This window comes from Musca domestica, unplaced genomic scaffold (assembly GCF_030504385.1).
Source record: "Musca domestica strain aabys unplaced genomic scaffold, Musca_domestica.polishedcontigs.V.1.1 38, whole genome shotgun sequence".
Taxonomy (NCBI): domain Eukaryota; kingdom Metazoa; phylum Arthropoda; class Insecta; order Diptera; family Muscidae; genus Musca; species Musca domestica.
This window is the reverse complement of record NW_026712324.1, coordinates 3,604,102-3,748,280: the sequence shown is the minus strand read 5'-3', so window position 1 is coordinate 3,748,280 and position 144,179 is coordinate 3,604,102. Positions and strand designations below refer to the sequence as shown.

At 34.1% G+C, this 144,179-nt stretch overlaps 1 protein-coding gene across 2 annotated transcripts; it reads left to right on the top strand.

Moving 5' to 3' along the window:
• Window positions 1-33,969: 33,969 nt before the first annotated feature.
• Window positions 33,970-103,798, top strand: LOC101894754 (uncharacterized). 2 transcript variants are annotated; one of them, XM_059126380.1, is made up of 5 exons: window positions 33,970-34,273; window positions 61,770-62,310; window positions 67,473-67,610; window positions 90,587-90,766; window positions 99,522-103,798. In XM_059126380.1, the coding sequence occupies exons 2-5, from the start codon at window positions 62,046-62,048 to the stop codon at window positions 99,542-99,544; spliced, it is 606 nt and encodes a 201-aa protein (XP_058982363.1). In that variant the 5' UTR covers window positions 33,970-34,273; window positions 61,770-62,045; the 3' UTR covers window positions 99,545-103,798. The 2 variants fall into 2 exon arrangements, with proteins under 2 accessions (XP_058982363.1, XP_019891705.2); XM_020036146.2 differs by having other exon boundaries at window positions 33,970-34,948.
• Window positions 103,799-144,179: the final 40,381 nt, after the last annotated feature.

Below are 144,179 nucleotides of genomic sequence, written 5' to 3'. Positions count from 1 at the left end.
GAATTCAATCATACACGCTATGATTATAATTTAAAGTCCAAAGGACTAAATATGCCGAAGAATTTGTATCTTTAAAATTCGGACTTTTGTTGCCCATTTGGTGCACAAATAATTTGAAATCAGATAAAGATATATATGGGAGCTATATCCAAATCGGGACCGATCTCGATAAAATTTGGCAAAAATATTTCTGAGCTGTATTTCATATATTTCCCCAAATATTGTTGTTACAGGGTGCATATTACGGCTGCGGAGGACAAAAATAACAAATCGGATGAACAATATATATGGGAGCTGTAGCTATATCTGAACCGATTTCGATCAAATTTGGCATACTTATTTTCAGGTCCAATCTGATCGTACGTGCAAAATTCCATACAATTCGGACTGATATTACACGTTTGGTGCGCAATAAAAAGCAAATCGGACGAAGATATATATGGGAGCTATATCTAAATTTTGACCGATTATCTCTAATTTCAATAGGGATCGTCCTTGGGCCAAACAAATGATTTGTGCAAAATTTCATCTGGAGAGGACAATAAATGCGAACTGTACTTTGTTTACAAAAATACATGGACAGACGGACGAACGGACGGACATGCATAAATCGACTCAGAATGTGATCCTATGCATATCATCAAAAGGAACTATGGGTCTATCTCGTTTCCTTTTGCCTGTTACAAACAAATGCACAAAGACATAATACCCTGACCACCTTGTGGTGTAGGGTATAAAAAGCAAAGGCTATGGCCGTGCGGGACCGACCATGTGATGCCCTACAACACCACAATGTGGTAGAAGCCCCCTTATGTCCAAATCCATTTTGGAAGATTTCGCTTTTGAAATTATGTCATAGAGCACTGCCCAGATATCAACCTTAGTCTTTTTTGACCAGGGGCATTTGCCCAATATTTATGCATTCCGTCGTGCTGTTAGTAGTTTTGGTCCATTTTACAGTTAAATATAATCTAATGGTCATTCAAAATACCAGACTTCTTCTCTGTCCTTAACTCTCTTCTCAGGCAAAAATCCGTGTCGATTGGTTTCAATTGTGTGATCAGGATTTTTTTTTTCTGTTTTTGGTTCAAAACCAAGGGGCCCCTCTGTGCCTCCGAATTTAGATTCATCTAATGTTACGAATTTTAGCTATATTCGACACGAAAATCCTCAAAAAAAGCAGTTCGCCTTTTGTGTATTTTGGATTTCGTTGGTAAGTTATTTTCAGCGTCTCGGTAGAATGGAAATCTTGGTATTTTTATACCTGATCATTGCATGGAGGGTATATTAGGTTTGTCATTCCGTTTGTAACACCGCGGAATATACATTTTAGACCCCACAAAGTATATATATATTCGTGATCAGCATAAAATTCCATGTCGATTTAGCGATGTCCGTCCGTCTATCCGTTTGTGGATATCACTCTAGCTTCCGAACGAAATAAAGTAGGTTGATAAAATTTTACTCAAATGTATATTATTTTTGCAGGACTTTTGGTATTGAAAATGGGCGATGTAGGTCCGCGTTTTGGTATAGTCTCCATATAATGGTAACTCCCTATTTTCCGTATTTTGATTATCTTAGCGACATTATTCACCGGAATTGTTTCAAATTTGGTATTTGAAGATCGTAATGAATAATACAACCTATGGCAGAAAATTGTCTGTGCAGTTTGATGATTTTAGCGACTTTTTTCGCAGTAATTGTTTCAAATTTGGTATTTGAATTTCGTAATGGATGCTACAGCCTAGGGCAAAAAATTGTCTGTGCAGGTTCGCATCTTCGTATAGACCCCATATAACGACACCTCCCGATATTCGATAGTTTGATGATTTTAGCGCCATTATTCAAATTTGGTATTTGAAGTTCGCAATGGATACTACAGCCTATGACAGAAAATTGTGTGTGCAGGTCCACGTCTTCGTATAGGCCTCATATAAAGATACCTCCCCATATTTGATACTTTGATGATTTTAGCGACTTTTTTCGTCGTAATTGTTTCAAATTTTGTATTTGAAGTTCGCAATGGATACTACAGCCTCAGACAGAAAATTGTCTGTGCAGGTCCACGTCTTCGTATAGCCCCCATATAACGGCACCCCCGATATTCGGTATTTTTATGATTTAAGCGACATTATTCACCGGAGTTGTTTTAAATTTGCTATTTGAAGTTCGCAATGGATACTACAGCCTATGACAGAAAATTATCTGTGCAGGTCCACGTTATCGTATAGCCCCCATATAATGGTACCTTCCGATATTCGGTAGTTTGATGATTTTAGCAACATTATTCACCGGAATTGTTTCAAATTAGGTATTTGAATTTCGCATTGGATACCACAGCCTATGGCAGAAAATTGTCTGTGCAGGTCAACGTTTTCGTACAGCTCCCATATAACAGTAACCCCGCTATGGGGTATTTTGATGATTTTTGAGACATTATTTACCGGAACTATTTCAAATTTAGTATTTGAAGTTCATAATGAATACTACAGCCTATGCCAGAAAATTGTCTGTGCAGGTCTATGTTTTATAACCCCCATGGTACCTCCCTATTTTCCGTATTTTGATGATCTTAGTGACATTATTCACCGGAATTGTTTGAAATTTGGTGTTTGAATTTCGTAATGGATATTACAGCCTAAGACAAAAAATTGTCTGTGCAGGTCCACGTTTTCGTATAACCCCCATATAACGGTACTTCCCGATATTCGGTAGTTTGATGATTTTAGCGACATTATTCACCGGAGTTGTTTTAAATTTGCTATTTGAAGTTCGCAATGGATACTATAGCCTATGGCAGAAAATTTTCTATGCAGGTCCACGTTTTCGTACAGCTCCCATATAACAGTACCCCCTAATATTTGGTATTTAGATGATTTTAGCGATATTATTCCCCGGAATTGCTTCTAATTTGGATTTGTAGCTCGTAATGGATACTACAGCCACGTTTTGGTATAGCCCCCATATAATAGTACTCCCTATATTCGGAATTTTAATGAGCTTTAGCTACGTTATTCACCGATTTTTGTTTTCTAGTTTCGCAATTGAATATTGTAATGGCTTATGACAAAGGCTGCCTACGCAGGTGCACGTCGTCGTATAATTCCTAATATAACGGCTACATTCTATATTTTTAAGATTTTAACGGATTTTATTTTTTGAAAATTGCCAAATTCGTTCCAAATGGTAGAGGGAATTCTAAGTTCGGTCCGGCTGAAATTACCACATTTTTTACTTGTTTTCACACAGAAGTAGTGGTCCATTCTACTCGCTGTCCTAAACTCTAACTTCATGCGAGATTTCCTATCCTTTGCTTTCTATTTGTAACCTTTATAAAGGCTGCAAAATCAGAAACATTTTTAGTTGTTGGTGATTTTCAACCCCTAAATATATTGCGGATATCTTTAAAAACAATAGGCCTAGCCCTTCTGAATCGAACTCTACCCTTATGAAAATTCTCGTGAGGATCGGACGATAATTGCAATCTGTGTATAATAACCTCAACCTGTGTTGTAAAAAATATTCCATTCCTTCCAGCGATTTTCGTAAAAATTCCTGCAAGGAAGAAATGGTCCGATCTCTATCATATTTATAACAGATCTTGTGTTGACGGAAATATTGAGATGTACCAAGGCTGGAATGGAAACGGTAGCTAATTTCGCGTTTTATGAACTTCATGGAATACAAAATAAAAAGTACTAGAAGGAGTGGATCGTTATATCCATGGTACAATAAAAAGGTAAGGTAGAGCTCCCAATTTTTTTCTAAGTGTGCCCGAGTTCCGTCAATTTTTTGTACGTATTTGTTGTTTTGAAAAATAAAAACAAAACATTTTCAAAATCAATGATTGGAAGAAACTTAAATTGCAGGGCGCGAATTAATAATATTAACCAGAATTGCCATTGAATTGAAAGATTCAAAACCTAGGATCATATGTTTTTGTGAGAACATCCAGGCACTTCATACATCTTTCGCGCTATTTGAGGAATTTCAGAAATGAACAAAAAATACGAAATAAATGAAAATAACTTGTTGTTTATAATTTTGAATATTTCTGACAGGAAGCGGGCAAAGCCTAAGGGCTGTATTTTTGTAGTTTTACGAAGCTGTTCTACCTCCTTATTGTACCATGGTTATATCCCATCTTCACACCAGACCTTGGGTTAATAAACATATAGTTATGTGTATAATTTGAAGACAATCGGATTCTAACATCACAATTCATAGGATTTATAATTATTCAAAATTTTGAAACTTTGTGGGGGAGATACTTGATGGAGTGGGCTGATATTGTCCACTTGCGTACCTGACCTAGCACTGATAATAATATTAGTATTTGCAAAGTTCGAGCAAAATCGGCTCATCGTTTCTCTTTGTGTCCATTTTTTTTTTATTTTTTGAAAATGTCGATCGTTTGTTTGGGAAGTACCAGATAGTTTGTCCAAATATGATAATCCCTCCGAGTGTTATCGTGCACATCAGACAAACAGGCGGATTTTAAAATGATAAATGGTTTTTGATTTTGGAATTACATTTTGTAAATTTTCAAATATATATTATACCCTCAGAGTGTATATATATATGGAGAGGGTATATATCATTTTATACGGCCAAAACGGGTCTCATCAAAATTTCCGAAGGGCACAAAATCCATTTCAGGACTTTTGGAGTCGATCTAGAGATGTCCGTCCATCCGATAACTCTCGAAGGAGGTATTCGATTTGGTCCAAACTTGGAGCATCGTCGTATTATTATCAAATTTAGATTCGAGTTCGGTCTACTTCTTCTGGTTCCTCCCCCACAAAAGGTCAACTTTTCAAAAAAAAAAATGTATATTTTACTGCACAGAAGGATAATCCGATTTAGGCCCAACTTTGCAAATCCAAATAATTTCATTAAATCGACTCCAAATGTCCTGCAACGGATTTGGTCCAAAGAGACCTAGGGTCTAGAACCGTTATTTCGATGAGGCACGTTTTGGCTATATCAAATGATATATATCCTCTCCAGCCATATGACTGAGGGTATAATAATTTCTCTACCATTTATAAATATTCCCATTAGATATACCTCCATTAATAAGCGTCTAATGGAAAACTCCGAGGATTTGTCATTGGTGCGCAAGGAATGAAGTGATTAACCAAAAATCAATTTAAAATTTTGCTGAAATCACCCCCCCCTCCTCTCCTATTGTCAAAATTAGAATACATTTCTCCATGCTGAACGAACACGATGAATAATGTTTTCCAAACATGCCTGACAATCCTTTCGCCTCCATTTTTCGTTTTTGGTTTCCAACGCCCCGCTCGCCCATTGCCTAGCCATGTATTTATCTTGCATTATGGACATAATCTAGTCGAATTTGTATTTGTCATTTGTATCAATCCTATCCGTTGAACATGGTATTCGGTTACTTTAGCACTTGTCACCGTTCCCATGGGATAGATAGACAGGAGGACAGACCGAACGACTGGCTCTAAAGCCAGTTAAATTTATCCACAAATGAACTGTACACAAGGAAAGGCAAGGATGGCTTTGAACAGGAACCGTTTGTCAGGACATGCAATACATTTGGCATTTAACCCGGCGATCCTTTGGGATCTACCAACCAAACACAGATAGCATTTCATGTCCATGAGCTGTGTGCGTTTGTTTGTGTGTCTGTGAGTGACTTGCTTATCGTTGCATGAACGGTGACACAATTTAGACATTTGATAAACGTCGTTTTTTCTGCTTTGCTTTGCCAGTAACGGATGTATCGTTTAAATTGATACCAATGCTCAACGGCAATGGAAGACTGATAGCCGGGCAGAGGAAAATCGGCATTAGCATGAATGTGCATGCAGAATACATGGAATATACATTTTTACCTGCCGCATTAAGCTAACATAATAATATATTTTCTTCCGTTCTTCCATTTACGTTGTTACGTACATTCCAGTTTATAATGGTGAATGGGTTCAAATGTTCTGACCGGGCCAAAGGCATTAGACATTGTACTACCAACAACAACCACAACAACATCCATACAATTGTCATAGTCATCAATGATGGTAGGTGTCACCCAGTTTCGACCAGGTCGTCCATCAGGGTTTTACATTTACTTTTGCATGATTAGCTTTCCATTCCTCGCTTAGCTAGCTGTTGACTAGGTTTATCCAGGTTGCTGCTGTTTGCATGGCATTTTGTGGCAATGCTATTTCATTACCTACACTTTGACAGAACAACGATGATTGCCATGTCGAAACGAATGGACGAACTCAGTTTTGTAATCGGAATATTATTTTGACCTGTTATACTTCTGCCTCTGGCTCTGGCCTGGGCTTGTTCGGTTTCCTCTTTCCGGTATGTGAGTTTGATTTCCGCTACAAGTAGTTGCATTTCATTCGGCTAATGAATGTGACATTTCGATGTTGTCGTCGTTGTTGTTTTTGAGGTATTCATCATAACCTAATAAACATTTACTGCATTGGATAGTAGTTTATGATGAATGAATGAATGAATAATGGGGACAAAAACTGAAATATTGAAATATTTTCATGCGGAATTTTCGTTATTTATTTATAAGAGAATTTAAAGGACTTCTAGGAAGATATATAAATAAATTGTAGATTTTTTTAGAAATATTTACTCAATAAATCGTTTATCTGGCTGCTGCGCACGATTACTCTCGAAGAGAATAACCGATTTGGTCCAAACTTGATGTACCACAATGTAATATTATTATCAAACTTAGATCGCAATATCGTTACCTCCCCCACAAAATGTCAACATTTTCAAAAAAAAAAAAAAATAATTTACTGCACAGAAAGAGAAAGGATAATCCGCATATTCTAATATTTGCATTAGTGCTAGGTCAGGTGCCTCCCCCACAAATGGTCAAAATTTTGAATAGTAATAACTCTTATAAAATATCATGAAGGAGTCCGATTGTCTTCAAATTACACACATTACATTATTTTTGTTAATCCAAGGTGTGGTGTGAAGGTCGAATATATCAGTCCACTCCTTCTGGTACCTCCCCCACAAAGGGTCAAAATTTGAAGCTCATAAAACCCGAAATTAACACACGATTCCATTCAGACTTGGAACATCACAGTATTTCCATCAATACTATATCTGTTATAAAGGTGGTAGAGATCGGTCCATTCCTTCTGTACCTCCCCCACAAAGGGTCACAGTTTTGAATAACCAAAACTATTATAAAATCCAAAGTAAGCATCCGGTACACTTCAAATTTCTCACAAGCCATTATTTTTACAAACAGAAGGTCTTCTGTGCAGAGGGAGTGTATCGGTCCATTCTTTCTGGTACCTCCCCTTGAAAAGGTCAACATTTTGAATATGAAGTTAACATACCATTCCAATCAGACTTGGCACATCTCAGTATTTCCATCAACACAATATATATTATAAAGATGGTAGAGATCGGTCCACTGCTTCTGGTACCTTACCCACAGAGGGTCAGAATTTGGAATAGCCATGAAGCTCGTAAAACGCGAGATTTTAAACATCTCAATATTTTTTTCAACACAAGATCTTTTATAAATATGGTAGAGATCGGATTATTTATGTTGGTACCTCCCCCATATAGGGTTCAACGAAACGCTCAAAGAACACGAAATAAGCATCCGACTCTCTTCAAATTTCACACATACAAACACTTTGGCTAACACATGATCTGTGGTGAAAATGATATATATCTGCGAATCCCTTCTGGTATCTTACCTACATAGGGTCACAATTTTTATTACTTTTATCTGTAATAACTTACGAAGAAAAAGTCAGCGATTCATTAAAACTAAATATTTCTCTCATCCGGAAACCTGGAATAAATATAAAATCTATGAATTCGCATAAAATTGAATATAAATATTCGATTTTCTTTTTGCCCATACCAATATTTTTATTATACCCTCCACCATACTATGGAGGGTATATTAATTTTGTCATTCCGTTTGTAACTCCTCGAAATACTCATGTCAGACCCAACAAAGTATATATATTCTTGATCAGCGTAAAATTCTAAGACGATTTAGCCATGTCCGTCTGTCTGTCTGTGTGTCTGTCTATCTGTCCGTCTGCCTGTTGTAATCACGCTATCTTTCGAACAAATTGAGATAGAATTTTGCACACATGTATATTTTGTCAGTAGGCTGGTTAAGTTCGTAAATGGGCCATGTAGGTCCAAGTTATCATATAGCCCCCATATAAGGGTACCTCCCGATATTCGGTATTTTGATGATTTTAGCGACATTATTCACCGGAATTGTTTCCAATTTGGCATTTGAAGTTCGTAATGGATACTACAGCCTAAGACAGAAAATTATCTGTACAGGTCCACGTCGACGTAACGGTACCCCCCGATATTCGGTATTCTGATGATTTTAACGACATTATTTACCGGAATCGTTTCAAATTTGGTATTTGAAGTTCGTAATGGATACTACATCCTAAGTCAAAAATGAGCCATGTAGTTCCACGTCCTCGTATAGCCCCCATATACCGTACCCCCCGATATTCGGTATTTTGATGATTTTAGCGACATTATTTACCGGTATTGTTTCAAATTTCGCATGTGAAGCTCGTAATGGATACTTCAGCCCATGCCAGAAAATTGTCTGCGCAGGTTCACGCCTTTGTATAGCCCCCATATAACGGTACCCCCTATATTCGGTATTTTGATGATTTTAACTACATTATGAACAGATTTTTCTTCAAGTTTCGCATTTAAATGTTGTAATAACTTATGACAAAAGTTGCCTATGCAGGTCTATGTCGTCGTATAGGCATTCGGAATTTTTAAGAATTTTAAACTAATTTTTTTTTTTTTTTTTTTTTTGGAAATTGCCAAATTTGTACCAATTGGTGGATGGTATTAAATGTTCGGCCCGGCCTAACATACAGCTTTTTTACTTGTTTTTATCTGTAAATGGAGTATGAAAATGGAATACTTCCGTCGACTATATCTGGTAAATTACATTTTAAAATTTTCTCAAAGTTATTACATCTTATATAATGTGAATGAAGTAGTCGGTACAGTCCAAGCCTGGCACGTCGCAGTATTTATATTATATTCATTTAGATCCGATACGAAATTGACAATACCAACCCACTCCTTTGGAACCTACTCCATAGAGGACCAACAATTTGAATAACGTTAAAGAAGTCAAAATATAATATAATAAAATCTAAAATTGGGAATGAGGGTCAATGGTAAAGTGAATGATAGATGACCAAAGGATTTATGGAAATTCGTACTATAAGTGTACGAAAAGTATTAAAATTTACTACCTTTTTTACCATATCGTATCATGTGAAAGTTTAGAGCTAAAAACTTTGGAAATTAAAATCAAGGTTGAAGAATAGAGTCGATGTAAGGGGGTAGTTTTGCAGGTGTGTACTTATGTATACGAAAAGTACTAGAAGGTACTAAATTTAGTATGAATTCAGTATGAATTCAGAGGAACGCATGGAGGTGCAATCCTGAAATTTGAACTTAACATTACTGGCGAAGTGTAGGACTGGGATATGGAGGAAGTTTTCGAAATTTGTTCTTATGTGCACGAAAACTACTAAATGGTACTAAATTTAGTACAATTTCGATTTGGATGAGCCGATAGAGTTGGAATTCTGAATTCTAGAAATAAGATTACTATTGTATTCTAGGACTAAGGAATGTAGGTGGTTTGATAAATTCGTACTTTTGTGTACTAATTGGTACTAAATTTGGAACAATTTAAATGCTGCGTAAAACGGTAGGAATCTTAAAAGTGGAAATAAACATTTCTTTTGACTGTGGCCTGTATGATGTAGGTAGATATTAAAAGTTGTACATAAGTTTACTGAATGGTACTAAATTTGGTACAATTTGGATGTGGGAGAACCACTAGAGCTGGAGTCCCGAAAATTGGAAATACGATTACTGACGGAGTGTAGAATTGTGATATGTAGGTAGTTTTGGAAATTTGTTGTAAAATGTACTAAATTTGGTGCAATTTCGATTAAGGTTAACCGATAGAGTTGAAATTTGGAATTAATACTTTTTTAATAGAGAGTTTTGGAAGTACTTATGTATACTAAATTTTGTACAGTTTTGATTTATGTGAACCGAATCCCGAAATTTGATATTAAGGTCATCGTTGTTGTTTGTGATTAAGATATGGAGGTGCTTTTGGTAATATCTGCTACAATTGTTCGAAAAGAACTAAGCGGTACTAAATTTGGTATTGTGTGAAGGAATAGAGCTGAAATCCCGAGATTCGATATTGAGGTCTCTGTTGGTATCTGGTGGTGGTTTTGCAAATTTGTACTACCATTGTTCGAAGAGTGCTAAATGGTACTAATTTTGATTCACAGTGTCTAGGATGGAGAGATATACAGGGTGAAATGAAAAACTGCAACCAACTTCAGACTGCTGTCGTTTCAAAGCCACTCGTCCGACAGTTGTTAAAATTATTCCAGTGATAGCTCATTCGTGATGGAATTCAAGCGTGATAGTGTGATTTCTTTATATTTGGCTGGAAAACCACAAGTGGCTATCGTTAGAGCACTCCAGCATTTAAATGTGAATAAATCTTTGGTGTCTCGTACCATCGCTTGTTACCGTGATACTGCTAGCGTAGCGTGACGTCAAGGAAGTGGACGAAAAAAAACGACAACATCAGCAGAAATGGTTCGAAAAGTAAAGAAGCGACTTGATCGAAACCCGCGTCGCAGTGTGCGAAAAATGGCTCGTGTGCTGAACATATCGTAATATTCCATTCGCAAATACTAAAAAATTAGCTCGGAGTAAAGCCAGTGAAATTCCAAAAAATGCAAGAACTTACACCGCAACAGCAAGAAAATAGACTCAAAAGAGCTAACGAGTTGCTTCGCTTGGCCGAAAGTGGTGAACTGCCGAATTTGGTTTTCTCCGATGAGAAAACATTCGTTGTCTAGCGGTTTGTAAACAAACAAAATGATCGTGTTTACTTGCCAAAGAGGTCCGGTGAAAATGTGCACCTTCGGTTGGCTACCAAAACTCAAGCGCCAGCCATGGTGATGTTGTGGGCCGCTATAACAGCCGCTGGTCGCTCTCCTCTCGTATAAATAGAGCGTGGCATCAGAATATGGCGGATATTATCGCGAAAATATTTTGGAGGGTGTATTAAAGCCTTGGGCCTCTGGCGGCAGACCTTGGACATTCCAACAGGACTCAGCTCCATCGCACTAGCTTCATTTCCAGCGCACAATGGCCACCAAAATCTTCGGATACAAATCCGTTGAACTATTGTGTCTGGAGTATTTTGGAAAGCAAGTATCGTGGACCTATATAGATAATTCTCTTTCAATGAATAAAGTACTCACAAGGAACTCGTTGTGCGGATTTTCAGACCATTTCATTGGAAAATGTGGCCAAAATCATCAAAATCCCGAATATCGGGGGATACCGTTATATGGGGTTTATACGATATTTTGGACCTATATAGACAATTTCCTCTCAGGGGGTAAAGTGCTCACAAGGAACCCCTTGTGTAAAATTTTAGACAATTCCGTCGAAAAATGCGACTAAAATTATCGAAATACCGAATATCGGGGGGTACCGTTATATGGGGGATATACGATATCGTGGACCTATATAAACAATTCTCTTTCATGGGGTAAAGTACCCACAAAGAACTCCTCCTGTGGATTTTCAGACTATTCTATTAGAAAATGTGGCTAAAATCATCAAAATACCGAATATCGGGGGGTACCGTTATATTGGGGCTATACGAAATCGTGAACCTATATAGATAATTATCTGCCAAGAGATAAAATGCTCTTAGAGAACAGCTTGTGTGGATTTTCATACAATTCCATTGAAAAAGTGTCGATCACCTCAAGCAAGCGTTTCGCCGGTAATGGGCCAAAATACCGCAGAGTAACACTCGGGCAGCGTGTGACGGTTTCATTGGCCGTTTTAAGGCCATAAGTGACCAATTCGAACAAATCTAAACTTTTTCTAGAATTTGATGCTATTTCCGACATTTTTGCTTTCAATCAATAAAATTTAAAAAAGAATGTAAAAATTATGGCTTTTGACTTTGTTGCAGTTTTGTTTATCACCCTGTATTCTGTTGGTCATATTATTGACAAACTAATGCAAATTGTCTTCCCAAGATAGACAACCTTGAGCAGGTATTATTTATGAAGAAGCCCTTTAAGTATTCTTCAACAGATTAAAACGATCTAAGGGAACAGCTTCGGTTAGCCTTAAATATTGGTAAAAGGTCTGCAAAATGTATTTTTAGATAGAATACAATTGAATGTTCTTCAACGGAATAAGAATATTTATATGGTCTCCTAGAAGACTATCAAAAGTTGTTCTTATATAAAAGACTTCAAAATTGGATTCAGGTCCTTCTAACAATTCTATTATAGTCCTTTCAAAGGTCTTCTTTTTTTTAGAGAACTTCTGTTCGTATTTGTCGTCCTAAAATCTGTTAACTATATTTCTCTTAAATATTAAACTAACTTCTGAATTTAATCCTACCAAAAATATTAAATTTATCCTGCTATCACAAGGAAATACCACAAACGTTTAAGTCTCAAACGTTCGGATGTAAATGTAATTACGACGTTGAGTGTTTGGTTTGAGATTGCAGGTGATTAATCTTATAAAGTTGATAGATGGCCATAAAACATGGATGGATGTATGGATGGGTGGTTGGAGGGGGAATGGGTAATAGGAAAAGTAACTTTGTTAAGCACAGACGCACACGCACACGCACACGCACACGCACACACACACTTATTAATATTACCCATCCCTAAAGATATGCACACACACACACACTCTCTCACAGACACAAACACACCGGTAATAATTGCATGCGGTTAAGTTGATTGACTCACCCACAAAAATGATGCAGAACGAATATAAATGAGGTGTTTGCCTCTGCTGCTGCTGCTGAACTTTGTTACTCCACTTTTCCACTCCTTGAGTTAATTTGTCAGACTCGAGAGCTGAGTTTGGCAGAAGATTATTAGACATCCACGAAAGGTGGTTAAAGTTTACGAAAATAATATGAAGATAATATCAGTTTTCGTTGCTGCTGTTCTTTTCGTTTGCTCATTTTCTGATTACTTTTGATTTCCTGGAAGACCCTCGAATTTCAGTTTCAAGGAAAACTTTTTGCTCTTTTCTCCCTTATTTCAATCGGAGATTTAAAGGTGTTCATTTTTCGGTCGGGGGAGCGAGGAAAACATAACAGAAAGCAAACATATGTTTTTTTTTTCGCTTCTACGCATTTTCATTTAATCTGACATTTCCAAGGTGATGGGTAATGAAAAAGAAAAACTTGACACACATACACGCGCACGAACATATGTTTATGCTTATATTTATGCCATTTCAGACAGGCTAAACCATTTCGTGTCGGCATGCTATTAAATTATGTGTTTAACACACACTCTTCTCTGACACCATAAACCATTTTCAATTCCATTTCCCACACCAGCCAGCCACAGGGGTAATAAGATTTCTTGGGGTTTTCCTTTCATTCTCTCGTTGGCCGTCTGGCCGTCAATCAATCACTTCGTGGTATACATTGCAAATGCGATTAGATTGCTTTCGATACAATTGAACAAAGATGCGGAGTGTTAATCTTTTTAAGTAGTTTGCCATTAAATATTTTGCTCAGAGTTCAGAAGAAATTTTGTATAAACCTGAAGGGTTTCTCTCAGAGATGCTGTATGAAAATCATAGGTTTCTAGTCTATGGAGGTCATTAGTAGGAGAAAAAAGAACAAAATCTTAAAAAAATCGCTATTATTTATCTGTTGGTTCTTAAAAAATATGTTCTACAAATAAACGTTAATTGGTTTGTTGGCCCTTAAAAATATTCTTTAAAAATTTATGTTTTATGGGTCCATTGGTCCTTGAAAAAATACCTTTTTAATATCCACATTTATGGGTCTGTTGGCCCTTGAAAAAAGATTCTTTAAAAATACAAGCCCATGGATCTATTGGTCCCTGAAAAAATATTCTTAAAAAATCAAGTTTCTGGGTCTGTTGGTCCTTGAGAAAATATTTTTTTAAAATTCCACATTTGATGATCTGTTGGTCCTTGAATTTATTCTTTAAAAATTCACTTTTATTAGTCCTCCAAAAATGTATTTCTTGAAATCCACAATTATTTGACCTACTTCACCAGCGAAAATTCTAATTGTTATACCCTCCGCTATAGTATGAAGGGTATATTTGTAACACCACGAAATATATATCAGCATAACACCCCAAATCAGCATAAAATTCTATGTCGATTTAGCGATGTCTGTCCGTCTGGGGAAATCGCTGTAGCTTCCGAACGAAATGAAGTAGTTTGATAAAATTTGGCTAAAATGTAAATTATGTCTGCAGTACTTTTGGTAAAGAAAATAGGCCGTGCAGGTACACGTCTTCGTATAGCCCCATAGAACGGCACCTCCCGATATTCGGTACTTTCACGATTTTAGCGACATTATTCTCCGGAATTCTTTCAAATTTTGTATTTGAAGTTCGTAATGAATATTACAGCGTATGAAAGACAATTGTCTGTACAGATCCACGTCTTCGTATAGGCCCCATAGAACGGTACCTCCCGATATTCGGTATTTTCATGATTTTAGCTACATTATTCACCGAAATTGTTTCAAATTTGATATTTGAAGTTCGTAATGGATACTAATGCCTTTGACCGAAAATTGTTTGTGCAGGTCCACAATTTGGTATAGCCATATCAATGTTTCTCTCCAAAACTATTTTAACGTCTGCATATGTAAACCCTAGAAGCCAATAGTGACCTCCATGTAAAATTTCGTAATTTCAGTTCTATCCGTTTATCTTATAGCAAATTTAGCAATTTTTATTACACATTTCCAAATGCAATCTACATCCTAGACAGCAGCATGCAATCTCTCCATCCTAGACAGCAACGGTGATTCATTTAGTACTTTTCGAAAAATTACAACTATTTCCAATACAACCTCCATGCCTTTACCACCGACATCAAGAGTGACCTCAACATCAAATTTCAGAATTTTAGCTCTATTCCTTCACCCAACACCAAGTTTAATACTTTTTGGAGCAACTATTGTACCTCCAAATCTCAATACTATACACCAACAGAGACCTCAATATTAATTTTCAAGATTCCAGTTCTTTCTCTTCACTCAATATGAAATTTAGTTATCGTCGTATTTTAAAAACCATCCTTAATAATTGCAGGATTTCAACTTTATCCTTTCACCCAATACGAAATTTAGTACCAATTAATACTTTTCGAACTATTATAGTACACATTTCCAAAACAAGCACCAGATCTCAACACCATACATCAACCTTAATATCCAGTTTAAGAATTCAAGCTTCATACATTCACTCAATAATAAATTTTGTAACATTTAGTAATTTTCGTATAATTTTAGTACACATTTTCAAAACCATCCCCCATATCTCAGTTCCAGATACCAAGAGAGACCTCAATATCAACTTTTACGATTCTAGCTCTATTTCTTCACCCAATGCCCTAATAAGTACTACTTAGTACTTCTAGCTACTTTTTAGGACGAATTTCCAAACCACCATTAAATCTCAATCCCTGATATCATCAGTAATCGAAATATAAAATTTCAGATTTTTATGCCTATCATTTATACAATACCAAATATAGTATCATTTAGTACTTTTTGTACAATTATAGTACACATTTCCGAAACCCCCCTCATATGTCCAGGAAACACATGCACAGTCACCCCAATACCAAATTTCCGATTTCAAACACTGTCTGTTCACCTAATACCAAATTGTACCATATAAGGTGCTATTTAGTGCTTCTCGTTCGCTTGTACCCCAATGTCAACATTTCAAAGTTCCAGCTTCATCCGTTCACCCCAAAAAAAAAAAATTGTATCATTTAGTACTTTTTGAACAATTTTTGTACACATTTCCGAAACCACCTTCATATGACCAGGCTACACATGAAAAATGACAGTAATACCAAATTTCAAACTTCAATCATGATCTGCTTACCAAATACCAAATCGTACCAAATAGAGTACTATTTAGTACACTTGTAAACGTACACATTTCCAAAATCACCTCTTTATCACAAACTAATCACCAACAGTGTCACCAGCGTCATCTGTTCCCCCTTAATAAAACTGTCCCAAATTTAGTAAAATTTGGTACAGTTCGCACATTTCAAAAACCACCTTCCTTCATCAAATTTACTTTCCAACCTTGATACCCAAATTTCAATTTTTTACCTCTATCCATTCACATAATACCAAATCGTAACATTTTAGAAGTTAAGTACCATTTGAGAACTTTTCGAATTTCTAAAAACCCTTTGGCACATCAATCCTGCACTCCATCAGTGACTCTCAATACAAAGCATTAGATTTTTAGTTTATGTTAATACTTTTGTACCCCTTTAGCACTGATTTCCAAAAACCAGCCGTATCACAAGCCCACACACCAAAACTGACCTTTGTGCTATATTTCCCGATGCTATTTTTAGCCGTTTCGTCTGGGCATTGATTCTCAATCAATCAGTTATCTCTCTACTCTTTTATAAATATAGATCCTTTAAAAATCAGTGTTTATGGGTCTGTTGGTCCTTGAAAAAAATATTTTACAGCATTCCACTAGTATAGGTCTGCTGGTTTTGAAAAAAAAAAAAAAAAAAAAAAAAAAAAAAAAAAAAAAAAATATATATATATATATATATATATATATATATATATAATATATATACATATATATATATAAAAATATATATATATATATATATTTTTTTTTTTTTTCAAAACCAGCAGACCTATACTAGTGGAATGCTCGAATAGGTATAATGTTCGTACCACAAGAATAATCGAAATGTATTTTATTTTTTTTTTAATCACTTGCTACTGAAAATATTAAATTTAAATTTAATTAACAAAATGACATACATTGATGATGAAAATTCCATGACGATAATAATCTTGTGGCATAAATCGTTTCGGGCCAAATGTAAGTTATTAAAAACCCACTGAAGTGTAAACAGAAAAAAACCGTATCTCATATTTCGGCAAAGACGAAAAATTAATTTTTGAATTTCATTTTATCCATAATGTCAATATATCATCAAAAATTGACAATTTTTCATTTTCTTTGCTGAATTTGATACATTGATGTGACAGTATTAATTTTCCGTTTTTTTTTTGTTTTTGATAAAAGTTTATTCACAAGAATAATGTCGTGACCACCAAGAAGTGTGTGGTTTCTGCGAAGTGTGAAAGATACTGAATTTAAGATTTTTTTGTAAAAATGTTTACCAAACCCCCTAAGTATGTCCGACTAAGGTGCAGAAATCTCCAAGTTACTTAAAATTAGAAATAAGCGGATATGGAGTTTATAATTTTTTGTTGTAAAAAAAGTTTAATAACAATTTTCATTCGTTGGGCGCCATTAGATGAGGACTACCTTTAGACGTTTATCGATTTGTGTAGCTTATCACCGGAATTGGTCCGGTAAATAATCTAGTTTCCAATATTTTATTATCTGCTTCTTTCACATACATTTACCACATTAGTTAATTGTTTAAGAACTAAATATACAAATGCGAAAAGTTGTATTCTTAGAAATGAATAAATAAACTAAATTCATTCTAACCCCAATCTAACACACATTTAATAACAATAATTAAAGTAAATACCCTGATGCTTGTAAAATTGTGGCTACTTTGAGCATTTCTCCGAGGTTTGGATATGCATATCGTCGGTGTCATGCCTAGGTGTCCCATTCGCGATTTGGTCCATATCCACATTTTTGACAAACTTTGAAGTATACAAAAATTTATCTGACCAGGAGATTATGAATTTTTGTCTTATAAAAAATTAAATTTTGAATGTAAAAATGGTTTTATACTAAAACCAGTAAGGACAAGTCAAAAGTAGTTCGGGGCCGAGTTTATGATACCCTACACCACTATGCATATTTAGCAGAGCTCCCGTAACAAAAGAATTTATTTGAAGTAGATCATAGCACCTATCAACCTTTGGCTTTAGAGCTGCTATAATTTGGGTTCAGAGGGAACTAATATATGGGAGGGATACCCAATTCTGAATAGATTTTTACTAAATTTGACGGAGAAATTTTAAAAGATTAAAAATAAATACCAAATAACATTGCTATAGAGTTCATAATATCACTTCGAGAAGGATTATATAAAAAATATATATCGGAGCCGAGTTAAACAAAATTCACTCCATTTGGGCTAATATTAGCTATTATTTGCACAATAAACCTGAAATCGGATTAATGATATTTAGGAGCTATATCCAAATCTTAGCCGATCTCGATAAAATTTGGCAAAGGTATTACCGAGCTCTATAAGATATGTGGTACCAAATATCATTGTTGTCGAATGGATATTACTAAATTGAGGTACTTACATTTCAAATAGGATGAATCATATATATGGGTGCTATAGCTATATCCGAACCGATTTTCATCAAATTTGATGCACAGGCTTCTAGAATGTATTTGATCGGATGTACCAAAATTGAGGACTTCTGGGCAGATATAGGGCATTTGGTGCACAATTAACCCGAAATCGGTTGAAGATATAAATGGGAGCTATACCCAAATCTGAACCGATCTTGATAAAATTTGGCAGAAGTTTTACGAGCTCTTTAAGATATCCTGTACTAAATATCACTGCTGTTGAATGGATATTACGAATTTGAGGGACTTAAACATCAAATCGGATGAAGCATATATGTGGATGCTATATTAGCTATATCAGAACCGATTTTCATCAAATTTGATGCGCCTGCTTCTAGACTGAATTCGGTCAAATGTGCCAAAATTCAGGTCATTTGGACTGAGCCATTTAGTGCACAAAATTAAGTCGGTTAAAGATATATGGAAGCTATATCTAAATCTGATCCAATTATCACCAATTTCAATAGGGTTCGTCCTTGAGCCGAACAAAAAGTGTTTGAAAATTTTCATCTCAATCGGATAATAAATGCGACCTGAATTTTGTTCACAAGAATACAAGAATACAGATGGTCTAACATGCATAAATCGACTGAGAATATGATTCTATGAAAATCCACAAAAGTAACTATGGGTCTATATCGCTTCCTTCTCCCTGTTGCAAACAAATGCACAAAGACATAATACCCTTACCACTATGTGAGGGTATAAAAACAAGTAAGCAAAGGCTATTTTCGTGCGGGTCCACGGTGTGATACCCTACAACACTAAAATATTTTGAAAGCCACCATATGATCAAATGCATTTGGGAAGATTTCTTTTTTGAAATGATGTCATAGAGCACTGCCTAGATGTTACCCTTAGCTTTCTGATCTGGGGCATTTGCCCTATATTTAGGCACTCCGTCATGTTGTTAGGTATTCAAAACAAATTCACACGAAAGTTATGGTCCATTTTACAGTAAATATAACCCAACGGTCATCCAAAATGCTAGACTTCTTCCCTGTCCTTAACTGTTTTCTCATGCAATATTCCGTGTCGATTGATTTTCAATTGTAACCTGAAAGCGTATACAAAGTCAATTTTAATTTCTGGGTCCAATTGAACTCTTAAATGTACATCTTTACAATACGCTTTAATCCCAAACCCAAATCCTACACATACTAAATTGCGTGAGGATCGGACGATAATTGGGAACTGTACATACAGTGTTGCAGGGTGTAGAAAAACTTTCGATGGCCGTATAAATTAGTAGGCTTTTGCTCTGTCTTAAATTCTAGCCTCATGCAATCTTCCAAGTCGAGTGCTCAATAACTATGACGTTTAGTGCAACTGCAAAATTAAGAATTTTTCTTTTTTGTCCATTCCCACACCCGTTTATAATTTGGGATCATCTCCAGTATCAACAGTCTTCTATTTGTCCTTAATCCCACTTCTATGTTAAGTTGTAAGAGAATCGGGTCATAATTGCGTCTTGTCGCGTGATTACAATTTAACATGGACCGACGGATGGACATAGGAAGATTCATGTATAACATCCTGTGTCTTGGACCAATATTTCAAGTTTTTACATAACTGTTATACCCTTAATCAGTGTGAAATTTTATGACGATTTAGCCCTGTCTTTCCGTCTGTTCGTCTATTGTAATAACGCTAGCGTCAAAACGAATAAAGATAGGAAGCTAAAATTCGAAGATAGGCTATATTGGTCCACAATATCGTATAGCCCCCATATAACGGTACCCCATCCCCAATATTCGGTATTTTGATGATTGTAGCCTATTGGTTCAATGAAATTGTCTGAAAATCCACAAAAGGAGTTCCTTCTGAGTACTTCACACCCTAGAAGAGTATTGTCCATGATATCGTATATCCCCCATATAGCGGTACCCCCGATATTCGATATTTTGACGATTTTAGCGACATTATTCAACGGAGTTCTTTCAAATATAATATTAAGAATGGGTACTGCAGCCTATGACAATTGCGTATGCAGGCCCACGTTTTCGTATAGCTTCCATATAACGGTACTCCCCGATTTCGATATTTTGAAGATTTTAGGGACATTATTAACCTGGGTTGTTTCAAATTTCGTAGTTAGAGTTCAAAATGGGAACCACAGTCTATTACAGAAAATTGTCTATGCAGGTCCAGGTCTTCGTATAGGCCCCATATATCAATACCTCCCTATATTAGGTATTTTGACTATTTTAGGTGCAATATTCAACGAAATAGTATGAAATTTCGTATTTGGAGTTCCTAATAGGTACTGCAGCCTGTGACAGAAAATTTTCTATGCACGTCTTCGGTCTTCAGGCCCCGATATAACGATACCTTCCTATATGCGGTATTTTGATGATTTAAGCTACTTTATTCACCGGATTTTTCGTATTTGAATATTTTGTAACGAAAGTTGCCTATGCAGGTCCACGTCTTCGTATAGACCCCAATATAATGGCTATATTCGGTATATTAAAGGTTTTAACAGAATTTTTAATGGATTTTATTTTTTGGAAATTTTACAAATCCGTTCTAAGTGGTGGAGGGTATTCAAACTTATTGCTTTTTACTTGTTTTTAATTATTCCCATAATGAGTGAAACCCGTGGAAACTTAAGGCTTTTCATGTGGATTTTTTGACAATTAGGGCAAGTATGAGAAACCCTGACCAAAGATTCAGAAAGCACATATCCAAAAACCTAAGAAATTACCTTTATGTCTCAAAAAGTCAAATATACGTATGGAACACTCAGGCATTACGCCGTCTATATATATGTGTGTGTGTAATGAAGAATAAACATCAAACCTTTATAATCTTCATTATTGGTTTTAATCATATTTGCCAAAATAAATATGCTCCATACGTATGTATGTACACAGGTATGTATGCATGCACATTTGTCTGTTTTGAGGAATCTATGAAATATATATCTCTTATTATATACTACCGACTGCATGATGCAATAATGTACTATAGATATTACCATTGTCACTGCTACATTCGTATGCGTATGTAATTTACAAATGTTGTGCTCCGGATTTTACATTACATGAACACACACACACACACACACGATGTCCTTGCATAAGAATGTCCTTACACCAGGTATTTATGCAATCGATATGTGTTGAAGAATTTATGTAAGTTCTTTTAAATGAAGTGTGTGTGCGTCGTGTATGAGTGTGCATTAATAGGATTTCAAGCATGTGCTAATTCACTTATAGATTATGTAATACAGGTGTGTATATGTATGTAGTATTATTATTCTTGAAACCATTGAACAATGGAATATACATATGGACAAAAATTAAGTTAATATTTTTGAATAATCATTGTAGTCTTTGAAAAAATTTAATAAACATTTCACAATAAACATTTTTGTCATATATTTTATAAAAATGATTATTTGCCAGAAAGTCTTTATTTTTTTTTCTTTTTTGAAATTAAATCTTTAAAATTATTCGAAAAAATTCAGGGAAAATCATAGGATTTTTCGCCAAGATGCCTACGAAAGAATATTATAAAATATGCTAGAGTTTTTTCACAAGACTCCTTGAAAATCCATATTAATTTAAAAATTTTACCTTTTGTTCAAAAATCTTAAATAAATATGTCCAATTTTTGCTAAAAACCTTGAAAGTAATCATAAATTAATAAATTAAAAAATATAAAATTTAAAAAAATAATAAAAAAAATTTTAAATTTAAAAATTTATATTTAAATAATTTACTTACAAAATCCACACAATTCTGAAGATATATACTATTCTAAAAATTCATATGATATAATTCTAATACAATTCATAAAAATAAGTTTAAAATTTAGAAAATTCGTGATTTTTGCTAAAAATCTTGAAATCTTTAAAATTACATCCTAACAAGTCGTAAAGTCAACTTTGATGTTTGACAACGAACTCAGTTTATTTTTTTGCATGAGATAAAAATATTTAAAAATGATTTTTAAAAAGATTCCTTGAGAAATCTATGACTGTTTTGGTCAGAAGATTGTTAAAAAAATATTATTATTATATTAGGCTTTGTAAAGAACTTTATTAAAAAATGTCTGCGATGCTCGCTGGGCAGGTCCTTTAAAAGTTTAATATTTTTTATTCGAAAGGAAAAATCCAAAATTGTTGATCAATATTCCTTAACATTTCTATATTTTTTTATATTTTAAAATAATCCACATAATTAAGTCCTCGAATTTCTTTTCAAATCCACCATTATTCGCCCCTAAAAAATATATTTATAAAAAGTCACTATTTTTGGCTCGTAAAAAATATATACTTGTTAATTTTTCGCATTAATTGGTTCTTGAAAAAATTTATTTTTTTATTTAAAATTTAATTTAAATATTCAAAAAAAAAAAAAAAAGGAATGATTCTTGAAGAAATTTATTTTAGAATCCGCATGATTTGGTCCCTAAAAAAGGTATATTAAAATAATCTGCGTAAATTACTCAATTAAAACCAGTAAAGAAAGTCCTAAAGTTGGCGGGGTCGACTTTATGATACCCTACACCACTTTGCTAATTTAGTAGAGCTTCACATAACAATTAAAAGTTTTTATGGGAGAATTCAGTCATACACGCTATGATTATAATTATAATTTAAAGTTCAAAGGACTAAATATGCCGATGCATTTGTATCTTTTAAATTCGGACTTATATTGCCCATTTGGTGCACAATTAATTTGAAATCGGATAAAGATATATATGGGAGCTATATCCAAATCGGAACCGATCTCGATTCCCTAAATATCGTTGTTACGGAGTGCATATTACGGCTGTGGGTAACAAATACAACAAATCGGATGAACAATATATATGGGAGCTATAGCTATATCTGAACCGATCTTCACCAAATTTGGCATACTACCTTACGACCTTCAATTCGGTCGTAAGTGCCAAATTCCATCCCATTTGGGCAAATATTAGACGTTTGAAGCACAATAAAAGGTAAATCGGACGAAGTTATATATGGTAGCTATATCCAAATCTGAACCGATCTCGATAAAATTTAGCAAAAGTATTTCTGAGCTGCATTTGATATATTTCCCCAAATATTGTTGTTACAGAGTGCATATTACGGCTGTGGAGGACAAAAATAACAAATTGGATGAACAATATATATGGGAGCTATAGCTATATCTGAACCGATTTGGCATACTTATTTTCAGGCCTAATTTGGTTGTATGTGCAAAATTCCATACTATTCGGGTTGATATTACACGTTTGGTGCACACTAGAAGGCAAATCCGACGAAGATATATATATGGGAGCTATATCTAATTTTTTACCGATTATCTCCAATTTCAATACGGTTCGTCCTTGGACCAAACAAATGTTGTTTGGAAAATTTTATCTCAATAGGATAATAAATGCGACCTGCTATTTGTTAACAAGAATACATGGACAGACGGACGGACGGACTGACATGCATAAATCAACTCATAAAGTGATTCTATGCAGATCATCAAAAGGAAGTATGGGTCTATCTCGTTTCCTTTTGCCTGTTACATACAAATGCACAAAGACATAATACCCTGACCTCCTTGTGGTGTAGGGTATAAAAACTGAAAATTACCAATTAATTGAAAACCGTTATATGGGAACAATACGAAGACGTGACCTGTTTACGAAATTTTTTAAGATTAAGATCTTCCAATATGAAATTTGAAACGATTTCGAAAAATAATGTTGCTGAAATCATCAAAATACCGGCTGTTGGGATGTTCCGTTATATGGTGACTATACGAAGACGTGGACCTACAAACAAACATTTTTGTCATAGGCTATGGTACCGATTACGAACTTTAAATATGAAATTTGAAATAATTTTGGTAAATAATGTCGCTTAAATAAAAAAATAAAAAAAATTTTAACCTTCTATCGCAATTCGTTCGAAAGATAGCGGGATTACAACACACAGACAGACGGGCATCGCCAGCTCGTCTTTGAATTTTACGCTGATCCAGAATATAAATACTTTGTATGAATATTTCGAGGTGTTACAAACGGAATGAAAATGCTAATATACCCTCTATAAAATGTGAAACGTAAAATTCAATATTGTAAGCCAAATATAAACAGAATAGCATGAGATAAAAATATGACAAAATATAAAAAAATCATAAAATCAAAATCATCAGTGGCATAATTTCACGCGATTTTCTTAGGGAGGCTACTCCGAATTGTGAATATCCGTCCATCTGTTCTTGAGTTATAAGCGGTCTAACTAACATCCCCTTCGTTGATGTATGAAATTTTATATATTTTGGTGTATATGCGATATCTTGGATGTGAGCATCAACGTAACGGTCAGATGTGAAAATCACGTACATTTGTGATTTCGCCAGGATCCAAAATACTTGCGGTTTAGTGGAAATTTTCGTATTTTTACATAAAAGTTTGGGTCTATTTTACCCGCTAAATATAGTTCGATGACCAAAACAAAATGGAATGCTTCTGACCAGCCCTAAATACTAGCACCATGCTAAGTTCCGCGTCGATTGGTCCATAATTGGGACCTGTAGAGCAGCTGCAAAATAAGGGAATTTTTTCAGTTTTTGGTCCACTTCAAATATTATGCGATGATCTCCATAAGCAATAGGCTTCTATTCAGACCCTAACCCCACCTCCATACTAAATTTCGTGAGGATGGGGTCATAATTGCGACCTGTAGAGTGATTACAAATTAACATGGACAGACGGAAGAACGGACACACATAGCTAGATCGACTCAGCAAGGCGAAATAGGAAGATCCATATATGTCGGGGAACAATATTTCAAGGTGTTACAAAATTTTCCCCCAATCAAACTTACACATAGTGTTGTGGGGTATAAAAGTAAAAAAGTATCGGTCGGTTTTGTCGACAGATGTATACCCTCAGCCCTCTTCATCCTCTACGGAGTGAGTTTTGAAAGAATCTGTCAATATTGTCCATTTCGTATCCCACCTAAATAACCATGATATAAATATTATTATATATAAAAATAAGTATATGTAAAAAAATAAATTATAGCAGATGGATATAGCAATTGTAAAGAATCGCTGAGTTGCTTCGCAATTTATGATAGATAAAAATATTGAAAATTGTGTCCCATTGTAGGTGAGATACTAGAAGGTGTTCGCAGATATATAGCATCTTCACAATAGATCTGGTGTTAGCAAAAATATTGTATGTGTGAAATTTGAAGAGAGTTGGATCCGTATTTCGCTTTCTTTGAGTGTTATGTTTTTCAAAATTAGATTATTGCTTCCCTTTCTTTGCAGAAAATATAGCACTGATGCAAATATTAGGATTTGCAAAGTTGGAGCAAAATCGGATCATCGTTTCTCTTTCTGTGCAAAAAATATATTTTATTTTTGAAAAACTCGAGCATTTGTGGGGGAGGTGCCAGAAGGAGTGGACAGATATATTCCATCTTAACACCAAAGTTTGGGTTAATATAAATATTGGGATGTGCGACATTTGAAGACAATCGGACTCTTACATCATATTTTATGAGAGTTGTAATTATTTAAATTTTGACCATTTGTGGGGGAGGTACTTGAAGGAGTGAACCGATATTGTCCATTTTTACACCTAACATAGAACTGATGCAAATATTAGGACTTGCAAAGTTGGAGCAAAATCGGACTATCCCTTCTCTTACTGTGCAAAAAATATACTTTTTGCAAATTTCGACCTATTGTGGGGGAGGTACCAGAAGGAGTGGACCGATATTGTTCATCTTAACACCAGACCTTGGGTTAATACAAATATTGGGATTTGTAAAATTTGAAGACAATCGGACTCTCAAATCACATTTTATGAAAGTTGTAATTATTCAAAATTTCGACCATTTGTGGGGGAGGTGCTTGATGGAGTGGACCGATATTGTCCATTTTCACACCTGATCTAGCACTGATGCAAATATTAGGATTTGCAAAATTTCTCTTTCTGTGCAAAGAATAATTTTTTTGTTTTTCCTTTTGTGTGGGAGGTACCATAAGGAGTGGACCGATATTGCCCATCTCCGAACTCGATCTAAGTTTGACAAAAATATTACGATGTACCAAGTTTGGACCAAAGCGGATACTCCCTTCGAGAGTTATCGTGCGCATCAGCTAGCCAGACAGACGGACGGACGGACATCGCTAGATCGACTCCAAATGTTCTGAAACGGATTTGGTCCAAAGAGACCTAGGGTCTAAAACCGTTATTGCGACTAGGCACGTTTTGACCGTATCAAATGATATATACCCTTTGTAGCCATATAGCTGAAGGTATAAAAATTAGGGATTAGTTTTAAATATTGTGAGTGTTATGATTGTTGAAAAGTTAAAATTTTCACAGAAAATAATTAACCACATAGAATAAGAATAAAAAAAGATTGCCCACATTTGAGCAAACTTTGCAAATACCAATATTTTTATCAGTGTTTGGAAAGATGCCAAAATGGAATATATAGCCCCAATCCTTCAAGAACCTTCCCCACAAAGCGTTATAATTTTGAACAATTATAACTCTTTTATAATGTGGAATATGAGTGCGATTGTCTTTGACATATCCCATAAGATCTGGTGCGATCCGATATATCCCTGACCACTTCTTCTGGTACCTACTCCACAACGGGTCAATATTTTGAATAACCTAAACGATTTAAGTGTTTGTTTTCTCTTTCGAGACGAGCTTAATGATCTGAAATTTGCAGTGAAAAGGAAAGCCAGATAGACACTATCACACACTCACCACTATGCGACGCGTTTCGCCGTTGGTTAAGCGGCTCATCAGGCATATTTGATGTGGATGATGGCTTACAAGGGCCGTTCTCTGGAAAGTAGTATATATTTCGAACTTATTGCAAATTAGCATATGCGAATTATACACTAGAAACTCTCCAACAACTCTCTCCTTAACAAGGCAAAACTCAAAAATTCAGCCGAGCCTGGCTGTGGGATTTGAACCGCGGACCTCTGTGTGCAGCCAACTAGAAGTTGCCGTCTCTACGTTCAGAGCCATTATCCCGTCTTCCTAAAGCAGTACTAAAACAAGTGTATGCATTGGAAGCAATGTAGTTGTTGTGGACAAAAAATCCATCACTACAAAAAACAAAACGTTGCTGTGAAAAAAGATCTGCCAATAGAACTTGAGTCGAACCTGGAGAGTTTCTAGTGTATAATTCCCATATGCTAATTTGCAATAAGTTCGAAATATATACTACTTTCCAGAGAACGGCCCTTGTAAGCCATCATCCACATCAAATATGCCTGATGAGCCGCTTAACCAACGGCGAAACGCGTCGCATAGTGGTGAGTGTGTGATAGTGTCTATCTGGCTATCCTTTTCACTGCAAATTTCAGATCATTAAGCTCGTCTCGAAAGAGAAAACAAACACTTAAATCATAAAACATATGATCTTCGCCTTAACAAGGCAAAACTCAACCTAAACGATCATAAAATCCGAACTAAGCATCCAATTCTCTTAAAATTTCACATATCTAAATATTTCTACTAAAACAATATCTGGTCTACACTCCTTGTGATAACTCCCTCACAAGGGGTCTGCATTTTGAATAATTATAGCTTTTATACCCTGCGAAACAAGTCAGCGATTTTCATCCAACTTCGTGTATCTTAATATATCTGTCTGCTTTTTCTGGTTAAACTTTTCACAAATAATTATTCTAGATTTTTTGCATAACCCAATATAATTATCAGTATTAGATGGAGTGGAATACTTCGGTTCACTCTACCTGGTATATAGCTCACATTTTAATATTTTCCAAAAATTATCACATATTTCATTGAAGGTACAGGAAGTGGTCGATATAGTCCAAATTAGGTAAGATATGAAATGAACAATATTGGCCAACAATTTAGGCTCCCCCTAAAGAGCCATAAGCTTGAATAACGGACATTGACTGAGGGTATACATCTGTCGGCAAAATTGATCGATACTTTGCAACTTGTTTATGAGATTTTTGGCAGCTTGGGTATCGACCAGCAGCTGTTTTAAAATATAACCATTGTTAACTTTTTCGACAAATTGAAGCAGAAGTTATTGTAGACCAATTAGTCTGTAGTCTAGGAAAATATGGCATCTGCCTTGCACCTCAAAACTATATATGCCTCCAAGTTAATGTTATGTGACTTAATGTCCTGAGTTAACAATCCTGACTTTGATATGCATTCTATTAATAACATTTATCCTACCAGTGAGTTCACTCTGAGATAAATGCCCGGAAATTCGGCAGATTATTTTATTCAAGCCATCCGCCCTATCCATAGACTTATCTATGGTGAAACACAGTACTTCCTTTTTATACCCTCCACCATACTATGGAGGGTATATTAACTTTGTCATTCCGTTTGTAACTCCTCGAAATACTCAAGTCAGACCCAACAAAGTATATATATTCTTGATCAGCGTAAAATTCTAAGTCGATTTAGCGATGTCCGTCTGTTTGTCTGTCTGTCCGTTTGTCTGTTGTAATCACGCCATCTTTCGAATGAATTGAGATAGATGGCTAAAATTTTGCACACATGTTTATTTTTCCAGTAGGCAGGTTAAGTTCGTAAATGGGCCATGTAGGTCCACGTTTTCATATAGCCCCCATATAACGGTACCTCCCGATATTCGGTATTTTGATGATTTTAGCGACATTATTCACCGGAATCGTTTCAAATTTGGTATTTGAAGTTCGTAATGGATAGTTCAGCCCATGCTAGAAAATTGTCTGTGCAGGTCCACGTCTTCGTATAGCCCCCATATAACGGTACCCCCTATATTCGATATTTTGATGATTTTGGCTACATCATAAACAGATTTTTCTTCAAGTTTCGCATTTAAATATTGTAATAACTTATGACAAAAGTTGCCTATGCAGGTCCACGTCGTCGTATAGGGATTCGGTATTTTTAAGATATTACAAGAATTTTTCACGGATTTTTTTTTTTTTTTTTTTTTTTTGGAAATTGCCAAATTTGTACCAAATGGTGGAGGGTATTAAAAGTTCGGTCCGGCATAACTTACAGCGTTTTTACTTGTTTAACTGTGGTATTGTTTTTGTTGTGTTGTGTTGGAAAGCTGGTTTGTTTTTAGATTTCGTCATTTTTCAATTTTTCTAAACACATACATATTTTAAATGTTCTAAAATATTTCAATATGTCAAGGAGAAAAAATAAAGCCATTACAAAAAAAAAAAAAAAAAAAAAAAAAAAACTAGATTTATATTCATTCCAGCATATGGCAGGATATCAATGACAGCGTTCAAATCGAATAGATTTTAACAGTTTCATTTCTTCTTCAACTTTGTGCTCCGTTCTTTTGACAAGTATAATATTTCTAGTCTAGGGAATAGTGCACAAGATGATGGAGAATACATTCGTACTATGAGATATATTGTCTGAAATCATTGTATGGTCAGGACATGATTAGAATAATAACAACATACTCCGTAGGCAAAGAAATTCATACGAAACAACTTCGCAATAACAACATTACCAGCCAGAACAGAAAACAAACAAAATGGATGAGAGAGAAAAAATAAACTCCTGTAGGATATGGATTTGAGTAAAAGCTTTTGGAGACTTTTAAGGGAGCATAAATGTAACTGTGGTCGATGTTCTGAGCGTTAACCTCTGTGCATATATACAGGACAGTGGATGATTTTCTGTGCAAAGAACTCTTAGAATTTATTTGTTGCCTTTGTAGATAGAGAAATATAATGGAGAGCGAGTACAAGGTGAATATAAAAATGCAAAACAGCTGGGAAGTAAAATGAGATTTTGACATTCTTGTAATGACAATTCTTTGTTTTTTGATTTTATTGTAGTGTGGTAATTTCCGATGACTTGTCATTGGTGATAATGCCGTGATTGTCTTTATAATCTTAAAGAAAATCCAATATTTAAAAAAAAAATAACTGAAAACTGCAAGACTTCCAGGAAATTGTATTAAATTATTCTCGACTGTAGTATAGATAGACCCTCAAGGATTTGTATTAAGAACACTATTAAAAATCCACAGTTCTGGCACTGATATTAAAAAAATCCATGACTTTAGTACCGATAGACTGGCTATTGATTAAAATATCAAGGATTTTAGTAATGTGAAAGATTTTTCATTACAAAATCCATGATAAGGATTTGAATGGATCCTTAAGTAATTGCTGCTGAAATACACTAAAACAATTTAATCAAAAATTCATGGTTAGGGTCCTTACAAAATGTCCTTTAAAAACATAAGAGAGGTTCAATAAAATGCACTATTTTAGCCCTAAATATACTATTTCTATATTATGAACATTTTATTAAAAACTGATCAGGGCTTTGAAATAAAAAAAATCTCAAAAGTGTCCATTGTATTTCATCTGAGTCTGATGCAAACATAGCTATGTGCCAAATTTGATCAAAATCCCGTCACACATTCCATATGGCATTGGAATCGAACATACCGTGATAGCTTAATCAAAAAACGGAATCGTTCGAAAATATATATAATATATACATTTCAATGTAATTTATTTGTGTACCAAATTTAGTCACTCATGCCGAATTTTACTGGATTCGGACATACGTATTGTGTTTTGTGCCTCAAATATGTGAAATCGGCCGAAAATATATATATATATTGGAGCTATATCCGAATCTGGGCCGATTTAAATATAATTTGGCAAATTTATTTTTGTTTCAAATTCTGTTACACATTCCAAATTTGGAGACTATATTTGTAATCGATCAATAGATATATGCATACAAGATATATTACTTTCAGGCGATGTTGTAGTATACTTGGAAATTTTCAGGAAAATCTGTTCATTTCATTTTTCTCGTTTATAGATATAGAAGATTTGATATTTTTTTTTTTGAAAATGTTAAAATTTGCGTAAGGTACGTATACTGATCAAAAAAATAGGATGTGCAGATGATAGAAATATTTTGATATACCAAGTTTAAAAATAATGTCTAACTTGTTTCGGAAGTCATAAGAGATATATATATATATATATATATATTTGGGACCCTTTGTGGGGGAGTTACCAGAAGGAGTGTTAGTAGAAATATTGGGATGTGTGAAATTGCAAGAAAATCTGATGCTTATTTTACATTTTATGAGAGTTATAATTATTCAAAATTCTTACCCTTTGTGGGAGAGGAACATGATGGAGTGGGATAATATCAGCCCATTTTCGCACCTGATAGCACTGATACAAATATTGGGATTTGCAAGGTTTGGAGTGACATTACCCATCACCGAACTGGATCTAAGTTTTACAATAATATTACGATGCACTAGTATTAGTTCAAATTGTGTGTACAAGCAGAAAGATGTACGGGATATCGTAGATCGACTCCAAATATCCTGAAACGGTACAACGATACTTAGGATCTAAGACCGTTATTTCGATTAAGTTCGTTTTGGTCGTATTTAACGATGTATACCCTCTGGTATAAGGGTATGAAATGTTTTCATACAAAATCCAGCATTATGGTACTTATAAAAATATTTTAAAACACTCAAAAAACTTTTTAGTAGATCACAATTATGGTGCCTTCATATAATTCATTAAAAAAATGATCTCTGATTGAGCTCTAATACATTTGATCAAAAAGTCCGTGATTATTTTACCTCTGAACCTCATATAACATTCACGATTATTCAGTCACGGATCCAATAGAAATGTTTTTGAAATAAAAAAAAAATCGTCTTGAGCCTAAAGAAGTTTTATTCAAAAATTCACAATTATCTTATTAGGAAATTGTACTAAAAATCCATGATTATTTTAGCACCGAAATTTAGCACGGAAATTTATCATACCGAACCAAAAAAATTGGTTATGTTTACCAAGGCCTTAAAAAATCTACTATTTCTTGGCCTCTGGACCATAGGAATTCCTAGATTATATAATATCTGGATCCGATTAAAATTCCTTAAAAAAATTCACGATTACTTAACTCTGGACATTAAAGAAGTTTCATTCAAAAATCTACAATTATCTTACCTCTGGTGCCTAAGAAAATTGTACTAAAAATCCATGATTATTTTTGGACCTTAAAAAATCGTTTTTCGGAAATTTATCATCTTGAACCAATAAAATCTCAAAAAATTATTTAATTTAGTATATCAACACTCTAAAGAAAACTTATTATACATTATAAGAAGTCCTAGATTATATAGAAAATGGATCCGATAAGAATTTCTTTAAAAAAATTCACCATTATTTACCTCTGGACCTCTGGTCCCTAAGGATATTGCAATAAAAATCAATAATTTTTTTTAGCATTGACCCCTCTGGACCCTAAAAAATTCGTTAATCGAAAATTTATCATCTCGAACCAATTAAATCTCAAGAAATTGAAAATTGTTTGATTTTATATATCAATACCCTAAAGAAATCTCATTAAAAATCCACTATTTCTTGGACATCTGAATCCGATAAGAGTTTCTTTAAAAAAATCCACGATTAAACTCTGGACCTTTGGTACCTAAGGAAATTGTACTAAAAATCCATGATTATTTAATCACCCTAAAAAATTCATTGTTCAAAAATTTATCATTTGAAACCAATAAAATCTCAAAAAATTGTTTGATTTTGTATAAAATCTCATTAAGGCGTCTATGTACCCTTAACAAGTCCTAGATAATATAACATCTGGGTCCGATAAGAATTTCTTTTAAAGAAAGCCACGATTATTTACCTCTGATCATTAAAGAAGTTTCATTCAAAAATCCTCTGGTCCCCAAGGAAATTGTACTAAAAATCCATGGTTATTTTACCACTGTAACTTTAACAAATTTTCTAAATAACCCAGCATTTTTTAACCTTTGGAGCCTAAAAAATTATGTGAAAATTTTTCAAAGATTTATAATCGAGACCCTATAAAATCTCAAAATTCTCAATTATTTCATATCTAAACGCTAAAGGAATCTCGTTAAAAATCCATTATAATTTGGTCAATGGAACCTAAAGAAATTGTATCAAAATTCCACGATTCTATAATATCTGGATCAGATACGAATTTTATTAAAAAAAATCACGGTTATGCTTTGACAATTATTTTATCTGTGGATCCTAAAGAATCATAAAAATTTGATAACTCTCGACCCTAAAAATTCATTGAAAAATGCACGATGATTTAACTTCTGGATCCCAAGAAATCTCATCACGGATTTTTTCATTTAAAATCCTATTCACATAGAAAAATCAAATTTAACCCTATTTATTTTTTCACCAGTATACAAATATTCAAAACTTTCAAAATTTCTCTTATACTCTCATCTCTTCCACACATACTCATTAAATTTCATTATTTCTCTCTCCCTCTCTCAACTCAATCTCTACCACCCCCATTTCTTTGCGTACAGGGGATGAAACGCACATCTGTGCCTAGCTTTTGCTAAACTTTCAGTTGCTCTGTAGCACAACCGGAAGATACAAAAATTTTTCTCATGATTCATGGTCTTCCATTAATGGTCCGAGCAGAATTTCAATTCAGTTCATCTCGAACGTGTGCCGTGTAAAGTTTGTTAATTAAAAGCACCTTGAAAACGCATAAAGTTCAAGATTCAGGAAAAAACAAATCCCATCTGAAAAAAGATAAGAAATAATTTGAAAACAAAAAAAAAAAAAAAAATAGAAAAGCTATAAATGATATCAAGAAGAAATAATTGAATTCAAAACACAAAAATTTTGCATTTATCATCCATTTAAATAATTGAAATTGAATTCTGTGCAAGTGTTGAATTGTAGCGAAATTGATTTGCTGGAATTGCTTAAGTTCTTCATGTCATTGTGAGTGAAATTGTATGCTTTAAATCATATTTTTGTATATTCGCCATACATACATAAACGAATAGAAAAAAAACGAAAACGAAAACGACCGCACACAGCATCCCAGAAAGAAAAGTGTGTAGACCACTTCTAAATCTGTGTCTGTGTTTTTCAACGCCATTGCTGCTGCCCTCTAGTGTATCTTGGTGTGTGTGTGTGTGTGCATTCAAGTTGTTATAACTTTGGCTCGTTTGTTCGACGTGTATAGAAGAAAATTGAGTGTTTGTGAGTGTATGTGTGGGTGCCGTCCGTCGTCAGTTTCGTCGGTGTTCTTACTTCAGTGATTCTAACGTGTGACGTGGTCGCATCACAACTAACAAAGACCGGGGGTGTATTTTCTCTGTGACAAAGTGGTGTCTTTTCTTTATTCACGGGTTAGTTTTGTTTCCATAACCAAACCCCCCACACCCACGAAAGTCAAACCCAGAGTGACATCTGATGTATCGCAAATATCCACGTTATCAAAAAATTAATATTTACCCAGTGTCCCAGCTGTATTAAACAGAGAGAAAGAGTTGAAAAGAAAAGCAAAAGAAGAGAAGAACAACAACATCATTCCATTAGACATTTTTTTCTGAGGATATCCACGGATTGTTGTCTGTGTTAAGAAGAAGGAAATTGAATAGCCATAAAGAGGTAAGTTTCGATGTAAAGGTGTTTTGAAAAATCACTTTTCGTATGAGGTGATTTATTTTTTTTTGGGAAAATATTTTGAAAAAAGTTATAATTGATATAAATAAAAAATATTATAAAATAATAATATAATTTTAAGAACTATATAAAAAATTACAAGAACATAATTTAAAAAAAATATTATGAGAATGATTTCTACGATATCAATTCCCAGCCGGAACATTTTGCGTATTGCGATTGGCGTAATTTTAAAACAATAAAAATAACTAGGGCTCAAGCATAAGAAATTATTCGGCTATAATTTATTTTAATTTAACTTATTAAAATTCTGCCATTTACAGCCTGTTTTTTAAAAAAAAGTTATTTTCACTCGAATCGTTTGTATTCAACCGTATTCGTTTTAATATGGGTTTTTTATAAAAATTTTAAAAACTCATGTCCATTTCCGAAAAGTTTTGATATGTGTTCGTCGCTCACAGAAAAAAAAAAAAAACATGCACCACAAAAATCCAAAATATATTTTCTTTCGGCAAAATTCCAAATGAAAGGAACAAGTAAAAAAGCAGTAAGTTTGGTGGGACCGAACTTTGAATAACATCCTCCATTTGGAACGAATTTGCAATATTTCAAAAAAATAAATTCTGTTAAAATCGTAAAAATACCGAATATAGCCGTTATATTGGGGACTATGCGAGACGTGCACGTGCAATATTCAAATACGAAACTTGAAAAAAAAACACATGTAATTCATTGAAAAATCCTCGACTCTCAAAGTAATGATCTCTAATTGAGCTTTAATGCATTTTATGAAAAAGTCTGCGATTATTTTACATCTGAACCATAAAGAATTGTTATCAAAAATCTATGATTATTTTGTGAAATGTCAAATCCGCTTTTATTTTACCTAAAAACTTTTATTAAGTATACAAAATTTTATAAAACATCTACGGTTTTCAGAAGTTCTATTCAAAAATTCACAATTATCTTATTAGGAAATTGTAGAGAACTTGTACTAAAAATCCATAATTTTTTAGCGCTGGCCCAATAAAATCTCGAACCAATAAAATCTTAAAAAAAAATGTTTGATTATGTATATCAAGACCCTAAAGAAATCTCATTAAAAAATCAATTATTTCTTGGCCTCTGGACCTTAGTAAGTCCCAGATTATATAACATCTAGATTCGATAAGAATATATTTAAAAAAAACCATGGTTATTTACCTCTGGACATTAAAGAAGTTTTATTCACAAATCCACAAAAAAAAAATCCGGTGAATAATGTAGCTAAAAGAATCAAAATACCGAAAATAGGGAGGTTCCGTTATAGCGGGACTATACGAAGAGCTGGACTTGCATAGACAATTTTCTGTCACAGGCTGTAGTAACTATTAGGAACTTCTAATACGAAATTTCAAACAAATTCGGTAAATATTGTGACTAAAATCGTCAAAATACCGAATATAGGGAGGTACTGATATATGGGGGGGGATATATGGGGCCTATACGATGACTTGGACCTGCATTGAAAATTTTCTGTCACAGGCTGTATTACCTATTAGGAATTGTAAATACGAAATTTGAAACAAGTTCCATGAATAATGTCCCTAAAGTCGTCGAATATCGGGGGTACCGTTGTATGTGGATTATACATATATTCCAGGTGGTAAACTTCTAGTACGGATTTTTAGACAATTCCAAAATTTAGCTCAAATCATCAAAATACTGAATATAGTTAGGTACCGTCATATGGAGAATATACAATATCGTGGACGTATAGAGACATATCCCTTCCAGGGCGTAAAGTTCTCAGAAGGAACTCCTTTTGTGAATTTCCAGACAATTGGAGGCTTTACGATATCGTGGACCGATAGAGCCCATCTTCGAACTTGAACTGCCTGCAGACACGCTGTTAGAAGAGAAAGATAGTAATCCCCATAAGGCGAAAGAACAGTGTTGACATTTTTGTTCGGGATACGTTAGTTATTTTGTTGTTGCAAAATAGTTAGGCATTGTTATTTTTATAAAAACGATGTTTCTGCAGAAAGATGGTAATGTTTACTAGTGGTTAAGGCAAGTAATACCATGGTTTTGGAAAGAAACAACAATCCTTGGTTTTTGTCTGGGGATAGATATTGTCCCCAGGAGTTATTTTTAAAATATTTTTACCAAAGTGGCGAGATTGTAAACTGATTAGAAGACGAACCAAATACTTGAATAAAACTTATTTGTCATTTTTTACGAATTGGTATTAAGCATAAGTTAAGTTTGTCTCTTACAACAAAAACCCATTTACCTTGTCTATTAATATGCGGAAAATTTAGACCAAAGCTATCGTTTCCGTATTATATTGGGATTATAATATGTCCAACAGAGTAATGAAAATAAGCAATTTTTGTACCCTCAGCCATATGGTTAGAGAGTTTATACATCATTTAATACGGCCAAAACGTGCTTTATCGAAATAACGGTTTTAGACCCTAGGACCAAATCCGTTTCAGGATCTAGCGATGTCTGTCCGTCTGTATGTTTGGCTAGTAGGTACGATAACTCTCGAAGGGATTACCCGATTTGGTACAAACTTGATACATCGTAATATTATAATCGAATTTAGATCGATTTCGGAGATGGGCAATAACGATAAGCTCTTTTTGGTACCTCCCACACAAAAGTTCGAAATTTAAAAAAAATATTTTATTGCACATAAAGAGAAAGGATATTCCGATTTTGCTCCAATTTTGCAAATGTTAATATTTGCAACCATTCTAGGTTAGATACGAAAATGGACAATATCGGTAAAATGTGATGTTAGAGTCGGATTGTCTTCAAATTACACACATCACAAAATTTTTATTAGGTCTTTTTATTTTTATTAGGATGGAATGTATTAGTCCTGTCCTTCTGGTACCTCCCCCACAAAAGGTCAAAATTTTGAATATCAATGAAGCTCATAAAAGGCGAAATTAACATCCGAGTCCATTTAGACTTGATACATCTCAATATCTCCTTCAACACAAGATCTCTTTTAAAGATGGTAGAGATCAGACCATTCCTTCTGGCACCTCCTCCACAAAGGATCAAAATTATAAATAACCAAAACAATTATAAAATCTGAAATTAGCATTCGGTTCTCTTTATATTTTACACATCCCATTATTTCTACTAACACAGGATCTGCAGTGAAGATGGAATGTATCGGTCTACTACTTCTGGAAACTCCCCCACAAAGGGTCAATATTTTGAAAATCCACGAAGCTCATAAAACATGATTAAACATCATTCGGACTTGGCACATCTCAATATTTCCATCAACACAAGATCTGTTATAAAGATGGTACAGGTCGGACAGCTTCGATTTAGAGATGTCCGTCTCTCTGTGTGTCTGTCCGTCTGCCTGTCTGTTGTAATCACACTATTTTTCGTACGAATTAAGTTAGAAGACTAAAATTTTGCACACATATGTATTTTTCCAGTAGGCAGGTTAAATTCGTAAATGGGTCATTAGGGTCCAATATTATATTTATATATTTTGATGATTTTAGCGACATTATTTACCGGAATCGTTTGAAATTTTGTATTGGAAGATCTTAATGGGTACTTCAACCTGTAACAAAAAATTGCATTTACAGACCCACCTCTTCGTATAGTTGCTATATAAAATTCTGTATTTTTATGGTATAGACTGGAATTGTTTCAAATTTTGTATTTAAAGTTTGTAATGGATTCTTCTACCTATGACAGAAAATTGTTTTTGCAGGTCTACGTCTTCGTATAACCCAGATATTTCTGTCTTTTGATTATATTAGCGACATTATTCAACTGAATTATTTTTAATTTCAATTTTTAGGTCCAAATGGGTACTACAGCATTTCACTGAAAATTGCGTATGCAGGTCCTAGGATGGTTGGTATTGAAAATGAGGTATATCGTTCTTCGTTTTAGTATAGTCCCCATATACGGAAACCTCCTGATATTCGGTGTTTTGTTAATTTTTGCTATATTTTTAGAGGGATATGTCTTAAAATTGGTATTTGTAGGCCATAGTGAATTCTAGTTCCGGTGGCGAAGCATTGTATATTTAGGTCCACGTTTTTGTATATCCGCCATATATCGGTACCTTCCCGATATTCGGTATCCTGATGATTTGTGCGACATTTTTCCACAATTTTTTTTAAAAATTGGTATTTGTAGGTCATAATGGACTTTAGCTCCGGTGGCGATATATTGTATATATATAAATACACGTTTTGGTATAGCCGCCATAACACGGTACCTCCCGATATTCGGTATTTTGGTGATTTTTGCCACATTTTTCCACGGATTTGTCTAAAATTTGGTATTTGTGGGTCGTAATGGATTCTAGCTCCGTTGGTTAGACTTTTTATGTACAGGTCCATAGCGATACCCACCGATATTCGGTATTTTGACTATCCCAATCACATTTACCCACGAAATTGTTTCAAACTTGGTATTTAAGAATACAATTTTGGTAGACGACAATCCTTGAAGTATAAAAATGTCTATAGAAATTCCCGTTTTGGTATAGCCTCCATACAACGACCTCACACACTTTATGGGTTTTTGAAAATTTAACAGCATTATGCAAACGGTCCCAACATACCAAAATGGCTTGAGAATAATATTACAATAAGCTTATGAAAATAAGCCTTAATCTTGAGAAAATCTCGAGAAAACATTGAAAAATGTTTGTGTAACAAGTATAGAATAATCGAAACGGAACCCTTATTTATAAGCTTATACTTGAAATTGTAGAATAAGCTTATGAAAATAATATCATATTAAGCTTATTTTTGTAATAGTATAAAATATTATTTTTTTTAATTGTTAATCATTTTTTACATTTTTTTTCCTGATGGACATCCCAGTAGTCACTGCCTCATGTGGCCTTGGTACCCTGACGCTTTCTTCTCCCTTATTTAAGCTTTTGCATCTCTTCCACTAAGACTACACATCTATTGAATTCCTGAAATTTTTTTGATGCTTCCAATCTGAAATGGGATAATTTATGTGAAAGATTCCCGGATTTATTATTCATCCATACCTTAACAGTTCGGTGCACAAATGGGGGTCCTAAATTCGCGTGATTTTGTTTTTTACCAAAGAAAATAATTTCTTGCTGACAATTTTCACAAAAAATCAAAACTAATTTGTCAACAAAGGACAGCATTGAGAAAAGTTTGTGGAACATAAGTGTTCAAGCATTGTTGAAAAAATTTTTTTTATAATATTGTTCTCAAGCTGTATTGTATTTTTGCTGGTATTTTTAGTTTTTTTTGAATTCAAAAATTTTTTTTTTACCCAATGGTGGAGGTTGTTAAAAAGGCAGAAAATAATGTTTTTTTTACTTGCTTTAATTTTTATAAATCACATAATCCTATGATGTTAAATCGCCTTTTTAAAAATTTGAATAACAGAGATTTATCCATGTACATAGTCTCTGCAGAACATTTCCCCATGCAGATGTGGCACATAACTAAGCATGTTTGAAGTCTCTATTTGAAACCATAACTCCACGTTTTCCACATAGTACTATTCCCAGACATTTTTTTGTTGATTCGACTTCCAAGTTCAAAGTGAAGCGAATTTTTTACCACTCTACTTCTGTAAGTTTGCTAGAATTTTTTTTTTCAGATGAACATGCTGTGTGGTCTTTTGTTTATTTTTTATTTCATTGTTGCCACCCCTTACACCCACACCCACTGGGAATGGGGAAACCAGGCAACCATGGTAGAATTTATGTGCAGCAAATCGTCTGTTTGCCCCCTCTGCAGTGTGCCGTTAACGGTTGGTTAATCCCAAAGGGTGGGAACTATGCAGCATATTAATACGACCGTCAGTGTGCGTATGCTGACAGAAAAAAGGAGCCGCAGTATTTTCTTTTATTTTCCCCATTCTCTAACCACCATTTTATGTTGTTCATAATAAATTTATGCTTGTTTGTTTAGAGCGATTATAGCTAGAGAGAGAAGAAAATGTTGCTGGCTATCCCGCGGTGTTATGACATTGTTTGCTATGCCATCAGTTTGCGGCATGTTTTTGTGTAGCTAAAAATGGGGGCGTTATGCGGCCCCCAGTAGAGAAGATCATAAACTATGCACACCATAAAAAATGTACTATAAAATATATTGGGATACGCCTTGATTAGGAAATGTATCGTATAAAATAATAAAAAAAGAGCTTCATATTTTGTGAAAAATTTAGAACGAAACCGCAAATTTATATTTAAAAAAATCCCAAATTATAAAAAATGAGATACAAATTTGACATAATACTTTCAATTTTCTTCAAAAGGCATTGCATAGGTCGAGTCGTTTTCTAAGACCAAATATCCATGAAGGGACTAAAGTTATAAGTCGATCTGATAATGTCCGTCTCCGTTGAACTTTGTGTAGAGCTCTAAAATTTGAAACATCAGTTTGTATTTTGCCTATGATAATTTATATATCGGCATATACTATGTAGTTACTGCAGCAATATGACGTAACTTTTGAATTCCGATATTTTAGGCGTTTCAGCTACAATAGCCAAAATTAATCAGCTGAAAATTGATATCTCAATGTTGAGGTAAAGGTAGGTAGAGTTTTGAAGGTAGTAGTCAATTTTTCAAAAGAGTGGGCTGCAATAGATTATTATTTTTAAAAATATACAGTGTGAGATGAAAAAACTGCAACCTACTTCAGACTGCTGTCATTTCTAAGCCTCTCGTGCGACAGCTGTTAAAATTATTCCAGTGACAGCTCATTATATTGTTTACAAGCGTACAAAAGCATTTTGGTGAGAATTTTCCATAAAAAAAATTATTCGTGATGGAATTCAAGCGTGATTTCTTTATATTTGGCTGGAAAACCACAACTGGCTATCGCTCTAACGATTTAAATGTGAATAAATCTTTTGTGTCTCGTGACATCGCTCGTTACCGTGATACTGGCAGGGTAGCCCGACATCAAGGAAGTCGACGAACAAAAACAGCAACATAAGCAAAAATGGTTTGAAAAGTAAGGAAGCGACTTGATCGAAACCTGTGTCGCAGTGGCCGAAAAATGGCTCGTAGGCTGAACATATTGCAATATTCCATTCAGTAAATATTGAAAAATGAGCTCGGGGTAAAGCCATTGAAATTTCAAAAAGTGCAAGAACTCACAATTCAACCGAAAGAAAATAGACTCAAAAGACCTAAAGAGTTGCTTTGCTTGGCCAAAAGTGGTGAACTGCCGAATTTGGGTTTCTCCGATGTGGAAACATTCGTTGTCCAGCAGTCTGTAAACAAACAAAATTATCGTGTTTACTTGCCAAAGAGGTCAGCTAAAAATGTGTACCTTCGGTTGGCCAATAGCACTCAAGCGCCGGCCATGGTGATGATGTGGGCCGCCATAACAGCCGATGGTCGCATCTCCGCTCGTATAAATCGAACGTGGCATCCAAATAAATACCACATATTATCGCGATAATATTCTGGAGGCTGTATTAAAGCCTTGGACACGCAAACATTTTGGCCGCAGACCTTGGACATTCCAACAGCACTGAGCACCATTGCACTCAGCACGCGCCACCCAGGAATGGTTACAAAATGAGGTTCCTTGCTTCATTTCCAGCGCACAATGGCCACCAAAATCTCTGGATACCAATTCGATGGACTATTGTGTTTGGAGTATTTTGGAAAGCAAGGTTGGCACTAAAAAATACCAAAGTGTCGATCAATTCTAGCTAGCGCTTCGCCGGAAATGGACCAAATACCGCGAAACAACATTCGGGCAGCGTGTGACGGTTTCATTGGCCGTTCATGCCAAAGGTGACCAATTCGAACAAATTTAAACTTATTCTAAAATTTGATGCTATTTTCGACATTTGTTGCAATCGTTCGATAAAATTTCAAAAAAAAAAAAAAAAAAAAAAAAAAAAATTCAAAATAATGGTCTTTGACTTTGTTGTAGTTTTTTTTATCTCACCCTGTATATCTTGGCTATCAGCATCACTGTAATGGTCAGAAGAGACCCTTTAGTGTATTTGTGATTTGGCCGGAATTAAAAATATTTGCGGTATAGTGGAAATTTTCTCATTTTTTGACACAAAACTTAGGGTTTATTTCACCCGCTAAATATTTTCCGATGACCCGATGATAGTACACTTCTGCCCAGACCTAAACTCCAACTCCATGTAAATTTCCTCGTTGATTGGTTTCTTATTTTGGCATGTAGAGCAACAGTAAAATCGGGAAATTCTCCTGTTTTTGGTTCATTTCAACCCCTAAATAGTTCGCGATCCTCTCCAAAAACAAAAGGCTGACCCTATCCCCATCTCCATTTTAAATTTCGTAAGGATCGGGTCATAATTGCGACCTGTAGCCCGAGCATCAGGATAATCAAATTTTTGACCCTTTGTGGGGGAGGTACCAGAAGGAGTGGGCCGATGTATTCCATCTTTGCACCGGACCTTGGGTTAATAAAATTATTGAGATATGTAAAACTGGAAGACAATCGGTCTCTTACATCATTCAAGGGTGAATAGAGTCGGATGTTAATTTTACGAGCTTCATGGATACTCAAAATTTTGACCTTTTGTGGGGGAGGTACCAGAAGGAGTGGACCGATATATCCCATCTTCACACCAGATCTTATGTTGGTAGAAATAATGGGACGTGTGTAATATGAAGAGAACCGGATGTTTATTTCGGATTCTTTGCTCGTTTTGATTATTCAAAACATAGGTCCTTTGTGTAGGAGTTACCAGAACGAATGGTCCGATCTCTACCATCTTTATAGAAGATCTTGCGTTTATAAAAATATTGAGATGTGCCAAGTCTGAATGAAATCGGATGTTAATTTGGTGTTTTAAGAGCTTAATGGATATTCAAAATTTTGACCTTTTGTGGGGGAGGTACCAGAAGAAGTGTACCGATATTGTTCATTTTCACACTTGACCTAGTACTTATGCAAATATTAAGATTTGCAAAGTTTGAGCAAAATCGGATTATCGTTTCTCTTTCTGTGCAAAAAAAAAATATTTTTTTTTTTTAAATTTCGACCATTTGTAGGGGAGGTTCCAGAAGAAATGGACCGATATATTCAATCTTAACATCAGACCTTGGGTTAACATAAATATTGGCATGTGTGAAATTTGAGGACAATCGGACTCTTATATCACATTTTATAAGAGTTGTAATTATTCAAAATTTTGACCATTTGTGGTGGAGGTACCAGAAGGAGTGGACCGATATTGTCCATTTTCACACTTGACCTAGCACTGACGCAAATATTAAGATTATCGGATTATCGATTCTCTTTCTGTGCCAAAAATATTTTTTTTTTAAATGTTGACCTTTTGTGGAGGGAGGTACGAGGAGGAGTGGACCGATATTGCCCATCTCCGAACTCGATCTAAGTTTGACAAAAATATTACGATGTACCAAGTTTGGGTCAAATCGGATACTTCCTTTCGAGAGTTATCGTGCGCTCCAGCCAGACAGACGGACGGACAGACATCGCTAGATCGACCTTGGGTCTTAAACCGTTATTTCGACTAGGCACGTTATGACCGTATCAAATAATATATACCCTTGGCGACATAAACTTTCAAAAAGCCAATACAGGTGTCTTCTTTTAGCTCTGCTTTCATATTCTTCTGAATTTCACCTCTTGTTATTTTTTGTGTCGCATAGCAATATCTTGTCGTAAAATATTGATCTGGCTGAAAACGACATTTTTCCATATTTTCAAGAGTAGATTTGTGAGAATTTAATATATTTATTTTCCTTAGACTTATTTATTTTATCTGCTGTTAGGATTTTACAAAATGTTCCCTTACACTACCCACCTATCCAACTCACCATAGAAACCTTGATTTAATTTTCAAATATCCACCGAGTTTTTTTTTTCTCCCTCCAGACATTATGTCGCCGTTTGCAATCAAAGTAAACTTGGAATTTGCCAAATAGGTTGCCGTTGGCCATAACTGCGTTAAGTTAAATGTTCATCAAAAAATTTGTTATGAAACTTGATTGCATTGTTTGTTGGCAGGGAGAAGAAAAAAAAACTTTGTTTTTTGATTACATCAACAGAAAAAAAAAAATTCTAGAAAAAAAACAACAACAGCAAAAAACAAGTAAGCAAAGGCTACAGTCGAGCGGGGCCGACCGTTGAATACCCTAAACACTATAATAAACCATACAGTTTATTAGACGAAATACTCGACAGAATTTCACAAGATATTGTGACAAATAATAAAAGACAACCATCAGGTTTCGTTCTCTAATTTTCGAATAATAGCAACTTAAACTAATTTGCTCATTTCCGATTTATTGGTAGATGTTGCACGTAAATGGTCTTCCTAGATCTGGAACCAATATTTCCCAAAGACCTATAATCTGTCAGAAGTGGCAAAAGATTAACATTTATTATTAGTTTTTGACTGAAACGCATCTATATGAGATACAGACATTTGACTATAATCTTCAACGAAATCAGCGTTAACGAAATAGTCAGAAGTGCGTCTTTCCTGTGTTTGTCTACAAATACAAATATTTTTGGATGGCCATCCAAAACTGCTTGGCTTTGCAATGTCCAGTAACCCTCATTCAAATGTGCGTGAGGATCGGGCGATAATTACGACCTCCTGACAATTTTGCAGTTTTTTGGTCCATTTCAACCCCTAAATATATTGTGATCATCTCCAAAAAGAGTAGGCTTCTATTCTGACCCTCATCTTATCTCCATGCAAAATTTCGTAAGGATCGGGCCATAAATGCGATCTGTATATAATATCCTGATATCCTAACTACTTAGTTTTGTTAGCTGTAGAAATATTACCAAATGTTTAATTCAAAATGAAAATATGCCAAAAATATGACAAAATTGAAAAAATATGAGAACATTTTACAAAATCAATATTTTCATCTTTAGAGAGATATTTTTATGCGATTTTTTTAGACGTTTTATGTTTCCTGTCAAGAGGCCATTCTGAATTAATGAGAACTGTCGAAATCAGTCCAGCCGTTCTCGACATATAAGAGATTTTTTAAGCATATCTTCTTTGGTAAACATATATATCGCACATATTTTGCTATATATCCGTTTTGTTGGATGTTAACATCAATGTAAAGATCAGAAGTAACCTTGTCATGGCTTTGTGATTTCGCTGGGATTTAAAATATTCGCGGTTTAATGAAAAATTTTGAATTTTTTCAACAAAAAAGATATGGTCTATTTTACCCGCTAAATATTATCCGATGACCACCCAAATGGGAAGGCTTCTTGCCAGCCCTAAACTCTAGCTACATGCGAAATTCCGCGTCGATTGGTCTATAATTGCGACCTGTAGAGCAAGTGCAAAATCAGGAATTTTTTCAGTTTTTGGTCCATTTCAACCCTTAAATATTATGCGATCATCACCAAAAGAAATAGGGTTCTATTCTGACCCTAGCCCCACCTCCATTTTAAATTTCGTGAAGATCGGACCATAATTGCGACCTGTAGAGTGATTACAAATTAACATGGACAGACGGACAGACGGACAGACGGACGGACGGACATACATAGCTAGATCGACTCAGCTCGGCGAGCTAGGAAGATCCATATATACTTTCCTATGTGGGAAATCAATATTTCGTGGTGTTACATAATTTTTGGCCCAATCAAACTTATAATACCCCCAACACATAGTGTTGTAGGGTATAAAAACAAATTCTCAAGTAATTTTTAACTACGACAACAAATTGTGTTGACTTACCATGGAAAATAACAACAACAGCAACAACGACCGGAGCTGAAGCAGCAAACTAAACAATAAATGTCAACAATGTGAAAACAATAACAACAACAACATCGTTGTCGACAGTAAAATGGCCAAAAGTAGTAACAAAGAATGCAAGGAAAACAAAAATTGAGTGCAGAAAATGAATAGTCAAATCCGCTCCTTTGCAGGAGAGAAAGAAAGGGCAAATGTTAAATCTTGGAATACCGGAATTAATGGAAAAAATACTCATGCATAGTTTTTTATGAACCTATGTGAGTATATGTTCGCATACATGCCCTTAAAACAATGTAGAACTGTTCCAAAAGAAAGAGTCAACAAACGAAATGGGGGCCAACCACAAAACTAGTGGCAAACCCATAACCAGGAAATATCTACAAATCTTTAGCAGAGGGTAGTTAACAATTTTTGGTTACGAAAATCGTTAAAAGGGATTAAGAATTCTCTTAGGTTTCCCTTAATTTTTAATAACCCTTCCACAAATGGCACACACATCAAAGGATCTCTGTAAAACCCTCGCACTCCCGCACTCACCCCCCCCCCTCCATCCGACATGCACGCAAGCACTTTTACACAAAAATGCAAACAAACACAAAACCATTAGACAAAGATAAAACTTTGAACAATTTCCCAAAAGTCGACGACACTAAAAAAGGCCATCTTGAACCGTAACACCGACAGCAAGAACAACACTAACGTGTTTTCCGACGAACTGAGGGGAAAAGGAGAAGTAGTTTTCAGTTAGAGTAAATATTTATGCATGCATGCATAAATGTTTGCATATTTCTAAATGAACACCCAGTAGTGCATTTGTAAAAAGGATTGCACGAGGATAATTTTAAAATTTTAGACCTTTTTTTTTTTTTTTGAAAATTTAAATAATTTCGGTTTAAAGTTTCTTTAACTTAGTTTTGTATCCTATTTTAACAAAAAAAAAAAATGTTTTAAGAAAATCACAACTCGAGTAGAAATAACTGGGTAATATACAATTGTTAAAATAGTGAGTGAAATCACAGGAATGGAATTTGTAACGAACCGATCTTGATTCAAATCGGATCCAAATCTGACATAAGAATTGAGATGTGCAAAGTTCTAGCAGAATCGAATGCTGTTTTGCACTAGAGATATTCTTTTTTTGGAAAATTTATTTTGTTTTTATTGAGAAGGTACCTAGAAATCAATCTCAATTTGATCAAGTAAAAAAGCAGCTAAGCTCGGCTGGGCTTGACTTTTTATGCTCTGCACCATTCAGAAATAACTTGAAAATTTAAAAAAGAAAAAAAAAATAATAATAATAATAATAATAATAATAATAATAATAATAATAATAATAATAATAATAATAATAATAATAATAATACTAATAATAATAATAATAATAATAATAATAATAATAATAATAATAATAATAATAATAATAATAATAATAATAATAATAATAATAATAATAATAATAATAATAATAATAATAATAATAATAATAATAATAATAATAATAATAATAATAATAAGAATAAGAATAATAATAATAATAATAATAATAATAATAATAATAATAATAATAATAATATTAATATAGAAATAGATAAAAAACCTGTAAAAAACGTTATGTTCAGCAGGGCCGAACTTTTAATACCCTCCACTTTGGGGACTTGCACCAATTTTTAGACAAATCCGTGGGAAAATGTTGCAAAAATCATCAAAATACCGAATTTAGGGAGGTACGGCTATATGGGCCTATACAAAAACGTGGACCTACACATACAATGTTTCGCCACCGGATCTAGAACCCATTATGACATAAAAATACCAATATTTAGACAAATCCGTGAAAAAATTTGCAAAAATTATCAAAATACCGATTTTCGGGAGGAACCGTTATGTGAGGGATATACGAAGATGTGGACCTGCACAGACAATTTTCTGTCATAGGCTGTAGTACACAATACGAACTTAAAAGACCAAATTTGAAACAATTATGGAGAATAATGTCGTTAAAACCTTCAAAATACCGAATATCGGGGGTACCGTTATATAGGGGCTATATGAAGTCGTGGACCTGCACAGATAATTTTCGGTCTTAGGCTGTAGTATTCATTACGTACTTTAAATTCCACATTTGAAACATTTCCGGTGAATAATGTCGCTAAAATCATCAAAGTACCGAATATCGAGAGGTACCGTTAATTGGGGCTTTATGAAGACATGGACCTGCACACACAATTTTCTGTCATAAGCTGTGGTACCTACTACGAACTTCAAACACCAAATTTGAAACAATTTCGGTGAATAATGTCGCTAAAATCATCAAAGTACCGAATATCGGGGGGTGCTGTTATATGGGGCGCATATTAAGACGTGGACCTGCACAGGCAGTTTTTAGTCATAGGCTGTATTACCCATTACGAACTTCAAATACCAAATTTGAAACAATTCCGGTGAATAATGTCTCTAAAATCATCAAAGTACGGAATATCGGAAGGTACCGTTATATGGGGTCTATACGAAGATGTGGACCTGAACAAACAATTTTCTGTCATAGGCTGTAGTATCTATTATGAACTTCAAATACCAAATTTGAAACAATTCCGGTGAAAAATGTCGGTAAAATCATCAAAATACCGAATATCGAGGGGCGCCTTTATATGGGGCTATACCAAAACGTGGACCTACATAACCCATTTTCAATACCAAAAGTCCTGCAGGCATAATACACATTTGAGTAAAATTTTATCAACCTACTTTATTTCGTTCGGAAGCCAGAGTGATTTCCACAGACGGACGGACGTCGCTAATTCGACATAGAATTTAATGTTGATCCAGAATATATATACTTTGTGGGGCCTAAAATGTATATTTCGAGGTGTTACAAACGGAATGACAAACTTAATATACCCTCCATACTATGCTGGTGGGTATAAAAACAGGAATAGATTTGAGTCAAATTTTATCATAATTCTCCCTACCTCAATACCCTTTTCAAATTTTGCATATCTTCTCTTGGCAATGTTGATGCTTAAAGCATTTAAGCCAATTGAAATTTCTTCTAAATGAATTTCGTTGCTGCATGACATAATAAAAAATGTATTAATATTTAATAAAGCTATTTGGCAAATTATATTCCATAAATGGTTGACATGATAATATTTTTGTCTTGAAAAAGAAACATTTTGCTGAGTGATGAACTTTTTTTGTCTATTTTTCCCATCGAACTGAACTTTGCATCTCCACATAGCACAACTAGATCTTACATTCTTGGTAAATGTCAAACACCTTCCTTACACCTTTCCACTACAATAAAAGCTGACATATCTAATATGTTTTTGTATTTTTTTATCAAACTAATGGATTCTCTGAGTATATCTGTCTGTCTATAGTTGCAACTAATGGTACAAAAACACATGTTATGGCAGGGAAATTCACATATATCACACAATCTATTTTAGAAAATTTGTGTCTCTTCAACGTATTTTTTCGTATGTATAGTTGCCCGGGCGTGGTAACATCACTGCACTTATTTATAGAACTAGTCAGAAAACAATAATTAATGAAATACAATAACTAATGAAAAACAATAACGTATGATATATGTGCGTTATGTATACGCCAGAATAATCCACACACTAAAAATGGTCTATTTTTTATTATTTATGTTTTTTTATACCCTACAACACTATGTGTTGGGGGTATTATAAGTTTGATTGGGCCAAATGTTATCGGAATAGTTTTCTAACCGTGTTAATTTTCGAAGATGTGTTCACAATTGGTTGCGGTTTAAAACCTAGCAACGTCTTCCCTTGTGTCCAATAAATTTAAAAGTGAGTTCAAGACCATTAAGATGGATTTCGATAGGCTATCAAGTCAAATGGACAGATACTTTGCGATTTGCTCAGAAAAGAATATGGTCCTTTAAGCCTACTTCAATGCTGTTCATTGGCTTAGATTGTACCTCATACTTCTCTTTACTGAAACAATGATTTTTTCTCAAAATTGTTCGATTTTTAATATCAAAACTCTACCACTTATTTGAAAAGCCAATATAATCTGTCATTGCCTTGCTTTTAATTGCATAAATGATTTATGCCACCCAATAACTTTGTGTCACTACAAAACTTCGAGAGCACTTCTTCCAATTATGCACACATGGCAACCGATTTGAATTTTATAAAATGATTTGTTTACAGATTTGTTGAAGTGTCAACGTAATTGTCTATAAACAAATGTAATTGACCGATTGGTGAGTGTGTGTGTGTGTGTCTGTGTCTGTGTTTGCATTTTTGTTTGTTAACCACGTCAACAAACAATTTTATTTGCCACAATTTTATATAAATTTTCGAAAAACCAAACATGTGTGTTGTGTCTACCATATGTATGTGTTATGTGTGTGTATGTGTTATTGGAAAAACTTTTATTTTGTTTTTTTTTTTTTTTTTTTTGTTTAGCCACAATACAAACACTATAAAAATTTAATTATTTAATTTATCAACAACTAATACAATTAAGTACATAATTATATTGGTTACGCAGATTTCGAGGCATCGGGCCACAGTGCGTATGTGTAATGCGTATGATTGTTTTAGCCACACACACACACGCATGAAAATATCAATTATACGCTGTGATGTTGGAAGGGCAATTAATTGTGAACCTGAAAATGTATTTTTGATTATCAGATTTGATTACAAGTCACATGGGTATTCCTATATGAAGTTCCGGGAGATTATTATTGAAGAAGAGGATTTTTGCTGAATGACTTTAACAGAATTTGTATACGCTCAGCCATATGGATAGAGAGGTTATATATCATCTGATATGGCTAAAATGGTGCGCACGATAACTTTCAAAGGGAGCATCCGATTTGATCCAAACTTGGTACATCGTAAAGTTGTTGTCAAACTTAGATCGAGTTCGGAGATGGGAAGTATCGGCCCGATACTTCTGGCACCTCCCCACAAAAGGTCGAAATTTTTAAAGAAAATGTTTTTCTGCACAGAGAGAGAAATCCGATTTTGCTCCAACTTTGCAAATCCCAATGGACAATATCAGGCCACTCTATCAAGTACCTTCCCCACAAAGGGTCAACATTTTGAATAATTTTTACCTCTTTTAAAATGTGATCTAAGAATCCGATTGTCTTTAAATTACTCACATCACAATATTTTATTACCCCAAGGTCTGGTGTTAAGACGGAATATATCGGTCCACACCTTCTGGTACCTCCCCCACAAAGAAATAAAATTTTGAATAATCATGAAGCTCATAAAACACCAAATTAACATCAGATTCTATTCAGACTTGTTACATCTCAATATATCAGCAAAATATCTGTTACATAGATGGTAGAGATCGGACCATTCCTTCTGGTACCTCCCCCACAAAGGGTCAAAGTTTTAAATAACCAGAACGATCATAACATCCGAAATAAGAACCCGGTTCTCTTCATATTTCATACATCCCATTATTTTTACTAACACAAGATCTGTTGTGAAGATGGGATACATCGGTTCATTCCCTTTGGCACCTTCCCCACAAAGGGTCAAAATTTTGAATAACCATGAAGTTCATAAAACGTGAAATGAACATACAATTCCAAATGGACTTAGTACATCTAAATATTTCCATCAACACAAGCTCTGTTATAAAGATGTTGAAGATTGGAACGTTCCTTCATGTACCTCCCCCACAAAGGATCAACATTATGAATATCAATGGCGCTATACGCGAATTTAGCATCCGGTTCCATTCAGACTTGGTATATCTCAATATTTCCATCAACACAAGATCTGTTATAAAGATAGGAGGGATCGGAAAATTTCATCTGGTATCTCTCCCACATAGGATTCAAGATTTTTAAAAACTTTATACTGAAAGGATTGTTATCTATTACAAGTCTTAAATGCTAAATTTTCCGTGGGTAAATGTGGCAAGGATCATCACTGGAGCTAGAACCCATTAAGAACTACAAATACCAATTTTTAGACGAATCCCTGGAAAATTGTGGCAAAAATCATGAAAATATCCAATATCGGGAGGTAGCTTTATATGGAGGCTATTTGAAAATATAAACCTATACACACAATGTTCCGCCACCGGAGCTAGAACCTATTATGACCAAAAAAACTAATTTATGGACAAATCCGTGGCCAAAATCATGAAAATAGCGAATATCGGGAGATACCGTTGTATAGGGGCAATACGAAAATATGACCTACATATACCAATTTGTTGACAAATCCGTAGAAAAATGTTGAGAAAATCATCAAAATACCCAACATCGGAATACCGAATATCAAGGTGTAGGATATATGTGGTACTCAACGCATACTTTAACATTTTATACGGGGTCAGATAAAAAAAAAACGGCAACAAAGTCAAACGCCATAATTTTAACATTGTTTTTAACTTTATTAAATGTAAGCAAAAAATGTCGGAAATAGCATCAAATTTTAGAATAAATTTAGATTTGTTCAAATTGGTCACCTTTGGTACGAATTATGGCCTTCAAACCGCCAATGAAACATTCACACGCTGCCCAAATGTTACTCTGCGATATTTTGGCCCATTCCCGGCGAAGCGCTTGATTGAGGTAATCGACACTGGCATTTTTTATTGCCAACCTTACTTTCCAAAATACTCCAGACACAATAGTCCAACGGATTGGTATCCGGAGATTTTGGTGACCATTGTGCGCACTTATTCTGATGTCACGGTCGATTCACCATGGCTGACGCTTGAGTTCTGGTGGCCAAGCGAAGTTGCACATTTTCAGCTGACTTCATTGGCAAGTAAACACTATCATTTTCTTTGTTTAAAAACTGCTGGGCAACTAGTGTTTTCTCATCATAGAAAACCAAATTCGGCAGTTCACCACTTTCGGCCAAGCGAAGCGAAGACTATTTTATTTCTGTTGCGGTGTAAGTTCTTGCACTTTTTGGAATTTCAATGCCTTTACCCCGAGCTCATTTTTCAGTATTTGCCTAATGGAATATTGCGATATGTACAGCTCATTACAACAGATCTTGTGTTGATGGAAATATTGATATGTATTATGTCTGGAATGGAATCGGATATTCATTTTGCTTTTTATGAGCTTCATGGATATCAAAATTTTGAGCGTTTGTGGGGAAGGTACCAGAAGAAGTGGTCCGATATTGTCCATTTTCCAGACATAGCACTGATGCAAATAGTAAGATTTGCAAAGTTGGCGAAAACTTGGATTATCGTTTCTCTTTCTGTGCAAAATATATATATTTTTTCTTGAAAATTTCATGCATTTGTGGGGGAGGTATCAGAAGGAGTGGACCGATATATTCAATCTTAACACCAGATCTTTGGTTAATATAAATATTGGGATGTGTGAAATTTGAAGAAAATTAGACCCTTACATCACATTTTATGAGAGTTGTAATTATTCAAAATTTTGACCCTCTGTGGGGGATGTACTTAATGGAGTGGACCGATATTGTCCATTTTCACACCTGACCTAGCACTGACGCATATATTCATCATTCATTCTCTTTCTGTGCAATATAATATTTTCTTTGAAATTCTCGACCTTTTTGGGGGAGGTATCAGAAGGAGTTGACAGATATTATTCATTTTCGCATCTGACCTGGCACTGATGCAAATATTAGAATTTGCAAAGTTGGAGAAAAATCGGATTATCGTTTCTCTTTCTGTGCAGAAAATATTTTTTTTTTGAAAATTTCGGTTTTCGTACCAGAAGAAGTGGACCGATATTGTCTATCTCCGGACTCGATATAAGTTTGACAAAAAAAATTACGATGTACCAAGTTTGGACCAAATTGGATTCTCCCTTCGAGAGTTATCGTGCGCATCAGTCAGACAGACAGACGGACGTACGCCGCTAGATCGACTCCAAATGTTCTGAAATGGATTTGGTCCAAAGAGACCTAGGGTCTAAAACCGTTATTTTGACTAGGCACGTTTAGACCGTATCAAATGATATTTACCCTCTGTAGCCATTTGGCTGATTGTATAAAAAAATACTGAAAATTATTACCGAATGTAATCGATATTTGTGGAGTAAAATCGAAAACATAAAAAATTACTCTTTTAATAACCAAACTCTAACAATCAGGAAACAATAACTAAATCTTAACAGGTCAACTTTTTCCACAACATGTAATATAAATATTAATATATGATATACATATATTAATATATGTATAACATGTTTATATTATTCAGATTGATATAATCGGCTTACATAATCTGGTGTCCCCATGTATCCTTTGATTCCTTCTCTATCTCTTCAATAATTTCTTTACACTTCCACCTCAACTCAATTAGCATCTTATGTATGATTGATGATAATTCCAAAGGATGAGTAAGGAAATACATTTTTTTTCTTATTTTTATTATTTCTCTTCACAAACAAAAGATAAGAAAGCAAACAAAATCTTTATTTGTCTTATGGCCACAAAGCAAATACTTGCATAAATAATGAAATAAATTAAAACAAAATATTTCTTTCGTTTTTTTTTTCTTCTTCTTTAAGATAAACCCAACTAACAGCTTGTAAAGTTAAATAACAAAGACAAGCATAACAAAATCTTTCAGCTCATTGTTGTTATTGTCGGCATAACTTTATTATAAACCTCAACACTATTTCCGGTTTGTTTGAGTTATGATCTGTTTTTTGTTTTTATAAAATTTTCACCCCATATCTGTTGTTTTTTCTCCTTTGGGGTTTATGGTTAAACTAAGTTATCTCACATAGCCAACAACAATTATAATAAAGATAAAAGAACAACAACAACAGGATGTAAAAAAACTACACACATTCGCACACAAACAAGTAAACTCAAACTTGAAAATCGTTCTGCTGTTTCATATGTGTGTGTTAGTGCCTTAAATAAACACAATCATAAATACAATGTTAAAGCAAACAGAGCGTAAAATAAATTGGCCAAAAGGGATTTGGTTTTTTTCAATTGGAGAATTAAAGAGAAAAGTGCAACATGTACAGAAATGAAAATGTTTTTAGTTTTTTACATACCTGGATGCAAAACTGCGATTTTAAGCCAGTTTCAAAAAAAATTAACACTTTTTAGAAATATTTCACTCATCAAAAATTAACCATAACCTAATTGTTTTTACTCTCAGGCATATGTCTAGAGACGGTAAATGGTTGCCCATATTCGACGGACATTTGGGCCCTTAGAGCCCATTCCAATCGACAAGGCTTGTCCGCAGGCAACATTCTTTGCGTCAATTGAATTTTGTACGGGAACAAATGCAAATCAATGCGAATAATCCATTGTAAAGTGGACCGAGCCATGCCCAACTGCTGAGAATGACGTTTTTGGGATGTTCTTGGGGACTTCTCAACACTGGCTCGTACGGCAGCGATATTCTCGGCCGATCGCCTTGCTCGACTTTTATATGGCCTCTTCGGATTAGAAAGAGCCTTACCAGTCGAAAATTGTTCATATAAACGCTTAATGGTGTTCTTAGAAGGCGCACTTCTCACATTTTTTAATGTTTTAAAAGTACGTTGAGTTTTCGCAATTGACTTCTTCTGTTGAATGTAAATTTCACGCTCGCGTGGCGTGTATTGGTTCATGGTCAAAATCGGCTTGGACTGACGATTCAAACGCGGTATGTCATTAAGCGATGTGACATCTCTGTCAAAAGTTATGGAGTTGTCAGATGGGTCCGTCGAATATGGGCAACCCTGTATATATCATTTGATACGGCCAAAACGTGCCTCATCGAAATAATGATTTTAGAGCCTACGTTTCCTTGAACTAAATCCGCTTCAGGGCATTTGGAGTCGATCTAGCGACGTCCGTCCGTCCGTCTGTCTATCTGACTGGTGAGCAAGGTAATTCTCGAAGAGAGTATCCGATTTGAACCAAACTTGGTACATCGTAATATTCTTGTCAAACTTAGATCGAATTCGGAGATGGGCAATATTGGCCCACTCCTGCTGGTTACTCCCCCACTAAAGGTGGAAATTTTCAAAAGAATATTTTACTGCACAGAAAGGGAAAGTATACTCCGATTTTTGCTTTAACTTTGGAAATGCTAATATTTGCATCGGTGCTAGGTCAGGTTCAAATTACACACATAAGCAAATTTTTATTAACCCAAGGTCTGGTGTGATTATGGGATATATCACCTCTTTTTTGTTCCTCTCCCACAAAAGGTCAACATTTTGAGTACCCATGAAGCTCATAAAACGCGAAATTAATATCCGATTCCATTCAGACTTAGTACATCTCAATATTTCCATAAACATGAGATCTGTTATGAAGATGGTCGGGATCGGACATTACCTCCTAATACACCCCCCCCCCCCATAAAGGCTCAACATTTTGATGAATATTTTTTTGAACAGAAAGGGAAAGTATTCTCCGATTTTGCTCCAACTTTGCAAATCCTAATATTTATATCAGAGCTAGGTAAGGTTCGAAAATAGACAATATCGGCCCACTCCATCAAGTACCTCCCCCACAAAGGGTCAAAATTTTGAATAATTATAACTCTTATAAAATGTGATGTAGGGTCCGATTATCTTCAAATTACACACATCGCATTATTTTTATTAACCCAAGGTCTGGTGTGAAGATGGAAAAATCAGGCCACTCCACCGGGTATCTCCCCCACAAAGGGTCAAAATTTTGAATAACCACGAAGCCCATAAAATGCGAAACTAATACTCGATTCCATGCAGACTTGGCACCACAAGGTATATTATAGACATGGTAGAGATCGCACCACTCCTTCTGATACCTTCCCTACATAAAATCCGAAATAAACATCCGGTTCTCTTCAAATTACACACATCACAAAACTTCTATTAAGGGAAGGTCGGGTTTGAAGATGGGATATATCGGTACACTCCTTTTGGTACCTCCCCCACAAAGTTTGAATAACCAAAACGATTATAAATTGTGACGTAAGAGCCCTGTTGTCTTCAAATTACACAAATCACAATATTTTTATTAAGCCAAGGCCTGGTGTGAAGATGGGATATATGGGTCCAGTCACCCTCATTCATACCCAAAGGGGTCCACATTTACAATATTCATGAAACTCATAAAAAGCGAATTTAATATCCGATTCCATTCCAGACTTGGTACATCTCAATATTTCCATCAACACAAGATGAAGTATGACAAGTAATAAAGCTGTAAGTTCGGCCGGGCCGAACTTTGAAAACCCTCCACCATTTGGAACGAATTTGGCAATTCTCAAAAACAATAAAATCCGTTAAAAATTCTGTTAATATCTTAAATATACCGGAATTAGCTATTATATTAGGGTCTATACGACGAAATGAACCTGCGTAGGAAACATTTGTCATAAGCCATTACAATATTCAAATGCGAAATTTAAAAAAAAATCGGTTATAATGTCGATAAAATCAAAATACCGAATATCGGGAGGTACCGTTATACGGGGGCTATACGAAGACGTGGACCTACACAGACAATTTTCTGTCGTAGGTTGTAGTATCCATTACGAACTTCAAATATCAAATTTGAAACAATTCTGGTGAAAAATGTCCCTAAAATCATCAAAATACCGAATATCGGGAGGTACTGTTATATGGGGGCTTTACGAAGAGGTGGACCTGCACAGACAATTTTCCATCATAGGCTGTAGTATCCATTACGAACTTCAAATATCAAATTTGAAACAATTCTGGTGCAAATGTCCCTATAATCATTAAATTACCGAATATCGGGAGGCACCGTTATATGGGGGCTTTACGAAGAGGTGGACCTGCACAGACAATTTTCTGTCTAAGGCTGTAGTGTCCATTATGAACTTCAAATACCAAATTCGAAACAATTTTGGTGAAAAATGTCCATAAAATCATTAAAATACCGAATATCGGGAGGTACAGTTATAAGGGGGCTCTACGAAGACGTGGACCTGCACAGACAATTTTCTGTCGTAGGCTGTAGTATCCATTACGAACTTCTAATATCAAATTTGAAACAATTCTGGTGAAAAATGTCCCTAAAATCATTAAAATACCGAATATGGGGAGGTACAGTTATATGGGGGGCTATACGAAGACGTGGACCTGCACAGACAATTTTCCATCATAGGCTGTAGTATCCATTACGAACTTCAAATACCAAATTTGAAACTATTCCGGTGAATAATGTAGCTAAAATCATCAAAGTACCGAATATCGGGAGGTACCATTATATGGGGACTATACCAACACGTGGACCTACATGGCCCATTTTCAATACCAAAAGTCCTGCATACATAACATACATTTGGGCAAAATTTTACCAATCTACTTCAATTCGTTCGGAAGCTAGTGTGATTTCCACAGACGGGCAGACGGATAGACGGACGGACATCGCTAAATCGACATAGAATTTTATGCTTAATAAGAATATATATACTTTGTGGGGTCTAAAATGTGTATTTCGAGGTGTTACCAACGGAGTGATAAACTTAATATACCCTCCATACTATGGTGGAGGGTATAAAAATGGAATACTTCGGTCGACTATATCTGGTATCTTACGCATGTGTTAACATTTTCTAAAAATTATCACATGTGTCATGTAAAGTGAAGGGAAGTCCAAACCTGGCACGTCACAATATTTCTATCACATTTATTTAAATCCGCTTCACTTCAGAGCCCACTCCATAGAAGGTTAACTGTTTGAATATTCATAACAGAATTCAAATTTTTTTTAATTAATCGAACATTGGCTGAGTGTGTACGTCTGTCGGCAAAACCGATTTGTACTTTTTAACTTGTTGTATCTGTATTAGATGAAGTATGAAAATGAAATGCGTCCGTCGACAATATCTGGTACCTGACGCACATTTTAACATTTTCTAAAAATTATCACATATTTCATATGAAATGAAGGATGTAACCAATATTGTCCCAATCCGACACGTCGCAATATTTATATCATATTTATTTAGATCAGTATTGGCCCATTCCTTTGGAACCCACTCCATGGAGGGTCAACAATTTAAATAATCATAACAGAAGTCAAAACATATTTTAATAATCGAACACTGGCTGAGGGTGTACATCTGTCGGCAAAATCGACTGATACATTACCCATTTAAGGCTATTCTAGTATTAATTGTAATTGTGTATTCTTATTCAATGTTTATACCCTACAACACTATGTGTTGGGGGTATTATAATTATACCCTACAACACTATGTGTTGGGGGTATTATAAGTTTGATTGGGCCAGAATTTATGTAACACCTCGAAATATTGATTTCCCATATAGGAAAGTATATATGGATCTTCCTAGCTAGCCGAGCTGAGTCGATCTAGCTATGTATGTCCGTCCGTCCGTCTGTCCGTCTGTCCATGTTAATTTGTAATCACTCTACAGGTCGCAATTATGGTCCGATCTTCACGAAATTTAGAATGTAGGTGGGGCTTGGAGCAGAATAGAACCCTATTGCTTTTGGAGATGATCGCCAAATTTTTAGGGGTTGAAATGGACCAAATACTGAAAAAATGTCGGATTTTGCAGAAGCTATACAGGTCGCAATTATAGACCAATCGACGCGGAATTTCGCATGTAGCTGGAGTTTAGGGAGGGGAAGAAGCCTACCAATTTGGGTGGTCATCGGATAATATTTAGCGGGTAAAATAGACAATATCTTTTGTATTGAAAAAAATTCAAAATTTTTCATCAAACCGCGAATATTTTAAATCTCGGCGAAATCATAAAGCCATGACAAGGTTACTTCTGATCTTTACATTGATGTTAAGATCCAACAAATCGAATATATAGCAAAATATGTGCGATGTCTATCAAAGAAGATATGCTTGAAAGATCTCTTATATGTCGAGAACGGCTGAACTGATTTCGACAGTTCTCATTAATTCAGAATGGCCTCTTGGCAGGAAAGAAAAAACGTCTAAAAAAGCGGATAAAAATATCTCTCTAAAGATGAAAACATTGATTTTGTAAAATTTTCTCATATTTTTTCAATTTTGTCATATTTTTGGCATATTTTCATTTTGAATTAAACATTTGGTAATATTTCTACAGCTAACAAAACTAAGTAGTTAGGATATCAGGATATCATATACAGATCGCATTTATGGCCCGATCCTTACGAAATTTTGCATGGGGATAAGATGAGGGTCAGAATAGATGCCCACTCTTTTTGGAGATGATCGCCATATATTTAGGGGTTGAAATGGACCAAAAACTGCAAAATTGTCAGCAGGTCGTAATTATCGCCCGATACTCAGGCACATTTGAATGGGGGTTACCGGACATTGCAAAAGCCAAGCAGTTTTGGATGGCCATCCAAAAATATTCAATGTGTGAAATATTTTGCCAACTTTTGTAGACAAAATACCAAAATATCCATTCCAGTGACTTCTTGGAGAATTCACAAATACAGGAAAGACACACTTCTGACTATTTCGTTAACGCTGATTTCGTTGAAGAATATAGTCAAATGTCTGTATCTCATATAGTCAAAAACCAATAATAAATGTTAATCTTTTGCCACTTCTGAGAGATTATGGGTCTTTGGGAAATATTGGTTCCAGAATAAATTGGAAATGAGCAAATTAGTTTAAGTTGCTATTATTCGAAAATTAGAGAACGAAACCTGATGGTTTTCTTTTATTATTTGTCACAATATCTTGTGCAATTCTTTTGAGTATCTCGCCTATGTAAACTGTGTCGTTTTTTATAGTGTTGTAGGGTATTCAACGGTCGGCCCCGCTCGACTGTAGCCTTTTCTTACTTGTTTTCTATTAGAAAAAAGTTTATAGGTCTTTTTAATTCCTAAATTAATTTATATTTACTTATTATATGCTTTCAGCTCCGCGTTATCCTGCACTCGAAAAACAAATTCTTTGCAATAAATTTTTGGGCACCACACCACAAGATTACAACGAATCCAAAACCAAATTTTCAAATACACTGGGCAACTACTTCAGTACTCACACTAATATTATCACATTAACACTCACTAATATTCACATATACATACGTTCTCTACTAGCATTTTGGCCAACAACTTGTCTCACAGCACGCAAATTTTTGGTTTATTTCCAGAACTTTGTTGAGAAGCTGTCAAAAGGACTCAAGGGCTAAGCAGCACCAAAACCATCACCACCGCTATTTGAACCATTTCCATTGAAATCTGCACCAGTTCATCAGCATCACGAACAGTCGCCCTAAATCGTCATCGTCATCGTTTGCAATTTCCATTCATCGTCGTCGGCGTTGTCGCATCTCTTCACAGTCGGTCGAGCACAACGAAGTGTAGTCTGAGCACAGAACCGAACCGAACCGAACTAACACAGCAAAAACCCAACAAAAACAGAAAAAATGAAACATTACCGCCACCATAATCAAGTTGTCTCATCATCATCGTCGTCGTCGTCGTCGTTGGTGTGCACAATAATGGCGGTGGCATTGGCCTCCTTGTCAATGCTGCCACATTTGGCGTGTGCCACAACAGAAGTCCAAGAGACACCACTGGCTCTGCCAGTTGGCGAACAGACACAGCCGACAACAGCATCGCAGGGTGAAATCTGGGAGGAAGATGATCACGAGATATTAATACGCAATGAACGTGGCACAAAGAACGATGGTAAGTACGAACACACACACATTCGCACAGACATACATACTTATGTGTATTTTTATATATTTATGTGTATCACCCACTCAAAACCGCACCCAATTCACTTTTCAATGCAATCGAGGGTAGTTGGCACCCCTGGGGGGGCTCTTGGCTTGTCATGTACGAGAATGACTGTATTCCACTGCTGGCATTCAGCAGCTTTGAGAGAAGGAATGAAAAATAAAAGAAAAAAAAAAAAGAAAATAAAAACCAACACGACGGGCGAATAAATAAATAATCACAAGCCTTAGCTAAGTTGTAGATGTAGATAAATATATATGTAGAGAAAAGTGCATGTCGTCTTGGGAAATGCTACAGTGTTGCGGATTTTGAAAAAGGTTCTAGAATTTATATAAACAATTGAAAGTTAATACTTAAGAACAAAAGTATTCGAGTGTTTTTAACGAATTTTTTGAAAGTATTCATATAATTAACAGTTCAAGATTTGTCGACTGGGAAGTCCTTAAAATCCTTACCCACAAAATCGAAAATATGATTCAATTTTAATTAAATCGACAAACAACTACCTTCAAAATTATTCTTAAAAATCCATTAATATCAGAAATTTGCATTTATTCACATTTTCACATTATTTCCAGAAAATCATCATTAAATGTAAAACCTTTGATGATCTTCTTGCATGACTGTCGATCTGTTAGTCTGTCCATGTATTTTTTGTAAAGAAAGTACAGGTCGCATTTATTGTCTGATTGAGAGTGAATTATCCACAAATCATTTTTGGCCCAGGGACGAATTTTAATTTTTGTGTATTATTCGTCCAAATGCAGTGGATTTCGGCACACCAAATCGAATTCATCTTGGAATTCGATTTGGAAGAACGATTTGGCGTTTATTGTGCACCAAATAGAATGCATTTCGGCACTTATGACCTAATTCAGCCAAGAAGCGAGTGTTAAAAATTCGGTGAAAATCGCTTCAAATATGAATATAGCTCCCATATATATGTTTCATCCGATTTGGTTTTTAAGTATCCCTCATTCGTAATATGCATTCCACAAAAATGCTATTTGGTACCAGATATCAAATACAGCTCAGAAATGTAATTGTTTTCGAGATCGGTTCAGATAGCTCCCATATATATATATATCTTTCTTTTAATTTGATGTGTATTGCTCGCCAAATGTGTAATATTAGTCGAAATGATTTTTGGCAAAGATTACGAATTTAGTCTAGAATCAAGTGTGTTGAATTTCGCTGCTATAGCTTCACCCAAATCCGTACTCAATACACTCAATAACAAAGATTTCCAACACAAGAAACATAAAACTACCTTTTCCAAGTTTTGTCGAGATCGGTTCAGATTTTGATAGGTATCCCATATGTATTTACTGCGTTTCATAGCAGCGATATTTGGTTCGAGAGGTCACACAACCCTAATTTGCCTCAGTCAAGTTTAATGGAAATCGATTAGGATATAGCTTCCATAGGTTAGTTTTAACCGTTTTATACCTTCCACCATAGTATGAAGGGTACATTAAGTTTGTCATTCCGTTTGTAACACCTCGAAATACACATTTTAGACCCAACAAAGTATATATATATATATATATATATTCTTGATCAGCATGAAATTCGTGGATTTAGAAATCACTCTAGCTTCCGAACGAATTGAAGTAGATTGATAGAATTTTACTCAAATGTATGTTATGTCTGCAGGACTTTTGGTATTGAAAATGGACTATGTAGGTCCACGTCTTCGTATGGTCCCTATATAACGGTACCTCCCTATTTTCGGTATTTTGGTGATTTTAGCGACATTACTCACCGGAATTGTTTCAAATTTGGTATTTAAAGTTCATGATTGATACTACAGCCTATGACAGAAAATTGTCTGTGAAGGTCCACGTCTTCGTACAGCCCCCATATAACAGTACCTCCCGATATTCGATATTTTGGATGAATTTAGCGACATCATTCACCGGAATTGTTTCAAATTTGGTATTTGGAGTTCGTAATGGATACTGCAGTCTAAGGCAGAAAATTGTCTGTGCAGGTCCACGTCTTCGTATAGCCCCCATATAACGGTACCTCCCGATATTCGGTATTTTAATAATTTTAGCTACATTTTTCACCGGAATTGTTTCAAATTTGGTATTTGAAGTTCGTAATGAATACTACAGCCTATGAAAGAAAATTGTCTGTGCAGGTCCACGTCTTCGTATTCGGTCTTCGGTCCCTCCCGATATTCGCTATTTTTATGATTTTAATTGCAGTATTACCGATTTGTTTCAAGTTTCGCATTTTTATATTGTAATGGCTTATGACAAATGTTACCTATGTAGGTCCATGTCTTCGTATAGACCCTAATATTACAGCTTTATTCGGTATTTTTAAGATTTTAACAGAATTTTTAACGTATTTAATTGGTGGAGGGTATTGAAAATTCGGCCCGGCCGAACTTACAGTTTTTTTACTTGTTCAAATTAAAACCGCTCTAAAGTCTTAATACGCAGTTAACACCTGCATTGCTAATATGAGCGTTTATTTACTACGTGGGACTACTAAATATTTATAGTGTGGTAATCGACAATTATCTTTTCTTACTGGTTTTTTATCACGAATTTTGGTTCTAAAAATGTATGTTGGCATTAAAAATTCAAAAATTAAATAAAAAATTAAATTAAAAAATCATAGTTTTAATTTGAAAAGATTGCAATTTTTTTAAATCTATTTAAGTTCTTTACAAATTTCCATAAAAATATTCCTATAAAATCACTAATTTTATTAGGGGAATATGTACTATCGTTTTATTACAAAATACAAGGTTATGAAAAAATAGCCCTTCATAAAACTTCTTAAAAACATTTCTTACCTTTCAAAACTTAAAGTCATGGATAAAAATGCATTTTTACTGCGATGTCCCTGAAAAGAAAACACATTTTTTTCTAGATCATCTTCATTAAATGTAAAACCTGGGCAAATATTTTACATCCTCGGAAATTCTTTTCGAAATTGTTCCTACTTTTTTTTAAGCATAAACTCATTTTTTTCGGTTTTTGAAAAAATCTATGACTTATTTTTACTACATCCGCAAATTTTGGACATGAAGTCTATGCTGAAATTACCAAAAAACTTACCTTTTTTGGCCATGAAAAATATTTAAACAATTCATGATTTTTTACTTGAAAAAAAACTAAGATTTTTGGCAAAGAAATATTTTAAATACCCACGATTTTTTGTCATTAGGTCCTTGTGTAGTTTTCTTATTTTATTAACAAATAACAATAAAAATGTCTTGAAAAAAAAACCCTAATATTTTACATAAAAGTTCTTAAAAAATCCACAACTTTAACCAGGAAATTTTAACAAGATTTTTGATAAAGAAAATTTGTAAACGATTTGAAACGCCCAAATCTTTCAAAATGTTCTTTCAAAATTTATCCTGGAAATTTTTTTCTAAATAAAGTTCCTGTAAAAATGTCCATGGACATTTTTTATTAAAAATCTATGATTTTTTAACAGGTTGAAAGGCAATTTTCCAAAAAAAAAAAAAAAAAAATCAGTGGATCCTGGTTTCTTAAAGTTTAAAGTTTTAAAAGTTTCTTAAAATATCGTTCTTTTTTTCTAAACTAATTTCCATAATTTCAAAAATTGTTTATTTAGTTTTGAAATATTTATTACCATTTAAGATTATAAATAAATTTAAAAACAAAGCAAATAAATAAAAATTATATAAAGTCGATCATTTTTTTTTTTTCAAGAAGCCCATCAAAAAATCCAATAATTTTGGCTGGAAAACTTCAAAGGCCCCAGGAGATTTGTTCAGATTGTCGCAAGAAAAGTCCTCTCAATATGGTCCTTAAAAAAATATAAAAAATATGTTTTTTTTTATTTTTGGCCTTAAAAATCTTTAACAAATTAAAAAAAAAAAAAAAAAAATCAGGAGGACTTAAAAAAAAAGATTTGATTTTTTTTTGGACTACTTTGCACAGACTACTTTGTTTGAAATTGTTTTGAATACTTATCATTTTTTTTTTTTTTGCTGTTGAATTTTTTATAAATCTGCCTTGACGACGAAACTCAAGCAAATTATATTTTTGGGGTAAAGAATTCCACGTCCACCACTAGCACGAAAAATCATAAGTTAGTTATAAATTGAGAGGAGTCCCTCATCAATCAAATTAAAGTTTTTATATGGCAAAACAAAGGGGTTCCCAATAAGAGGTGTTGTTTTGATCATCAAAAGGAAAAAAATGGATAAAATTACCAGATATGTTTTTCACAATACAAAGGAGGGGGTGTCTCAGAAATTGTGTTAAATGTCCTTATTCTTGTCCTGAAATTTTGCATTATAAAAGTCTTACATTGAAGCTGAAAGATGTATAACTACAAGAATGTGTCATTTTCCCTCGAATTGTGGCGACAAAATATCAGATTTCTTTCATATTTTTTTGATTTTTTTACTTTCTGCCAGTATCGAAACACTGTGTCACTTAATCATATTGAATACGGATGTCGCATCTCATAGTGGGAGCACTTACACACACTCACTTGCTCATCGTCTAGCAATAGAGTCGACATTAAGATATAGTCAATGTTTGCATTTGACAAGAAGACGATAAAGAAGAAGGAAGAGCATTAAAACAAATAAGAAATAAGTGGTAAAATGGAAATGAGGAAATAGCAATTTAAATATTTACAAAGCAAATCAAAGGTTAGAATGGATAAAGGTTACTGAATAAAGTATAAATGGAAAATGCGAAATAAATCCACGTGGAAGGGGGCTGCGGGTTAAGTGTTTAAATGTTGTAGTAAAAGGTATTTCATTAGATGGATGTTATTTCTAAGAACTCTTCTGAAAAATTGTCAAAGCGTGAAAGTAACATTTTATCTTTATTTAGTTTAACAAAAAAAAAAAAAATGTATCAAATTAATTTACAAGATTGTTGGGATAGGTTTAGGGTCACATATCGAAAAGATTTTTCCTTATTTTATGATTGAAATAAGAAATGGAAATTTTTAAACCAAAAAAAAAAAGAAATCTCATAATCTACAATTCTTTACATTTAGTTATGGTGCTAGAAATGAATGTTTAATAGCCTAAATAACTATATTTTTTTAATGTTGCACAATTTTTTCATTAATTATTTTTTCTCTTCTAAAACTAGGACTTTCCTGTCGGTATGGCAAGAATCCATGGACTGAATGTGACACAAAGACTAATACACGCTCAAGAACGCTGACATTGAAGAAGGGCGATCCAGCCTGTGATCAAACACGAACTATCCAAAAGAAGTGCAAGAAAGGTAAGACATACAGCTAAAAAATATATTATTTAAAAATCATTGTGCAAGGGGTATACTCTGTCGTATGAGTGCTGAAAATTTTCATACGCACCCTTATAAAAAATGTGATTAGTTGGATTTTTTTTTATTTTCTTATTTATTTTGAAGTGTTGGTAAAACCTTTATTTAAAAAATAAAAAAAAAACTTCAATGTGTTCCTAAATTTAAGTACAAGCGCTTATTATCATTGAAAATATTTTAATAGAATTCAGTAGTAACTTTAATATTATATTAAAAAACTGGAACTTTTTCTGAAAAACCTAAGACATTTTTAAGCTCGGGTTTGCCGACAGATGTATACCCTCAGCCAATGCTCGATTTTTAAAACATATTTTGTCTTGTGTTACGATTATTCAAATTGTTGAACATCTGTGCAATAGGTTCCAAAGGAATTGGCCAATATTGTTCAATATTGTTCATTCGGTCCAAAATAAATATGATATAAAAATTGTGATGTGCCAGATTTGGACTATATTGGTGGTTTCCTTCAGTTTTTATGAGATATGTGATGATTTTTAGGAAGTGTTAAAATGTGAGTGAGTTACTAGACATAGCCGAGCAAAGTATTCGATTTTCATACTTAATCTAATATAGATAAAAATATAAGTAGGGGCTAAATTACAAAAAAAAAAAATAAATAAATAAATAAATAAATAAATAATTAAATAAATTAAAAAAATAATAAATTTATTAATAAATTTATTTATTATTAAAAAATAAATTAAATTATTAAATAAATAAATAAAAAAATCGAACATTTCTATATATATATATATATATATATATATATATATATATATATATATATATATATATATATATATATATATATATATATATATATATATATTTTTTTTTTTTTTTTTTTTTTGTGGGGTGATACCGGATTTGTGAGATTTTAACACAATCGGATACTTATATCACATTTTATAAGAGTTATAATTATTCAAAATTTTGACCATTTGAGCATTTGATGGAGTGGACCGATATTATCCATGTATGCACCAGACCGAGAACTGAGGCGAATCGGAAGAAATTGACCGATGTATTCCATCTTAATACCAGACCTTGGATAAATAAGAATATTGGGATGTGTGACATTTGAAGAAAATCGGACTCTCACATCACATTTTATAAGAGTTGTAGTTATTTAACATTTTGACCCTTTGTGGGTGAGGTACTTCATGGAGTGGACCGATATTGTTCATTCTCGCACCTGACCTAGCATTGACTCAATTATAATTTTTATATATTCCATCTTAACACCAGACCATGTGATCTGTGTAATTTGAAGACAATCGGACTTGACATTTTATAATTGTTTTTTGAATTAAATCGGATACTCCCTTTGAGAGTTATCCGTGGTAGCCATTTTGGGAAAAATGTAGTACCATGAAAAAAACGAATTTATATATTTATTTCCTGTTATCAAATTGAAAACCGAATACACCCTATTTCGAATTGTTTCATGTATAGTTTATCATCCCAAAAAAAGAGTTCAATACCCTTAGACAAGTCTCTACTGAAGGTATTGGCAATCAATGCGGTGAAAATTGTCATATGGTAATTACGTTCTAAAACCAAATATACGTCTAGCCAAAGAGGTTTCATTTCAATATTTACCGCTTATTCAAAAAAAAAAAAAAAAAAAAAAAAAACCAATAAAAATAAAAAATCTGTAAGTTCGGCCGGGCCGAATTTTGAATACCCTCCAGCGTTTGGAACAAATTTAGCAATTTTCAACAAAAAAATAAAATAAATAAAAAAATAATAATAATAATTTATTTTATCCATTGCGAACTTCAAATACCTAATTTTAAACAATTTCGATGAATTATGTCGCTAAAATTATCAAAATACCGAATATCGGGAGGTATCGTTATATGAGGGCTATACGAAGACGTGGACTTGCACAGACAATTTACTGTCTTAGGCTGTAGTATCCATTACGAACTCCAAATACCAAATTTGAAAAAATTCCGGTGGATAATGTCGCTAAAATCATCAAAATAGTGAATATCGGGATGTACCCTTATATGGGGCTATACGAAAACCTGCACAGGACCTGCACAGACAATTTTCTGTCATAGGCTGTAATATCTACAACGAGTTTTAAATACCAAATTTGAAACAATTCCGGTTAATAATCTCGCTAAAATCATCAAAGTACCGAATATAGGGAGATATCGTTATGGTGGGGCTATTCCAAAACGTGGATCTACAAGGCCCATTTTCAATACCAAAAGTCTTGCAGAAATAATATACATTTGAGTAAAATTAACTTGACATTTTATAATTGTTTTTTGAATCAAATCGGATACTCCCTTTGAGAGTTATCCGGCGCACCAGCCAGACAGATAGACAGACGGACGAGATGACGGACACTTTATATCCTGATAGGGATTTGGTCCAAGGAGACTTAGTGTCTAAAACCCTTATTTCGTTGAGGCATGCTTTAGCCGTATCAAATGGAATCCAGATAATGTAATATAAAAAATGTAATTAAAAAAATATTTAAAAAAGTCCTGATTATCCCGGAAGTATTTTATGAAAAACATTTCTAAAAAATCCATGAATTTGACTCTGGTAGTCTTGGAAAGGATATTCGTAAATCTAACAATTATAGACCCTCTCATCTTTTCAAAAAATCACTTTAATAATTCCAGGTTGTTCTCCTTTTGGTTTTGGGAAGACGATGTGGAAGGGATTCATTGTCATTTTTGGAGAAAATATTTTGAAAAAAAAACAAGACGAGCTTGACAAATGACAATTGTTCTTTGAGAATCCAGAATTATAACTCTGCTAGTTCCCGAAAAAATATTCGAAGATAAGATATTCTTAAAATAATCCACAATTAGACCACTGCTAGTCCTCGGAAAAATATACTTTAAAATATTTTTACAGATCTAATAGTTTTAGTTTTTAGTACTGATAATTGTTGGACATGCTACCTTGATTTTCACGTTTATAACCCCTATACAGGGTGAGATAAAAAAAAAACTGCAACAAAATCAAATGCCATAGGTTTTACTTTTTTTAATTTTATTGAATTCAAGCAAAAAATGTCGGAAATGGCATCAAATTTTAGAATAAGTTTAGATTTGTTCAAATTGGTCACCTTCGGCATGAATTATGGCCTCAAACGGCCAAAGAAACCGTCACACGCTGCCCGAATGTTGCTCTGCGGAATTTTGGTCCATTCTCGGCAAAGCGCTTGCTAAAGGTGATCGACACTTTGGTATTTTTTAGTGCCAACCTTGCTTTTGATTTTATTGCCTAATTTCTCTAAAGAAAGTGTCCTGAAAAATCCAGGACAACCCTGGAAAACCCACGATTTTGACCCTATTAATATAAGCCTCTAGCTCAGATTCTATCCTTCTTAAAATTTTCCAGATTGTCCTGATTATATCCTTGCTAATCGATTAAAGTTTAATTTAGAAATTCAATATTTTAGATTCTTAATAAAATTTTAAAACTATTTTTATATAAACACAGTTATTATTGGGCTAAAAATATTTAAAAATTTAATAATTCAGGTTATGTCTAAAAGATTTAAAGATTGTGATTATTTTGAAATATATTTTTAAAAATCTGCAATCATTGTCATAAAACTCCTTGAAAACATATTTTTACCATTAAGAAGATTACAGTTCTGTCATTATTTAGAATTATATATTTAATAATCTGTAATTATTGCGATGGAAACTCCTTGAAAAACATTTTTAACCATCCACACATAATGCCCTGATGACCATTAAAAATTAATTTTCTTCTTATAGTAATTTGAACGAAATTTACTTTTGCCTACTTTCATAATTGAATTCCTCCCCTACCGTAATTTGTGTGTGCACATTTTTTGGCACTATAATTAATTGCACTTCCGTTTCCGTTACGAACAAAACATTAAAAGGAAGTGCTTCCTTTTTTCGCAAAAAAAAAATCAAAATCATTAAAATTGTTTTTCACACCCAGTTCTATAGTGCCACACCAGGAGCATTGCTGCAACAATGCTTTTAAAGAATTACAAAAACTGAAGCAACGTTACATGGCCGTACGGGCGGAAAATGGAGGACCATAATTATATATATAATAACATTTAAGTCTATTATGGGGTACTTCCGACAAATTTTCCTTTCCGCCTTCGCACCCCACCCCCATCATCTACACAACAACAAAATTTCATTTATTCTCCTATATACATACATTTTTAAGCTATAGTTTGTTTTTAGCCTTTTGTCTGTGCGTAACATGAAGAGGTCATAAAAGTAGTAGCCGTTGGCAAGCTCAAAAGCAGCTTCAATGGCATTTTCGACCATTAAAAGTCATCATTTTTATTATGTTACCGTAAAAGAGCAGGTCTTTGTGCTTTGTCGTTGTGCACCAATCTTCTCGCTATCCAATTATGTAGTTTTCTCCGCTTTCCATCCATTTTCCAACATTTTGGTAATACTTTTTGTTTTTATTTTAAGTTTTTTTTTTTTTTTTTTGATGCTATTCCTGACCACGACTAGAGAACTTGTGTTTGTGTGTGTATTTTGCGGACGTGTTAAATTGTGCTGCAGTCGTGACTGTCAAGGCAAAATGTGGTAGCCATTTTGGAACGAATTTATATATTTATTTCTTGTTATCAAATTGAAAGAAGCCTCTGAAAAAATAAAAGCCGAACCCATTGCGAACTTCAAATACCTAATTTTAAACAATTTCGATGAATAATGTCGCTAAAATCATTAAAATTCCGAATATCGGGAGGTACCGTTATATGAGGGCTATACGAAGACTTGGACCTGCACAGACAATTTACTGTCTTGGGCGGTGGTATCCATTACGAACTTCAAATACCAAATTTGAAACAATTCCGGTGAATAATGTCGCTAAAATCATTAAAATACCGAATATAGGGAGGCACCGTTGTATGGGGGCTATACGAAGACGTGGACCTGCACAGACAATGTTCTGTCATAGGCTGTAATATCCACTACGAACTTTAAATACCAAATTTGAAACAATTCCGGTGAAAAATATCGCTAACATCAACAAAATAGTGAATATCGGGAGGCACCCTTATATGGGGGTTATACAAAGACGTGGACCTGCACAGGCAATTTTCTGTCTTAGTATCCATTACGAAGTTTCAACACCAAATTTGAAACAATTCCGGTGAATAATATCGCTAACATCAACAAAATAGTGAATATCGGGATGTACCCTTATATGGGGGCTGTACGAAGACGTGGACCTACATGACCCATTTTCAATACCAAAAGTTCTGCAGACATGATACACGTTTCAGTAAAATTTTATTAACCTGCTTCATTCGTTCGGAAGCTAGAGCGATTTCCACAGATGGACGGACATACCTAAACTATGGTGGAGGGTATAAAAAACTTGAAATCGGATAAAGATATATATGGGAGCTATATCCAATCGAATCCAATCCAATATCTGAATCGATTTTTACCAAATTTGACATACTTGTTTCTAAGCTCAATTTGGTCGAATGTGCCAAATTCCATCGCATTTGGGCAAATATTAAACCTTTGGCGCCCAATACAAGGAAAATCGGACGAAGATATATATGGGAGCTATATCTAAATCTGAACAGATCTTGATTAAATTTGCCAAAGGTATTCCTGACCTGTATTCGATACATTTTCCCGAATATTGTTGTTACGGAGTGTATATTACGTCTGCGGAGGACAAATATAACAAGTAGGATGAACAATATATAGGGAAGCTATAGCTATATCTGAACCGATTTTCACTGAATTTGACATACTTGTTTCTAGGCTTAACATGATCGTATGTGCAAAATTCCATACTATTTGGGTTGATATTACACGTCTGTTGCACAATAAAAGGCAAATCGGACGAAGATATATATGGGAGCTATATCTAAATTTTGACCGGATATCTCCAATTTCAATAGGGTTCGTCCTTGGGTCAAACAAATGACTTGTGCAAAATTTCATCTGGATTGGGCTATAAATGCGACTTGTACTTTGTTTAAAAAAAAACATGGACAGACTGACTGACAGACGAACGGACATGCATAAATCGATTCAGAATGTGATTCTATGCAGTTCATCAAAAGAAACTATGGGTCTATCTCGTTTCCTTTTGCCTGTTACAAACAAATGCACAAAGACATAATACCCTGACTTCCTTGTTGTGTAGGGTATAAAAAATGGGTATAAAAAATGGTCGCAAACTCGCAGCCCAGATTGTCATTATAGTACTTCCTAAAAAAATATTATGGGCAAGTCCAAGATTATAAAACTGAAGTTCATGGAAAAAATGTCGTTACCAATCTAACATTTTTTGCTTGGAGTTTTTGAGGAATATCAAGGGTTATATTTCTGAAAAATCTAAACGAAATCTCGAAAATCTGTTCTTATTGAAGACATTTAAGTCCAAAGTCCAAATTGTTATCAGTGATACCATTAATTTTTATAATCCCTACCAAACTTATATCCCCACATTCTGCCACCCTCTCACTACAACAGTTGCCACAAATCGCACCCCCGTAATTTCTGCTGAAAACGCCCTCAACAACAGCACGTTAACATTACTTTACAAATTGTTATTATCCTGTGGTTAAACCGTACTCGTGAAAGGATGCAGAAGCAACAAAAATTAAGGCGAGAACTAAATTGTTCCATGGTCAACGACCACCTTGCAAGTTACCATTCATGTTGCATTTTCTCTGAACAGCTTCCGGTAGTGTACCTGCACAAAGGTGTACCAAAAAAAAAAAAAAAAACGAAAGAGAATTGAAATTGTTAAACGTTCATAACAATTTGTATTTTATTGTATAAAACTAAATTTAGTTGGAATACGTGCTTTGGTTTTTGAAAATTTCTCTATTTTACAATGCTGAATAAAGAAATTGTATTCAATTTGTAGTGATGTGGGAGGAAATGGTTTGTATTTAGGATTTAATTATAGTTAAGAATTTTATAAATTCCAATGGCAGATCAAAAGTTAAAAAAATAAGTTTCAAACTCCATGACTATAGTCCTAATAGTCTTCAGTTAAATAATCTAAAATCGACGATAAAATTATTGTTAAAAATCCAAGATTGCACCCTGCTTTTTCAGCAAAAAAAAAAATCTTCAAAAACCGGGTCAACAGTTAGGGTAGCCATTAAAATATTCATTTTTTTAAAAAGTCCAAAGTAATTGTTCATTGATCAAGTTCTAAAAAAATAAGGTTGTAACATAAGTTTGGAGTATAGACAAGATAGCCCTTGAATAATTGCAGAAGCAGTTGATTATAGCTCTGATAGCTCCTGAAAAAGATTTGTTGATATAAATGGTCGATTTTATCCACAAAAGGCCTGATAGTCTCTAAAAATATTCCATGAAATCCATTATAAACCTATGATTAAATTCCTGATATCATATTTCAAAAACATCAATGTGGTTGTCTTAAAGTCTGTATAAAAATGTGGACAAATGTTTTTGAAATATCGCCTGAAAAAAATAACCATAAAAGTTCTTTAAAACCCTACTAAAAATATTATAGATTTGAGAGTGGCTTCAATAGTCTTTAGAAATCGGAAATCTTTTAAAAAATCTTTGTTGGTTTTTCCATAAAAAAATATAGTGGCTTTGATAGTCCTTGAAATAATATTCTTAAAAATCCACTCTTTTTGGTTTTGGTTGTAAAGTTGTTATTTAAAACACAGGCTGTTTCTGATAATCCTTGGAAAAATAACCTTACAAAGCCACATTATTTAAAACACAGGCTGTCTCTAATAATCCTTGAAAAAATAACCTTCGAAAGCCACGTTTTTGGCTATGATAGAGCTCACAAAAATTATTGTGAAAAAAAAAACTACGGTTGCTGTCAACGATAATTCTAGGAAATTTTACCACTTGTTTGCTTTTCCTCAAAAAATCCGTCTTTAGTGGCTCTGATAGTCCCTGAAAAAATACACCAAAAATCCACGATTAGTCCTTAAACCAAAACTTTAAAAATATAAACAAAAAGATGTAAATATAAATTTTCAAATTTTCAATATTTCAAATATGCTTTCAACCAATTTAATACTTTTCTTATAATATAATTCACACTTCCAAAACCACCTCCACAAGTCAAGGCTAGAAAGAACAATGAACCTAATACAAAATTTCAAGTCCTATGTTTTTATCCAATAGCAAATTGTACCAAATATAGTACTTTTTGTGAACTTGTAGTAAAAATGTCCAAGATCACCTCTTTTTCAAAAACCTACCACCCAATACAAAATTTTAAAATTCCATTCCAATACCATTTAGTACAGTTCGCACACTTACTGCGCATTTTAAAACCACTTTCATATATCAAACTTACTTTCCCACCTTGATTCTCATACCCCATTTCAAGTATTAACTCTATCCGTTTCGTAACCTTAAAGTTGAATATCCAAAAACACTTTAATATTTCCATCCTGTACGGTACTTTAATATTTCCATCCTGTACTCAATCAGTGATACCCATTTTTTTAGAATATTACCTCGCTCCTTTTTATACCCTCCACCATAGTATGGAGGGTATATTAAATTTGTCATTCCGTTTGTAACACCTCGAAATATAAATTTTAGACCCCACAAAGTATTCTTGATCAGCATTAAATTCAATGTCTGTCCGTCTGTGGAAATTACTCTAGCTTCCGAACGAAATGAAGTAGGTTGATAAAAATTTTACTCAAATGTATATTATGTCTGCAGGACTTTTGGTATTGAAAATGGCCCATGTACGGTACCTCCCGATATTTGGTATTTTGATGATTTTAGCGACATTTTTTTACCGGAATTTTGAAATTCAAATTTGGTATTTGAAGTTCGTAATGGATACTACATCCTAAGACATAAAATGAGCAATGTAGGTCCACGTCTTCGTGTAGCCCCCATATAACGGTAACCCCGATATTCGGTATTTTGATGATTTTAGCGACATTATTTACCGGAACTATTTTAAATTTGGTTTTTAAATTTCGTAACTACATACTACAGCCTATGACGGAAAATTGTCTGTGCAGATCCACGTTTTCGAATAGCCCCCATATAACGGTACCTCCCGATATTGGGTATTTTGATGATTTTAGAGACATTATTCACCGGAATTGTTTCAAATTTTGCATTTGAAGTTCGTAATAAACTATTTTAAATTTGGTTTTTAAATTTCGTAACGAATACTACAGCCTATGACAGAAAATTGTCTGTGCGGGTCCACGTCTTCATATAGCACCCATATAACGGGACCCCCGATATTCGGTATTTTGATGATTTTAGCTACATTATACACAGATTTTTTTCAAGTTTCGCATTTGAATATTTCAATAGCTTGTGACAAAAGTTGCCTATGCAGGTCCATGTCGTCGTATAGACCCCAATATAATGGCTACATTCGGTATTTTTAAGATTTTAACAGAATCTTTAACGGATTTTATTTTTTGAAACTTGGCAAATTTGTACCAAATGGTGGAGGGTATACAAAGTTCGGCCCTGCTGAACTACAGCTTTTTTACTTGCTTTTTTTTGTTTTTGTTTTTTGAATATAAAATATTCAATTTTAGTACATTTTAGTACATTTTGTAACCTTTTAGTACTATCATCATCCCATTATCACACGCCTACCCACCAAGACTGACCCTTGTGGAAAATTTCAAGTTTCTATCGTTTATTTCACTACTCTTTGAAATATAGAAGATGAAAGTCATAGAAGCCGTCATAATATATTTTCAAATATTCATAGTCTAAAAATCCAAAATCAAATATCCATAAACTATAAAATTTTAAAAGTCCACAAATATCTTCCATGATTCAAAAATCCTCATAAATTATTTTTAAAAATTCCTGAACGTTAAACTGTCTGCCCTTACAAAAATTAAATATTTTTAAAAATGTCTTGATGAAATATTCATATTAAACCACCAAAAAGGTTATTGGTGTGTCCGTCCTTCTTGAAATTCTCGAAAAGTCTTCGATAACATTATCAACCACATTTTTGGGTCCCTGTGGTTCCACATAAAATACTCACAGAAAATTATTCGTAAAATATTAAAAAATCACTATTATAAGTTTTGTAAAAATCCACGACTATATCTCGTTGAATCCCTTTAAAAATAATCTTGAAAATGCATGTCATTTTCTTAATCCTATATCTTGTCACAATTGTGATACAAAATAACATATTACCCATTTTAATATTATGTATATTTCCTAAAGTTTATTCCCCTTTTTTTCCCAAAAACATAAATTTTATTCTACACATATCACACATCTTCCATTGTCGTTGCTGTTGTCGGGGGAATAGAAGTTAAAAGTTCGTAAAACGCCACAAAAATGTTTCAAAATAATCCGACTCATGAGAAGGATACGAATAATAACAACAAATCCTTAATTCTAGTTTGCCGAATTCTTTTGTGAATAACTTTTTGCAACTGCTTCTTGCTCCTCGCATGTTATGGCGTCCAACTATCTGGGAGGAATGGAGTTAAAGCCAAACCACAAAACATTTCGTAAATTTATGCCGGAAACTAAAGAACAACAAACATTTATATTTAGTTTTTGCCAACAAATAACAATACAAACAAACTATTTAAAGTTAAAATAAAATAAAAAATAAAATATATTTGAGAATAAATGTTTATATTTTGAGAGAATAAAGACAAATTCGCTATAAATAATTGTATGTAGAGGAAAATCTTTAATATGTGTGATGTGACATTCGTTTGTGATTTTGAAATTATCTTTTGAACGTTTGATCAGTTTTTCAATGGTTGCTTGTTTGATGTGACAATTTTACTATCAGACTCAAGCCCAATGCAAAAATCGAAAATGTTGGAACATTTCCTCTGGCGTTCTCTCTATCTCGAAGAGGAGTAATAAAAATCGCATTAAATATAGTTTAACTGCCTAAATCAATTTTTGGTAATATCTCATCTCGTTGGAATATTAACCATATCGATCCACTATTTCTGGTAGCTCCCTCCGAACGGAGTCTCAAATTAAATCCAAACTTTGCAAATCTTGTTGCATGTATCCAAAAAAAGATCAGATGTGAAAATTGAAACCAAAGTTCCTCTCCTTCCAGTACCTTCTGGAATTTCTTTTGATTTCCTCTGGGCAGTATTGGTCGCAATATAATACCTAGTGGGAAAAGTGGAATATATCAGTTCACTCTTTCTGGTACTTCCTCCAAAAATTGTCATAATTGTGAACAATCATTAAAGGTGAAGTTATCCCAGATTTTTTCCAAAATTCGTATGTCCAACAGGTTTTGCCGAAATTAGTTGAATTTATATATCTCCGCCTAACGTTTAAAATTTCGAAATACTTGGAATGCCAAAGAAGTCGATTTCTGATTAATTTTAGGTTACCTCTTTGATGATAGTATTTTTTAAAAAATTCTATAAGTGACGAAAACTGCGAATTTTTATGAGATGCATTTTCTAAAGTCTTCTTGGACAAAATCTTGGATTTTTTGTAAAAAAAATATCGCAAAAAAATCCGACATTTTCGAAGCAGAAGTTTGATTGGTCCAAAAATTATGTAGGGTAAGTGTGCCTAAGGGTCTAAGTACATAAGAAGCTTGAAGTCATGGCTAGGCATATTTTGTAACATTTCATAAAGGGATTACAGAGCCGCACTAAAATCCTGCCGTCGTTTTCCATTATAATTTGACATTAATATGCCTAGCCATGACTTCAAGCTTGTTATGTACTTGCACCTTAAGTTCGGCATGTCCCAGTAGTCGGCACTTTTTATTTTTAAGCCCAAATAAATGAAACTATTATAACTAAATGTATTTTGTTTACTTCAAATATATTGTCAGCTATCTTTGTGTACAATTTCGCAAAGAAAAGATGATTTATTAAAATTAAATTTTTGCCTGTGAAGGTCCTCAACAATCCATATTCTTAAGAAAAGTACAATAAAGACATCGAATCAGTTTAACTAAACAAAAATATTATATTTTAATGAATTAATTTATTATTATTATTAACTATTCTTACAAAAAAATTGGTATGCCGACTGTTGGAACATGCCATACCGACAATTAGCAAGTGGTGCCGACTACTAGAAAAAAAGCATTGTTTTAATAAAACTACAAAATTATGAAATTTAATAAAAAGTTATTAAAACTTTATTTACAATTGCAAAAACTATGCAAAATTTCGAATCTGAATAAATTAACTTTGTAATAATTGAAAAGTTCCACTCAGAATGGTGAGTGAATAAAAACACGAAAACACGAAGTGCCGACTACTGGTACACTTACCCCACCACCTCGAAATATTTGTTGCCGACATAGGAAAGTATGTATGGATCTTTCTATCTCACTTTTCTGCAAAAAAAAAAAAATCACTAAACCGCGTATATTTGTAATAATGGCGAAATCTCAAAAACTTTAAAAGGACACTTCTGACCATTACAGTATTACTGATAGGCAAGATATCGAATATATAGCAAAATAAGTACAATCTTTATGTAAAATAAATTTATGTTAGTTACTCCGCCAAGAACCGATGGACTGATTTTCAAAATTCTCATCAATTCGGAATGGTCCCTTGCCAGAAAAGATTAATATCTAAGAAAATCGGGTAAAAATGAGTGTGTGGTTAGGGGTATTATTTACAGGTCGCAATTTTCGTCCGATCCTCCCGAATCGGAATCGGAAACCCATGGGGGTAGGGTTTGGGTCAGAATAAAAGCTAATTGTTTCTGAAAATGTACATTTAGCAGCAGCCCTACAGGGTATTATTTAGGGGTATTATTTACAGGTCGCAATTTTCGTCCGATCCTCCCGAATCGGAATCGGAAACCCATGGGGGTAGGGTTTGGGTCAGAATAAAAGCTAATTGTTTCTGAAAATGTACATTTAGCAGCAGCCCTACAGGTCAGAATTGATATCCAAATGACACGTAATTTTGCATGACGAGAAAGTTAAGGACGTTATATTTAACTGTAAAATGGACCACAAGTTACGTGTGAATTTCTTTTGAATAACTAAAAAACCCAAGGGAGTGCGTAAATTTTGGAGAAATGTCCCGGTCAAAAACCTAAGGGTAACAAATACTTGATTTATTATATGGACAAAATTAAGTTTTTTATTTCGGAAATAAAAACAGCGCTAAGGTCTTTCATTCAAAAGTCGTGTATTTACTTTTCTTTTTTTTGGAAAACTGTTTTCAAGTATTTTGGAAAAAAACCTGAGAATTTTTAAACATAATTTTGGAAGTAAATTTTTTAAAGAAATATTGTTAACAAGAACTACTTACACAAAATCATAAATATATATATATATATATATATATATATATATATATATATATATATATATATATATATATATATATATATATATATATATCAGATGTAGAAAAAACTAAAAGGCGATGTACCGATGTCCTTCTGTCTGTTAAAATCATGATGGAGTCCACAATATTTAATCTAGACCTTTGAAATTTTGGCACAAACATTTATATTATATGCGGGCTGACACGTATTGAAAGTGGGTTATATTGGTCCACGTGTAAGTATAGACCTTTCTCTCCTTGTGAAAAATGTCCGATTCAGTCAAAAAATTTGTAAAGCTCCCATATAACAGTATCTGCCGATTTTCGATATTCTAAAGATTTAAGCTGCAACTTCCAACAAAATTTGGTGATAATATGGGTTCCGATATTTGAGTTATTTCCTATTATTTTTTGGTTCCCTATTTTTTGGGTCTCCTATCAATATTTCCAGGCGTAAATATAATATATAACACGCTATCCTTGCCAGTAGGCAGGTTAAGTTCGTACATGGGTGATGCCGGTTCCCGTTTTCGTATAACCCCCATATAACGGTACCTCTCGATATTAGGTATTTTTAAACATGTAGCGACACCATTCACCCGAATTGTTTCAAATTTCGTATTCAAAATTTGTAATGGGTACTACAGTCGATTCAAAAAATTTCGTATGCCAATCCACTTCTTCGTACAGCCCCCATATTACAGTACCACCCTTTATTAGGTATTTCATTGATTTCAGCGACATTATTCGCCGAAATTGTTTCAAATTTCGAATTTGAAGTCTGCGTCTTCGTATAGCACCCGTAATAGCTCATAATTTAAACTCTATTTTTCGGAATTTGTTGAAATGACGGAGGGTATTTAAAGTTCGGCTCGGCCTTCAAAGTTTAGAAAATCGGGCAATGTAGTTTTGACATTAAAAAATAGTCCACTAATTAAAAAATCCAACACAAAGTCAAAAATGTTAACAATCACGGTTTTTTAAAGAAGTCTTTAAATTTCAGAAAATCGTTCGCCAGAATCCTATGGTCTTTTAAATTTAAAAAAAGTCTTTCCCAGAAAATAAAACGTTCAACTTTATCAATAACATATTTATAGAATTTTACATCACTATGCCTCAAACAATCCCCTTACACAATTCCTCTATCCATATCTGAGACATAAAAATACAAAAGAAAAAAAAAAAAACTGAAAAAGTACTCACATGAAATTTCCGTTATGCAATAACGTTTCTGAATCATATTTAAATAAACGTGTCTATCTGCAAGGCAATCGAAAAGAAACAAAAAAATCGTTATAGCTTTTGTTGTTTTTGGTAGACATTCTTCCGTTTCCTATGTTGTTTCTTCACTTGCTACAAGTATCTATAAGTACATATATACATACGAATGTGTACAATGCGCATATATGTATGTATGTGTATGTGAGCATGACATTCTATAGGAAAGCATTCATGGCAATATCCTTTTTTTCATTGTTTGCAATCAGTCGTATTGAAATTGCGATAAGCCAAAAAATGTTGTTAAATGCAAATTGGCTTAAAAATGACATTGTTCAACAGAAACTATTTTGAACGATATCAGCAGTTGTTGGCATTGTCGTTGTCGTCGAGGACGACGACATAACGTAGAACTGAAGGAAGCCATCGATAAGCATGAAATCGGCGGAAGGTGGGGAGAGAGAGGGAAGCCAAAAATTTACAAGGCTAACTGTTGGAATGTTTGAACTTTTATTACATTGCTAACATTTGGAGGGGGAAATATGTAAATGTATATTAACAACATATATACATAGCTACTTACATATGTGTATGGGTATGTGAAATTCCACATTGATTACTTGTTAAGCCATAATGTCAGAAAGAAAATTAACAAAATTTGTCATGTTTTATGTTCTATAAATGGGGGGAAATATTTTTATGTATATTGTATGTGTGTGTGTTTGTATTATCTGAGAGGTTTATGGTTGTTCTCATTGTGAACTACAACGAGGTCACAATTGTTATTTTGTGGCATGTCCATTAAATTATTTGATCATGTACGGAATAAAGTAGAAAGTCTTGTGTCCTCGGAATAGCTTTACATAATAATTTTTAAAAATTAAATATAATGAAGTAAACATTGTTACTACAAAAATTGAACAAATTCTTTGTGTTATTAATAAAACTCATCTATAAATTCAAAAAAAAAAAAATAATATAACGAAAATTTTAAAAAAATTGTAGACAACATTGAACATTTATCGCCATGACTTTATATTTTGTCAATATTTAATGAATTGAAATGATAATTATACCCTACAACACTATGTGTTGGGGGTATTATAAGTTTGATTGGGCCAAAAATTATGTAACACCTGGAAATATTGGTTTCCCACATAGAAAAGTACATATGGATCTTCCTATCTCGCCGAGCTGAGTCGATCTAGCTATGTATGTCCGGCCGTCCGTCTGTCCATGTTAATTTGTAATCACTCTACAGGTCGCAATCATAGTCCGAAATTTAAAATGGAGGTGGGGTTATGATCGCATAATATTTAGGGGTTGAAATGGACCAAAAATTTAAAAATTTCCTGATTTTGCAGTTGCTCTACAGGTCGCAATTATGGACCAATCGAAGCGGAAGTTAGCATGGGGCTAGAGCTTAGGACTGGCCAGAAGCCTTCCAATTTTGGTGGTCATCGGGTAATATTTAGTGGGTGAAATTAAATCGCGAAAATTTTTAATCCCGACGAAATCACAAGCAGATGAACAGGTCAATTCTGACCGTTACGTTGATGCCGATAGTAAATATATTGGTTATATATAGCGAAATATATACAATGTGTATATACAAAGGAAGGGGATGTTAGCTAGAATGCTTATATCTCAAGAATGGCTGGACCGATTTTGACAAATGTTGTCAATTCAGAATGCCCCTCTTGGCATAAAAGTATGAAATCTAAAAAAATCGCATAAAAAGATGCCAATAATGATGTTAATATTGATTTTGTAATATTTTGTGAAATTTTTTATTTTTTCATATTTTTTTTATAGCATGCGATTTTTTCATTTGTACATTTTGTAATATTTTTTCACTTTACAACACAGGTTGGGGTCATTATATACAGATTGCAATTATCGTCCGATCTTCACGAAAATTTTCACAAGGATAGGGTTAGGCTCAGAAGGGCTGGGCCTACTGTTTTCAAAGATGTCCGCAACATATTTAGTGGTTGTATTGGACCAACAACTAAAAATATTCCTGATTTTGCAGCCGTTATAGAGGTCACAAGGGCACGAAATTTCGCATGAGGTTTTAGTTTGGGAAAGCAAGTAGAATGAACCACTACTTTTCTGTGAAGGAAAACCAGCATTATTTACAGGCGATATCCGAAATACATAAAATGTGAACTTCTGGCTTTTTTATGCTGACTTCATTGACGAATATAGCCAAATATCGTAGAAAAGCAAATCATATAGATGAATCTAAATTTGGAGATACAGAGGGGCATCTTGCTTTTGGAGATGGTGGCAAAATATTTAGCGGTTCAAATGAACCAAAAACAGAAAAAAATCCTGATCACACAATTGAAGCCAATCGACACGCCTGAGAAGAGAGTTAAGGATAGGGAAGAATTCTAGCATTTTGGATTACCATTGGATTATATTTAGCTGTAAAATGGACCACAACAACTAACAGCACGATGAAGTGCGTAAATATTGGTTAAATGTGTCTGGTCAAAATGCTAAGGGTAATATCTGGGCAGCGCTCCGTGACATAAAGGGGCTTCCAACATATTGTAGTGTTGTAGGGTAAAAATACCCCGCACGACTATAGCCTTTCCTTACTTGTTAATAAATAAAAATAAAATATAAAACATAATCGTGGTAGAATCGTAAAAAAATCTAAAATGTATTTAAATATGATTTTCGTAGTCTCGCTATTTTAATTGGAATAATAGCGACATTAAAATGGTTTGGCTACCTTTGCCCAAACTAAATTGAATTGTCAGGCTTTCTTTCTCTCACAAAATTCTATTTGTCTTTTAGGCGTATTTTCTGTAATCCTCTGCTTACAGCTGCAACGAATTAGTATGTTACAAGCTGAAAATTAACGCTACAGGAACTCCGAATGGACGTTTCACAATAACTGTTGACATTTTCTTCCTTTGGTTCACTATGTCTCTTAGAATTAATTGTATGAAAATGATATCAATTAGACATAAGACGAGGAGAAACAATTATAAAAAAGCTATCCTCCGGCATGTGGTAACGAAATTTTTGAAATACAAAAAATTTGAAAATCATCCAAATAAACATGGTAGAACCCATTATATTAATTTAAAAAAAAAGGTTTTCAATTTTTCTTATTCTATTCTTATACAAAGTTGATGTGCTCAATGGGAAATCCAAATACAAATTTATAGACAATTCCAAAATTGTCACAATTCAAAAAACCCTAATTCGGTTTTATATCTAGATCGATTTTGAACTTTTATGAGCGAATTGACTCACATAAAATCATATGTAAACGCCAAATAAAAAACTGTAATTTCGTTTCAAAATATTGGCAAAACCTTACAAATACCTGAAATGGGGCGGTTTCTTAATATTATGGCTAAGGAGGCAGATGTGGTGGGGGGTCATTCGTCTCGGCTACTCCCCAAAATGGTTTGTATGCTGACATTTTTTGTATTTCTTAGTTGTTTATTTGTTGGGTCCCCAATGCTTTCGAAGCGCTTTCCAAACCGAATTCAATCATAAACACAATAACCAAATTTTAGTTTTCCACCGGACGATTTGATGACCTGTTGAAATTATCTGAAATTAAAACAAGTGAACAAGCTGTAAGTTCGGCTGGGCCGAACTTTGAATACCCTCCACCATTTGGAACGAATTTGGCAATTTTCAAAAAATAAAATCCGTTAAAAATTCTGTTAAAATCTAAAAAATATCGAATGAAGCCGTTATATTAGACGACTGTGGACCTGTATATGCAACTTTTATCACAAATTATTACAATATTCAAATGCGAAACTTGAAAATAAAAATCTGTTTAAAATGTAGCTAAAATCATCAAAATACCGAATTAGGGAGGTACCATGGGGGCTATAAAATGTAGACCTGCACAGACAATTTTCTGTCACAGGCTGTAGTATCCATTACGAAACCAAATAAGAAACAATTCCGGTAAAAATGTAGCTAAAATCATCAAAATACCGAATATAGGGGGTACTGTTATATGGGGGCTATACGAAGACGTGGACCTATAATTACAATGACTCGCCACAAGAACTAGAACACCCACAAATACCAATTTTTAGACAAATCAGAGAAAAAATTTGGCAAAAACCATCAAAATACCGAATATCGGAAGGTACAGTTATATGGGGGCTATACCAGAACGTGGACCGATATATCACATTTTCACTTTATGGTGTCTACGACGAATATTTAAGGATGTTACAAACGGACTGACAAAGTTAATATACCCTCCTTTCCAAGGTGGAGGATATAAAAAGTGTAAGAACTTACACCGCAACAGAAAGAAAATAGACTCAAAAGAACTACAGAGTTCCTTCGCTTGGCCGAAAGTGGTGAACTGCCGAATTTGGTTTTCTCCGATAAGAAAACATTCGTTGTCCAGCAGTTTTTAAACGAAGAAAATGATAGTGTTTACTTGCCAAAGAGGTCAGCTGAAATTGTGCACCTTCGATTGTCCACCAGAACTCAAGCGCCGACCATGGTTTTGGTGTGGGCCGCCATAACAGCCTATGGTCGCATTCCGCTCGTATTAATCGACCGTGTCATCAAAATAAATAACGAATATTATCGCGAAAATATTCTGGAGAGTGTATTAAAGCCTTGGCCACGCAAACATTTTGGCCGCAGACCTTGGACATTCCATTAGGACTCAGCAACAAAAATGAGGTTCCTCGCTTCATTTCCAGCGCACAATGGTGACAAAAATTTCCGGATACCAATCCGTTAGACTATTGTGTCTGAAGTATTTTCGAAATCAAGGTTGGCACTAAAAATACCAAAGTGTCGATCACCCCAAGCAAGCGCATCGCCAGGAATAGGCCAAAAATACCGCAGAGCAACATTCGGGCACTTTCATTGGCCGTTTGAAGGCCACAATTCGTGCCAAAGGTGACCAATTTGAACAAATCTAAACATATTCTAAAAGTTGATGCTATTTCCGACATTAGAAGGGAGTATCCGATTTGATCCAAACTTGGTACATCATATGGGCTATATCAGTCCACTCCTTCTGGTACCTCCCCCACAAAGGGTCAAAATTTTGAATATTCATGTAGCTCATAAATCGCAAAATTAACATCCGCTTCCATTCAGACTTGACACATCTCAATATTTCCATCAACAAAAGATCTGTTATAAAGATGTAGAGATCACACCATTTCTTCTGGTATCTCCCATACATAGGGTTCAAGACTTTAAAAACAAAATGTTTAAAGAAAGCGAAATAAATATCCAACTCTCTTCAAATTCCACACATACAAACATTTTTTTTAACACAAGATTTTTTGTGAAAATTATATACATCTGCCAACCCATTTTGGTACCTCACCCACAAAGGATCACAATTTGCAATACTTATATCTAACATAACTTGCAAAAAAAATCAGCGATTCTTTACAACTAGCTGTATCTGAATATTTCTCTTAACCAGAAATCTGATATGAATATGTAATTTATCGGAATTTATGATTACGCGAAAAATCGGATGTAAATGTACGACTTCCTTCAAATTTTGCACATACCAATATATTTATCTGTATTAGATGAAGTATGAAAATGGAACACTTCGGTCCGCTATATCTGTTACCTCACGCATATTTCCACATTTTCCAAAAAATTTGCACATATCTCATATAGAGTATGGGAAGTAGTCGATATAGCCCACATCTGGCAAGTTGTAATATTTATATCTGTCTTACGTCACATACGAATCGGTCTGATCAGATATCATTATTGGCCAACTGCTTCGGAACCTCCCCCCAAAAAGTGACAGCAGTTTGAATAATCATAAGTCAAGGTTGGCAAAACCGACTGATGCTCTTTTCCTTTTTTTACCCTACACCACAAGGTGGTCAGGGTATTATGTCTTTGTGCATTTGTTTGTAACAGGCAAAAGGAAACGAGATAGAACCATAGTTCCTTTTGATGATCTGCATAGAATCACATTCTGAGTCGATTTATGCATGTCCGTCCTTCCGTCTGTCCATGTATTTTTGTAAACAAAGTACAGTTCGCATTTATTGCCCTATCCAGATGAAATTTTGCACAGATCATTTGCTTGGCCCAAGGACGAACCCTATTGAAATTGGAGATAATCGGTAAAAATTTAGATATAGCTCCCATATATATCATCGTCTGATTTGCCTTTTATTGTGCACCAAACGTGTAATATCAGACCGAATAGTATGGAATTTTGCACGTACGATCAGATTGGACCTGAAAATAAGTATGCCAAACTTGATCGAAATCGGTTAAGATATAGCTATAGCTCCCATATATATTGTTCATCCGATTTGTTATTTGTGTCCTCCGCAGCCGTAATATGCACTCTGTAACAACAATATTTGGGGAAATATATCAAGTACAGCTCAGAAATACATTTGCTAAATTTTATCGAGATCGGTTCAGATTTGGATGTACCTCCCATATATAACTTCGTCCGATTTACTTTTCATTGTGCACCAAACGTCTAATATTTGCCCAAATGGGATGAAATTCGGCACCTGCGACCGAATTGAGTCTAGAAGCTACTATGTCAAATTTGGTGAAGATCGGTTCAAATATAGCTATAGCTCCCATGTATACTGTTCATCCGATTTGTTATATTCGTTACCCACAGCCGTAATATGCACTCCGTAACAACGATATTCAAGGAAATATATCAAATACAGCTCAGAAATAACTTTGCCAAATTTTATCGAGATCGTTTCCGATTTGGATATTGCTCCCATATATATTTTTTATCCGATTTCAAATTAATTGTGCACCAAATGGGCAATACAAGTCCGAATTTAAAAGATACAAATGCTTCGGCATATTTGGTCCTTTGAACTTTAAATTATAATTATAATAATGGCGTGTATGATTGAATTCTCCTATTAAAACGTTTAATTGTTATGCGGAGCTCTACTAAATTAGCAAAGTGGTGTAGGGTATCATAAAGTCGGCCCCGCCCGACTTTAAGACTTTCTTTACTGTTTTAATTAGAGTTAGACATGAATTAAGATACAATTATATTGAGTTTAGAAATTCTATAAATACTTCAAACCATGCTTGACCGTGCACTGAAATCTGTTGACCTCTTTGCAAATAATTGTCTACGAAAAGGAACGTGGATTATTCAAAGAATATTTTTTCAAGACCAAAAGTAACGTGGATTTTCGAAAAATATTTTTCAAGGACCAAAAGGAACGTGGATTTTAGAAAAATATTTCTGCTCAGACCAGAATGAACATGGATTTTTCATAGAATATTTTTTCAAAGACCAAAATAAAGTGGATTAATTACAGAATATGTTTTCAAGGACCAAAAGTAGCGTAGATTATTAAAAAGATATTTTTTGAAGGACCAAAAGTAACGTGGATTATTCACAGAATATTTTTTCAAGGACTACAGGTAACGTGGATTATTCACAGAACATTTTTTCAAGGACTACATGTAACGTGGATTATTCACAGAATATTTCTTCAAGGACCAAAAGTAACGTGTATTTTTTTTTGTTTTAGCAAATAATTGTCTATGTAGTGATATTACTTTTTGTGAAATAATCATTTTAATTCTGGAAGTAAAATTTCAATCGATAACCTAAAATGCGTTTTTCTCGAAACTAATTTTTTTTGAGGTGTAATACTCTTTGAGTGTATGAACGATATGTATTTAATGGAATGGACCTCCAAAATATTTTGAGATATCATGCAGTTATCAATACTTTCCATTTTTCCAATTATCCGACATTAAGTACTATTTTTGCATTTTTAGCATTATTTTACAAAAATTGCTTCCATACTTCAACTCATTTACCAACATTACCAGCCAAGCCAATACCTTTCGCCAGCAGTAGAGAACGAGCTGAACTATTTCCCCTTTTTATAAAGGAAAACTCTTCACAGTTAAATAATTATAGCAAACATGTCCCAAGGTCAAATTAAACAAGAGTAGAACAAAAAGAAAAAAAAAGAAAATTGAAATCAGTGAAATTAATTAAAAACGTGGTCGTAATCCATTTGGTAATTTCATTAAAATTATCCGAGTGTCACACAATAATAGAGTAATAATTGAATATGGCTGTGACAATATCTGCATCTCGACTTGCCGCAGGCCAACTAATCCTTGGTAATCCCATCATTTTTAATCAACTGTTTGTGAAAACAATTTCACATTTTTTTTTTTCGTTGTCTCTTCTGTTTGTGTCATTTAACTTTTAATGTCATGATGGTATGTCCGGACACTCGGCATTCCACACAATGGTTACACTCATCATTAGGGACGGCGACAAAGCCAACTAATCCCACCATTAAGCTTTGCACATCTAATTTCGCTCCAATATTAATCGTAACATTTAATTTGTTTTTCTCTCTCACTCTCGTTCACACTCTCGCTCACACTCTCTATCTTTTATTTGTTCTTACAGCTTGCCGCTATGAAAAAGGCTCCTGGTCCGAATGTGCCACCGGTCAAATGACACGCGCCGACAAATTAAAAGCAACAAGCGATCCATCGTGCGAAGCAACACGCGTCATCAAGAAGAACTGCAAACCTGGCAAATCCAAGGATAAGACTGCCAAGGAACAACGTAAAAACAAAGATAAAGGTGAGTCAGTGAGTCAGTCAGTTTGTCTGTCAGCCAGCGTGTCCATGAATGACAATGATATGCCTGCCGCCGTCCAGTCGTCATTGCCATATCTGGTGACCCTGCTCGCCAGTAATACGCTTAAGCAGTTAATTAAGTTAAGAATGAAATTACCTTAAAGTGTCAGTGAAACGGAAACCAGTGTCCTTAGAGGTGGTATAGAGAAAAGGATGCTGGTAAATTAAGGAAATTATTTATCAACGTAGGCTGGCTGGTATTTTAATTTGCTTCAATGTAAATTGGAAAAATTTAATATAAAAACTGTGGCGTTGTTGCCTACGCGAAAGTCTTGTTAGTTATATCAATTCTAATTTAATCGGCTTACATGCCATAATCGCTTGTGATCTTTTAAATTAATTGGAAATGAAAGATATAAAAATTATAGTAAAAAATTAGGAAAAATAGGTTCTATTGGAGAATAGGCAAAATTGACTATAATTTAAAATTATTTACTTCTTCTTAAAAATAATTGGTAAATAATTGGTTCCTATTCGCCCACCAAAGGACAAATAAACGTTGCTTTTTTAAAGAATATTTTTTCAAGGACTAAAGGACAAATAAACGTGTATTTTTAAGGATTTTTTCAAGGACCAAAGGACAAATAAACTTGGATTTTTAAAGAATATTCTTCAAGGAATAAAGGACAAAAAACGTGGATTTTTAAAGAATATTTTTTTAAGGAACAAAGGACAAATAAACGTAGATTTTTTAAAGAATATTTTTTCGAGGACCAAAGGACAAATAACCGTAGATTTTTTAAAGAATATTTTTTCAAGGACCAAAGGACAAATAAACGTGGATTTTTAAAGAATATTTTTTCAAGGCCCAAAGGACAAATAAACCTAGATTTCTTAAAGAATATTTTTTCAAGGACCAAGAGACAAATTATGGTGGATTTTTAAAGAATATTTTTTCAAGGACCAAAGAACAAATAAACTTAGATTTTTTAAAGAATATTTTTTCAAGGACCAAAGGACAAATAAACGTGGATTTTTAAAGAATATTTTTTCAAGGACCAAGAGACAAATTATGGTGGATTTTTAAAGAATATTTTTTCAAGGACCAAAGAACAAATAAACTTAGATTTTTTAAAGAATATTTTTTCAAGGACCAAAGGACAAATAAACGTGGATTTTTAAAGAATATTTTTTCAAGGACCAAGAGACAAATTATGGTGGATTTTTAAAGAATATTTTTTCAAGGACCAAAGAACAAATAAACTTAGATTTTTTAAAGAATATTTTTTCAAGGACCAAAGGACAAATAAACGTGGATTTTTAAAGAATATTTTTTCAAGGACCAAGAGACAAATTATGGTGGATTTTTAAAGAATATTTTTTCAAGGGCCAAAGAACAAATAAACTTAGATTTTTTAAAGAATATTTTTTCAAGGACCAAAGGACAAATAAACGTGGATTTTTAAAGAATATTTTTTCAAGGACCAAGAGACAAATTATGGTGGATTTTTAAAGAATATTTTTTCAAGGACCAAAGAACAAATAAACTTAGATTTTTTAAAGAATATTTTTTCAAGGACCAAAGGACAAATAAACGTGGATTTTTAAAGAATATTTTTTCAAGGACCAAAGAACAAATAAACTTAGATTTTTTAAAGAATATTTTTTCAAGGACCAAAGGACAAATAAACGTTGATTTTTTAAAGAATATTTTTTCAAGGCCCAAAGGACAAATAAACCTAGATTTCTTAAAGAATATTTTTTCAAGGACCAAGAGACAAATTATGGTGGATTTTTAAAGAATATTTTTTCAAGGACCAAAGAACAAATAAACTTAGATTTTTTAAAGAATATTTTTTCAAGGACCAAAGGACAAATAAACGTGGATTTTTAAAGAATATTTTTTCAAGGACAAGAGACAAATTATGGTGGATTTTTAAAGAATATTTTTTCAAGGACCAAAGAACAAATAAACTTAGATTTTTTAAAGAATATTTTTTCAAGGACCAAAGGACAAATAAACGTGGATTTTTAAAGAATATTTTTTCAAGGACCAAGAGACAAATTATGGTGGATTTTTAAAGAATATTTTTTTAAGGACCAAAGAACAAATAAACTTAGATTTTTTAAAGAATATTTTTTCAAGGACAAATAAACGTGGATTTTTAAAGAATATTTTTTCAAGGACCAAGAGACAAATTATGGTGGATTTTTAAAGAATATTTTTTCAAGGACCAAGAGACAAATTATGGTTGATTTTTAAAGAATATTTTTTCAAGGACCAAAGAACAAATAAACTTAGATTTTTTAAAGAATATTTTTTCAAGGACCAAAGGACAAATAAACCTAGATTTTTTAAAAAATATTTTTTCAAGGACCAGAAAAGAACGAGAAATGTTTCAAAGAATATTTTATCAAAGACCAAAAGGAACAACAATTTTTTATAGAAAGGGTGAAACGGAACGCGAAATTTTGAAAAATATTTCTGCGCAGACCAGAAGGAACGTGGATTTTTCGAAGAATATATTTTCAAGGACGAAAAAGAACGTGGATTTTAGAAAAATATTTCTACGCAGACCAGAATGAACGTGAATTTTTCAAAAAAAAATTCAAGGGCGAAACGGAACGCGAAATTTTGAAAAATATTTCTGCGCAGACCAGAAGCAACGTGGATTATTCAAAGAATATATTTTCAAGGACTAAAAGTGACGTGGATTATTCAAAGAATATTTTTTGAAGGACCAAAAGTAACGTGGATTATTCAAAGAATATATTTTCAAGGACGAAAAGTGACGTGGATTATTCAAAGAATATTTTTTCAAGGACGAAAAGTGACGTGGATTATTCAAAGAATATTTTTTCAAGGACCAAAAGTAACGTGGATTATTCAAAGAATATTTTTTGAAGGACCAAAAGTAATGTGGATTATTGACAGAATATTTTTCAAGGACCAAAAGTAACGTGGATTATTCAAAAAATATTTTTTCAAGGACCAATAGTAACGTGGATTATTCAAAGAATATTTTTTCAAGGACCAATAGTAACGTGGATTATTCAAAGAATATTTTTTCAAGGACCAAAAGTAACGCGTATTTTAGAAAATATATTTTTTCTTTTTTTGAATGATTATTCTTAAACTATTCAAGGACAATTTTTGGATGTTTTTTTTTTATACATTTAATTGGGCCAACAGTTCTGTAACACCTCGAAATATTGGTCCCCGACAAGGGAACTATAAATGGATCGTCCTATCTCGCCAAACTGAGTCTATCTAGCTATGTATGTCCGTCCTTCCGTCAATGTCCATGTTATTTTGTAATCACGCTACAGGTCGCAATTATGGCCCGTTCCTCAAAAATATTAAAATGAGGTGTGGAAGGTCCAACAACAGAAAAATGTTACTGCTTTTTCCGTCGCTCTACAGGTCTCAATTATGAATCAATCGACGCGGAATTTTGCATGGAGTTAGTGTTTAGAGCTGGACTGGAGCCTACCAATTTCGGCGGTCATCGAACAATGTTTAGCGGGTAAAATAAACTATAACTTTTATGTCAAAAATACGAAAATTTTTACTTAACCGCGAATATTTTTAATCCCGGCCAAATCACAGATACATCAGAGGGTCACTTCTGATCATTACAGTGATGCTGATATGGGATATATAGCGAAATAGGTACAATATATATGTAAAAGAAATATATCTTAGTTATTCCGCTTTAAAGTCAAGAACTGCACTAATATTCACAATTCTCGCCAATTCGGAATGGCCCAGAAAAGAAAAAAATCTAAGAATATCGCGTAAAAATATGACAATAAAAGAGTGAAGTTTTTGTTCATTTTTTTTAAATTTTTGTCAAATTTTTTTATCGCATGTAATTTTTTCAATTTGACTTAAAACTTTGAATTGTACATTTTGTAAAGTTGTTCTACACCCCGCAACACTATGTTTTTATGTTATTATATACAGGCCACAATTCTCACGAAATTTTGGGGATAGGGTTAGAGACACAATTAAAGCCTTTTGTTTTGGAAGATGTAAAAAAATAGTAATAATAAAATAACATTTTGAATGAAATTTGATGAGCATTTCTACATGTCACAATTGAAAACCAATCGACACGGATCTTTGCGTAAGGTGAGAGTAAGGACAGGCAGAAGTATAGCATTTTGGATGAACATTGGATTATATTTAGCATGTAAAATGCACCAAAACTTTTGTGTGTAATCGTTTTGAATACCTATCAGCACGACAGAGAGCGTAAATATTGGGCAAATGCCCCCCGGTAAAAAAGCTAAGGGTAACATCTTGCCAGGGCTCTATGATATCATTTCAACAACGAAATCTTCAAAAATAGATTTGGAATAAGGTGACTTCTAGTGTTGTAGGGTATCACATGGTTGGCCTCGCACGTCTATAGCCTTTGCTTACTTATTATGTATATATTTTAAGAACTATTCGCTGATTTTTAGGGAATATTTTATGAAAATTTTCAAAGCTGAAAATCATGGACTTTTTTAGAATATTTTGAAGGATTACTTCAGAATTTAAAAATAAATTGGGAAAACAATTATTTTACTAAAGTTCTAGTCTTGTATTTTTTTAAAAAATATTTTAAATATTTAGGAAGAATTTCCAAGGACTACTCATGCTTTTTTTATTACTATCAAGGAGTATTCATGACATTTAATAATATATTTTCAAGGTCTGGTTTAAATTGGATATCCAAGGAACATTTGTAACAATTTTTTAAGATTATCTTCTCAAAGCAATAGTCATGATTTTTTAAGAACATTTTGAATACTTTTTCACTGTACGTTCCTATATTCGGTATTCTGACGATTTTAGCCACATTTTCACAATCAAAATTATTTCATATTTTCGTAAAAATTAAAGGAACTAATAATTGAGGATTGGTAAAGAACATTTTCATCATCCAATAAATTATCTTAAAAACAGCATCAAGCCGTCCCATAATACTATAGTTTTTTATATATTTGTGGAATACTTATTAATATTAGTACTTTTTGATTTTTCAAGAATACTTTTTACTTGGATTTAACAAAAAATAAATAAATATATAAATAAATTAATAAATGTTGCAACAATTTTCAAAGGATAATATACGAAAAATTTCGGATTTTCAGAATATTTGTGTGCCTGTATAATTTAAGTTTTTGGAAACAATTGTGTGGATTTTAATATCGTTTTCGTGGACCGAAAGCGTGAAACAACAGAGTTGTCTAAATTAAAAAAAAAAAAAAAATAAATATTTTAGAGATTTTCTTGCAAGGACTAAGGTTCTAATTAGAGTGGATTTTCACGACATTTTTCAGGAAAGAGAGAGCGTATGTTTTTAATACGCTTGGAATTTATATGAGTTTTTCACCCAGTAAGCGGGGATGGATGAAATTCTCAAAAAAAAAAAAAATAATAATAATAATAATAAAATAAAATAAAAAATATGATGAACAGGCCCCTGGAGTTTTGTAAAATATGTCTCAGGAATCATAGATCAATAAGCGTTGAGGTTTGAATAAAGGAACAAAAGAATGGTTCTTTAAAGAAACCTTATATTTTTAAATTAGTTTTATGGAGCAAAATCGAGGAAGAACACTTTTTCGAGGACCAAACGGAATAATATCGCAAAAATGTTGAAATATTTAGGATTTTTTTATGATGGTACTTTTTCTAATTTTATTAATGGACAGGAAGTATGATTGGTTATCAAAAATTAACCGCAAAATATGCAAGGGTTTACTTTTTTTTCAATATCACAAAGAGCATTTTTTTTAAAGATCAAGATGGTTTTCAGTGACAAAAGATTAATTTTGCTTTTTTTAGTATTCAAATATTCCAAATCCATGATTGTTTTAAAGGACCAACAGACTATGGATTTTTTGTTTTTTGGATATTTTTGATTTTTTAAGGCCAGTCAGATTGGATATCTTTTTCCAAAGACCAAAAGATTCAAGATTTTTTAATGGTAATTCTCCGTCGATTTTTTAAATATTTTTTGCAGAATTTTTAGGGACCAAAAAACTGGAATTTTCATTACGCTTTGGATGGACTACGAATTTTTTAAGATTTCTGTTATACCAAAATTTTAATGTTTTGTACATTTTTCAAATACCAGCAGAATAATAATCCTTTTTAATTGTTGTGATTTCTGCACCATTATCCTACTTTTTATTTGGCTAAGAGTCAATTTGTTGGAAAACTATTGAAATACTTCATTGTTTTCTTTACTTTGACAGTCAGTCAACCAATCAGCCAGTCAGTCAATGAATTTCCCCGGGGGCTTTCTCTATCAGCATTTCTTTTTTGCAAAAAGGTCCTTTTGTTTTCGCCTTTGTTCCCGCTGATGACTAATTAAAGTTGCAATGGCAACTGCAATTTGTTAATTAATGAGATCGAATGGCGAATAACGAATAGACCGAGAGAGAACAATGACAATACAAATATTCACAATAATGAAGATATTTTCCAATGTAAAAGGGATATCCAATTTATACTAAATTAATGACTGAAGTGTTGAAAACTTGAACAAAGGAAGGTTGGTTGGTGAAATGGGGGAAACAATTTTGTGTAGAGTCATTTGGTTAATGTTGTTGCGGTATTTGAAAATGATTCATTAGAATAAATGGAAGTGAAAAGAAATGAATGGACAGCTGAAACAGTATCGTAGAGAGGGGGTGGATCGGAAGAAGGTATGGGTTAATATTGGAAATCAAAAGATTGGCGGATTATGAGAGGATAGACTCTATGGGCTCGTTGATAGGGGTTCGTTGTCGCAAAGACTACAAGCTGAACGAGTTTCAGCGTAATAAGGCAGGAGTTTCGATATCCTGGGTTCAGGAAGGTCGTAGAACTAAGCTAAACTAAAAGATAAGTAAAGCACAGGACCAAGCTAGTTACAGGAGTGAGCAAGACCTAGATCTAAGGGTGTTCGTTATGATCGGGGTGATATTTTGTCGTTAGTCCAGATTTACTCCAGACAATTATAAAGGGTGAGATAAAATACTGCAACAAAGTCAAACCCCACAAGTTTTAATTTTTTTTGAACGAAAACAAAAAAGAACGGCCCTTGTAAGCCATCATCCCACACCAAATATGCCTGATGAGCCGCTTAACCAACGGCGAAACGCGTCGCATAGTGGTGAGTGTGTGATAGTGTCTATCTGGCTTTCCTTTTCACTGCAAATTTCAGATCATTAAGCTCGTCTCGAAAGAGAAAAAACAAACACATAAATCAGAAAACAAAAAATGTCGGAAAAAGAATCAAATTTTAGAATAAGTTTAAATTTGTTCGAATTGCTCACATTTGGCACGAATTATGGCCTTCAAACAGCATATGAAACCGTCACACGCTGCCCGAATGTTGCTCTGCGGTATTTTGGCTCATTCCCGGCGAAGCGCTTGCTTGAGGTGATCGACACTTTAGTATTTTTTAGTGCCAACCTTGCTTTTTAAAATACTCCAGGCACAATTGTCCAGCGGTTTGGTATCTGAGATTGGGCACTGGAAATGAAGCGAGGAACCTCATTTTGTAATCATTGTTGGGCGGCGCGTGCTGAGTGCGATGGTGCTGCGTTCTGTTGAAATGTCTAAGGTCTGCGGCCAAAATGTTTGCGTGCCCAAGGCATTAATACACCCTCCAGAATATTTTGGCGATAATATTCGGCATTTATTCTGATGTCACGTTCGATTAATACGAGTGGAGAGCGACCGTCGGCTGTTATGGCGGCCCACACCATCAGCATAACCGGCGCTTGAGTTCTGGTGGCCGACCGAAGGTGTACATTTTCAGCTGACCTCTTTGGCAAGTAAACTTGATAATTTTGTTTGTTTACAAACCGCTGGACAACGAATATTTTCTCATCGGAGAAAACCAAATTCGGCAGTTCACCACTTTCGGCCAAGCGAAGCAACTCTTTAGCTCTTTTGAATCTATTTTTTTGTGTTCCTGCACTTTTTAGAATTTAAATGGCTTTACCCCAAGCTCATTTTTCAATAGTTGCCGAATGGAATATTGCGATATGTTCAGGTCACAAGCCATTTTTCGGCCACTGCGACGCTGGTTTTGGTCAAGTCGCTGTTTTACTTTTCGAACCATATCTGCAGAATTAGCTGTTTTCTTCCGTCTACTTCCTTGACGTCGGGCTACGCTACCAGTATTACGGTAACGAGCGGTGGGATGAGTTACAAAAGATTTATTCACATTTAAATGCTGGAGTGCTCTAAAGATAGCCACTTGTGGTTTTCCAGCCAAATATAAAGAAATCACACTATCACCCTGGAACTTCATCACGAATAACTTTTATTCTGGAAAATTCTCACCAAAATGCTTTTGTACGCTTGTAAACCATATAATGAGCTGTCACTGGAATAATTTTAACAGCTGTCGGACGAGTGGCTTAGAAACGACAGCAGTCTGAAGTTGGTTGCATTTTTTTTCATCTCACCCTATAAATGCGGTCATTTAGATTCTGTTTTTGAGAGACGCTATTGAGATGTGATTGTCAATTTCGGTATTAATTATTGGCTAGTGCCTTTCAGGAATAAAATACCAAAATTTTGTCAACTTCTATTAAAGCTACTTCTCTTTTTGAAGCGATTGAGAATTATATGCTCCCATTTGAGAAAAAAAATATTGAAAATATTTCAGAGTTTGATATTTCAATATTTTTTATTTAATTAAAACTATTGAGTAATTTAATATATAATTCATTTATTTTTTCTATTTGTGCCATTTTTCCAGGTGCCCGCAAAGGACGTGCCTAATTTCCTTTCTCAAGTCTCAACTTCCAACAAGAAGACTCCCAGCGACATTTATCTCTAACAAACACCTATGAGAGCGCAAGTAAATCGAATCGAAACCAAATTGAATAACAAAACAAAACAAAAAAACATACTTAAACTTTAAAATATAAGTCTACAATTATTACAAAACAAAATAAAAAGTAAAGAATGAATGAATGAAACCAACCAACCATCCCCTCCCCTTAAGAGACAACTACCAGTAAAACAAAAATACAAAAGAAAAAACAATTTATTAATTAAATTTAAGCAAAGAATATTAAGACGAAATGGATAACCTTCAATATACTTCCTCCTTCCCCCTCCACATTGAAATTAAATACAAGAAGAAGAATTTTAAATCGACAAAACAAAACAAAAAGTAAAGAAAGAAATAAATAAAATAGTTGGATGTAATAAATACCCGATGAAAACTGAGAAGATATACCAAAGGAAAACACGGAAATTGATGAAACATAAAAAAAAACACTGCAAGTTAATTTCCCCCATTTTAAAGTCCAGCGAAGAAATTAAAAGATATTTTAAAATTTTTAGTTTTTATTTAAAACCAAAACAACAACATATAACATTAAACTTTACCTTAACAACATAAAATATATGTATTTTTAAACTCAAAATATAAAACAAAGAAAGAGAACAACATTTATTTTTAAAAAAATTAATTGTTGTCTTAGGGCCGGCTTCTGTATGGCACGCGAAGGTGAATGAAAAAAAATATAATTTTAAAAATTTTTCAAATTTTAGATTAATTTGAAAAACAAATTTCGGATGGTGAAAAAAAATATAATTTTAAAGATTTTTCAAATTTAACATATATTATGAAAAACAAGTTTGGTATGGTTTTCCCTTTTGTCCTCATTTTTGGTATTGCCATACAAAATTGGGCCCTAAGACAATATATTTTAAAAAATTCCCTGCTATGTAATTTATGAGTAAAACAACACTCTTCAATTTAAAAACATTCACTACATCAGAGATTGAATTGCCAATTAACTTCTAAATGTTTCTTGAATGAGACTATTGACAATCTTTTCAATTTTTTTAATATGCAATATTTCATCCGCAACAAATTCAATAACTAATCAATGGGTATTTTTGTTATGATCTCCATAAAAAAGAAGTTACCCTTCGATATGCCAGGAGATAAGTTCTGGAAATACAAACAAAATACTAATAAATTTGTAAATCGAGAAGCATTTTTGTTCAAATCCCCTAAATGCAACTTCGAAGAGTGTCCAACAAGTTTTTTTTTTCAGAGACATAAACTTACCCTTTATGAAAAGTAATTTCAAACCGTAAATCATAATCTCTCTCTCTCTCTCTCGTATAAAACAAGGCCTGGCAGAGAGTCGCTCGCTTGTGTTCTCCCACTGTTGTTACTCTCTCATTACTTTTCTTTAATGCTTCTGATTGTGTGAGTGGAGAGTATTGCGCTCACGCATTTGATTAGCTCTAGTAAAGCAAATCAATTGATGAGCTGTTCGTATGCAAATGTGTGAAAAGTTTGTCCCTTATCTTTAACATTGGGTCATGTACGCAGTAGGTGGTAGGTAACTAATCCTGAAGGTCCTAGAGAAATTGTTCACCCAAAAGAGAGACTACAGAAAGTGTACAATCTTATGGAAACAGTAGAAATCTATCAAATGGGGTTCCAAGTGAGCCACTCTTAAAGGAAGTACTGGACATGATTGTCTGTTCTATTTAAAGACGGCCTTCAGAAGATTTATTGATGGAGGATTTGAAATGCGATTCTTTCGATAGTTTTTATATATATATATATATGTGTATATAAAAAAACTGTAAAGGGGTTTCTATATATAACAGACCTGAGAAGAGTATTAGAGCAGAAAAATGTGTCCTCATAGAATACATGTTGAGGTCTTCTATGGAAGCCACTCTATCAATGAAAGTTCTAGATAAGATTTATAGACGATCTTCCTACAGAAGAGTTTAATACCTCTTCTGATCTGATCTGAAAAAGTATTCTACCCACAGAGAATTTATAGTACTCCTTCTATAAATCTATAAAGGGTCTGATGCATTTAGAAGACTTGGAAAGTGTCTTCAGTCAGACCCGCAAATGGACATATTGGAGCTCGAAAAGGTCTTTGCTCCTCAGAAATCTTCAAAAAAAAGGCTTCTCCAGATACTTCAGATCTGTAAAAGGTCCTCTATCCACAAAAGTCTTAAGAAAGTATTTTACTTTTAGAAGGTAGATAAAATATCTTGTTAGAGCTCCGTTGCCCATAATAGACCTAAAAGGACTCATCCATCCATGGAAGAACAGTAAGAAGTCTACCAAAGAAACATGCGGAAGGGGTTTCTTTTACCAAAATGTATTTAAACGATGCTCCATTAAGGTCCTTTAAAATGCCGTTGCGGAGAATTGTGAAAGATATTCTGTCCCTAGAAGACCTGTAAACCAGACCAATAAAATACCTTCATAAGTTCATTTGTCCGTAAAAAGGCTTCTACCCTCTACGAATAGTCGATGTTTGCAATCTCTTTTGCCAATATAGGGCCAATGACAGTTCTACTGACTATAGGGCTCACATAGGAGGTCTTTATTCGGAAATTACTAAGAAATGGCTGAAAGTCGGTTCATCAATTGAAGAGCTCTTATCAATGAAACTTACTTAGAAGGTCTTCTCTGAACCGATGGTCTCTGTACGACATTTTCCCCATTGATGGGCTTTAGAAAATTTGAAAAACTCCGGAAATGGTGTAAGAGGTTCTTTTACAAGGAGATCCCGTGCCGTATAGGTATCATCTTAGATTTCCATGTTCCTTGCTAATAGGCTCTAAATCCTTTACCTTATACCCTCAAAATTGGATACATGTCGGGCCCTCTTCGTCTTTGAAGAGCCATCAAGCTGTATATTGTCATTGTCGATGTCATATACACTGTAAAAGAGATAGTTTCACAATTTGTGGAAACTTCTCGGAAATAGAGGAATCGATTTTTTAGAAAATAGAATCTATCCTGCACAGGAACATTTGATTCATCTACGTCAGAGATTCCAGGGTTTTCAGAGGACTTCGACTATATTAGGGACTATCAATGGGTAGAGGTTTCATAAGTTTTTCTCGGTAGGAATCAACTTAGGCTGATGTGATTTTAGTTGTGAATACCTAAACGGGTTCAAATTGGAGATCAGCTGAAGACTCGTTTGATTCTTGAAGATGGCTTTACCTACCCGGCTCGAACTGTTTTTTTTATTTTGGCTCCGCGAAGAATACATTAATGTCGTCCTTAGAATATCATGCATGAATTTCGGCAAACCTCGTTCATTCTGATTTTATTCGGTAGCCCTGTGGAAAATTTGGGGCGGTAGCTTTAGAAACTCACACATTCATCTCCGTCGGGATCTGTAGGATTTTAGAGAAATAGAATTTCATGAAGCGCTCCGCACTCCACCTTGGGCAACTAGACTCTTGCACGATGCCTCATTGAAAAAAACCCAAAAAGGGTTTGTGATTTTATCCTGTTACACTCCGTCGTGGCCAAAGGTGGGCCTCTTGTCTCTTGCTTTTAAGAGAACATCGATCAGATTTTGGTTTTGGCCAGTTGGAGTACGAGTTGTAAAAGAAGTTTACTCTCCTCTTTTTAGTTTGGGGTGGGAGCTCCCGCGAGAACTGCTATTTGAAAAATTAATGTGACATTCAAAATATTCAAAAAAGAGTGAAAGTTTAATCTAAGAGTGAAATCGAGTGTACTTTACGCCTGCTCATAAACGAGTAAGGTTTTTAAAGTTCTGCCATTCAGTTGAATGTTATTTGGCTTAAGTATCAGCTAAAAATTCGCTACCATTTTAGTCAAATCATTTCGTTTACCACTTTATATTTGAATCAATTTATTTTAATCCCTTTTCAGTTCCAAAACGAGATATACTTTAATTATCAAAAACAACGTATTTTACGTCTTTCAAACCAAATCTATAAACCACAAAGTTTTTAAATATTCAATAAAATACAAAAGGAAAAAACTCAATTGCATACTACAAAATAATAACAACAACAACCAAATACAAAAATAAACTACTTCTACTGAACAGAAAATGGATATAATTACAAAAAAATAATAAAAACAGTAAAACACACACAAGCCTAACATTGCTTGTGGCCCATAGACAACTTACCAATACAGACATAGACTATTTTCAATAACCCAACAACCCCAGAGAAATATAAATAGCTACAAACTTTGCCGAACAAAAACCAAAACTGTTCAAACTATAAAAACAACCAATTTCAAAATTCTTAATTAATCCCAAAAATTAAAAAAAAAACATAAACAAAATTCAAAGGAACTCCCATTCAAAATGAATTCAATTCTCATATATCTCTACACATACTCATCCACTCCCACTCATTTTACTCGAATAACAGACAGCTGAGAACTATAGAAAAAACAAAAACAAAACAGAAAACATTAAAAACATTCCCAACAATTATATTAAAAATATACAACAAACAAATAAAAAAAATAATGATAAATATAGTAATTTATTAATTACATTGAAAAAAAAAACAAATAAAACATAAAAAATTATAAAAAATTAAAAAAAAAAATTAACAAGGAGAAGAAGAAAACAAAAACAACAACTGATCAATTTACCCCCGAACAAAACACAACAAACAACAACAACATGCAAATAAAGACATGACAATTAATGACAGTGAACATCATAACAAAAACCCCAAAAATTAATTATATAATTATTATTATTGATTTATGTAAGATCCAAAATTAAACATTCATTGAACAAATCAAACAAAATAAAAATTAACAAAAAAAAAAATTAAATGAGAAAAAAAAACAAAAGCAAAACTTGAAAACCATAAACCACAACAACAAATAAACATTTTCTTATAAATTTATAAGTTTTAAGGTATATTGAGATAAACAACAAAAACATGACGAGTAAGAAACCAAAAAAATAACAAAAAAACAACAAAAAACAACAAAAGAAAATTCCAACAAGAAAAAAATATATAATTATTATTAGTTGTATCCTTAAACTGATCAATAAAAATTACAAAAGTTTAAAACAAAACCAAAAAACACCTCACATTGTTTTATTTAAAAAAAAAATAATATTAATATTCCATTTTCAGGGGATTTAAGATAACCTGCAGAAAAACTCATTTTTATACGTTTCACCATACTATGGAGGGTATATTAACTTTGTCATTCCGTTTGTAACTCCTCGAAATACTCATGTCAGACCCAACAAAGTATATGTATTCTTGATCAGCGTAAAATTCGATTTAGCTATGTCCGTCTGTCTGTCCGGCTGTCTGTCTGTCTGTCCATCTGTCTGTTGTAATCACGATAGGTTTCATATAGCCCCCATATAACGGTACCTCCCGATATTCGGTATTTTGATGATTTTAGCGACATTATTCACCGGAATTGTTTCAAATTTGGAATTGCAGTTCGAAATGGATACTACAGCCTAAGACAGAAAATTATCTGTGCAGGTCTCCGTCTTCTAATAGCCCTCATATAACGGTACCTCCCTATATTCGGTATTTTGATGATTTTAGCGACGTTATTCACCGGAATTGTTTCAAATTTGGTATTTGAATTTTGTAATATGAACTACATTCTGTGACAGAAAATTGTCTTTGCAGGTCCAGGTCTTCGTATAGGCCCCATATATCAGTACCTCCCTATATTCGGTATTTTGACGAGTTTAGGTACAAAACCCACCGAAATTGTTTGCGATGTCGTATTTGAAGTTCGTAATGGATGCTACAGCGTGTGACAAAAAATTTTCTTTGTTGGCCCAGGTCTTCGCACAGCTCCGATATAACGGTACCTCCCTATATACGATGTTCTACATTATTCATCGTTTATTTCAAGTTTCGAATTTGAATATGGTAATGCCTTATGACAAACAATGCCACGTCGTATAGACCCCAATTTTTAAAATTTTAACAGAATTGTTTAAGGATTTTATTTTTTGAAAATTTTCAAATTCGTGCAAAATGGTGGAGAGTATTAAAAGTTCGGCCCGGCCAAGCTTACTGCTTTTTAACTTGTTAAAGTTGGAATCTTGAAATTTGGCACAAAGGTGAAAGCAGGTGCTGGGGATGAGAAAAGGAAGTGTTTTCAAGTTTTGTACTTCAAGAGTAAGATGTACGGGGCCGACCATGTGATACCCAACAAAATCATGATAATTGTAATTTGTTGTCCAATTGAACCCTGAAATGTACATCTTTAAAAACAAAATGCTCTAATTCTGACCGTAACAGTCTTATATGCAAAATTTCGTGAGGGTAGGACGATAATTGTGACTTATATATAATACCCTAAAAATATGGTGTTGCGGGGTGTAGAAAAACTTCAAAAAAGGTGCAATTCAAAATTGCAAATCAAATTAAAAAAAATCGCATAAATAAATCGATAAAAAAAATTTTAAAAAAATAACAACAAATATTCACTTCCTTATTGTCACATTTTTATGCGATTTTCTTAGCTTTGATACTTTTCTGGCAAGAGACCAATCCGAATTGATGAGCAGCAGTTCTTGATATATAAGCAGAATAACTATTTCTTTATACCCTACAACACTATATGTTGGGGGTATTATTAGTTTGATTGGGCCAAAAATTATGTAACACCTCGAAATATTGATTTCCCACATAGGAAAGTATATATGGATCTTCCTATCTCGCCGAGCTGAGTCGATCTAGCTATGTATGTTCGTCCGTCCGTCTGTCCGTCTGTCCATGTTAATTTGTAATCACTCTACAGGTCGCAATTATGGCCCGATCTTCAAGAAATTCAGAATGGAGGTTGGGATAAGGTCAGAATAGAACCCTATTTCTTTTGGAGATGATCGCACAATATTTAGAGGTCGAAATGGACCAAAAACTGAAAAAATCCTGATTTTGCAGTTGCTCTACAGGTCGCAATTATGGACCAATCGACGCGGAAAGTAGCATGGGACTAAAGCTTCGGGCTGGGCAGAAGCCTTCCGATTTTGATGGTCATCGGGTAATATTTAGTGGTTGAAGAAGACTATAACATTTGTGTTAAATAAAAGTCAAATTTCCATTATACCGCTAATATTTTTAGTCCCGGCGAAATCATAAATAGACGAACAGGTCAATTCTGACCGTTACGTAGATGCCGATAGTAAATATATCGGATATATATAGCGAAATATATACAATGTGTATATACAAAGGAAAGGAATGTTAGATGGAATGCTTATATCTCAAGAATGGCTGGACTGATTTTGACAAATTTTGCCAATTCAGAACGCTCTCTTGACATAAAAAAGTAAAATCTAAAATAATCGCATAAAAATAAGTCAAAAATATAGATTTTGTTGTATTTTGTGACATTTTTTTATTTTTTCATATTTTTTATCTCATGCGATTTTTTCATTTTGACTTATAATATTAAGGTATACATTTTGTAATATTTTTCCACCTTACAACACAGGTTTGAGATATTGTATACAGATTGCAATTATCGTCCGATCCTCACGAAAAGGGCAGGGTTAGGCTCAGAAGGGCTAGGCCTATTGTTTTCAAAGATGTCCGCAATATATTTAGGGGTTGAAGTGGACCAACAACTAAAAATGTTCCTGATTTTGCAGCCGTTATAAAGGTCATAAAGAAACCAAAGGACACGAAATCTCGCATGAAGTTAGAGTTTAGGATAGCAGGTAGAATGGACCACTACTTTTGTCTGAAAAATACCAACATTACTTACAGGCGATAGCCGAAATACACAAAATGCGAACTTCTGCCTTTTTTGCTGATTTCGTTGACGAATATGGCCAAATATCGTAGACAAGAAGATCGTATAGAAGAGTCTAAATTTGGAGATACAGAGGGACCTCTTGCTTTTGGAGATGATCGCAAAATACGACGGAGTGCGTAAATATTGGGCAAATGTCCCTGGTCAAAATGATAAGGGTAATATCTGGGCAGTGCTCCGTCACATAATGTCAAGAGAGAAATCTTCCAAAATGGATTTGGACATAAGGGGGCTTCTAACATATTGTAGTGTTGTAGGGTATCACAGGGTCGGCCCCGCACGACTATAGCCTTTGCTTACTTGTTTAAATATATATTTTACATATTTTGGTATATATCCCATATCTTGGGTATCAGCTATCAGATGAGGTCTTTTAATGTATTTTTGATTTCGCCGGGATTAAGAATATTCGCATTTGCGATCATCTCCTAAAACAATAGGCTTCTATTCTGATCCTAACCCACCTCCATTTTTATTTCGTGGGGATCGGGCAATAATTGAAACTTGTAGCTCGATTAAAAATTAACATCGACAGACGGACGGGCGGACACACATAGCTAGATCGACTCAGTTCGGCGAAATAGGAAGATCCATATATATTTTCCTATGTAGTAAGATTAGTAATAGCTGCCACTTTGAAATTTACATTAACATTGACCTTTAGGACAAGGGTGGTATTTATTCTAAAACTTGTACATTTACGAGAAGTCCTAAAAATTGAAGTATTTTTTAAGCGGTCATTAGAACTTAACACTTTAACATTTGCATGATCATACTTGCTATGAAAATCCTAGATTTTTAGAATTCTTTCTTTTGGGGTAGGAAAAGAACCTAAAAGAACAAATTGATACAACCTAGTCATTATACGATCAGAATAAGCAATAACTTTAAGGTTTTTCAATGGATGAGATAAGGAGGGGTTTTTTGGAAATTCCCACTTTAATTGTACTAAAAGGTACATTATAGCTATTGTACAAAATACTTTGTACATACTTTTGAGTGCGGTTAAGGCGCTGGGAAAAACTAGCAATAAACAATCAATATTCAAAAATTACATATTTCCCAGCCGCCATAAAATACCACATGTGAACAATTCGGTGATCTTGTGCGCTGACGCATACGATAATGTGTTAGATAATAAAGGTTATGACCCACACGCACAGATATCGATGCGCTCAGTAGATGCACAAGATCACTTGAATGAGAAGTCAAACAGCCCTGCAATGTTCTCCATGCAATATTTGAATAGATAAGAACAATTGTGTGGCTGCGACTAGGTTAAGTTAGATTAGTTTCAGTAGTACGTAAGGAACATGTATTTTAAATAAAAACAGAATTGAAATAACACCCAAACCATTCGGTCGTGTTTCTTTTCTCACCAAAAACAGAATAGAGTTGACAATCGAAGGGGGAGATTGGACTCTATTCTACTCTACATTTGCTCCTTCGAGCCGGATCCAAAACAGAATTGAATCAACAGCCAAACCATTCGGTTGGTTTTCTCTTCTCATATCAGCTATTGATCGGCAAGATCTAGAACTCTGAAATTTTACATGAAGTTCACTCTAAACATAGATGAATTCGATAGGGTAGTATTTACGGAACTTCGAAATCTAAGCTACAAATAGTATAATATGATGATACATAGTAAGCGAACTAGAACATTAAAAATTTGCACGAAAATTGGACAGAATTACGTGGAACATTTAGATATAAAAAGTATTGATTAATGAAGAAGAGCTAGAATTATGAAATTATTCTTGGTAAAAGTCGGTATTTTTGGAATTTTGTACATTGAAGGAAGAAGAAATAAAAAGGTAAATTAGTACAATAGAACAATTTTGCATGGGATTAACACTTGGAGTAGTGGGATAATATAACAAATGATTTATGAAAAATATTTTTATAATGTTTTGAAGGTACTAATAGGTACAACACACGCATTGATTAATCTAAACAAAAAGTAGTAAAAAGGTAAGACATTTTTCGCTTTAAATTCGGAATTTTGCATGGGAAATATTCTTTATATCTATGGTGGGGAGTTGTCTCAAATGGGATTTTGGAAAATTCGTACTTCAAGGTACTAAAAGGTACAGCATTGTAAATTGTCAATAAGAGCTTGATCTTAAATATTTTGCACGAGGGTAACACTCCGTTGACAGAGTGAACAGTTATCTGTAGTACTGAAAGGTACTCATCGTTACGAGATGAATATTTGAAAATTCACGTGGGGTTCACACGTTTTGTTTAGTTATAAAATTTAAGAATATTGAGACTTTGTATCTTAGCGGTATGAAGAGTGCTGAAGGTACAACATTATTATTATTTTATTTATTTTAGCTCTGAGAGTACGACCTTGTACACAATATTTTAGGCTAAGAACCAAAATTCTGAGGCTGACTATGTACTTTTGTATTACTGGGACAAAATGCCAAATTCGTATAAAAAGGTCCAGAAAATGACCTAAAATATTTGTTTATATACCCCAAGCCAAGTTTTTGAGCTCTGCGTAAAATTATATGGGCAAATATTGGGCTAAATAAATTCATAATAAAAGTGTACGAAAAGTACTAAAATGTACTTAAAATTGAATACTTTGTATTGGACAAACGGAATGAGCTATAATTCTGAAATTTAGAATGAGAGTCAATGATGGAGTGCAGAAGGATTTTTTGTGTATTATGCAAACGGATAGAACTAAAAACTTGAAATTTCAAGGTTGAAAAATAGGTTAAGTATATAAAGGTGGTATTGGAAATGTGTACTAAGTATGCGAACTGTCCTAAATGTTACTATATTTGGAACAGTTAGGCTTAGGGTGGACGGATGGCACTGAAATTTTCAAGTTTTGGTATTGGGATCCCTTTTGGTGGTAGGTTTGTGACGTAGAGGTGGTTTGGGAAATATTATACATTTCTACAATTTATTATTGGGTGAACACGTAGTGCTTAAAATCTGACATTTGTTACTAGGGTCGCTGTTCATGTGCAGCTTGGATATATGGAGGGAAATGTGTACTATAATTGTATGAAAAATACTGAATGGTACGATATTTGGTACTGGGTAAAGGGTTAGAGATACAATTCTGAAAATTATGATATTTAGAATACTGATGCGGTGGTGTGCAAATGCGCCCAATATTTGTAGGAAAAGTTTTAAATGGTACTATATTTGAGATTTGGCGGTGGTGGCCTCTGGGAGAAGTACTTCTCCTCTGGGAAAAATTACTTTGATACTAGTAGCGTAGCCCGTCGTCATGGAAGTGGACGGATGAAAACAGCAACATCAGCAGAAATGGTTCGAAAAGTAAAGAAGCGACTTGATCGAAACCCGCGTCGCACTGGCCGAAAAATGAGTCGTGAGCTGAACATATCGCAATATCCCATTTGTCAAATATTGGAAAATGATCTCGGGGTAAAGCCGTTTAAATTGCAAAAAGTGCAAGAACTTACACCGCAACAGAAAAAAAAACAGAAAACAGACTCAAAAGAGCTAAAGAGTTGCTTCGCTTGGCCGAAAGTGGTGAACTGCCGATTTGGAACATTCGTTGTCCAGCAGCTTGTAAACAAACAAAATGTTCGTGTTTACTTGCCAATGACGTCAACTGAAAATTTGCACCTTCGCTTAGCCACCAGAACTCAAGCGCCGGCTATGCTGATGGTGTGGGCCGCCATAACAGCCGATGGTCGCTCTCCACTAGTATTAATCGACCGTGGCATCAGAATAAATGCATAATATTATCGCCAAAGTACTCTGGAGGGTGTATTAAAGCCTTGGGCACGCAAACATTTTGGCCGCAGACCTTGGACATTCCAACAGGACTCAGCCCCATCGCACTCAGCACGAGCCACCCAAGAATGGTTACAAAATGAGGGTCCTCGCTTCATTTCCAGCGCACAATGGCCACCAAAATCTACGGATACCAATCCGTTGGTGTCTGGAGTATTTTGGAAAGCAAGATTGGCACTAACAAATTCCAAAGTGTCGATCACCTCAAGCAAGCGCTTCGCCGGTAATGGGCCAAAGTACCTCAGAGCAACATTCGGTGTATGTAATAGTTTCATTGGCCGTTTGAAGGCCATAATTCGTGCCAAAGGTGACCAATTGGAACAAATCTAAACCTCTTCTAAAATTTGATACTATTTCCGACATTTCTTGCTTTCATTCAAAAAAAAAAAAAAATAAATAAAATAAAATAAAATAAATAAATAAATAAATAAAAAAATAAATAAAAAAAAAATTGTTGCAGTTTTTTATCTCACTCTGTATATGTGCAGTAACCGGGAAGCCTGGCAACCCCTTGTCCCTAGTGGCTACTTCTCTGATTTTTATGTTACCACTCAAGTTTGTTTTCACATAAATTCTCAAATAAATGGCATCTTGATGAATAAACAACATAAAAATCCACCAACCATAAAGTTTAAACAAATATTTTGAAATTTGTTTATAAAAAGCTTTTGTAGTTTTAATGATAGTCTATTGTGATAGCCATGAATACGATGGCCATGGTTTGAAAATCCGAACACAATTTCCATTGTGTGTGCCTATATTTGTGGTTTGCACAAGAAATGGAATAAGTCAAGATATGAGAAATTCGTAATACGAACAGATTTAGATATTGTAAATTGTAAATTTGATTTGTTGCAGAACCTACTAGTTTTTTAGTTTTTTCCGATATCATAAAGGGAAAATCGGTTATAGTAGTAAAAACTTTTACATTCTTACACTTCTGGAACCGACCATTCGTTGATGTAATAGTGTTGAGTATTTATGATAATGAGCCCCTTTTGTTCCAGTTCCTCCCGAAATTTGTAAAATTTGGACATGAGTTGTTTTTAGTTATAACGCCAAATCTATATATGGTCGCCTACGGCCGCAGTCATCAACCAAGCAACAACAAAAGTTTCCAACTCGCCATTTTCGCGGAAACCGCCATGGTTTTACGAGGCCAACAACCGCATAAAAAGGGGACATAACTGCCACAGCCTTTGTTCCAGGGGGCCAACAACCAAAAAGCTATTACCCCATTGACTATCACAAAAAAAACCTCCAAATACCTACACACATATACATATGAAAACACGTATATGTGTGTGTGGCAAATGTACTATGTACCACAGGCCATAAAAACAAAAAAAAAAAACTTATCCTTACCACAGGCATTCTACGATTCGCTGAAGTTGTAACTGATTTCGGCCCTATAGAATGCAACGGTTGTAACATTTTGCGATTGCGGTGCGTTGCGTTGCCGTCTGAACCGAACCATGTTACCGGAGCGAAATATTATGGAGACAATAAAACCATTCAAGTTTAGGTCCAGTGACAAAAAAAAACAGTGAAGAAGAGTCCCATTCATACAATGACTAGATAGGACAAGCAGAACACTGGTCTTTATAGGACTGGGAGTGTGTTTTTTCTAGCTTTAGATCTATTGTTATTGGAGGCAACATACTTTATGGGAAAAATTCCAAAACAAAAAGTTTGCAACTCTTCCTTTTTTTTGGGGTAAACACAAAACAACATATCGTTACGAGGAAAAATAATAAAAAAGTTGAAGTTAGTGTTTGGATCGGAATGGTATTTAAAAGCAACTGATATGGCAGATGGGTAACAAAAAAATATGTTAAAGGGAAATTAAATGACTATTTAAAGTTTCAAATATTGAAGTTCGCAAAAAAAAAAAAAAAAAACAGTAAAGAAAGTCTTAAAGTCGGGCGGGGCCGACTTTTTTATGGGAGAATTCAATCATACACGCTATGATTTAAATTTCAATGGACTAAATATGCCGAAGCATTTGTATCTTTTAAATTTGGAGTTGTATTGCCCATTTGATGCACAAATAATTTGAAATCGGATAAAGATATATATGGGAGCTATATCCAAATCTGAACCGATCTCGATAAATTTTGGCAAAGATATTTCTGAGCTGTATTTGATATATTTCCCTGAATATCGTTGTTACGGAGTGCATATTACGGCTGTGGGTAACAAGTACAACAAATCGGACGAACAATATATATGGAAGCTATAGCTATATCTGAACCGATCTTCATCAAATTTGACATATTAGCAACAAGACTCAATTCGGTCTTAAGTGCCAAATTCCATCCCATTTAGACAAATATTAGACGTTTGCGCACAATAAAAGGTAAATCGGACGAAGTTATATATGGAAGCTATATCCAAATTTGAACCGATCTCGATAAAATTTAGAAAAGGTATTTCTGAGCTGTATTTGATATATTTCCACAAATATTTTGGTTGCAGAGTGCATATTACGGCTGCGGAGGACAAAAATAACAAATCGGATGAACAATATATATGGGAGCTATTGCTATATCTGAACCGATTTCGATCAAATTTGGCAATTTTTTTAGGCCTAATTTGGGTGTATGTGCGAAATTCCATACAATTCGGGATGATATTACACGTTTGGTGCACAATAAAAGGCAAATCGGACGAAGATATATATGGGAGCTATATCTAAATTTTGACCAATTTCAATAGGGTTCGTTCTTGGGCCAAACAAATGATCTGCGCAAAATTTCACCTGGATCGGACAATAAATGCGATCTGTACTTTGTTTACAAAAATACATGGACAGACGGAGGGACGGACATGCATAAATCGACTCAGAATGTGATTCTATGCAGATCATCAAAGGAACTATGGGTCTATCTCGTTTCCTTTTGCCTGTTACAAAGAAATGCACAAAGACATAATACCCTGTGGTGTAGGGTATAATTAAGTTTTTCCCAAAAAAATCCTTTTCGTTTTCTATCAAAAAGACCTTATAGTCGTTTCTCTTAGAAGACCTTGTGTTCTTTTATCTGAGAAACCCTTTTGGTATTTTTTTCAGAAGACCTTGTTGTCTTTTCTCATAGAAATCCTTGTGGCCTTTTCTCCTAGAAGACCTTGTGGTCGTTTCTCATAGAAGTCCTTGTGATCACATCTTCCAGAAGAGCTTGGGGTTTTTATCTCTCTTAGAAGGCATTTTGGTCTTCTCTTGTAGAAGACATTATCTCTGTTAGAAGACCTTGTGGTTTCCTCTCTTGGAATTAATTTTAATATTCTTGCCAGAAGATCTTGTGGTTTTCTCTTAAAGATGACTTTGGGCTCTTTTATCAAAGAAGATCTTCTCACCTAAAAGATCTTGTGGCCTTCTTTCATAGAGGACTTTGTGTCTTCTCTCCCAGAAGACCTTTTGGTTATTTTTCTTAGAAGTCCTAGTGCTATTTTCCCCTAGAAGACCTAGTGGTTTTTTCTCAAAAAAATACCTTTTGGTATTCTTTCACAGAAGATCTTGTATTCTTTTCCCATAGAAGGCCTTGTGGAATATTCTCCTAGAAGGCCTTGTGGTCCTTTCTCCTAAGAAGAGCTTGGGGTTTTTGTGGACTTCTCTTGTAGAAGACATTCTCTCTGTTAGAAGTCCTTATGGTTTTCTCTCTGGGAAGACCTTTTAGTATTCTTCCCAGCAGACCCTGTGGTCTTCTCCGAAAGAAGACATAGGGCTCTTTTATAAAAAAAAATCTTTTCTCATAGAAGACCTTGTGGTCTTCTGTCCCAGAAGACCTTTTAGTCTTCTCTTCCAGAAGACCTTTTGGTCTTCTCTCTTCTTTCCAGAGGACCTTGTGGTATTTTATCATAGAAGACATTGTGGTATTTTTCTGTTAGAAACTATTGTGCTCTTCTGCCGTACAAGGCCTTGTACCCAAGACCTTTTGGAATTTTTCCCAGAAGACCTTGTGTTCTTCTCTCTTAAAAGACCTTTGGTCTTCTCTCTTAGAAGACCTTGTTGTTTTCTCTCCATTTTTGTTTTCTTTCCCAGCATACCTTGTGGTCTTTTATCTAAAAAGCCCTTGTGGTTTTCTCTCTTAGAAGACTTTTCTGTTTTTTTTTTATCTTAGAAGAGCTAGTGCTGTTCTCTCCCAAAACACCTTGTGGTTTTCTCTCTTTCTCTTGGAAGACCTTGTGGTCTTCTGTATAGAAGTCTTTGTCCTTTTCGACCTTGAAATACCTTTTGGTACCTTTTCCAGAATACCTTGTGGTATTTTTATGACCTACACCACATAGTGGTAAGTGTATTATACCTTTGTGCGTTTGTTTGTAACATGGAGAAGGAAGCGAGATAGACCCACAGTTACTTCTGAAAATCTTCATAGAATCACTTTCTGAATCTATTAATGCAGGTCGCATTTATTAACCGATTAAGATGAAATTTTCCAAATATAGCTCCCATTTTCATCTTCAACCAATTTCAGGTAAATTGTCCCGAATGGTCAATATCAGTCCAAACGACCTGAATTTTGGCACATCTGACCGAATTCAAACTAGAAGCAAGCAACATCAAATTTAGAGAAAATCGGTTCAGATATAACTATTGTGCACATATATAAGTTTCATCCGATTTCACATGAGAAATATACAATAATCTTTGGTTCCAGATATCAGATACAGCTCAGAAATAAGTGTTTAAAATTTTGTGAAGATCGTTTTAGATTTGGATATGTCTCCCATATACATCTTTATACGATTTCAGGTTTATTGTGCACCAAATGGCTTTCACTTCCGATGGAATTCAGCCTAAAAGCAAGTGCTTCAAATATTTATATTTATGGATTTTTATAGTCCCTTACATACGTAATGTGCACTCCACAACAATGATATTTTATACCGGACATCGGATGCAGCTCGAAAATACCTTTGCCAAATTTTATCGAGAACGGTTCAGATTTTATATAGCTTCGATATCTATCCGATTTTACGGTTTTTGCTCACCATATATGTAATATCGTCCCAAATTGAATAGATTTTTTTCATATTCAGCCGAACTTTAACCTTTGGTGAAACTCGGTCCGGTATATCTATTGCTGCAATAAATATTTTTTAATATAATCCTTATCGAAGTCATATCATGCACTATACCGTAATGTAATTTGCTTCATAGTTGGTATGATCTACTTGACATAAATTCCCAATATAAGTTTTTTTGTTACGTGAGCTCTACGAATAGTGGTGTAGGGTATTATATAATCGGCTCCGCCCGTCTTATAACCTTCCTGGCTTCTTAGAAGTTCTAGTGATATTTTCTCCTAGAAATCCTCATGGTATCCTCTCTAAGTAGACCATTTGGTCTTCTATCATAAAAAATCTTGTCGTCTTCTGTGGAAGAATGCCGGCCTACGATGAGAGAAGTTCTCGTGGTCTTCTCTCACAGAAGACCAACTGGACATGTATGAAAGTAGACTTTCTTATCTTCCATTTTAACATTAAAGACTTCCTCGCCTTGTAGGGAAATGCCTTCTTCCATTCCATAGCATTCCTAGCAGCAATTATTTTCCCATTCATATTTACAGCTTAGATGCCACACAACAATAAAGTTGCATTGTTTCCAATGCCTTTTTATCGCTTCCCATAGCGATTTGCTGGGACACACCATGAATATTGTGGCAACAAAGTCATTGTTATCAATGCTATCAATTTACAGGCTTTTCGTAAGCCATGAAGTTCGTGAAGAACTCAAATCACACACAACAGCGATTGGACGACCATCCAACCGGATATAAAAGAGACACATGAACGAGCATTTGTATCTATGTGTTGAATAGGGCTAGAGGATGATGGCGGATTTTTTTTACAGTTAACCGGCCTTGAATGGCAACTAATCCGCCATTGTAATGTTAAACAATTGAAATCATTATGTCAATGTTTTCCACATTTACTCTCTCATACTCATATTCCACATCTCTCTCTTTCCTACTCATAATATGCTGGATAGATGAAATTGTATTGCAAAAGACATTATATATTTACGGGCGCACCATTTCAATGAACTGTTGCAGCCGTCCTTATTAGGGACATGTTTGGCACATTTATCCTTTCATTACTAAATAAGAATAATTTCCAAATTTTAATAAAAAAAATTAAAAAAGGTATACATATTATCTATAAAACAAGTAAGCAAAGGCCAGAGTCGTGCGGGGCCGAACATGTGATACCCTACAACACTACAATATGTTCGAAGTTCCCTTATATATAAATCCATTTTGGAACATTTTGTTTTTGAAATAATGTCAAAGAGCCCCGCCCAGAGGTTACTCTTACTTTTTTGACCCGAAGAATTTGACCAATATTTACGCACTCCGTAGTGTTGTTAAGTATTCAAAACAATTTCACACGAAAGTTTTGGTATATTTTAAAGCTAAATATTATCCAATGGTCGTCCTCCTTAACTCTCTCCTGATGCGAAATTCCGTGTCGATTAGTTTTCAATTGTGGCCTCTAGAGCGACTACAAAATTAGAAAAAAAAATTTTTTTAGTCTATTTGCAGCACTAAATACACATCTTAAGAACAATAGGCTTTAATTCTGACACTAACCCTACCCCCATGCAAAATTTCGTGTGGATCGGACGATAATCAATTCATTTACATATGTATTGTAACTATTTTGCTATATATTCGATTTCATGGCTATCAGCATCACTTTAATGGCCAGAAGTTATCTTTAAATTTATTTATGATTTGGCTGGGATTAAAAATATTTGCGGTTTAGTTGAAATTTTCCTATTTTCTTACATAAAATTTATTGTCTATTTTACCCGCTAATTATTGTCCGATGGTCACCCAAATTGGTAGGTCTTTGCCCACTCCTAAACTCTAACTGCATGTAAATTTTCGTTTACATTTCAACCCCTAAAAATCGTGCGATCATCTCCAAAAACAATAGGGTTCTATGGTGACCATAACCCCACCTCCATTTTCAATTTCGTGAGGATCGGTTCATAATTGCGAATTGTAACTTGATTAAAAATTAACATGGACAGACGGCCGGACGGACATACATAGCTACATCGACTCATGTCGGCGGGATAGGATATATAATTTCTTATGTGGGAAACCAATATTTCGAGGTGTTACATAATTTTTGGCCCAATCAAACTTATAATACCCCCAACACATAGTGTTGTAGGGTATAAAAAATATCTCTTTTTGTTGAGAATCTCTCTCTCTTTATATTTTTACACCCTCCGTTTGTAACATATAATGATACCACCCTTTTTTCGATATTTTGGTGATTTAAGCGGTATTTTTTCAAATTTGGTATTTGAAGTTCGTAATGGATATTTCAGCCTATGACAGAAAATTATCTGTGCCGGTCCACGTCTTCGTATAACCCTCATACAACGGTACCTCCCGATATTCGGTGCTTTGATGAATTTAGCGATATTATTCACCGGAGTGGTTTCAAATTTGCTATTTAAAATTCGTAATGGATACTGCAGCCTATATAATGGTACCTGTCTATATTCGGTATTTTCATGGTTTAAGCTACATTGTTCACCCAATTTTTTCAAATTTTGCATTTGAATATTGTAATGGCTTATGACAAAAGTTGCATATGAAGAGCCATGTGGTCATACAGGGTGAGATACAAAAAAAAAAAAAAAAAAACTGAAACATAGTCAAACGCCATAATTCTTACATTTTTATACCCTACAACACTATGTGTTGGGGGTATTATAAGTTTGATTGGGCCAGAATTTATGTAACACCTCGAAATATTGGTTTCCCACATAGGAAAGTATATATGAATCTTCCTAGCTCGCCGAGCTGAATCGATCTAGCTATGTGTGTCCGTCCGTCCGTCTGTCCGTCTGTCCGTCTGTCCATGTTAATTTGTAATCACTCTACAGGCCGCAATTATGGCCCGATCTTCACGAAATTTAGAATGTAGGTGGGGTTAAGGTCAGAATAGAACCCTATTTCTTTTGGAGATGATCGCATAATATTTAGGGGTTGAAATGGACCAAAAACTGAAAAAATCCTGATTTTGCAGTTGCTCAACAGGTCGCACTTATGGTGGCCTCTTGGCAGGAAAGAAAAAACGCCTAAAAAATTGCATAAAAATATCTCTCTAAATATGAAAATATTGATTTTGTAAAATTTTCTCATATTTTTTCAATTTTGTCATATTTTTGGCATATTTTCATTTTGAATTAAACATTTGGTTATATTTCTACAGCTAACAAAACTAAGTAGTTAGGATTTCAGGATATCATATACAGATCGCATTTATGGCCCGATCCTTACGAAATTTTGCATGGGGATAAGATGAGGGTCAGAATAGAAGCCTACTCTTTTTGGAGATAATCGCCATATATTTAGGGGTTGAAATGGACAAAAAAAACTGCAAAATTGTCAGCAAGTCGTAATTATCGCCCGATCGCATTTGAATGGAGGTTACCGGACATTGCAAAAGCCAAATAGTTTTGGATGGCCATCCAAAAATATTCAATGTGTGAACTAGTTTGCCAACTTTTGTAGACAAAATACGAAAATGTCCATTCCAGAGACTTTTTCGAGAATTAACAAATACAGGAAAGACGCACTTCTGACAATTTCGTTAAGGCTGATTTCGTTGAAGAATATAGTCAAATGTCTGTATCTCATATAGATGCGTTTCAGCCAAAAACCAATATAAAAAAATATTGGTTCCAGATCTAGGAAGACCATTTACGTGCAACATCTACCTATAAATTGGAAATGAGCAAATTAGTTCAAGTTTCTATTATTCGAAAATTAGAACGAAACCTGATGGTTTTATTTTATTATTTGTCACAATATCTTGTGGAATTCTTTCGAGTATATGGCCTATATAAACTGTATCATTTATTAGAGTGTTGTAGGGTATTCAACGGTCGGCCCCGCTCGACTGTAGTCTTTGCTTACTTGTTTTAAATGTTATTGAATGAAAGTAAACAATGTCGGAAATAGCCTCCAATTTTAGAATAAGTTTAGATTTGTTCGAATTGGTCACCTTTGGCACGAATTATGACCTTCAAACGACCTATGAAACCGTCACAACCTGCCCGAATGTGTCTCTGCGGTACTTTGGCCCATTCCCGGATAAGCGCTTGCTTGGTATTCGCAGAGTTTGGTGGCCATTGTGCGCTGGAAATGAAGCGAGGAAACACATTTTGTAACCATTCTTGGGTGGCGCGTGCTGAGTCCTGTTTGAATGTCTAAGGGCTGCGGCCAAAATGTTTGCATGCTTTAATATATGGCATTTATTCTGATGCCACGGTCGATTAATACGAGCGGAGAGCGGCTATCGGCTGTTATGGCGGCCCACACCATCACCATGGCCGGCGCTTGACTTCTGGTGGCCAATCGAAGGTTCAAATTTTCAAATTTGCAAGTAAACACGATCATTTTGTTTGTTTACAAACTACTGTACCACGAACATTTTCTCGTCGGAGAAAACCAAACTCGGCAGTTCACCACTTTCAGCCACGTCGGGCTACGCTACCAGTATAACGGTAACGAGCAATGGTACGAGAAACAACAAATTTATTCACATTTAAATGCTGGAGTGCTCTAACGATAGCCACCTGGGGTTTTCCAGCCAAATATAAAGAAATCACACTATCAAGCTTGAATTCCATCACGAATAACTTGTTGTTCTGGAAAATTCTCACCAAAATGCTTTTGTACTCTTGTAAACAATATAATGAGCTGTAACTGGAATAAATTTAACAGCTGTCTGACGAGTGGCTTAGAAATGACAGCAGTCTGAAGGTGGTTGCAGTTTTTTCATCTCCTTCCTTTCATCCTTTCAATACTAAAAACGAATAATTTCGAAATTTTAATAAAAAATGTAAACATAAGTTGGTACACATATTATCTATAAAAAATTTCCTCTCTCCCCCTTCTTTTTGCTGAGAATCTCTCTCTCTCCCTCTCTTTAATTTTTTTTCATACAAATTAATTGATGATTGCCATTCAATGGATCAATATAAATTTAATGAGTCTTGGTTCTTATCAGAAAAGTCCATATTTATTCAACTCTATTGGCATTTGTATTTATTTTTTATTTTGAAATTGTCCATTTAAATTGTTGTAATTTAGTTTTTGTTTTTCATGTCCAACATTCAGTTTGCTAACGATGCTATTATTAAATAGCAAACAAAAAACACCCAATCACACACATTTGTTAAATACCTAGAAATTAATCATTAAATAGTGATGCATCATTATTGGAATGCCATTATTTTGAGTTGGAAATTGAAAATCGAAGCACACAAAAAAAACTGAATAAAATTTAATTGGATTAAATAAACATATATCAAGCTGGCTCAGCTTAATCACACATATAATTGTGTTTATTTATTATTTATTGACAACAACAACAGCAATAAAAACACTAATTATGAAGGCTGTATTAGATGGGATTTTCAGTGATAAAGTGATGTTCAATTTTTAGAATGGTTAAAAATAAAACTGGCAATAGTTATTAGGTGGATTATTTTCGTTTATTTGTTTATAAATTAAATATTTATTTTGTGAATTATTTTTTTTAAAATTGAAATCAAATAGCAAATAGAAATTAAATTTATAATTTAAAATAATAATAGAAAAAATAGAAATTTATTGTTTTAAATACCCCAGCAGTTTCAAAAGGGAAAGTTGGGAATGAATAACAAGTTAACAAGCTGTAAGTTCGACCGGGCCGAACTTTGAATACCCTCCACCATTTGCAAAGAATTTGGCAATCGTTAAAAATTCTGTTAAATTCTTAACACTACCGAATGTAGCCGACGTGGACCTGCATAGGCAACTTTTGCCATAAGCCATACCATTATATGGTATGGAGGGTATAAAAATTGTACTAGGTGACAAATTCGATCTCCTGATCTGATTTTATTGTATACATACGTATACTATAATATACGTATACATAAATAGTATACGCCTACGCACCAAGATTGACCCTCGTGCAAAATTTCAAGATTCTAGCTTCAGCCGTTTATTCTGGTGGTTGATTTTCAATTAGTCATTTATTTGTTTCACTACTCGTTTATATTTACAATTTTTTTAGGCCTCGTAGATTTTTAATGGATATTTTAATCTGCCAGAGTTTTAAATGTTTGGACTCGTGACTTTTTAAGGTATTTTCGTGATCTTAGAAACCATGAGCCTGTATAATTCTTTCGGATACCTTGAACTTATATATTTTTCGAATTCCTTGAGTTATATGATTTCTTTTCGACTCGTGATTTTTTAACGATATTTTCAGGACATGTGCATTCCTATTTCTTATTCTGATATTTTGTCGGACTCGTAAATATTTAATGATTTTATGGGCGTTAGTGGATTTCAGTATTTTTTTTTTTTTTTGACTCGACTGTTTTTAAGTGTTTATTTCAGACTCCTTGATTTTGAATTAATTTCATATTTGTGGATTTTTTTTTTTTTTTTTTTTTCTTTTGTTTCGGGATTTTATATTCATTTAATTGTTTTGTTGGTTTGTGTGGATCCTTTGAGTTCTTGATCCTTCTTTTTTTATAACTCTCTAACTTGTTACTGCCAAGTGTTTTTATACCCACCACCATAGTAAGGAGGGTATATTAAGTTTGTCATTCCATTTGTAACACCTCGAAATATACATTTTAGACCCCACAAAGTATATATATTCTTCATCAGCATAAAATTATATGTCGATTTATGCTGATGAATATTTAATGATTTTTTTGGACTCCTGCACTTTTAATTCGGGCTCAAGAATTTTCAATATTTATACCCTACACCACAAGGTGTAAGCAAAAGAAAACGCGGCAGACCCATAGTTCCTTTTGATGATCTGCAGAGAATCACATTCTGAGTCGATTTATGCATGTCCGTCTGTCCATGTATTTTTGTAAACAAAGTACAGATTGCATTTATTGCCCGGTCCAGATTAAATTTTGCACAAGTCATTTGTTTGACCCAAGGACGAATCCTATTGAAATTGGTGAGAATCGGTTCAAATTTAGATATAACTACCATACATATCTTAAATCGATTTTGGGTTAATTGTGCACCAAATGGCAAATATCACTCAAAATGACCTAAATTTTGGCACATCCGGCCGAATTCAGTCTAGAAGCTAATACTTCAAATTTGGAGAAAAATCGGTTCAGACGTTTCATGTTTTCTAGAATATTTGTTTCATCCGATTTGGAGTTTCTGGTCCCTCAGTGCGTAATATGCACTCCACACGAATGATATTTGGTACCATATAACTTATGGAGCTCGTAAATACCTCTGTCAAATTTTATTGATATCGAATCATATTAGGATATAACTTCCATATATATCTTCAATCGATTTTTGGTTAATTGTGCACCAAATGACCAATATCAGTCCAAATGATTTCCAGATATAGCTATAGCTCCCATACATAAGCTTCATTCGATTTGGGGTTTACGCATGTGAGGTAATATGCACTACATAAGAATGCTATTTGGTACCAGATATCAGAGACAGTTCAGAAATAAGTGTTAATATAGCTCCCATATACATCTTTATCCGATTTCAGCATTTTTGTGCTAACATCAGTCCAAATGGACAGAATTTTGGCACTTTCGATGGAACTCAGGCTAAAAGCATGTGTTCCAAATTTTAGTGAAAATCGGTTCAGACATAGCTATAACTCTTATAAATATGTATGTTCCATCCGAATTGGTGTTAAAGTCCCTCACATGCGTAATATGCACTCCACAACAATGATATTTGATATTTGATACTGGACACTAGATACTGCTCGAAAAGACCTCTGCCAAATTTTATCGAGATCGGTTCAGATTTTTATACAGCTTCGATATACATGTTCAGCCGATTTTACGGTTATCGCTCACCATATATGTAATATCAACCCAAATTGAATAGATTTTTCATATTCACCCGAATTTTACCATTTGTTGAAACTCCGTCCGGGGCCTATAGCTCCAATAAATTTTTTTTAACATAATTCTTATCGAAGTCGTATCATGCACTATACAACAATGTTATTTGGTTCATAGTTGGTAGGGCTTACTTCACATTCACGGGTAGTGCAAATACGCATAGGTATCATACAGTTGCCCCCTCCCGACTTTTGACCTTTCCTTTCCTTATTTATTTGGACTCGATTATTTTTAACAATTTATTTCAGACAACTGGATTTTTAAAAAATTTCGAACTTGGGAATTTTTTAGTTATTTATTTTTTTGGTTTGTAGAAACTAATAATTTTTTAGTTTCGTGAATCTTTAGTGGTCTTGAAGATTGCCTAACTTGTTACTGCATAGTGGTTTTTGATAAAACCTTGATTTTTGAATAACTTTTTTGGCCTGATGGCCTTCTTGGACTTCTCGACTTTTAATTCGGACTCAAGAATTTTATTTGTCAGTGGATATATATGATTTTCTTCGAACACGTGGCGTATGGGGGAAATTTTAAATTTTTTTTGGACTGCCGAATACCTACATATTATAAGTTTGGTTGGACCAAAATTATGTAACACCTCGAAATATTGGTTTCCCACATAGGAAAGTATATATGGATCTTCCTATCTCGCCGAGATGAGTCAATCTAGCTATGTATGTCCGTCCGTCCGTCCGTCCGTCTGTCCATGTTAATTTGTAATCAAGCTACAGGTCGCAATTATGAACCGAAATTGAAAATAGATGTAGGGTTATGGTGAGAATAGAACCCTATTGTTTTTGGAGATGATCGCACGATATTTAGGGGTTGAAATGGACCAAAAACAGAAAAAATTCCTGATTTTGCAGTTGCTCTACAGGTCACAATTATGGACCAATCGAAACGGAAGTTAGCATGGGACTAGAACTTGGAGCTGGGCAGAAGCCTTACAATTTTGATGGACATCGGACAATCTTTAGTGGGTGAAATAGACCATAATTTTTGTGTTAAACAAAAGTCAAAATTTCCATTAAACCGTGAACATTTTTAATTTCGTCAAATCTGACCGTTATGTAGATGCCGATAGTAAATATATCGGATATATATAGCGAAATATATACAATGTGTATATACAAAGGTAGGGGATGTTAGCTAGAATGCTTATATCTCAAAAATGGACCGATTCTGACAAATTTTGTAAATTTAGAACGCCCTTTTGGCATGAAAGTATAAAATCCAAAAAAAAAAAAAAAAAAAAAAATATCGCATAAAAATATACCAATAATGATGTTAATATGGATTTTGTAGTATTTTGTGACATTTTTTTAATTTTTCATATTTTTTATCGCATGCGATTTTTTCAATTTGACTTATAATATTGAAGTGTATATTTTGTAATATTTTTGCACTTTACAACACAGGTTGGGGTTATTATTTATATACAGATTGCAATTATAGTTCGATCCTTACGAAATTTTTGACAAAGGTAGGGTTAGGCTCAGAAGGGCTTCAAAAATGTCCGCAATATATTTAGGGGTTGAAATGGACCAGCAACTCAACATGTTCCTGATTTTGCAGCCGTTACAAAGGTCACAAATAGAAACCAAAGGACACGAAATCTTGCATGAAGTTAGAATTTCAGACAGCGGGTAGAATGGACCACTACTTTTGTGTGAAAAAATACCAACATTACTTACATGCGATATGCGTAATACACAATAGGCGAACTTTTAGCTTTTTTATGCTGATTTCGTTTACGAATATAGCCAAATTGCTTTTGGAGACGATCGCAAAATATTGAGGGGTTCGAATGAACCAAAAACAGAAAAAAAATCCTGATCACACAATTGAAGCCAATCCACACGCCTGAGAAGATAGTTAAGCACAGTGAAGAATTCTAGCATTTTGGATGACCATTGGATTATATTTAGCTGTAAAATGGACAACAAAAATTAAGAGCACGACGGAGTGCATAAATATCGGGAAAATGTCCTTGGTCAAAATGCTAAGGGTAATATCTGGGCAGTGCTCCGTGACATAATTTCAAAAACAAAATCTTCCACAATGGATTTGGATATAAAGGGACTTCGAACATATTGTAGTGTTGTAGGGTATCACATGGTCGGCCCCGCACGACTATAGCCTTTGCTTACTAGTTTTAAAATAAAAAAGGTTTATTTCCGCAATCGATGATGTTTTATTGATTTTCTTCGTACTCTTGAAGTTTTAAATTTTCGGATTTCGGAAGATTTTTTTCATCATTGTGGATACTCAAATAATGTTTTTTCGACTTGTTGACTTCTTTATTTACTTTTGGTGAAATTTGAACGAATATTTTTCCTACCTTACAGTGTTCTTTTTAAATTATTTTTTTCTAAAGCCTTTACTAGTTAATTTTTAAATTAAAGAGCATCAGTATTTTAATGATTTTTTCCAAGACCTATCAGACTTTATTTCGTGGATTTTAAATAAACCCTTTCTAGACCTAGTAGTCCTTGACTCGAGAATTTGTAAATCATTTGTCTTAGAGGTCTTTCAGACCTAATTTCTTGGATTAAAGTGTATTTTTTTTGCGAAGTATCAGACTTTCTCAAAATGGATTTAATTTTTTTCACTCTTATCACATAAGCTATACCGAATTTTAGTTCACTAATCATACATAGAAAACGAATTGTTGAAATATGAATTTCTTCCCTCTAGAGTCCATGGTTTCCATTCTCTCATCTCTTGTGTTGTTATTTCCACTCACAGCTTCAAGCATTCCATCGACCATTTCATCATCAAAATACTGACTGACGTCATTCGTGTCGCTATTATTTATCGATCAAATGCTCGAACAATATAAGAAATACATCAAAATGTAAATTAATATCGCACCATGGATGTTATTCTGCCAAACGGAGACAAAGTGAAAGGCATCACGAAAAGTTGCATGGAATGAAAACTATATTTCACCCCCAAAAGCGGAAATAAAATATTCATTCTTTTTATTTCTTATTAAAATTCACACTTGAAGGGATATATGGAAATGGTCACAAGCTAAGCAAACATGTTGTTTTCATAGAGTTGTCGTCCTGAGTGTGAGTGTGTTAGGGAAGATATTATATGAGTGTGTATGGCTATAAATCGATCATAGGAAATAGCTATAAACAATGGGATGAATGGCAAGAAATATAATGTATTTAATGGTATTTAGAAATACATACTTCATGAAAAAATAGAAAAAACAAGTAAGCAATGGCCATAGCCGTGCGGGGCCGACCATGTGATACCCTACAACACTACAATTTGTTTGAAGTCCCCTTATGTCCAAATCCATTTTGGAAGAATTCGCTTTTGAAATTTTGTCACGGAATACTTCCTAGATATTACCATTTGCATTTTGACCAATATTTACGCACTCCGTCGTGCTGTTAGTTTTTGTGATCCATTTTACAGTTAAATATAATCCAATAGTCATCCAAAATGCTAGAACTCTTCTTTTTAGTTGTTGGTCCATTTCAACCCCTAAATATATTGCGGTCATCATTGAAAAGAATAGGCCTAGCCCTTCTGAGCCTAACCCTACCCATGTGAAAATTTTCGTGAGAAACGGACGATAATTGCAATCTGTGTATAATAACCCAACCTGTGTTGTAAGGTGAAAATTGTATAAGTCAAATTGAAAAACTCGCATGCGATAAAAAATGAAAAATTAAAAAAATGTCACAAAATTCTGCAAAATCTATATTAACATCATTATTGGCGTCTTTTTATGCGTTTTTTTTTTTAGATTTTATACGTTTATGGCAAGAGGGCATTCTGAATTGACAAAATTTGCAAAAATCGGCCCAGCCAATCTTGGGATATAAGCATTCTAGCTAACATCCCCTTCCTTTGTATATATACATTATATATATTTCGCTATATATATCCGATATATTAACTATAGGAATCTACATAACGGTCGGAATTGGCCTGTTCGTCTATTTGTGATTTCGCCGGGATTAAAAATATTCATGGTTTAATGGAAATATTGACAAATTTTATGGTCTGTTTCACCCACTAAATTTTACCCGATAACCATCAAAATTGGAAAGCTTCTGCCCAACCCTAAGCTCTAGCTCCATACTAACTTCCGCCATAGCTAGCTCCAAACTAACTTCCACCCCTAAATATTATGCGATCATCTCCAAAAGCGATAGGGTTGTATTCTGGCCCTAGCCCCACCTCCATACTAAATTTCGTGCAGATCGGGCCATAATTGCGACCTGAAGAGTGATTACAAATTAACATGGGCAGACGGATAGACGGACGGACGGACATACATAGCTAGATCAACTCAGCTCGGCGAGATAGGAAGATCCATATATAATTTCCTATGTGGGAAACGAATATTTCGAGGTGTAATTTTTGTCCCAATCAAACTTATAATACCCCCAACACATAGTGTTGTAGGGTATAAAAATAGAACGTTGCGAATCCAAATAACATATATTGAAGTCGGCCTCAAGTGCGTGATGATTAGAAGTAATATTATAAGTCGTAAAAATATACACCAGGTTTTTACCATTATATGTCTTATAAGCAGAAGGACCTTTCAAGAATTGTAGAGAAGATAAATGAGGAACTAACGTATTGAGGACAAAATATCATTCAATAAACTGTCTAAAGTCATTCAAGTAAGCAAGAACTGCTGTAAATATATTTAAAAAAAAAATATGATTTTTGACCATGTAGTCCTTAAAAGAAATCCTGGATTTTGGCTAGAAATCTTAAAACAAAAATCAGAGGGTTCAGGTATCAAATATCCTTGTTGTGCAGTGCACACTACGCATATGTTGGGACTTTAACGCCGAATCGGATGAAACATATATATCTGAACCTGAATTTGAATTACTTGTTTCTAGGATGAATTCAGTCCGAATTGAAAAAATAATCAGTTCATTTGGGCTGATATAGGAGGGTTCGTCCTTGGGTCAAATAATTTTTTTTTTTTGAAAATTTCATCTCAATCGGATAATAATGCGACATGCATTTTGTTCACAAAAATACATGGACAGACGGACTGACATGCATAAATCGGCTCAGAGAGTGATTTTATGAAGATCCTCAAAAGTAACTATGCGTCTATCTAGCTTCCTTCTCCATGTTACAAACGAATGCACAAAGACTAAGGGTATTATGTCTTTGTGCATTTGTTTGTAACATGGGTTGTGTAGGATATAAATCTACGAAAAAAAATCCATTAAAACTTCAGAATGGCCTTTTGGCAGAAAAGAATAAAATCTAAAATATCCATAAAAGGTGCTAATAAAAAATGTGCACTATCTTTCAGGTCGCTATTATCAAATCACTATGGTCTGATCCTCTTAACATTTTGCAGTGGGATAGGGTAAAGATCAGAATAGAAGTCTATAGTTTTGGAAGATGTTCACAAAATATTTAGTTTAGATTATTTAGATTTTGGAGTCGTTCTACAGTTCTCGTCTAAGGACCAATAGACAAGGCATATTCTATTAAAAATGGATTCAGATTTGCAGACTTAACCCCAAATTAAAGGGTTGTAGTGTAGCAAATGGTCGACCCCGCACGGCTACAGCCTTTGATTATTTGTTCTACCTTCCACCATAGTATGGAGGGTATATTAAGCTTGTCATTCCGTTTGTAATACCTCGAAATATACATTTTAAAACCGCACAAAGTATATATATTCTTTATCAGCATAAAATTCTATGTCGATTTAGTGATGCTCGACCGTCTGTGGAAATCACTCTAGCTTACGAACGAAATGAAGTAGGTTGGTATTGAAAATGGGCTATGTAGGTCCACCCCTTCGTATAGCCCTCATATAACGGCAACTCCCAATATTCGGTATATCAGTATCTCCCTATATTCGGTATTTTGACGATTTTAGATACAATACTCACCGAAATTGTTTAAGATGTCGTATTTGAAGTTCGTAATGGATTCTATAGCCTGTGACAGAGAAATTTCCGTGATGGTCCAGGTCTTCGCACAGCTCCGATACACTGGTACCTCCCTATATACGATATTTTGATGATTTTAGCTACATTATTCACCGTTTATTTCAAGTTTCGAATTTAAATATGGTAATGGCTTATGACAAACAAAGCCTATGTTGGTCCACGTCGTATACACCGAAATATAATTTTTAATGGATTTATTTTTTTGAAAATTTACAAATTCGTTCCAAATGGTGGAGTTATTGAAAGTTCGGCCCAGCCCAACCTAGGGTTTTTCTTACCTGTTATTATTTCAATTTTTTTTTAATTTTTTACTTCTCGGATTCGTGATTTTTAAATAATTTTTTTATTCGTATGATTTTCCGATCTTCTAGATTTTTAATTATTTTTTTTTTTTTTTGCAATCGTAGAATTTATGAAGATTTGTTTCAGTCTTCTGTATGCTTAACGATTTGCTGGCATTGTTTGTAAACTTTAAATTATTTTTGAACTACAATATTTTGAATAAATTTTAATCAATTTTCCGAAGTGCCGATTTTTATGACTTTTTCAGACTCTTTGATTTTTAATGATTTCCTGAACTTCTGCTCTTTTAATGAGTTGTTTTCGGATTTATAATTTTTTAATTTTTTTTTTTGCTTCTGGATTTTTTTATTATGAATTAAAGACTTTTTGCCGAGTGTCAGAAGAATTATTAGACCTTCTCTAGTTCATTTTTTATCAAATCAAAATTGTGGACATTCAACTATTTTTTTCGATTTTTTAATGGATTATCATACCTTAACTCGTGGATTGCCCAAGGATTTAATACACCCTCCAGAATATGTTCGCGATAATATTCGGCATTTATTTTGAGGCCACCGTCGATTAATACGAGCGGAGAGCAGACATCGGCTGTTATGGCAGCCCATCACCATCGCCGCCGCTTGAGTTCTGATGGCCATTGTGAGCTGGAAATGAAGCGAGGAACCTAATTTTGTAACGATTCTTGGGAGGCGCGTTTTGAATGCGATGATGCTGAGTCCTGTAGGAATGTCCAAGGTCTGTGGCCGAAATGTTTGAGTGCCCAAGGCTTTTATACCATCCAGAATATTTTCGCGATAATATTCGGCATTTATTTTGATGCCACCGTCGATTAATACGAGCGGAGAGCAACCATCGGCTGTTATGGCGGCCCACACACCAACACCATGGCCGGCGCTTGAGTTCTGGTGGCCAACCGAAGGTGCATATTTTCAGCTCACCTCTATGGCAAGTAAACACGATCATTTTGTTTGTTTACAAACTGCTGGATAACGAAAGTTTTCTCATCGGAGACAATCAAATTCGGCAGTTCATCACTTTCGGCAAAGCGAAGCAACTCTTCAGCTCTTTTGAGTCTATTTTCTTTCTGTTGCGGTGGCACTTTTTTAATTTGAATGGTTTTACCCCGAGTTCATTTTTAAATATTTGCCGAATGAAATATTGCGATATGTTCAGCTCACGAGCTATTGTTCGGCCACTGCGACGCAAGTTGCGATCAAGTCGCTCCTTTACGTTTCGAACCATTTCTTCTGATGTTGCTGTTTTCTTCCGTCCACTTCCTTGATGTCGGGCTACGCTACCAGTATCACGGTAACTAGTGATGGTACGAGACACAAAAGATTTATTCAAATTTAAATGCTAGCGTGCTCTAACGTTAGCCACTTGTAGTTTTCCAGCCAAATATAAAGAAATCACACTAACACGCTTGAATTTCATCACGAATAACTTATTTTGTGGAAAATTCTCACCAAAATGCTTTTGTACGCTTGTAAACAATATAATGAACTGTCACTGGAAAAAATTTAACAGCTGTCGGACGATTGGCTTAGAAATGGCAGCAGTATGAATTTGATTGTAGTTTTTTCATCTCATGATATTTGCGATCATCTAGTTTGAGTTTTTTTTTTTTGCTAGACTTGTTAATTTTAAATTATTTTTGTACTACAATATTTTGAATAAATTCTAATTATTTTTCCGAAATGTCGATTTTTATGACTTTTTCAGACTCTTTGATTTTTAATGATTTCCTGAACTTCTGCTCTTTTAATAAGTTGTTTTTGGATTTATGACTTTTTATTTATTTATTTTTTTTCTTTTTTGTTTGGCTCCTCGCCTTAACTTCAGGATATTTTAATTCTGAATTAAAGACTTTTTTTAATTTGATTTTTTAAATCTTTAAAATAACTATCAGACCTTCTCTAGTTAATTTTTTTAAGTATTATTTGCATATTAGAACGTAATGCCTGATTCTATATTGAGTCTCTTTTAATGGACTGAAATTTTTAAGTTTTTTTTTTGGGGACTTTAAAGCTTAATGAATCAACATTAATCAAATCTAAAACATTTTTAAAGAATTTTTCGGAACACTTTTGACCTTATTTCGTGGAATTTTTAATGAATTTTTCATTGTAGAATTTATATTTTTTACATTATATCAAAATTGCCTACATTTGATATATTGTCAACGATTAAATTATTTTGTATAACATTTCAAAAACTTTCGAAGTTGCCCTCGTTGCTCTTCATTTTGAAAGGAATTGCATGTTTATTTATTTGCCTCATATGCAAAAGTATCGGACACAAAATACCCGCACAATATATATTTTGTCACGTTAATATTGAATTCAATATTGAAATGTTGTGTGTGTGTTTTGTTTGAGCATTTCCCTGTAGTGAAATTGTCCCTTAACAAATGTTCACAAAAGGAAGCTTTCTAAACACACACAGGGTACACTGAGAGAAAATAATGGAAGATAGAAGCTCATAATTTCGCATTGATTCATAATTTAGCACATAACAATTTTTGAGAATAAAAATAGATTCTAATGCTTCCATAACCTTTTTAAAAAATTGTTGACTCATTCTAAATTAGTAAAAAATGCTTTATTTAAATAATGTATTACTCCATGAAAAAGCCTTAACAACGTCTGTTCATGACAGTGTATATAAAAATGCACACCCACTTTTTCCTATGCCTGCAGCAATTCCGTTCGAATCGAAACGAAACGATAGCAAAATGTTTAATAAAGGAAATGACAAACACACACTAACCTCGAGGTAGATAGCAACACGCCACTCACACTCACACCCATACACAACCGCATGCACACACATAAAGGCCAAAAATACAAACGTAGCATAAAAGGTGTGTGTGTGTGTGTGTGCTATGCAGAGTTATATGCAAATGTAAATGTTATTACAAAATATCATTTCCGCAATAATGGCATAACGCAGGCATTGTCAAATGTTATGGATATTCTCCAACACACAAACACACACACACACTGTGACACACCAATACCCATTGAAACAATACCTCGACACTGCATATTTCTATATTTGAATACGAGAATTGATTCAATTCCCGTCCCTTTATCAGACATTTGAAACATCTGTCCACACTCGGTTTGCTGAGTGTTAATGTTGGGATCGGTCGTGTCATTCTGTCGCCTTGGCACTTTTTGTTTTATTTTTCATTTTGTCGGATTGACAAATGTCTTGGGATTCTTGGAATTGTACCATCTAAAACTTTATTGGCTGTGATATGTTCGGTTTCGTTTAATAAAATTCTGTCATAAACTATGAACACACATTTGGGAACATGATTGGGCACACACACACCCACACATTGTTCATTCAAATGTTAAATCGGCTTATATTCTAATATGAGAATTTGTGTGCAAATATAATACCAAAAGTTGCAACAAATTTTTTTTATGTTAAATAAGCCTGCATAATTTCAGGACAATTTCGTAATATACAATTTGTGAAATATTTCAACATTTGCAAATCATGTAGTAGAACATATGCAATAATCCCAAATTCGGGGGCAACATGTGGAAGATTTGATTTTTTCAACAATTTAAAAATAAAATTATTTAAATGAACCAAAAGTATTTTTCCTTTTTCCGTGGAATTGTAGGTTGGCAGGATTTAAACAGAATTTTAGTTCTTCGAGGCTAATTTGAAGAAGACAAAAAAATTGTCACGAGACAGTTTCAAAATATTGCCATGGTCCAAATTTGGACTTTGCGGAATAGACGATAAGTTCGGCCAGACCGACTAACTAACAAGCCCTTCTTTGATATATGAGATTGTATACATTTTGCTATATATGCGAAATATTGGATATCGGTATCAGGATATTTTCGTGTATCATTGGAATTAAAAAATATTCGCGGTCCAATGGAAGTTTTCGTATTTTTATACCCTACGCCACAAGGTGGTCAGGTTATTATGGATTTGGACAGGTGTTTGTAACAGGTAAAAAGAAGAGAGATAGGCTCATATTACCTTTTGCTGATCTGCATAGGATCACATTCTGAGTCGATTTATGCATGTCCGTCCGTCTGTCCAAGTATTTTCGTAAACAAAGTACATTTATTACCCGATCCAGATGAAATTTTGCACAAATCATTTGTTTGACCCAAGGACGAACCCCATTGAAATTGGAGATAACCGGTCAAAATTTATAAATAGCTCCTATATATATCTTCTTCCAGTTTTCCGTGTATATATATATATATATATATATATATATATATATATATATATATAGCTTCTATATATATTTTTTTATCCGATTTGTTATTTTTGTCCTCCGCAGCAGTAATATGCACTCTGTAACAACGATATTAGGGAAACTTTATCAACTACAGCTCAGAAATCCAGATTTGGATATAGTTCTCATATATATCTTCGTCCGATTTGCCTTTTATTGTTGCGGTGTAAGTTCTTGCACTTTTTGGAATTTCAATGGCTTTATTGCGATATGTTCAGCTCACGAGCCATTTTTCGGCCACTGAGACGCGGTCTTCGATCAAGTAGCTTCTTTACTTTTCGAAACATTTCTGCTGATGTTGCTGTTATCTTCCGTGCACTTCCTTGATGTCGGGCTACGCTACCTGTAACACGGTAACGAGCGATGGTGCTAGACACAAAAGAGTTATTCACATTTATATGCTGGAGTGCTCTAACGATAGCCACTTGTGGTTATCCAGCCAAATATAAATAAATCACACTATCACACTTGAATTCCATCACGAATAACTTTTTTTCTGGAAAATTCTCACCAAAATGCTTTTGTACGCTTGTAAACAATATAATGAGCTGTCACAGGAATAATTTTAATAGCTGTCGGATGAGTGGCTTAGAAATGACTGAAGTCTGAAGTTGGTTGCAGTTTTTTCATCTCACCCTATACATTGAGTACTATACAAAGACCTAGACCTGAATACGAATTGAAAATACGAGATTTGAAACAATTCCGGTAAATAACATCATAAAAATTATCAAAATACCGAATGTAGGCAGGTATCCATACTATAATGGAGGGTATAAAAGATATTCTCGGCCGATCACCTTGGTCGACTTTTATATGGCCTCTTCGGATTAGAAAGAGCCTTACCAGTCGACAATTTTTCGTATAAACGCTTAATGGTGTTCTTAGAAGGCGCACTTCTCACATTTTTTAATGTTTTAAAAGCACGTTGAGTTTTCACAATTGACTTCTTCTGTTGAATGTAAATTTCAACTATTTCAGAGCGCTCGCGTGGCGTGTATTGGTTCTTGGTAAAAATCTGCTTGGACTGACGCTTCAAACGCGGTATGTCATTAAGCGATGTGACATCTCTGTCAAAAGTTATGGCGTTGCCAGATGGGTCCGTCGAATATGGGCAACCCTGTATTTAATATTTTGATTTTAGAATATAATTTTGAAATTAGGAATATAATTTTATATGACAGGTTTTCTTCGCCAAATTCAATTAAAAACCCGCTATTTTGGGTGCTATAGCACTAGGTCCAAAACGAGTTTAGCTAGAATTTTGTGTAAAAACTCGCCATCGATCAGTAAAGTCACTGTAAGCTGTCCATTTTAGGACAGTCAATAGCTCCTCAGCCTTCAATGAGGTAAGAGGTTCGGTCGTTTGATTTTAAGATTTTCAATTTTGCATTCCCTCGTTTTTAGCAAATTTCCGCGGGGTACCCCTATATGAAGCTTTTATCAAAGTATGAAATATTAAACATATTTTGTAAGGAGAATTTTCATACCATAATATGTCGATATTTTGACTGGTGTGTGATTGATCCTTTACCGGTCCCGAGTACATTGGCCAATATTGCCGATTTCGCGGGTGGTATCACACAAAAACGTTGACCTATCTGTCCCATTTTAGGACCTATATGTCCCATACGGGTGGATCTGGCTAAATCGATATGGACCTTATGCTGATCATGAATATTTAAGCTTTCAAATGAAATGACAATCTTAATTCATAAAAACGAAATTATTTCCAAAATGTTCTGCTTTACAAAATAATACAATATTTTTATTTTCCATGCCTAATAAGAAAATATTTCTTCAAACAATTCAAGAATTCTTGTTTAAAGAAGCAAATATATCTCAGGGTCTGGGCAACTTGTATTTTACGTTTAAAAGCTACAAAACACTTGAGAACATCTTATGAACTTGCCATACAAAGCATAACATTTTATCTGAGAAAAAAAAAGACAAACAAAAAAGTGAAAACAAAAAGAAAACCTATTGATACAAAGCAAGCAAATCAAAGCATTCTATTTACAAGCTATCGTTTGCAAAACGAAAAACTGTGCAAATCTTTTGAATTTCTCTGCCGAACAACTCGGAGAACAAACAAAGAAAATCTTTTTAAACTAAAAAAACTACCTTGTGTTCGAACGGGGGGAGGAATGGGAGAGGGTTGCTGGCTTTGAATCGAAAGCTGAACACAGAAAAGGTGGTCGGTCATAACAATTCAGCAATTGCTCCCTTTTTTTTTGTTCCTCTCACTAGCATTCAGGTCAAAATGTGTGGTTTTTTGTTTTCTCATTCGCATTTCACCAAAAGAAAATTGTACTTCACAGCCTTTTTTCTTGGTGCTCTTGTTGTTGTTAAAGTGGGCAAAAGAAAATGGTGGTCGTCGATACATTTTATGTGTCGCCTCCAGATATATTCATCGGAATACTAGAAATACATGCAGCAGCGTTGTTTATGAATGGTTACAACGACGTCAAGTGTTGGTGGATGGGTGGCTGTGTATCTTCGGGGTATGGGAATGGTTAAATCTCAGTTGGAATAGTTTAGCCTTGGGTCTTAATGGGATTTTAACCCAAAAGTAAAATAATCGATTACAAAGATTTCACTTTGATAGCACAAAGGCAAAGGAATGCTTGGCATTTATATGCATAGGGAATGGAAGGTGGCAAGGTGGAGTATTGAAGTTTAAGAAAAACAAGTTAAAAAGTGTCAGTCGGTATTGCCGACAGATAGGGTATATATCTGTTCGATGTTCGATCAAATAATCAAAATATATTATTCAAACGTTTGGCCCTCTATGGAGCAGGTTCCGAAGGAATGCACCAATATTGTCCATTTCGTATCGTATATATAAATATTCCGACGTTCCTGGTATGGATTATATCGACTAACTCCTTAACTTTATATGAGATATGTAATAATTTTTAGAAAATGTAAAAATGTGCGTGATGTACCAGATAGAGTCTACCGCAATATTCCATTTTTATACTTCATCTGATACAAATAAAAAATATTGAGCGAAATATTGGGCAAAATTACAAGAAAGGATATTTATTTCCAATTTTATGCGAAATCATAAATTCCTATAAATTTCATAATCATATCAGGCTTCTTATTGAGAGAAATATTTGATCATAGCAAGTAGTAAAGAATTGCTAAATTGTTTCGAAAGTTATGACAGATAAAATTATTGAAAATTGTGACTCTTTGTGGGTGAGGTACCGGAAGGGGTTGGCAAAAATATTTGTATGTTTGAAATTTGCAGAGAGTTGGATTTTTATTTCGCTTTATTTCAGCGCTTTGTTTTTCAAAATCTTGAACCCTATGTATGGGGGAGGTACCAGCAGAAATGGTTCGATCCATACCATCTTTATAACAGATCTTGTGTTGATAGAAATATTCAGGTGTGCCAAGTCTAAATGGAAGCGGATTTCAATTTGGCGTTTTATGAGCCGCATGGACATTTAAAATATCGACATTTTGTGGGGGAGGTACCAGAAAGAGTGGACCGATATATTCCATCTTAACACCAGATCTTGGGTTTATAGAAATATTGGGATGTGTGAAATTTTAAGAAGTTTGGACTCTTACATAACATTTTATGAGAGTTGTAATTATTCAAAATTTTGACCCTTTGTGATGGAGGTACTTGATTGAGTGAACCGATATTGTCCATTTTCGCACCTGACCTAGCACTTAAGCAAATATTAGGATTCGCAAAGTTCGAGCAAAATCGGATTATCCTTTCTCTTTCTGTGCAGAAAATATATTTTGTTTGAAAATTTCGAGTGCAAAATTATATTCAATTCCAAATTTCCCTTGGGTCACCAGTGCTGAGTGGCACAAGATAAAGCTTAGGTCTTTAGGAATCTACATTAAAAAGAGTACTAGAAGTTCTAATTGATCTGTTGAAGCCATAATTCTTAAATTTGTTATTTAGGTTTGTCTTATAGCACAAACATATTCTAGAAATTCCGTACATTTTTTATGTCTGCAGGACTTTGGGAAATATTTCAAATTTGGTATTTGAAGTTCGTAATGAATACTACAGCCTATGGCAGAAAATTGTCTGTGCAGATACACGCCTTCGTATAACCCCCATATAACGGTACCTCCCCGATATTCGGTATTTTGATGATTTTAGTGACATTAATCACCGGAATTGTTTCAAATTTGGTATTTGAAGTTCGTAATAGACACTACAGCCTATGACAGAAAATTGTGCAGGTCCACGTCTTCGTATAACCCCCATATAACTGTACCTCCCTATATTCGGTATTTTGATGATTTTAGCGAAATTATTCACCAGAATTGTTTCAAATTTAATATTTAAAGTTCCAAAGGAATAGATCAGATGAGACAGAAAAATTGTCTGTGCAGGTCTACGCCTTCGTATAGCCCCCATATAACGGTACCCCCCGATATTCGATATTTTAGTGACATTATTCACCGGAATTGTTTCAAATTACATATTTAGAATTCGTAATGGATACTACAGCCTATTACAGAAGATTGTCTGTGCAGGTCTACGTTTTGGTATAGCACCCATATAATAGTTCCTCTCTATATTCGGTATCTTGATGATTTTAGCTACATTTTTTTCAGCAATGGCTTATGACAAACAATGCCTATGTAGGTCCACATCGTATAGACCCTAATATAACGGCTACATTCGGTATTTTTATGATTTTAACAGAAATTTTAACGGATTTTATTTTTTTGAAAATTGACAAATACCTTCCAAATCGTGGACGGTATTCATAGTTACGGCCCAGCTGAACTGACAGCTTTTTTACTTGTTGGCATTTAAAAAGGTCAAAGGCCGACTATATGATGCCATACACCACTATGCGTATTTAGTAGAGCTAGCGTGACAAAAATTTTTGGGAATTTATGCGAAGTAGTTCGTACCAACTACGAACCTTATTTGAATGCGTATCATGGCCTCAGAGTTGTCACCATTTGGGAACTATATCCAACTCAGAATCGATTTTGAAGAAATTTGCCGGTGTATAGTGCTTGACTTAGATAAGAATTTTTTAAAAAAATATTTATTGGAGCTATAGAGTTTCACCACATGGAAAAAGTTCGGTTGAATGTGAAAATATCTATCCAATTTGGGCTATATTATATATATGGTGGACAATAACCGTAAAATCGGTTGAAGATGTATAGCGAAGTTATATACAAATCTGAACCGATCTCGATAAAATTTAACAGAGGAATTTTCGAGCTGTATCTGATGTCTGGTATGAAATATCATTGTTGTGGAGTGCATATTACGAATGTGAGAGACATTAAAACCAATTCGGATGATGGGAGTTATAGCTATATAGCTATGGGAGCTATAGCTATATCTGAACCGATTTTCACCAAAATTTGAAGTGCTTGTTTTTGGGCTAAATTCCGTCGGAAGTGGAAAAATTATGTTCATTTGGACTGATATTAGCCATTTGGTGCACAATAAACCTGAAATCTGATAAAAAAAAAAAAAACAAGGGAGCTATATCCACATCTGAACCAATCTTGACAAAATTTTAGGCACATATTTTTGAGCTATATCTAATATCTGGTACAAAATCTCATTCTTGTGGAGTGCATATTTCGAATGTGAGGGACTGATATGGAAGCTATAGCTATTTCAGGACCGATTTGATGTAGTTGCTTCTAGACCGAATTCGGTCGGATGTGCCAAAATTCATGTTATTTGGACTGATATTGGCAAATTGGTGCACAATTAACCCAAAATCGGTTGAGGGTATATATATGTGAGCTATATATAAATCTGAATCGATTCTCACCAATTTCCACAGGGTTCGTCCTTGGGCCAAACAAATATTGTTTGGAAAATTTCATTTCAATGGGATAAAAAATGCGACCTGCATTTTCATCACAAAAATACATGAAAATCATGAAAATGCCGAATATCGGGATATGAGGCTACACAAAAACGTGGACCTATTCATACAGTTTTTCGCCAACGGAGCTAGTACCCATTAGGACTTACAAAAACTAATTTTTAGACAAATCCGCGAAAAAATGCGACAAAAATCATCGAAATACCGAATATCTGGAGGTACCGTAATATAAGGCTATACCAAAACGTGGACCCATGTTTACAATGTTTCGCCACCGGAGCTAGAACCCATTATGACCAACAAATACCAATTTTTAGACGAATCCGTGAAAAAATGTGACAAAAATCATCCAAATACTGAATATCGGGTTGGGGGGTTGATCCAAAATGTGGACTAATATATCTCATTTTTAATACCCACCAACATAGACACAATACAAATTGTTGTGCCGAATTTTGAAGCTCTTCGTCAAATAATGCGGGTGTCGTGATTTCAGCAAAAAGACAGGCATCGTTAAATCGACTTAGAATTTTATGCTGATCACGAATACATATTTTTACGGGGTATACGACGAATATTTATGTATGTTACAAACGGATTGACAAAGTAAATATACCCTCTTTTTTAAGGTGGAATACACTCCTCATATACCCAAAAAAAAAATATAATACCTCTAGATTTAGAGTGTAAATATAACCCATATATATTTATATACTACTACTATTCTATCGAAGGTATATTACCTTTGTCATACCGTTTGTAACTCCTCGAAATATTCATATTCCGTCTGTCTGTCCGTATGTCTCTCTGTTGTAATCACGCTCTCTTTCGAACGAATTGAGAAAGAAGACTAACATTTTACATACATGCAGGCCCACGTCTTCGTATACTCTCCATATAACAGTTTTCATTTAACTGGTAGTTTTCTGATTTTTTTACTCTTTTATTCCTTCCAAATGGTGGAGGGTATTAAAAGTTCGGCTTGGAACTTAACTATTTTTTTACTTATTTAATCTAAAATAACTGTCTTACTTACACAGGTAATCACACTACCCTGAACGTTTCAAGGCGGCAATGTTGCCCTTGAAAACTACTGAAATTTACTTAAAGTTTTCTCACAGAAAATCCAGCCGAAATCAAAATAACTTTGAATCCTTTTTCTCCAACCATAAATGTCAACATTATCCGTATGTGTAGGTGTTTTCTGGTGGGGTTTCCCCCCGTGTTTGTTTATTTTAAGTTTCAGGTGTTTTTAAAGGCAGCGCCCGTTATTATTATTACTTTTTGCGATACCTTCGTCTCACACTCCCTTCCTACTTTCGCTATTCCTTTCTTCCTGCTAACATATTTCTATCATTAAAAATATTTGTTTAAGCTACAGAAGTAATAAGCTTATCGCCCCGGATGGTTGGGTGTAATCCTTTTATGCCAGCCTTATTTGCATAAGCCGCAAAACAAAAGATAGTTTAATTAGAAAATCATCACACATCACACGTGTGTCGTCACTTTCGCTTCCACTGCTTGTTCATCATCACCATCTTCTTCTTCTTCGTCGTCGTTATTCAATTTCAATTGAAACAATTATTAATTAAAGTTTATTCAATTTCTTTTGCAAACAAACAAAAGGAATTATATCTTTGATGAAGAGAATTAAAATATAAAAAATCTCCGTATTTAAACAAATGGATGAGGAAGAAGAACCCCCATCATCACTCATCTTGACAAAGTACCCGCTGTAGCGATACAAAGTATTTTGTCTTTTTTAGTTTTTGCTATTTGCTGTAAATCCTCACCCTGACAATAGCATCACGTTCATGTTAACTTTGTTAGCAGTTATGCAAACTATGCAACTTTTTTTGCAGTTGTTGTATTCAGTTCTCTGTTGAGCTGTGAACCAAGATTCCGAAATGACTGTCATTCTGATGTGCTGCACAAACATACACATAGATACTCCATAAAAAGAGGAAATCACTGCCACGCTAAGGGCACAACTGCAGCAGAGTAGCGTCGGAATGTAATCAAATAAAATATAAATGTTAACTTTGCAAATTTGTGGTGGCAACACTTGTTAGTGGTGATAATTCCACAATTGAAAATTTTTCAAATACAATTTTTGGATGGAAATCAAAAAACAATGAAATATGGAAATCATCTCAGAAGGATTATTTTATATGGAACATTTGTTGTCACTTTCTTAAGCATGGATTCTTTAATATTTTAAAATCGCTATAACTCCTTAAATATTAACATTTCGGGTTTTTTAGCTATTATTTGTGATCACTTTTTGAGGCATGAATTATTCAATATTTTAAAATGGCCATAACTCCTTAAATATTAACATTTCGGGGTTTTTAGCTATTATTTGTGATCACTTTTTGAGGCATGAATTATTCAATATTTTTAAATGGCCATAACTCCTTAAATATTAACATTTCGGGGTTTTTAGCTATTATTTGTGATCACTTTTTGAGGCATGAATTATTCAATATTTTAAAATGGCCATAACTTCTCAAATATTAACATTTCGGAGTTTTTAGCTATTATTTGTGATCACTCTTTGAGGCATGAATTATTCAATATTTTAAAATGGCCATAACTCCTTAAATATTAACATTTCGGGGTTTTTAGCTATTATTTGTGATCACTTTTTGAGGCATGAATTATTCAATATTTTAAAATGGCCATAACTCCTTAAATATTAACATTTCGGGGTTTTAAGCTATTATTTGTGATCACTTTTTGAGGCATAAATTATTAAAATGGCCATAACTTCTTAAATACTAACATCTCGGGGTTTTTAGCTATTATTTGTGATCACTTTTTGAGACATGAATTATTCAATATTTTAAAATGGCCATAACTCCTTAAATATTAACATTTCGGGGGTTTTAGCTATTATTTGCGATCACTTTTTGAGCATTAATTATTCAATATTTTAAAATGGCCATAACCCCTTAAATATTAACATTTCGGGGTTTTTAGCTATTATTTGTGATCACTTTTTGAGGCATGAATTATTCAATATTTTAAAATGGCCATAACTCCTTAAATATTAACATTTCGGGGTTTTAAGCTATTATTTGTGATCACTTTTTGAGGCATGAATTATTCAATATTTTAAAATGGCCATAACTCCTTAAATATTAACATTTCGGGGTTTTTAGCTATTATTTATGATCACTTTTTGAGGCATGAATTATTCAATATTTTAAAATGGCCATAACTCCTTAAATATTAACATTTCAAAGTTTTTAGCTTTATTTATGATCACTTTTTGAGGCATGAATTATTCAATATTTAAAATGGCCATAACTCCTTTAAAAAGGCCATAACTCCTTAAATATTAACATTTTGGGGTTTCTGATTACATTTTGAGGCATGAATTATTTAATATCTTAAAATGGCCATAACTCCTTAAATATTACCATTTCAGGGTTTTTAGGTATTATTTGTGATCACTTTTTGAGTCATGAATTATTCAATATTTTAAAATGGCCATAACTCCTTAAATATTAACATTTCAGGGTTTTTAGCTATTATTTATTATCACTTTTTGAGGCATGAATTATTCAATATTTTAAAATGGCCATAACTCCTTAAACATTACCATTTCAGGGTTTTTAGCTATTATTTATGATCACTTTTTGAGGCATGATATATTCAATATTTTAAAATGGCCATAACTCCTTAAAT

Coding starts and splice junctions, on each gene's coding strand:
- LOC101894754 (XM_059126380.1), top strand. CDS start 62,046: ATGAAACATTACCGCCACCATAATCAAGTTGTCTCATCATCATCGTCG. Junction 62,311..67,472: donor ACGTGGCACAAAGAACGATG/GTAAGTACGAAC, acceptor TTCTAAAACTAG/GACTTTCCTGTCGGTATGGC. Junction 90,767..99,521: donor ACGTAAAAACAAAGATAAAG/GTGAGTCAGTGA, acceptor CCATTTTTCCAG/GTGCCCGCAAAGGACGTGCC.